Source organism: Notothenia rossii (genome assembly GCF_949606895.1).
Source record: "Notothenia rossii genome assembly, chromosome: 6".
NCBI classification, from domain to species: domain Eukaryota; kingdom Metazoa; phylum Chordata; class Actinopteri; order Perciformes; family Nototheniidae; genus Notothenia; species Notothenia rossii.
The window spans coordinates 74,765,984-74,874,865 of NC_136909.1; the positions used below are offsets into that span (position 1 = coordinate 74,765,984).

At 40.1% G+C, this 108,882-nt stretch overlaps 11 protein-coding genes across 14 annotated transcripts; 4 read left to right on the top strand and 7 right to left on the bottom strand.

Moving 5' to 3' along the window:
- Nucleotides 1-1,365: 1,365 nt before the first annotated feature.
- Nucleotides 1,366-8,290, bottom strand: wnt8b (wingless-type MMTV integration site family, member 8b). 2 transcript variants are annotated; one of them, XM_079690418.1, is made up of 6 exons: nt 6,593-8,290; nt 5,798-5,831; nt 4,645-4,783; nt 3,981-4,106; nt 3,753-3,895; nt 1,366-2,612 (listed from the first exon to the last, which is right to left on the bottom strand). In XM_079690418.1, the coding sequence occupies exons 1-6, from the start codon at nt 6,661-6,663 to the stop codon at nt 2,043-2,045; spliced, it is 1,083 nt and encodes a 360-aa protein (XP_079546544.1). In that variant the 5' UTR covers nt 6,664-8,290; the 3' UTR covers nt 1,366-2,042. The 2 variants fall into 2 exon arrangements, with proteins under 2 accessions (XP_079546544.1, XP_079546543.1); XM_079690417.1 differs by having other exon boundaries at nt 4,645-6,703.
- Nucleotides 8,291-9,431: 1,141 nt separating this feature from the next.
- On the bottom strand, nt 9,432-16,914 carry scdb (stearoyl-CoA desaturase b). 2 transcript variants are annotated; one of them, XM_079687495.1, is made up of 6 exons: nt 16,706-16,914; nt 15,457-15,693; nt 14,488-14,618; nt 13,576-13,781; nt 12,514-12,746; nt 9,432-11,176 (listed from the first exon to the last, which is right to left on the bottom strand). In XM_079687495.1, exons 2-6 carry the CDS (start codon nt 15,686-15,688, stop codon nt 10,977-10,979), a joined length of 1,002 nt encoding a protein of 333 aa, XP_079543621.1. In that variant the 5' UTR covers nt 15,689-15,693; nt 16,706-16,914; the 3' UTR covers nt 9,432-10,976. The 2 variants fall into 2 exon arrangements, with proteins under 2 accessions (XP_079543621.1, XP_079543620.1); XM_079687494.1 differs by having other exon boundaries at nt 15,457-15,708; nt 16,706-16,909.
- Nucleotides 16,915-18,649: 1,735 nt separating this feature from the next.
- Nucleotides 18,650-21,352, bottom strand: trmt2b (tRNA methyltransferase 2 homolog B). The gene is made up of 2 exons (XM_079687492.1): nt 20,455-21,352; nt 18,650-19,800 (listed from the first exon to the last, which is right to left on the bottom strand). Exons 1-2 carry the CDS (start codon nt 21,316-21,318, stop codon nt 19,177-19,179), a joined length of 1,488 nt encoding a protein of 495 aa, XP_079543618.1. The 5' UTR covers nt 21,319-21,352; the 3' UTR covers nt 18,650-19,176.
- Nucleotides 21,353-21,493: 141 nt separating this feature from the next.
- dnajb12a (DnaJ heat shock protein family (Hsp40) member B12a) lies at nt 21,494-26,944 on the top strand. The gene is made up of 9 exons (XM_079687493.1): nt 21,494-21,722; nt 22,442-22,619; nt 23,339-23,484; nt 23,585-23,755; nt 24,714-24,796; nt 24,900-25,009; nt 25,100-25,272; nt 25,524-25,670; nt 26,314-26,944. Exons 1-8 carry the CDS (start codon nt 21,590-21,592, stop codon nt 25,643-25,645), a joined length of 1,116 nt encoding a protein of 371 aa, XP_079543619.1. The 5' UTR covers nt 21,494-21,589; the 3' UTR covers nt 25,646-25,670; nt 26,314-26,944.
- Nucleotides 26,668-29,701, bottom strand: LOC307043192 (DNA damage-inducible transcript 4 protein-like). Its single transcript, XM_079687496.1, has 2 exons — nt 28,598-29,701; nt 26,668-28,146 (listed from the first exon to the last, which is right to left on the bottom strand). Exons 1-2 carry the CDS (start codon nt 28,761-28,763, stop codon nt 27,641-27,643), a joined length of 672 nt encoding a protein of 223 aa, XP_079543622.1. The 5' UTR covers nt 28,764-29,701; the 3' UTR covers nt 26,668-27,640.
- A 6,062-nt stretch (nt 29,702-35,763) lies between these two features.
- spock2 (SPARC (osteonectin), cwcv and kazal like domains proteoglycan 2) lies at nt 35,764-62,912 on the top strand. Its single transcript, XM_079688323.1, has 10 exons — nt 35,764-36,101; nt 47,926-47,971; nt 55,194-55,308; nt 55,600-55,705; nt 57,256-57,364; nt 58,881-59,015; nt 59,614-59,832; nt 60,323-60,385; nt 61,238-61,369; nt 61,952-62,912. Exons 1-10 carry the CDS (start codon nt 35,913-35,915, stop codon nt 62,095-62,097), a joined length of 1,260 nt encoding a protein of 419 aa, XP_079544449.1. The 5' UTR covers nt 35,764-35,912; the 3' UTR covers nt 62,098-62,912.
- Nucleotides 62,913-63,911: 999 nt separating this feature from the next.
- On the bottom strand, nt 63,912-67,024 carry tysnd1 (trypsin like peroxisomal matrix peptidase 1). Its single transcript, XM_079688322.1, has 4 exons — nt 65,719-67,024; nt 64,907-65,037; nt 64,618-64,803; nt 63,912-64,451 (listed from the first exon to the last, which is right to left on the bottom strand). The coding sequence occupies exons 1-4, from the start codon at nt 66,804-66,806 to the stop codon at nt 64,249-64,251; spliced, it is 1,608 nt and encodes a 535-aa protein (XP_079544448.1). The 5' UTR covers nt 66,807-67,024; the 3' UTR covers nt 63,912-64,248.
- Nucleotides 67,025-67,637: 613 nt separating this feature from the next.
- sar1ab (secretion associated, Ras related GTPase 1Ab) lies at nt 67,638-71,733 on the bottom strand. Its single transcript, XM_079689020.1, has 7 exons — nt 71,640-71,733; nt 70,503-70,573; nt 69,987-70,106; nt 69,823-69,888; nt 69,648-69,751; nt 69,426-69,557; nt 67,638-68,877 (listed from the first exon to the last, which is right to left on the bottom strand). Exons 2-7 carry the CDS (start codon nt 70,558-70,560, stop codon nt 68,761-68,763), a joined length of 597 nt encoding a protein of 198 aa, XP_079545146.1. The 5' UTR covers nt 70,561-70,573; nt 71,640-71,733; the 3' UTR covers nt 67,638-68,760.
- A 562-nt stretch (nt 71,734-72,295) lies between these two features.
- Nucleotides 72,296-76,231, bottom strand: ppa1b (inorganic pyrophosphatase 1b). Its single transcript, XM_079689018.1, has 11 exons — nt 76,073-76,231; nt 74,940-75,004; nt 74,563-74,616; nt 74,154-74,273; nt 73,973-74,059; nt 73,738-73,864; nt 73,515-73,642; nt 73,204-73,289; nt 73,013-73,088; nt 72,889-72,928; nt 72,296-72,774 (listed from the first exon to the last, which is right to left on the bottom strand). The coding sequence occupies exons 1-11, from the start codon at nt 76,131-76,133 to the stop codon at nt 72,743-72,745; spliced, it is 876 nt and encodes a 291-aa protein (XP_079545144.1). The 5' UTR covers nt 76,134-76,231; the 3' UTR covers nt 72,296-72,742.
- Nucleotides 76,232-78,294: 2,063 nt separating this feature from the next.
- Nucleotides 78,295-82,897, top strand: eif4ebp2 (eukaryotic translation initiation factor 4E binding protein 2). Its single transcript, XM_079689019.1, has 3 exons — nt 78,295-78,607; nt 80,294-80,476; nt 80,642-82,897. The coding sequence occupies exons 1-3, from the start codon at nt 78,475-78,477 to the stop codon at nt 80,671-80,673; spliced, it is 348 nt and encodes a 115-aa protein (XP_079545145.1). The 5' UTR covers nt 78,295-78,474; the 3' UTR covers nt 80,674-82,897.
- A 572-nt stretch (nt 82,898-83,469) lies between these two features.
- Nucleotides 83,470-87,273, top strand: rps24 (ribosomal protein S24). 2 transcript variants are annotated; one of them, XM_079689655.1, is made up of 5 exons: nt 83,470-83,559; nt 84,266-84,331; nt 84,441-84,650; nt 85,534-85,647; nt 87,146-87,273. In XM_079689655.1, exons 1-5 carry the CDS (start codon nt 83,557-83,559, stop codon nt 87,146-87,148), a joined length of 396 nt encoding a protein of 131 aa, XP_079545781.1. In that variant the 5' UTR covers nt 83,470-83,556; the 3' UTR covers nt 87,149-87,273. The 2 variants fall into 2 exon arrangements, with proteins under 2 accessions (XP_079545781.1, XP_079545780.1); XM_079689654.1 differs by lacking the exon at nt 87,146-87,273 and adding an exon at nt 86,621-86,641.
- Nucleotides 87,274-108,882: the final 21,609 nt, after the last annotated feature.

Genomic DNA, 108,882 nt, shown 5'->3' on the forward strand with positions numbered 1-108,882 from the left:
TATAAGCAGGCAATTTTCCGCTGATAGTGAGCCAGAGCTGACAGCAGGACTCACAAACTTAACTGCAGAAAAGACTCTAAATAAGAATGCATTCTAAACACCGAGTTTGAAATGGCTTTGTTAAGTTTAATCCAAAATGCATGTGCTAATTATAATTTTGCATTCAAAATCTTGTGAATTGACATTTTATGTGCCCCTTTACTATTCCCTATCTCAGTAAATTGCAGAGCTTCCAGAGAGCCGCCGGGAGAAAGCTTGGTATGCTGGTTCTTTTGTTGGTGACTGGGCTTCCCTGCATGCCAGACAGAGCAATCCAGCAAGCCCACAGGGGTCATCAGGAGGGAGGAGTTTTGATTATGATCATTATTTGGTAAATAAGATGTCAACAAGGTGTTTCCTTGACACTTTATTAAGTAAAAGGAGGAAGGTGCAGAAATGAACGCCCCCTTCTCAATGGGAACTCTAATCTCCCTTTTCATGTCCCATCTCGTCAGAAGGGTTTCGGCTTCGGCTGCCATGTGCTAGTCTGCCTGGGCCTGGCACTTCTTACTTGCAGGTGGGGTGAGTCTCCTGGCAAGCATGTGTTTATAAAACCCACTTGTTTGGGCACAATACTTGAACTAACTTCTTTTGAGAAAACAGTGTGAATCTGTGCAAAGCCTTTTCCCAAAGTCCTTTAGAAGGCGACAGCCCATTGAGAGTAGAGAAGAAGGGATTACCTTCCTCGACAGTGGTGCATTTCCGAGAGAGCTGATTAGCTCTGCATTCATTGTTAAATCGAGCAAAGGAAGGCCCTAGAGGAGTGAAAGGATCCAAATAGGTGGGCCCAGAAATAAAACAGCCGCAGGAAGCCCTGCACAGGCAACCCCAAAGTTTTCCCAACATTTCTTTCACCCACTCCTAAGGAGGCGCGGCGTGAAAAAGGAGATTAGCATACAAAATTAGAGGCGGGATGATTTTTAAGGGCAACTTGCCTCATGCCCTCCACCCCCACGGCCCTACTCTGTCTGGACAAAGTTAATTAAACTAGTATTAAACAGTAAAGAAACTTCCAAGCGGTGGGGAGTTAGGGGGCTCTTTGAGGATTACCATGATGAGTGAGAGGACGGGGAGGTATTTGTTGAGGCGAAATTGAGAAAGGCGTGATGGAACGAAGAGAACGCTGGAAAGTTTACAATTCTTGTTGATTTGCCCCACGGTGTCCTCACCCTTATGTGAACAATGTGAAGAGGAAGGTTGTGTTTACTGATTCAGGAATCACAAAGAGTAAAGAACGATGAATGCTTTCTGCAGGTTGAATGATATATAAGATGGAAGGATTTATTCTTTTATTACATTTTAATAGAAAACAAACCATGAAGGCAACTAACAATAAAGCAAAACTAGGAAATGCTGTGCAATAAATTAACAATGTACAGTACAAAGTGCTTCATTTTATATACAATTAAATACATCAAGAGGGCAGCAAAGGTCAGGGCGGGCCAGACTTTCCGAAAGAAATGTCTAAATGTTTCTGAATAAATGTAAAGATTGGCTATGATAGTTGAAATATACGAATATTACTGCTAGGCTAACAGTATTAGGCATTCATGGGATTACATCCTGACGGGTTCTTGAAAATTGTGTTTTCAAAAGCTGATTATGCCATTGTTAAACAATCATATCATCCACTGATCAAAAAGTAACTGTTAAAATGTTCCCCAAGGCTCATGTGTACGTATGAAAATAAATAAATCATGTTGTGGCAAATGTGGCAGTTAGAAGTATGCTCTTCAAATGCCCAGTAACTTTTGATAATGTTGTAAAAAGTATAAAAAATATATCTTAAATACATTTATACCAAAACTCTACAAAGTTGTAAACTTCTCTACCATGTAACTTTGTGCACATCCCACAATCTTTAACTTTTAATAGAAAAAAAGACAATGAAGATGGTCTGAAATTGTATTTTTTGCTAAGCTTTTGTCCAAACACACACTATCTGAACATGCACAGAGAGTCTGCAGTGACACACATATTATGACTCAAGTGATAAGGGTTGCTCAGTGCTTCTTCCTCAGTCTGAGGTTCTTCCGGCGGCTCCCGGCACTCTCGTTCCTTCCCCTCTGACCTCCTTTCTTCAAACAGAAGTATTTAGTCACTGTCTTTCTGCACTGCTCACACTTCACTGCGCAACACCAGTGGAATTTGCAATTACAGCTTGACACCATCTCCGCTTTGCGTTCCTCCACAGCCAGACCGCACTCTCCGCAGAGCCTCTTGCAGCTGCGCTTCTCCCACTTGCTCAAGTTCTTGCCCTTCTTGAGGCACTCGCGGCCCTCTGTGCCCGGCAAGCCCAAAGTGTGGTTTTCCAGGCAGTAATCGGGGGAGTCTTCGAGGTGGACCAGCTCCTTTCGAGAGATGGAGCTGAAGGTCTCTGCGACGGCCCCTCGGCTGGCCGCGCTGTTCCCGGCTCCTCGGAGGAGATCCACCTTCAGAGCCCTGTGGTACTTCTCCTTCAGGTAGTTCCCCACCTCCCTGAACTCCGGCAGCTGCAGCCAGCAGGTCTGGGTGGTGCAGCTTCCCGACACCCCATGACACTTACATGTCTTCTGCATGGTCCCCTTCACAGCCTGGAGACACAAATACGCTTTATTAAAATGTATTCATAGTTTACTTTGTTGAAGGATGTTAGTTTCATATGCATTGACACTCTAGTTCATGTCTATGTAATTATATGTGTGTGTTAAGACAGGATGTCCATTGTCTCTTGATTGATGTGTTGTCAAATTAACTAATTGTATTCTCAACGTTTTCCAGTTAAGTATAAAAGGATGAATACACTGAAAGGAAGAAATGATAGCTTCAAGGTCCACAGTTGAGTTTCTTTGTCGTCCTCAGTGTTTCCTGACTTTATCCGACACAAAAACAGCTGTCGGTTGAAAGGGACGTTTTCTTTTCTTGAGGAGGGGATGAACTTTCTGTTGAAGTGAGGCTGAATCAAAGTTTCACATTGAGTCCTATTGTCCCCCCAGAAGAAATAGAAGTATTTATTTAGCATGTTCATTATCAACATGTTTTCTAGTGTGAGAAGACCCAATGGAGAGTCCCATTGAGTGGAGAAATGAAAAAGGAGTTTTTCTCTCTTTCTATCCCCATTTTTTTCTGTTACAATGATGCTCCAGGTGCCATGGGGATCCTAGGGCCCGACAGGGGGGAGCAAAGGCATCGTAAACAAAGAGCACTTCAGCTGCACGCCTGTGGTCCCCTCAGACTCCCTCTGGGCCAAACAAAGACCAACATAAATGTGGGATCCTTATTGCAAGAATAAAACTAAACACTTATTTTAAAAAGCAGCATAATACAGAACGCTGTGCAATGTCTGGCTCCCCAGGATCTCTAATTAAGCTTGCACCAGTGATCCTGAGATTTTCGGGTTGAGGTATTGTCATAAGGGGCTTTCAGCACTTGTAAATAGGCCCTTCTGGTACACCGAACACACTGTTATTATTGGGGACGAGTGGCACCTCACTTATAGCGACGTGAAAGGGATGCTTGGGTGGCAGTGTAATTCTGGAAAAAATATTCAAAAGGTGCTTTACACTGCGCAATCAGTTGGAGGGCTAGGAGAGAATCTAGAAATGTCAAGCAATCCAACACTACTCAGTTTAAATACTGTATAGCTCAAATTAAGGCAACAACATGGGCTTACATCTTACACCAAGGACTAATATCTCATTGTGGATGGAGTGAATTAGGAGCACCTACTGTACCTTGCGCCCGGCCTCGTTGTTATGGAGATTCATCGCTGCCCGTGAGTCCTGCCCAGTCTCCAACGCGTCCACAAACTGTTTGGAGATGGCCTCGCCAAAGCCAACGTTGTCACTGCAGCCGCCCCAGAGCCAACCATGACCGCCTAGTGAAAATAATTAAGTTAAAATGATCCGTGCCTTTTGATTCAAACTTATTTTTGTATGCACACATAAGTGAACCTTTCTGACCTCGTTGTCCGTTCCTGCTGTCGTCGCAGCCACAGTTGTCAAAGTCTCCGAGGCTGCAGTTCCTGGTCAAAGTGTACATGACTCCGGCCGAGCTGATGGCATGGACAAACGCTGTCTCCCGATTTGCTGTGAGCAGAGAAAACTCATTTACTGGCATGTCTCATTACAAAGGACCCTCAGGAATTTCATATCACCATCTCCTTCCCTTAGTAAGAGCTTTTAACATGTTTCAAACTAATGAGTCAATTACCTATACTGTTTTCAAGAAACAGTGGTATCTACATTTCTAAATTGTGACTACATTAAGTTTTTTTAAAGGTTGAACTGCCTTATATTTGACCCTTTGTCAATATTGCATTCATCAGTTGCAAATAGAGGCAGGGATTTTGAGGGGTATTAGGAAATGGATTAGTTTGTTTGTTTTGCCTCTAAGCAACCATGCCAACTATATCCGTGCTGAATGTTTCGACAGAGAAAACATCTCTATTTCACAAAGGGAAGAAAAACCTCCCCTCTCGCACAAAAACTTGCAATTACAAAAGACTATCAAGACATCTTTTAAATTCCATTAGCAATGTTTCTTATTTAGGCTCTTTCCTGGTCTGGCTGCAGTGTAGAGATGTGTGAGTGATGTCTGGGGAGTCTGGAGTTAGTGATGTCTTACCGCTGCGCAGGCTGCTGTGGGTGGACAGCTGCAGAGCTCTCTCGGGGCAGTTCCAGCGGTCCCATGCAAACTGGTATTTGCACTCCTCTATGCCACTCTGAGCTCCTGCTGCCACACTGCTGGAGTAGATCAGGTACGCCTGCAGCAACGGGGAGATATTTAACATATAAATCGACACCACACATTTTGCAACAGTGATAACATAAATTGAGAAGTTGAGATTTTTTTTACAGCAACTGGTTTGATTTGATACCCAGTTTATACAAATTACCATTGTCTTTTGGGAATGGTGACCTTGTACTTACATTTGAGTTGTTGCTTATAAGTCTAAGCCATTTAGAAGAACATAAATATCATTTTTAGCAGACAAAATTGAATAAATGACTAAAACCTGAGCCTATGAAATGGTGAGGAGTCACATCTCAAACAAACCATGAGAGCACTTCTGAAACTTCTAGAAAGGGGGTTAACAAAATCAAATGTTAATATGAAAACTAGGAATAATGATGTCCAATAGACTTTTGCATGTATTTCTCCCTACTGGTGTCATTTTTTACTCTTGAATGTGTTTTGACATTTTCTTTCTCAAGAATGTCAAAGTGGGTATCATATGGAATATCAACAAGCCCTTAATGTCGAGGATGCTTGTTTTCAGTTTCATGACAAAAACAATCTGTGAACGGATTTCAACATTATACTACTTTTTCTGTCAATTATTGAGCTCTCTCAAACCGGTACGCTCTGTCCTTGGCTTTCGTTCGCCTCTCTTCAGCTTGTTCACACTGTGTGAACGATAATATAACTAATATGTCTCAAGTGGCCTTTGCTGAGATGAAGTGCCACCTCTTTCACAGGGGTCTGGCTCACTAATGATGACCACCCACTACAGCAATGCCTGCCCTCGCCCCTTAAAACATTCAACCCGCAGATACGCAGAGCCTCTGAATAAGGTCAAGTGTACGATCAGGGGGGAAAGAAAACACAAAGGGCCAAGAATATTACTGATATATCATTAGTGCCATTGTTGGATACATACATGAACAAGATACACTTGAGCTGAGATATCACAAGGACAACACAGAAAACCTGTTTTCGGTCCCTCTTTCTTTTGGGAAGAGGAATCTGAGAAAAGATCAAAAGAAAGTTGGCTTACCTTGGGTCCAGTCATCAGGAAATTATTCACTGACCTGGAAAAGGAGACAGCTTAATCACTCAGGGAAGCTCAGTGTCCTTCACAAATTCCTCTGCTAACATCTCTCATTAGTGCGCCTTGTAACATGTTAAACCGTGACACCAGTATGCATACAAATCTCAGAGTGAACAATACTACTGAATTTGTTAAAAAGTTTCTAGAAATTTTAAGAACGGAAGGCAATGACTGAATGACTCAATGTTATTAACACTTGACTTCAAATTTGCCGTTGCCAGGTTGTGTCAATCATGTTCAACCTGTCTATTTGAAAATGAACGCAGCCAAAAATGTTGGTTGTCCATTTATACATGTTTATTGGTTTGTCCGTTGTTGAAAATGTGGTTCTAAATGTTTATTCATCTCTATTTAAAAATATATTTAAGCCATCAAGTCTTCAGTTTCAAGTGATGATAATTGAATACATGGATTTTAGTCTGAAGCCATTATTTTTGTCAAAAATCGTTATTTTTACACCCCAAAACTTTTAGTGGGTAGCAACTGATCTATAACTGATGTTGTATTAATAAAGCCATTAGTTACAACTTGTAAATCCTTAATTAAAAAAAAAGTATAATTATATTCCTAAATGATAATAAACATAAACCATTTTTTCATTTTACTTTTCCTTTATTTCCAATTGGCAAATTGTTACGGTAAGTGATTTATTTGGCCATGTTATGCCTTTTGAAAAAGATCATCAGGGGATGAAACTGTGTTTGCAGAAAGTATTAATATTTCATGATAAATGAAACTCACCAGCAGCAGTACGACCTCATGTGAGCCACGAGAATGAAAATGTAATAGAAAACCTCCAAATGCATGAACATCCTGACAGGTGAGGGTGTGACGGTGACTCAGACCGTCCAAAGCCTGCACACGGTCTGACGATGGAGAGGAAACTGAGCTACCAGCACATGAAGCTTCACCAGAGCTTCCAAGATTCAAGGAGGGGGCTCTGAAATGGAGCTGCTCTCGTCCCAACAAGAGATTATCTGCTTAATTAAAGATTTTCCCCCTTTTGACTCTCTCGGCCAATCAGAAGTTTTGCACCAAAGAGAGACTGAAACGATCAAAAGGGCACCCTGGGCCTTCAGGGCCGGGCAACGGTAGGTTCCCTGCCTCCATTCAAGAGCCAAGGAAGATCTGTTTAATCCTATAGCAAAAGTGTAACACTGATCCCTTGAATTTCTAGTAGGAGAAAAAAGTTTATTTAAACTATCGAACAAGTATCTGATTGTCAGGGATTAGTGGAAGATAGTCCTCTGGGTGACGGATGGTTAGTTTGATATACATATATTGTTTGTTCTCGAGGAAGTAGTTCATGCTATTACAAAGATGTGATTGGATCAATGTTTATCACCCTCAACACAAGGACTATTACTCACACGGAACACGACAACGTGTCCTCTGATCATTTGATATCATATGGGGTCAAACTGCCTCATTATATTTACTAAATTGACATAATACGTTATTTCCACATGTAGCCAGATGATTTGCAGGTGGCTGCGAAAACTACTTTTGGAGAAAACATCATTTAATATCTCTTTACAAATAAGTAGGCTAATGGCACACGTAGGCTATTGTGTATTGTATTACATGTAATCTCTTAACGTCGACGATGTCATAATAAGGATCAATAAACAACCACGTTTTACATTTTGTTCCGTAAGATATCCGTTTTGTGTCGTATTAAATCACTTTAAATATACTTTGTTTTATGTTTATTCGAGTTTACCTGTTAGAAGTAGCATATCCCGTTTTCCTGTCATATTGCCACCCTGACGCCCGTAGATATAAAAAGAGAGCATTTCTCCGAGTGATGATCCCTAACAGAAAATAAAAGAGAGATTGAGAGAGAAGGCCTAGCCATTGATCAGATATGGGACATTTGCATCACTAATCCAGACGGTCCCTACCTAACACTGCATGCAGGGTTATTCCCCAATAACCCCGTCTGACCTTTAGGACCCTTCCCTTTGGCGGAGGCAGCCCTTTAGCAACCTTCTTGTGTGCAAATTAGGATTAGAGAAACAGTGATTTGAAAGGAGGGGGGACTTCTGAGGGATGTTTTTGGATTAAGATTTAAAGTGGAATGACAAGTGAAATGAGACAACAGCAGAATCCCTCCTGTTGTGTTTTAATACAAGAGAAATGATCGTCACCAAAAGTGCGCAGTTAGGCCTACAATTCAACGCAACACGAAAACAAGGCGTCATCAAAGTTCCATATTGGTCTATAAATGTGAAAAATAGCGGCATCTAGCTTTGCATGAGCATAGTGGAATTTGCATCTAATTACAGAACATGGGATTTTTCTTTGTATAAGTGTCCAAAACGTGTGGGTGGGTAACATTGTGCATAGATTCATTCTGGATTGACTAAATTGGGACCTCAGATCCCATGAAAATCAACAGCCAGGAGTCTATTAGTAAACAACTCCTCTGGGGTGTGCAATAGCAGAGCTGAAAGTGTCTGTCTGCCCACTGTGGTGTCCGAGCTCGGACTGGCTGTGTGACTAACACCGAGGTGTTGCATGCAGTGAAGAGGATGGCCTGACAGTCAGCAGCCAATAGACAGAGGGCTGATGTCACTGTTCGAGCAACAGAGATCAGCAGTTGTGGGACCACTTACATGCACATTTGGACCAGACTCAGGCTTGTGGCTGCTCTCTGAATGGAAGCTTTTATGTCAAAACCACCAATTGCAACAAGGTTATCACATGTTATTGCGTTAACACATCAGATGGAGTTCTTAGCAGTTTGTTTGACCTGCGTTGAAATAATTCACCAGCAGAGGGAGCAAGTTTACAGATCCTTCAAACGGATGAAATATGTTGACAACTAAATTCTCTTTAGAGACAACACTAAATAAACTATTTTTGCTCAAACAGCATGTCAGGCTGTTTCCGTTTTAAATATGTAGGCTTGAACACGTGAGGCTGCAAAGCAGTATGCACTACCTAGATGTCTGTACTCTATGTTCAAACAATATCCACAGCTATTTTAAATATGTACGGTGGTGTTAAAAGTGCAGTAATCTTACAACAATGTTCGATGCCTGAGACAGGTGAACTGAGCTTGAACAGCAGAGATAAGATCCCCATCAGTATAGGCATGTAGACAGGAGACGATGACGTCAATTAACATGTCCAACAACAGGAGGAGCAAGATGAAGATAACATATTTTCAGATTCTTAACCCGTGTTTGGACGTCAGTGACGAAAATAATGTTGTGTAGTTGGCGACAACTGCCAGACTACTAATCAAGGTTTCCAAAAATGTGAAAAATGCTTACGTTACTGCACTATTTAAATGTGTATGAAATAATACCCAATGAAAACTGTCTGTACCTAATTTCTCATGTGAAATATATTTTCAATACTAAAACATTGTATGTCACAGTGCCAAATATGTCAGAATAGATTGTGGTTGTAATATAAAACATGTAATAACTTAGCTCCATGTTTCTTTAACTTTTGACATTGTTTTAAAGTATAGTTGATTTAGTAACTTTATCAATAGTTCATTATCATTTTAAGTAGTGGTTATTATTAATCTATCAAAATCCACTGATAAAGAATGTAACAGAAATGGTACGATCATATTTTTTTATTCAGTTTACGAATAGAGTATTACAGAATTCCAACAAAAAACATCAAAAACATATTTTGTCGCAAGTAGAAAATTTGGTTTATTTACGGTACATACAGTGGGCAAAAACATTCTTTGAAAAAATGTGCCATTGTTTTAAGGCATTCAAACTTCAAGAAGTTAACACTGTAAAAAAGTGTTGCTCTGTAAATGTGTGACAAATATAACAACATTATCAATAATGATATAACAAGTTGGATCTTGTTTTAGAGGAAAGTATTTGTTTGGTCACGCAAAAGTTAAATCATAGCATTTCTTTAAGATTAGTTGAATGGTCCCCTCTTATTCATTATAAAACAGGGATTTTAAGTTTTAAGTTTTTCTTAAAGACAGACAGAAACATCTTTGATTAGACAGAATATTCTAATGTATTTTCATAACTTGCAATATTAACACATTTTCTTTTTTTAAATCAGGTGTGCAACCCTCATAAGGCATTTGGGCAAGAGTCCTGACACGTTTCAATAATATCACACAGCACAAAAGGTAAATGCAGCCTCTACACATGCCTCATTGGCCTTATCTGAGGGAGAGTGTTACCTTGTCCGAGTATATTTAAAAATAAATGCTAATAATAATTTCTTTTTGTGAATTGAGTGAGAAGTCAGGTTCCGTGTTTCAGTCTGAGGCGTCTTCACTACTCAACAAGAGGTATAAACTGCATTGAAACAGAGAACTTAATCTTCAATAAGAACCCTTCTGGTACAGTTGGAGACAATGGGTGTGAAAGTATCCCAAAGAATAGCACATCTGAACTGTATTCAACCGAGGGTTACTCCGGTATGATAAATATGGAAAGTTCAATAGAGTGTTGCCTGTCTTTGTGTCGGCATTGAACACAGTAGCTTATGGTTTAGCAAGACTAATATCTTACATAAAATAAAGAAAACCTTAGCTTATCACAGACAAACAATAATCAAGATGAAACTCCACTCCCTGTGGAAAGAGACAAAGCAGTACTGAGAGAAGTTAGCGGGAGGCCCTTAATATTGCCTGTGGACAAACCTCACTGTTAAGGGTTTCAACGAAGCTTCCAAAGTGCCAAACACAATTAATAAATAGCACATTAAACAAATAAGATATACAGTAAATCTTTCTGTAATCACTGCTTCAACAAAACACTTGTTTGGTTGTCCTACTGCTGCCAAACGCGACACAAATCCTAATTAGCCTTTTCATTCTGTTTGTGCCCGGTTTTAAATATTATGTTGAAAAGCTGTGCTTGCACATGTAGTCAAGTCGCTGGCTGTGGCGAATAGTTGGGGAGGACACTTCAAAAGAGGCCCGCACAGTTTATGGAAAAGTTTACAACTCTTTAAAGCCAAAAATTTGTCTTGGGAGGGGGTTTAACTTATAATCAGAAGCATGGTAATCACGCCCCGCCCCCCCCCCCAACCACCACCACTGAAATGCTGCTATACCTGTTGCTACGTTCGGTCTCGGTTCGACATGTTCGGTTTCATTTGTAAAGTTCCTAGCTATTGTGACTCAGCCGCTTTTGTGGCTGCCCTCACCCGTCCGCTTGACGCGAGCCATGATTACTTCCTTTGACACGCTCTTGGGGTCCGTGGCCAATCCCATGAAGCACATGAGATCTATAAAGGCAGTGGTGATGTTGAGCTTGACGCCAAACTCACTCGTTGCATAGTCAAAGGGGAACGTGTGGTGGTAGTTGTGGAAACCTTCCCCTGAAAGCCAAAAAAGAAGGACTTTAGTGTGTTGCTGAATGTCAACAAGTTAAATACCTGAATTAAGATATGCATGCAACAATCAGATGATACATTTCTGCTCATTTGAACACATAACAGGACAGTGGCACAGGGCTTTATACACACAGCTGCTGGTAGCATGTGACTGGTAATGTGATTTGGAGAAAGTGAATTGGCGACTCGGTAAATTCTTAGCGGTGGACTGTAATGTCATTTACAACCTGCTGAAATCAGATTTTCTAGATTAGTCTCAGTAGTCAGTATAACACTGTTTGGTTGTCAGGGTAACAGCCTAGGTGTGCCCAAAGCCTTCAGAGATACGACACCTCATGTCCCATGGGGTACTGCAGTGGGAAACATCCACTCCACTGTATATATGAAGCTTATGAACCAATTGTGAAGTTCAGACTGAACTCTGTAGAATGTGTTGGATAAATTGAGATTAGTACAATACTAAACAATCCAGAATGCTTTTTTTGTGTAGATGAATTTTGAGACAAATTATCAAAAACGTTCTAATGTATATTCAAATGGAAAATGCTTTTAAAGTAAGGTACTAAAGTTGCTTCATTTACGCTGAATGTGTTTGCTACAGTTGCTCTAGGTGCTTAAAAACAAGCGAGGAGTCAAATGGAAACACTAAACATGACCCAATAGTTCTGACCTAAGAAATGATGAGAATGGACTTTGGAGCACAATTGTTTATGCAGCTGTACAAAAAAGCTATCTTGCTTGTCATAAAATGGGGATGCTTCTGGTAAAGCTGCATGGAAATACAGTTGAAAGCCAAAAAAAAGTCTGGCAGAATTGTCTATTTTTGTGCAAACACAAGTTAGCTAGTGAATGAAATGAATGCCGTTAGCGGCTAACAATGCTCAGCGCTGTTTGCAGCAACACAGCCCCGTGGTGTCAGCCACCGCAAATAAATTCTTGATTCGTGGGAAACAATGATACTGAAAATAACCTCACTTTCCTGCTCTAAAGAATGACTAAACACACAGCTCGAACACTGAACACCTCTAAAGGTCAAAGCTGAAACGGGCAGAGCCAGGACAAAGTCAACACCAGCCGCTGGATTAGCAAACTGTTCCAACTACAGACACCAGACTGAATCAGCTTTCAGAGAGCCCCTACTGTGGTTGACTTTACAAGACAAGCCTTCAACAAGTGATGAAAAGATCATTCAAATACCCCTCTGGCACGTAAAGGCATTCAATTAAACAAAATGCTTATGTTGTCATAATACAGAATGAGCACGACATCACTGTGGGACACAATATAGTGGATATTGAACATTGAACATGCTGTTTCCTTACCTATGGCACTGAAAGCCACAAACGGGTTTTCCCTCGGGTTGATGGATTTGTCATAAGGTCTGTTGCCGTATAAGTGCGCGGCGCTGTTGACCAGCCAGGTGGCGTTGAGCATCACAGCGTATCTCAGGAGTCCAGGGACGAAGTATGCCAACACCAAGGATTCACCCCAGAAGTACCAGGGCACCATCATGGGCACGACGAAGCAAAGAATCACCACAGAGAGCTTGTAGTGCCTGAATAAAAAATAAATAAACCGTTTTAACAGATCACTTGGCAATAGTTGAATCTAAGAATAAATTAAACCGATGTTTAAATAATAAATAGTAATTTTAGAGTTAACAAACATTAAAAATGGTTTTTGATCTGATAGCAAAAGTCACATGATATATCAGGTATGACACACTCTTAAGTCCCATAAATCCCACATATGTTATCTTATAATGGTATGATAGAAACTATAAACATGATTAACTTAAGAGCAGAAGATAAACAAATCTGGTTCCGGTGCCAGAAGACTAGACGGGAACAAGCTGTGATTTGATCCTTGGTCCAAAAAGCATCCCTTATCAGCTGATCATGGATATCAAGTGTTGTCTAGGTCAATATAACCCAGAATATAACATCCTGTAGAGCTTGGACCAGATGGGAAACCGTTTCAATAACTAGACTCTAAATAAACCGTGCAAATACACATATATGTATCTATTTTGTTTCATATCCATAACTTCAACCATGAATTACTTGACATTTAAAAATAAAAAAAGGGGATTTCCGGATATAAAGTGCTGGAAGTTTTGTAGACAGGTTTGCATTGGCATTGTTATATCTTATGGATTAAGAGATATTTTGAAGGCAGTATGTCAGGTAGCATTTCATTTTGCGCAAAACACATATTTTGCAGAGAGAAAATCTCTGAACCGGTGATGACTGAAACAAAAATGTAGTTCTGATTTCATGTGGACTCTCATTAAGGACAATTAGTATCCATGTAGTCTGCATCTTTGAGCTTCTTTTACATTTGAACGGCAGTAAACCACATAAGTCTGGGTTCCGTTTGCTCACCTTCTCTGAAACATCACCACCTTATCTGCCTTCAGGTCAGACAACTCCAGCTTTTTGCCCTTTTCAACGACATCCGGATGTTTGCGAACCATCAGCCAACCGACGTGGGAGAAGAAAAATCCCCGTGTGGCATTGTGGGGGTCTGCGTCCGTCTCTGAGTACTTGTGGTGGACGCGGTGGTCCCTCGCCCACTCGTATATGTCATTCTGCTCACAAAGAGACATGCAAAGACAGATTAGAAGATAGATAGAAAAGGATTATGTGAAGCAAGCATAGATATGCATGGGAGGGTATCAGATCATCAGATTAGGGTCAGAGATAACAGTGGTAACAAAACAATACATGTATAATCATTAAAAGTGCTTCATTCCAAAATGGAAATCCTACTATTGCTACTTTATTTTTAATAGTTAAAGCTAAAACGAATAAATATAAAAAACGTTGTTACAGCTATAGGAAACCATTAAACCATGTGTCTGTGAACATTCTGATATAAACGGTGCTTTGTGTTGTTGTTTTTTCCAAAAATGTCATATTACACTTGTGTGTTAAATGCATATGACAAAATCATGTTTGTACACCCATGTATAAAACTTAGATTTAAAAAAAGGTTACCACACAAACTTTCCCACTTTAGCAGAAGGATGTGAAAACTGAGTTTAAGTGTCAAACTAACAAACATCACATCTGCGCAGCAAAGCAAAAAAAGAAAAATCACAATCAACGGACAAAAACAAAAACACATTATTTGGGCGGAGGCTGACTTAAAAGAGGAAGTAGCACTTGCCAACTAATACATGTGAATACACATGGAATACACATAGAACCAGTTGTGTTGTTGCTGCAGAACATTTGCCCGTAGGGATCAATTAGGCGTATCTAAACTTATTTTTGAACTTATTCCTGTTTTACCTGAAACGCCATGGAGTTGCCGAGAGCGAGGAAGACCCGCAGAGGAAAGGAAGCCTTATAGGATCTGTGGCTCCATAGTCTGTGTGCACCGGCAGTCACACCGAGAGCACTGATGAGATAGCACACTGCAGCTGGAAGGAAGAGAGGTGGAAAGGACACATATCTTAGGGGAAACTGTCATCGCTACATTGAGATACATTTTACACCCATGAGAGCGGAGTTACTGGGACACCAAGTTCTTTCCATAACACCCTGGCCTCTTTGTTCAGAGAAAAGTCATGTATATGGGGAGATGGGACAGTGGCAGCGTGCATGTCGGCCCTCCGACTTTTGTTGTTCTAAAACGGCTCAATGTGTTTCTATGTGAAGCACAGACAAGACTACGCAGGATTTGAGACCCGGGGGCTTCTCACTGGCATTCTGTAGTGGTGCCACACTGCTCACAATGGGATGTCTATGGGAATGGTGATTGTGCTTTGTCTTCCTCACTGAAATAATATGCAGCTCAGCATTGTAAAGAGAGGGGTAAATTATGCAGTAGCAGTGTGGAAACAAAGTTGAGACTGTTCAGAAATCCAAGTCATGCCTCAATAGTCTACATATAGAGCATAAAGTGTAAATAATCAGCTAACAGTTTTTCTTTTAACACTCAAAAACTAGTTGAGTATGCAACCTATTCTAACAATCCCAATTAGTTTGCCACCAGCCACAGGTTTGAGTTCTTAAAAAAAAATAGAGGGCACAATCAACATACATTTAGATGGATTTTTACAATAAAATGACAAGGCCAGGTTGACTCATTCTACAATATTCCCATAAGCATGACCCCCCCACAGGCTGGATGTATTGTAGTTAGCAATGATCTAACAACATCAGCACATTCTGTTCTGACTGTGGCCTACACGGCGAAAGAAAAACAACTAAATGCTGCGTAGCTTAGCCTGTTTTTACAATATGGTAAATACTTACTCCATGCGACAGTTGAAACAGAGGCAGAAGGCAGGAGAACCAGTCCATAAAGCGCTCCTAGATGAAGGACCGTCATCAGGATGATATTTCTCCACACCAGCATCCTCGGTGGTTTTGGACCCTCTTTCATTTTATAGGTATCGTCAAAAACATCCTCCACCGACGTTTCTGCCACAGCAGCTCCGTTCTGTTGCTTGACATCGTGAAGGGTTCTGGTTTCCGTTTCGGTCATCTTTGCTGAAAAAGGGGGTTCTGTAACAACAGTGCGCAGCAGGAAAACACACACAGAAGAGAGAGAGAGAGAGAGAGAGAGAGAGAGAGAGAGAGAGAGAGAGAGAGAGAGAGAGAGAGAGAGAGAGAGATCGAGATCTGTTAAATGCGTACGGTGGGATGGAGAAACAGGGAGGGAGGTAGACGGCGGCTGGCTTTGAACATGCAGCAGTCTGCGAGCTGTCACTGTTTTGTGAGCCGCTCCACTGGTTCATATCAAATGGTATTTAACGTGAGCGCGTGCTCAACTGTTACACCACTTCCCACCGGCATACACACAGACACATCCCAGATAGGATTTGAATATGGTTCGTGTTTCATAAGAAACCACTTTTCATCGACCAAATTCCCCTGTTATTTGTGTCACATGCCGAATCTTAGGGATAAGCCAATTTGGATATATTTTCACCCCGCATGTGGCGCATTAAAAAAAGAAAAAGGGACACTCCTATTTCATACATTACACAAACACACCTCTTTGCTTTACAGCGGTTTATAAGTCTAAAAAACGGCACGACACTTTTGTAGCAACGGAAGATGCTACTGTGCTCACTATGTCCAAGTTGTAACATGAGTTAATGCCATAATTATGATAAAACTACACTAAACGCTAACCACTTCCTGTAGGGAACTGGATGTTAAACTTTTCTAGAGGCTAGCTAGCAGGGCTAACCCTATGGTGGACAAAGTTTGTTTAACGTTAGCTACATAAAAGTGGGCATCAGACCGTGTCGTGTATAGATTTAATGACTAAAACAAAGTTATTACACGAATGTAAGACGTGATATAAGCCAGTGGCGCAGCAGTAATATGCTGCGTAGGCAGAAGTTACAATATGTCTGCGAATTATCCCTGCGGGGATCTGCCATACCACTAGCCAAATACCTCTTGCAATTTGCATGACACTCGGCGTCTCTTCAAAAAATGTCCATTCAAATTATTTTTGAGACAATTACGTGCTCATGTTGCGCTTACTTACCGTGTAGTCGACAGACGTTTTTCAGTACAGAGGAAGACACAAAGCTGCAGGAGATCCGGGTGCAGGGGAGATGTGGGTGAAGAGGGTGTAGAGGAAAAAGAGAGAAATGCGTTTGGTAATACTGGGTGATGATCCCCGGTTACTGAGGATCTCTTATTGCATATTCTGAGGTCCTTTTAAAGCAATTGGTCGATGAGGAAATGGATGCCACATGTTCTGGGTATCCTATTGGTTGTTTGCTTGTGTTAACCACCCTCCGTTTTTTTCAATCCCCAGACATTCTTATCATACGTTTGTTTGTATGCGATCCAAAACATTTCTCAATCTTTCAAATCCACCTCTCAATCTTTCAAATCAATCTCTCGATCTTAATATCTCTCCTTAGTGTGTTGAAACATTGCAAGATGTGGCAAAGGTCAGTATATTTGACAGCATTATGTCATACAGCAATGACAGTCTCAGTCAGATGGGGACATCAACAAATTTGCATTTGGCTCTGCCCTTATTCCCACTTGCATCTTGTCACGTTTTCCAACAAGTACAGATATGCAGTGTAAAGGCAATTGTACTGTCTAATCAGACATGGCTATGAAATGTGAAGAAAAAAAACGATGTACACCGTACATTTCTTGACTGTGTGAAGGCTGAAGCACACCCTGTATTTTCTTGGAGATGGGTGCATGGAAGGATAAGTCCAAAGGCAAGAGAAAAGGGAATTCCCACAGCACCTGACAAGAGCCTAAGGACCGATGGTTGTGTCATTTGTACATTTCATTGCAGGTGATTCAGAGTGGGGGAATTCCCTGGCATATGCAGATGCAATACTCGTATAATTTAAGTACAATATGTTTAAAAGTGTGTTTTCAAATGTCCAAATCAAAAGACAAAGATATAATATGTTGAAACTTCTTATTAAAAATGACATGTTTGTGTGACCTTTTGAAAGATGTGATTATTATTATTATGTATAACATATTATTATTATTATGTATAAAATATATTTTACTTTTCTTAAGCACATGCTGTTTATACAATAAACCACAGAAACCTATTGTTTTTTTTGTTGTAAAATTAGCAAGAGCAGATTTAGTAAACATGACTATGATAAGGGCATGTATGTGCCTGTTTAAACCCTATACTTGGGCAGTGTAAAAAGGTTCATTTCCCAGCTTCATGCTAACCCCTCATGAGCATCATCATCCCATGACTTCACCCAAGAGATCAAAAAACATCCTATCTAAAAGCCAAGGACGTCCTGATGCAATGTATTGACTCACATACACCCTGGTAAACTCTCTGGAAAAAAGGTGGACCACTCAAACTGTAGACTCATTATGATATTGACCTTTAGTAAACTGGAATGAATGGGATGTCACCAAATAGGATGGCTACTAAAAGTGGTTATAGCGCCATCTGTTGCACAAATTCAGCTACTGCAGGGCAGACAAAGAGAATCACTCAAATGTGGACAAAGAATATGAACATCTTTCACATAATTATGAATCCATTGTAACACCTCTTCGGCCACCTTTAGGTTTGTGACGTTTATAATGGATAAACACAGTGTAATACATTGGTTGACTCAACTCTGTAATGTAAATCATATCCTACTTTAATATTGTGTCAGCTGTAATTTGGCCCTTAGTGTTTTATTTGTTAGATAGTTCACAGATTTGTATCTTCAGTGTCAACTTTTATAGTTCGATTTAATTTTATATTTTGAGATTCTATAATTGTTTATATTCTAATTAGGTGCGAACATTTTCAAATTTGGGAAAAATAGAGTACATCTTCTTATCTTATCTTATCCAAGGTGAACTTTCACCTGTTCACCTGCTGTAGTAAAAGACAATCTGTCAGTGCAGTACAACACAAAAAAATACGATTAAAAAAGGTGTACGCTATCTAAAATAACAGAAAATTAGCTCATGTAGTGAAAATAAATTGATCTGCAGAGGCTTTTATTTCGAGAGGTCACAGGTCTCATAACAGGGTTTGTGGTGTAGCGTTCACTATAGGAGATGGCCTCTTCTACATGTAAAGCCTTACATTTCACTATCTCCACAAAACTTGGAGACTAAATGACGTTTTGAATTTGTCCAAAGAATCAGCAACAACATTTGCTGGCTCTAACTGCTCAAATGTGAGGATTTGCCATTTTTCTCTTTTCTTTATCATTGTTAATTGAATATAGTATGATATTTGAACTGTTGGTGGACGAAACAAGCACTTTGAAAGCATCATACTGGACTCAATGTAAGTATATTGTATATCCTAAAAGATTTATCGAAAGAATAATTAAGTATTTGTTGCAGCCCTGAAACAAGGTCTAATCAAGAAAATAAGTGAAAATGTGTGTGGGTAAAGATAAGCCATTATATTTAGCATACAGTGAATGATTACTTAATGCCACATCAGAGTTACAAAGAAATTAGTTTTGTTTAAAGCTCAACTCTGAACTAAATCATCTGCTACCTCTCAAATAGTAGCACCAGTTCACAATGGGGAGTGTGTGGGAACATGTCTACAGGCACAGCCAGAGTTGGAGAAAATGCCTCTCCTGTGAGTTTCTTCATCGGGTCAGGAGCACAACAAAGCTCCCTGAAGTTCCTCATAGCATCCCCATCCGGTTTGCAGGACACATAGACCAGCCTTCGGATATTAGGTTGGTTTCGTAAAGCTCGGACCACTCGGTAGTGGAGGCCAGCTCGCGCAGGATTCACCACAGCTGCCACAGGCCCTCCACCTGCAGAGCTCAACTGTGACATAACTCCAGGAAGCGCCACCTCAGCCTTCCCAGGGATAAACTCACAGTTCAGTACATTATTGAGAGCTGCGTTGTGTCGAGCATCTTCCACTGCCTGTTCTATGAGCTCTATACCAATAATTCTGTCCACTCTGGGAGATGTAATAATGCCGATGGCACCTGTCCCACAGCACACATCCAGAAGAGTACCACCAAATTGTGTCCTTTCCCTACCTTCCTCTGGGCTTGGGATACACAGTTGTCTCACTGTGCTATACAGCACGTCAGCTGCTGCCTGGTTCACCTGGAAAAAGGAATCGGCAGATATGCGGAATTTGAATCCCAGCTGCTGTGAAAGACAAAACAGCAATTAGGAAAATAGACACAATGAAGATATATACATGGATTTTGTAATGTCAATTTTCCTCTGTCTATTATTATAAAAAAATATTACTTAGTTATTAGACTATTATAACAATAAACACAAATAGCCTGAAAGTCATGGGAATCCACTGGGGGAGGAGGTTTTAATTGAGAATGCTATCACATTGCATTATGGAAACATTAAGATCCAATGTTTCCAGAACTTGGCCCAATTCAGGATATCATGGTTTGGGCTGCATCAATTTTGACCTCTTGTGTAAGTCCCCCAACTTTATGGAAGTCTGTTATTGAATCGTTGGAGTGCTTTTGAACATTATTGTTTTTACTGCTGATGATTGGCTGATTTTGTGAAACACTTTCTTCCAATGTCTTTGTCATTTAATGCAACTATTAAAATAGGAAACAGAGTAAAAGTATCACCATCTTTAAACATGTTAATACAGTTAAATTACCATGTGCTTATAGGTCAATCTAAATGTAACACAAGAATGTACCAGAGTAAGTACTGCTTCAGTTGGACAATTATTATGTTGCAATGCTGGCATGTTACAAAGTTTGCTGTATGCGATGTGAAGTCACTTAAGGATTCCATGTAATGTTGCCCTATGGCTTGTATTACCTCCTCGTATATGTGTGGCTGACCATGCAGGAGCTGGTAGGGTGATTGCTCATGAGTACAGCGAGTCATAGCGCTCTCCTGGAAAAACAGTGAGTGCAGCTGGCAGACTGATCCCGGCCCTCGCGTGAAGTAATCCAGCAGTTCAGCCTTATGGACCGCCACCTCTTCTGGGGTCAGCGCCTGTGGATGAAAGTACACTATAGCCATGGTGTGGCCCTCTGCATTGGTCCTCACTGAGACCTCTCTCCAGTGACCCCCAGTGTGGAACAGCAGGCAGGGCTCGAGAGAAGAGAGGCGGATAAAGTCCTGATAACATCTGGCCACCCTTGTGTGCATCTCTGGCATGTTGAGAAGGTGGTCTCCATTGACGCAGACAATGTTTCCCTTCTTCCCTGTGCCCACGTAGAATCCAACCGTCTTTGGATTTCCATCCACTCCTCGGTTAACAGAAAAGGTAGACTTGTTGCGGTAACCATCCCTAACTGGTGACGGCAGAACAGGCAAGACAGGGAAGCTGAGTTTGGTTCTGACAGGTAATGAGGACTGTGATTGTAGTTCACCTGAAAGATACCCGGACAGCTGAGACAGGATCCTTTCCTGGTGCTTTAGCTTGAGCTCAAGTTGCTCATCATAACTCAGCCTCCATAGAGGGGTGACCACATCAGACAGCCTTTCCTCCCAGGACAGATCAGTCAAAGTCGTCTTCTTTTGACTTTTTCTCAAATGTGTTTTCGGTGGTGGTTTCCTCTGATCAGCTAGAATTGTGTCATTCGTTGAAAACCACAGGCAGGTTTTCCTCAAAGCATGCAGATATTTGCTTTTGATAAATAAGATTGACCTGGTTTGTGCAGCTGCTAGAGCCATTTTGACTTTCAGAGAAGTGAATGTCGTAGGGTGCCTCAATTGTCAGCTAGTGACACGGCCACAGCCAGTGAAGCTAAATATAGAAAACAAAAGAAACATCTGACCTTAAATATTGCAGATTAAAGACGTACTTTCTGCCCGACGTTAATGAAGTGCATGCTGGTGGTTTCAAACTGCCATGACGTATTATTTACGAGCCAGATAACGTCTCGGCGTCATTTATGTGCGTCCCAGGGCAAGTAAACATTTCCGCTGTGTCGCGATCATCGCGATGGACTCAAACAAGGACGAGGCGGAGCGGTGCATAAAAATAGCCATAAATGCCGTCAACAACAACCAAAGGGATAAAGCCAGGAAGTTTCTAGAGAAGGCCCAGCGTCTGTTTCCGACCAACCAGGCAAAAAGTACGTCGAATAAGCGTCTGTTACGGCGGTGGTTGGTGTCGGTTAGTGGGCCATCGCTTCGCTGTGAAACCAGCTAACGTTAGCATAACCGTCATATCGTTTCAACAGCTGCTCCCACAATTGATATTTGTAGTTTTTAAGGACCCTACCCGCGATCCATGTAACATATTTGTTTACTTAACTGTCTTAGATGTGTACGATCTTATTGTCACTGGGTATTTAGATCATTGCTGTCCTTGTTAGCAGCTTCAGTGCTAGCCGATAGCTTACTGTGCTAGTGAATTATCAGGATCAGAATCAGTAGGTCTACACATACGAGGAATTGGCTTTGGTTTAAATGGTGCATACAAAGTCACAGATAGAAAAGAAGCAAACAATTGTACTATTGTAAAGGCTATTGTAACAATATAAAAATAAAGGCAATATTTACACAAAATATAAATATGTAAGAAACTGAGTACAGTAAAAGAAAATGTGACAAATACTCTATTGAAACTGCAGAGCTGTGCACATTTAAAAATATGAAGTATGGAGCAGAAATGTGCAACATGTTCAAAGGGTTGTGCAGGTTTCAGTATTAAAATGTGCATTCATGTAATGTGTTCATGGGGTGGATAATAGTCACTGTGGGCACCGGGCCCTGTTAATGTGGATATCTGATTATGAACGAGACTCGAGTGTCATCCTTACATAATATTGCCCCACTTTTTTTCCTTCAGACTTATTGGAGTCGCTAGCCCAGAATGGAAAGCCCCCAGATGAGAATGGCAGTCCTGTGAACGGAGACGGGCCCACTATGAGGCAACGCAGCCACGGAGAAGAGCCCGATGTCTCCGCCCGGGGGGCCTCAGAGTCGGCCAAACCATACACTGCAGATCAGCTGGAGGCTGTGAGAAAGTCAGTGCAATGTGGATCTGTTCTTTTGTCTTAGTTTAAATGTACAAACCACACACTAGAGCTGATCAAATTCAGACATCAGGACATGTTTTACTCAGTTCCTTTACATCATTCAATAGTGTGACATTTTAGCCTTAGAGAAAAGCCTATTTAGGTGTAGTGTGTTTTCATAAAAAATGTAATCACTAAAAGTGTGTGATTTACAAGTAGCTAGAGCCTCTTATTGTTCATGACACTCAACTGAAAAAGTCTAATGTATTTATTAAGTACTGCCTTTAGTAGAAACAATACATGTTATGGCAGTCACATGAAAAACTAAATCCCAAATATTTTTTCAGACAAGGAATGGATTGATTGGAATATTTGTTATAGTATTTTTGCATTTAAGCCCCACCAGTGACATAAGAATATTAAAAGGGGCAAAAATCAAGGGCAACAACTAAAGCCGGATTACACTTATTATATTCAGATGGCTCTTTTTATTTTTTCTGACTATTCAATGTAAGTCTACAGTTGTCTTGTGTTTTTAAAGAGCAATCAGCATCCTAAGAAATAATGTTGAAATAACTGATTGAATGTTATTTTTCAAAATGGTTTAAAATGTTTTGTTTATAGTGTGAAAAGTGTTTTTGTGTGTTATTAATATTTGTGTGATTCCATTTTCCCCTTGCAATCTGCTAACTATCTCTCTGGTTGGTGTTTCTGTTGCTGTACTGCAGGATTAAGAGCTGTAAAGATTATTACCAAATTCTGGGGGTTGAAAAGGCCGCCTCTGAGGAGGATCTTAAAAAGGCTTACAGAAAACTGGCTCTGAAATTTCATCCAGATAAAAATCATGCACCTGGAGCCACAGAGGCATTTAAAGGTAATTTAAAAGTTATCTCCTTTGCTGTTCTGTAGAAGACATGTGAATGGGAGCTTACTTAAGTCCACATTTGTGTGGGCCTTTTTGTGTGTTTTTGCAGCTATTGGCAATGCCTATGCCGTGCTGAGTAACACTGACAAACGAAAGCAGTATGACCAGTATGGAGAAGAGAGAACAAACCCCACCAGACAGAGACAACATCGTGATTTTGAAGCAGACATCTCACCTGAGGACCTCTTCAACATGTTCTTTGGTGGAGGCTTCCCATCAAGTAAGTAGAGGCCAGATAATAATAAATAATAAAGCTTTATTTTTATAGCACTTTTCCTACAACACATGCAGCTCAAAGTGCTTTACAAAATGACACATCACAAGTTAAAACAAACAACAATGAATCGAGGGTCAATCACGGATGTTGTACTTGTGCAGTGCTAGAGAGCCTTTGGTTTTTCTCTGTTTTTCATGTTTGGAGTAACATTTCTCAGGAACCCATTCGAGAGCAAGCCTTATCCTTAACTGTGTTTTGCATAACCCTAAGCGTTGACTTAAAGGTAAAGGCTGATGGTTTTGCCTGCTGACTTTACTCAGCCCTTATCAGCACCCATTCTCTGAGAGTAAATGAGATAGAGCAGTTTGAATGGCTGTTTGTCCTTGTGAATCTCCTTATTTTTTGCCCTGCCTTTGCTTTCTTCTTCAACAAGCCAAACAAAAGGAACAGACAGATCCCATCTTTAGTGATTGCATTCTTATGTATATATATATCTATATATCCTTTCTTACTGGTCTTTAATGTTTGTCTGTTGATTTTGATTTTAAAAGAAACATGTCTGACTTTATTCAACAATAGAGTACCTTAGTCACAGTGCCATTATCTACCATTAATATTTTACTGTAGGAGCATACAGCAAAACCTTTTAATGTGTTTCACAGATGCATGCATGTAGTGGACAGCTCAGTAGTAGCATTTCTACATGCTTCGCACTTGAGTGTATTGTATTGTCTGCACTATTTGGAGCCTATAACCAAATAATGTTTTGCTTCCTTGATCAACCTTGGTAAAAATGTTACTCTGCATGTAAGCCCAGTCACACTTCCCTTTTTTGTTTTGTTGAGTTTGTAATGATTATCAGGAAACCCAGCTGCTGTGATTGGATTTAAATATTATTGTGCCTCAATTTCCAATGGCTAGAAGTTGTAGCACTTCAATCTTTATTTTCATTTCTTTACAGGTAACGTACACGTTTACAGGAATGGAAGAATGCACTTTGCACACCAGAATAGGCAAGAAAGACGAGGAGAACAGCAGAGAGATGTAAGTCCCGTCTCTAATCCTTTAATTACACTTGAATTTGAAACCAGCTGATGCACTGTGTTTGCGAAACAGTTATTGAAGGTTTTTTTCTCTCTCTTGACAGGGAGGTCTGGCTCTGTTTGTCCAGATGATGCCCATCCTAATCCTCATCGTTGTTTCTGCTCTGAGCCAGATGATGGTCACGCAGCCTCCCTATAGCCTTAGATACAGCCCGTAAGTGTTTCTCCACTCAGAGCTTTCTGATGCTGTGGGAAATGTCCCATTGGTCTCACTCATAGTTATTATGTCTCCTCTATACAACAGGTCAGCTGGATATATTCAGAAAAGGCATACATCGAACCTGAAGGTGCTTTTCTATGTGGGAGACCGCTTCAACGAAGAATATTCTGGGAAAAATCTGAGGAACGTTGAGAAAAGTGTGGAAGAAGACTACATCTCAAACCTCAGAAACAACTGTTGGAAAGAGAAGCAGCAGAGTAAGTCGGGCTGAACACAACAAATGTTTGATTTATAATTAAATAAATCTGCACATGTTTTTGTCTAATACTAATCAGATCCGATACTCAACAGTACTGCATTTGTACAGTGTGACACCATGATTTTGAACTTTTGTGACATTAAATACCACTGTGTTTAAAGTTAACAAAGGATTTACTTAACATGTGATATTTAAAGAATAGTTGATAGAGACCTAGCGTACTTACACACTCTCCTCTTGTTCTTTCAGAGGAAGGATTACTGTATCGCGCTCGTTACTTTGGAGATTCAGAGTTGTACCAGAGGGCACAGAAAATGGAGACTCCAAGCTGTTCCAGACTATCTGAGATTCAGGTTATACTGGATGGCTAGAAACCACTCATGGGTGCACATATGGGTAAGTTGCCACAACCACCACAATGACATTACAGTGCATTTACTACTGTGTCTGGATTGATTCCCACCTTTCCACATTGATGTTACCACTCACCATATTGACACACAGTAAAGCAGTTCCAAGCAAGGACTGATACCTGATATATTTAAGAGTCAGCTATGTTGTCTCGGATGTCGGGGAGTCCCCACAAGCACTTTGCAGCACCGACCAAAACAGTTTTTCAAACAGGTCAGAGCAAGTGATGACAGACGTTTGAGCAATAAAAAGAAACGCGGTCAATTAAAGCAACTAATGGATCACTGTGATTAGCCATCTTTAGCAAGACTCTGCTAGTTGATTTAAATACTGACAAGAACAAAAATCCAAGGTTGCCTGCAATGTAGGAAACACATATAGTATAATTTAAAAAAGTTGCACAGCTATGAGAAGCTTGAAATGATAGTTGTTCATTGGCTAAAACATGCATAATTGTCGGTATATTCAATTTCTTCTTGTGGCTGTTCTTTGATACTGAGCTTTGCACAAGTGTTGGTGTTAATGAGTGATCTGTGTAGAGGTCATCTGTGCGTGTATAGGAATCCAACAGTTCCTCCCATGTGGAGTGACTGCTGCATAACTATCATCTATTCTTTTTTTTCTGCAGGTTCTCGGTACTTGAATCTAATTTAGAAGCAATCGGTCTGAGCCTACTGAAATTGGAGCATATTTCTGCAGCAAACCAAGAGAATCAAAAATGCCTTACATGCAGTGGGCAACAGACCTCATCGGGGAACCTCTCTGCAACTTGGTGTAGATTGACTTCCTGTAGAACTGTGAGAAGCTTTGAGTTGACTGCTGACATTTTTCTTACTCTAGTGTCTTCAAGATGGTGAGAGTCCGCTGGGCGTCACGGTGGAAAGTGAGAGCATAGTTGTCTATTTGAACGATAAACAAAGCGGCTAAGATTAGCTTTCTCTGTCCCAGTCTTTGATGTTTTCCTTAAACATTTTGAGAAACCTCATGGCCTTCTCATAGACATATGTCTGAGCCACTCACAAGGAAAGTGTGTAATTTTTATAGTTCTTAACCAATGTAAATATTCATTTTACTTTTAACAGTGCAGGGTTTATTGGAGTTAATATCATTTACTATAATGTTATTTTGTGGATTTGCTTGTAGCCTGTTGGATCATAAGTATTGAAATTGTTGCACAAATAAAAGTAAACCATATTTATTAAATTAACATGCTAATATTGTATAAAAGTTTATTTGAATTAAATTTGTCCGATAATTGACTTGAGCTTCTTTTTTCCTTAAAACAAGCCTTGGCTAATGTCAGCATGCTATCATGCTAACAGTGACAATGCTAACATTCTAATACTAAGTAGGTGTAATGTTTACCATGTTCAATATTGAAGTACAGTGTGTTAGCTTGCTAGCATGTGCTAATAAGCATGAAACACAAAGTAGATTTGAATGTGACTAGTTTTGCAGTTATTTGTTAATGAGTATTGGACAGCTTTTGACCTGTTGATGGTGGGAGATGAAAGGTCAAATGGTCAGCTCCAAACACACACACACACTCATGCTTTGTGAGGAGTCATCGATTGCTTACCAGATATCATAGAAAATCATTTATTTTGTATGTTCTTAAGTTGTTATAAAAACAAATGCACATTTCAGGTAATATTTGACTATCAAATACATAGGTCATTCCCTCGCGACTGTGACTTTACAATCATAGGAAAGTAGTTGATCCATGTTCGAACATGAGTCTTCACTGTTGAGTCACCTGCAATCAGGTGAGTATAGCTGCCATGAGACATAAGTTGGGTCCTGGGAAAGTTTGATACACACATACAAAGACAGTTTGATGCTAATTGAGTACAGTCCTTGTTAGTGCCATTTGGAGCCATAGGATAATGCCTTTAAGAAAGGCAATGGTTAACCCAATATCCTTTCGCAGTACACATGAATTCAATTCAGCTGAGTCAGCAGCACTCTTCAATCAGCAGCTCCCCTGAACAATACAATTTCCTCTTTATCGCCTTAAAACTCGAACTAAGCCTCAGAGAGCGCTGGTGCCTTCCAGATGTCTGTAGTGACCTGTTTCCCTTGAAGAGCTTCTGAACCTTCGGCCACAATCCACTGGACTCCAGCCTCAGGACAAGGGTCACTTGGAAGGTTGAAACCAGGGTGGCATCCACTGCTATTTGGTCCAGGGTGCATATTGTGCCCGGGTCCCCCCTGTCCACACACAGGTCGATGAGCGCTCCCCTGAGCCCGCAGGGTTCGTTCACAGCTAGGTGCAGCAGCTCTTGGCTGATATTGAGCAGTAGACAGTTTGGAAGGATCAGTTTGGAGTAGCCCAGGATGTGTGAGGCTTTGTTGAGACTTTGTGCTATTGTTGCTACAACCTCAGTAGCCAGTGTCTCCTCCAGGGGGTAACAGAAGAAACTGCTTTCCGATTCTGACAGGGACAAGTCTGCCACAGAACCTGAAATAAAGATAATTAAAGTTAAAATCTTATCTCATAGCTCAAGGTTTCAAGGCTTTTATTGTCCTGTGCATAGCTACAGTGTAGTTAGGACAATGAAAATCTTAGGTCACAGGCTTCTTCAACAGTGCAACACAATAAAACAGATCAAATAGTAGGCTACAAGTAAATAAAATATAATAATATAAACAGAAAATAATAGCAACTGTGCAGAATAGTCTATATACAGTAATTGGTATATTGATATATATATGATAAGAGTTGCAAACAGATGAGCATGACTAACAAAAAAAATAGGTCATCATGAAAAGCATCCGTTTTCTTTAACCCTTTTGTTCTTTGTCAGTTCAAGCTCTCTCTTTAACAAGTCAACTAACATTTAAATACACCGTGGTTACAAACAAAACAAAACACAATGGACCCTGCTAAGACAAAAGGCTACAGCACTCACCAGTTGCATTCCTGCTGCCATGATCTGCTGGGACCCTGTGACTGATCCCCTTCAGCTCAGTCAGCCTCTGCAGCAGGCTGCCCCAGGACAGCCGCTTTGAACCCCTGTTCTCCGTTGGGGAAGGACGAAAGCTGCCGTCCAGGGAATGATTGCAAGAAAAAGACATCTTTACAAAAAAAAAGTGCAGTGGTATCCTCCTCCGGTGGGACCTGCCTACTGAGAGAATCAGATGGAAAACACACTCGCAACAATGGAACAAAGCTTTAAATACCCAAGCCGGGAGTCTCCGCCCTCTTTATTTCTTAACCAATGAGGTATCAGCTCACGCCTTCAGCTCTCTACCCTGCCTAGTAACATGTTGTTGTCCCTTTGATGAGTCAAGGGCCCACCCTGACCCTGCAGGCGACCGACCCCCAACCAAACTTCATAGCTTTTTGTTTTTCTAATATTATTTTACTGTCGAAATATGACATTCAACAATCAATTCGACAGAGCAGTCATCGCATGTTTTCAGAGTGTCATGAAACAATGAGAAGACACACGTTTTTGGACAAAAAACAGATATGATGAAAGAGCTGTGAAAAGATCCATTCTTGCCTACGGCAGCTGGGACTGACACGTATCGCACGTATGCCTATAGGAGGCAGGGCCGGCCAATTTGAGGCCCCACGCAAAGTTATGGGGCCCTGCTGTTTCGCGAGCGTCGACGGGGGGTTGGGGGGATCTGCGTGATCGGCCTGTATGGAAGGACTGCCCTGCTCGGAGGTCTAGGCCTACGTGCGATACGTGTTTCTGGTCGGAAACGTGACAGCTGACATGGATTCAAAAAAAGTTTAATTATTGCATAGTTTGTGTTTTCCCAAAGCCCATGTTGATGATCATGACTAAAACTCTAGATGTTAGTTTCCTTCACTGTGAATTTAGCATTGTAGTAAATAATAGCTTCTCTCCTTTCAAAAAAGGATAAATATATACATTTTCTTGACAAAGATTGTTGAAGTACACTCAATACTTTGTTCAATTGTGTTTCAGTTTCTTTTATAAGCTTATTTCCAAAAGTGTTCTTATAGAAATTGAAAGTAACCAAAGATTAACAATAATCAATTATTCTCGCTTCTGGTTTCACACACACACACACACACACACACACACACACACACACACACACACACACACACACACACACACACACACACACACACACACACACACACACACACACACACACTCACTCACTCACACACGGAGCCTCCTCCATCCTCCATCCTGACATCCTTGTCAGGATCAAAGTTAACATTATCACCATCAGTTGTCATGTCTTTTAGATTTTTTGATTGTTTTAATCCATTGTGGCCTACAGTCTCCTGTGGACTCCTAAAGCTGTTTGTTGTGTGTGTTTCCAGCTTGATAGACACGCAAAGGCCTACTATTAATGTTGTGCTGTTCACACACATGCAACATAACTTATTCAAATAAGTGAGGCTTTCTACACAGTAAAACTCAGCCAAACTCCCATTTAATATTATTAAGTCACCAAAAACTCTTTGACTGACTATATAATCATTTGGTGAAAAGTGGTGAAACTGATTAGTATAAATTAAAGAATAAAACAAGCATTTAGCTTAGAGTTATTTTTAGATTAGTTGTATGTGTGAATCTACATTCGGTAGGAATTCGTGTATGTATCTCCGTGTAATCCGTGACTCGTCAAAGGGACAGCAAAATGTTACAAGGCAGGATAGAGAGCTGAAGGCGTGAGCTGATACCTCATTGGTGTATTTTAGCAAACGAGTGCTTTTGTTTTGAAATCACTTCCGCGAGTTTCGCCCCGCCCCTCGCTCCAATGACCGTCCATTTGACCATTTAGTAAGCTAAAAAGCAAAAACACCTCTCAGACGCTCTTCCATTTACTTTTTTATTAAAGAAAAACGAATGGTCCGTAGATACACGGATTGGTAGCAGATTGTTAGGCCTTTGTTGAAACAGTTTTGGTGAGTCCGCCCTAACTGATATAATACAATGCAGATGCAGTAGGTGGCGCCACAGCAACGCCTGTACATGACAGACACTGAAGAAGCAGGCTTCAACGTGTGTGTGTGGGTGGGTGCGCGCGCGTGTGCGTGCGTCCGTGCGTGTGTGTGTGTCTGATTGCACCTTTTGTTTTGAGCAAACGTGGCTATGAAAACACAACATTTGACATTCATTCTTGGTCGAAACTGCCTTTCTCTGCTTCTCTGAACTGTCCCTATAAGAAGGGAACTGTTGGGGATGACCATTATTTGGGAGGTCAAATGGATACGAGGAAATAAAGCGTGACTGATGTTGTGTTTTACAGTCCAAACATGCCTGAGAGAGCAGTTAGGCTAGCCAGCCTCAGGCTATGTATTCATGTATAATATATCTACTACCAAATACATTCTCAGGAATGGATTTTCTTTCTAACAATTTGCTTTATCTAAGGTGAATTTCAGTGAATCACAAAGGAACACCATTATATTTTAGTCTTCAAAGAACCATTTGTTTCAGTAATTGTTGTGAAAGAAACTTGAGCATTTATGAGCCATTTAAATGGCGAATGCATAACATTACACCTGATTTAGCTCAGATGCAATCTTTGTCTCCAGACTTTTTAGAATATGCTCGTATTGTTAATTAATTCAGGAGGGGGTAAAAGTGATCCTTGATTGTGTTTGCCAGACTGTAGCTATAGCAACTGCATGCTTTTGTAGGCAGGGTATATCTGAAATGTTTTGCTCAAGCCACAGTTCAATAGTTCTGGTTTCCTCATGTTTATTTCTGTCACTTTGTCAACATTATTGTAAGGAAACAAAGAAATAAATCTTTCAGTAATAGGTATTACACCATGTAGTCTCTTAATGCAGTGTTTCTGAGCCCAGTGTCATCTGGAAACCCTAAAGCTCAGAGTATACAACTCTGTTCGTGCATTTACATAAAAATAATGCTTCCAAGTTATGCCGAGATAAGAGAATTGCATCAGAAACTCAGATCAAAATTGGGTAGACTTCAGAATAGCCAATACAAAAACAATACAGTGGAATCATGCAACAAAGGCATACACCTTTATACACCTTGTCTTATGTGTCATATCAAGATGTCTTTTCATTTCAGATTAACATTCTGTCCTTTTTACAGTATTAAATCAGGCGTTTTGATTGTTGTTGCCAACTGCAGGATACAGGAACTGAATGCAACATCTACCCTAGAAAATGTGTTCCATGCTTCCTTTCACTGACTACTAAGTTCACATAAAACAACAAAAAAGGTCCCTGAGCAGTTTGTAATTTCCCGTTTGTCATGTCTTATGATTGATATTGATTGAATGTCATTAAACAGAAGCTGCATTTCTAAGTGATGGTTGCAGGAGTGAGAAAGACAATGCATACATGATGAACCATATGACATCAGACAAAGAAGATAGGATCCCAATAATTATTTATAAGTACTCTTACCGTGGCTTGTCCCTGAGTGAAGCTATCTCTCATTTTAGAACCCTATGCATTATTTAGCAGTGCTGCCAATGGTTTGCTTTTTGTGTTTGGTTTTGAATTAAACAAGACTTGTAAGGCTGTTGTCACTGCTTTTTCAATCTCAAAGTATTATGGATAACTTGCATGTATACCATCTAATACAAAACATACTATTATTAAAAACACATTATAACTCTTTAACCAAAGGAAATACCAAGTTATGTGATACAACTGGTATCAAGCTTTAAACTGCAGCTGTTTTGGGAATTTTTGCTTATTCTGATAGTGATAGAGAGAGGGACCCCCCTTATTATTAAGTTAGCGCTAGCAGTCAGTTAGCTTAGCTGCGCCTAAAAGAATGGAAACCGTGTTTTTAAGAAGCTACCATCGATCTCTCCAACAAAATCTGCCAAAAACAAACTAACAACTCAATATAACAAATATAATAATAATGTAGGATGACCTTCCCGGATATGTATGTGTATATATATTTTTATTTTTTATTATTATTTGATATGTATATGTATGGATATGTATATATATATATATATATATATACGTATATGTATATGTGAAGCATTTTAAATGTATTTGTACTATTACCATCATTAAGAGAATGAGGTTATGTGTTTGTTTGTGTTTTGCTGTGTGACCAAGCCGATTGTTTTTTTTTTTTTTGTCTGTCTTGTTGTAATGTTGTTGATCTGCACAACTGTAATGTGACACTGTCAATCACAATCGCTCTGTCATCTCTGTTTAAAAAATCCATAGACAAAGTTTATAAAAAAAAATATATATAATAATAATGCCAAACTGTTGCTCCAATGCTTTTCATTCTGACTCAAATGATTGGCTACTCTCTATTAAATTAATTAAACTCTTCACTATCCACTTTGGCACATTTGCTGAGCATCCTACATTTAGATTGTTAGTACTACGCATTGGGCTACAGCTGAGGCTGATGGGAATTTTATTAGGCATGCAGGGAGTATTGATCATAAATCAAAGTATTGGAAAAAAAAACTTTTGACCTGATGATAGAATTAATTGGAAGGTCACTGGATCAATAAAATAGTTATAATTCATCCTGACATTGGCAACCCAAGATGTAAGCTGCTAATGCAAGAACACACAGAAAATAAATGTTTACTTTCAAATTGAAACAAAAAGCTTAACGAACATACCTATAAAATAGAAAATATTTCCGAGGTAGCAAATCTAAGTCTAAGGGTCTACATTGAATTGGCATGCAGACCTTGTTCAACATTGTGCAATGTCTTTTTCCCAATATGGGATGCTTTAAGAAAAACACGAAGCATAATTTACCACTTTTTAATTGTCTTTGTAGTCTAATGTTGACATAGACTTCATTAGTGGACCATGAATACCAAGCATTATCCTCTGCATGTGAGGATCCTGATCGTAATGAGTCTTTTGTCATTGAGTATGACCTGATCTTACAATTTCCTGCCATCAGTTACATTCTCTCCCTTTGCTCCATAAAGCATTAGACCTTAGGGAACTATGCTCACATGACTGACAGGGAGATATTTTCACTGGCTTTTATATAGGGATTACCTAAAACCCCCTATGGCTCTGTGACTCTAGGATTACTCAGCCATCTTTTCTTTAACTTGCTCCAATAAATGAGATGCACATTGTTAGCTTGCCATGTTCTGCCCTTCTCTCTCTGAATCTCTGCACTGTGACTGTCACATCACATCTGTCACTGGGTTCATGACCGTGCCTATGCCTGATTCCCAATGCAGCAGTGTGGGCTTTCACCTATGTGCCTTAAAGGATGCATAACGTTAATCACAATGCCATTTTGCTTAATTTGACCCAATGCTCTTAGTTGGATTAATGTCCCTGAGAATGAAGCGGGCTGATTGCAGCTGCTGCAGAGCACTACTTTAAAATGCATCTGTATGAATACACATATTATGGGTTATAGCTGAGAGCACACTGTGAGCACAGCCCAGTTCAAACCAACTGCATTATGCAGATTTGTTGTTTGCGCACATAAATATTTTTTTTCCAATCTAAGTGTTAAGCCATGTTTGAAAAAAGTAGCATCACACTTGCAGTATGCTTCAAATATACTTGAGTTAAGACATGCTTTGTTGCTCTAGGACACTGATTTGATCACATCCAAATGTCTGCACTGTGTTTCTTTTAAACAACTTCCTCTTTCTTTATCTTTGCTTGTAAATTTGATTACGCTGATGCCCTGTCTCGTGCATGTCTTTTTATCAGGGCAAAATAAAGATGGCATCAGTTAGCTTTTCAATTACAAGCTGTGATCCAGGTCATCTCTCTTGGGGCCGACAGGGCAGATACAGTCAGATACTGTAGCTTGGCATAATGCAAATGCTCTGCTTTCCGGTAATTTATCAGCACACATTTCTGTGGGCCGTATCTGAACACAGCAGAACAGAGATCCAGAGCAAAGAAATCCACTAACCTTCTCTTCTCTTCATCAATCCAGGTAACCATTCTGAGGCATAACTTTTTAAGCTTTAAGAGCTTATTGTCCTATTTTAGCCAGGTTTGTTTCACTGTTATAGTGGCAGTTAAGTATTCTCATTTCAAGCAGGGGTAGACATACTGTAGTCTAATGTGATTCACAATCAATTTAGTTTATTCCAAACCAGGTTCACAGTCAGAAACAAAAGCCCTGATAATGAATATGTGAGCCATTCAATGTTCGAATTCAGATGTGTCAAAGACATGTTGGTTCAGCTCATTGATGATAATGCAGGCCTTTTTCATAGCATGTGATGGCAGGAATAGCACACGTGTAACCTCATTAACAACGTTAATTATGGCTGCGTTGCATTTAGGTGTTCCAGTTCCAGCGCTCTGTTAGCATGTACACCGGCTCACTGCCACAGCTTTCTGGGGCAATCAAATGGAACAGCACCAGCGTTATGTTACTAGTTGCACCTTTTCTGCCATCACAAATCTAAAATGGTTGATTGGAACTAAGGCATATTTCAGAGGTCATTCATAAAACAAGGATTTTCAACTGTTCTGATAAATATTACACATTAAACACAAAGCTTTTATTATTATATTACAATCTATGGGGGGGAAAAAGTCATAGACAGAAACAAAACATTTGTTTTGTCTTTGCTCATGCTAGATTGGGCACTTTTCATTCATGCTGTAAGCATTATAATGTTTATGTTTAGATTTATAAAATAACTTAAATGAAATCAGATTTGCAGCTCTGATAGATGTCAGCAATGTCACTGATTGACTTTTATGTTTGATATTTGCAAACTTTACTATCAAACTTAAAAGCCAGCATATTTTGATTAACACTCAATCATTCAATTGCTAAAGAATATTCCAAGCAGCCTTGGCAATATATCTGTCTCCATGACAACTGAGCTCCATCTACAACTTGAGAAACTGTGATGAATTTCGGAATTTCTTACTACTTCCTGACATGTTATTGACCAATTGATTGATCAAATAATGGAGAAAACGAAAATGGCACTTAATTGCAGCCCTTTATTTAGACTGCCCTATAACGGTGCACCATGCGTGAGGCTGCAGAGCATCATTTGGAAGTGCAGCATGTAAACACAGTAAACACCACCTTCAGTGCAAACATGTAAACATACCCAAAGCGTCACACAGTACCAGGACTTACCCTGCATACTATTATCAAATCTCTCTCTCCCCTCTCTCCCTCCCTCAGCAGAAGGAGCATCCTATAGGCTAATCAGCTGGTAGTTTCAATCCAGCCTCAGCATCCTCCCCCTCCCAGTAGAGGAAAGCCGACAGCCGGTGTGTGCGAGGTGTTTTTGTCCGCTACCATGGTGGATATTACGGATATGGTGTGCCTTCTCGTCCCGCTGGTGATGTTCGCTGGGTCTACCTTGCAGACCGAGGTGAAGAGTGGCAAAGAGGCGGAAAAAACGGGGAATTTCATGGAAGACGAGCAGTGGCTGTCCACCATTTCACAGTACAGCCGCAAGATCAAGCACTGGAATCGCTTCAGAGACGTAAGTCCTCCGTGTTGATTGAGAGATGCGCGGTAATGCGGTATAAGATGCGCTGATGGGCAAACACGCACGGTCATTTGGAAACAGTAATAATAGTTAGGGCACACTTTCTAGCCCGGGTGATACACACAAACTTGGGGCTGTTTTTAGGATATGGCAACATTGAGGAAACACACACTTTAGAAAAAATGTTTAAATATTGGAAACAATTCAAAAATAATCACTGTTATATCTAAGATACACATTTATGGAATATAGTAGTGGACTATGAATGTGAAACTGCACATTGTATTTTGTTTACAGTGTTATTTAAATAATTCTTTGAAAAATGTCCTTTTCAATTTCGTTCTATTTTGTGCTTGTTTTTTAACAAATAGCTCCAAAATACATTGTATATTTTATGTGAATTTAATATCTTTGCTCATAATGCCAAACACAGACTTGATAATTCACTTTTCTGATCCCCTCCTCAAAAATTCAGGATGTCTCAACAGATATTTTTGTCAAGAGCTTCCACGACAGCTTTACCTGGAAACATCTAATTCCAAAGGGCAAACACAAGCTAGACTCTATATAGGCTATACTCTCCTACATAGTAGGCCTACAGCAGATGGTTTATTTTATTAACCAGGCAATTGGTGTGTTGGTCCCACTTGCACAGCAGGAACATTAAAGACCTATTCCATCATACTGCCCTTAATACTGCCCTTACCTCAGATGTGTTTCCAGACGTGTCCCGGGAGATTTGACAAACAAGAGAATTAAGCAATTAAAGCAGAGGGGCGGGGATTGATTGATGTGCACATTCACCTACCGAACAGACTGAACTGGGTTGCAGGGATTGATTAAAGCCTGCAGGCTATACACAGTGATCTATTGCTGTGTCTGTGAATGTATGGACTTAATTTTGTCTCCCGGCTCTGTGAAATGATTAATAATGATCCCAGCAGGATTTGGACAATAGTGCAGTTGGATAATGTTCCATATAACTTCTGTTAATTGGGTTTTAATTGATCCAGGGTGGTTACTAGCACGGGATAAGTATCATTATTGGATTTGAAATGTGAGCGGTTGGCTTGAGCACGAACATACACGTGAGAACAATGCCCATCTTTACAGGAGGAAAAGCCTTTATAAGTAGTAACCATAGCAGAGAAGCTGCGCTGTCATTTTTGATCCACATTCATACGCCTCCTTATGGACGTCCCTGAAGAAAAGGTGAAATTGGCAACCGCCCCTCCTGGATATCAGATGACTTTGGCTGTGATTACTTAAGGAGAATGTCCTCGGGAACTGTACTTAGGGAAGTAATGCAATTGTGTGCATGGAAAGATTAAGTCAGAATTATTGTGGGATTATAACTCGCTGGATGCTGCTCTATATTTGTACAGCTTACATCCAAAACTGTTAGTAAGAGCAGCAACTTCACTCTGAATTTGGCACATCATGATTGGCTGTGAAGAACAAAACACACAACCAGAATGTGTGGAGCATCCCAAGATATAAAGGCTTCTTCTTGACATTGCTCAAGGCGTTACCATCGAGTATAAAGATGTCACATGCTCTGCTTTCCCTTGTTCCCCCTCAATTGAACATCAAAGCTGCTGTGAAACACCAACAGATCCAGTTCCACAGTGTCTCTATCATGACTATTATTCCCAGAGGTGACTGTCTTAATGTGTGCATGTGCATTTGCAAGCCTCCAGTGCATAAGTGTGTGTTGGCTTCCACACTCCCGCAAGTGCACAGGCGTGATTCTTTTCAAGGCTGTTGCATCTGCGCGTGCTTTTGCTAGCGTGCTAAAGGGCAGCAGTGCTGGTGTCTCTGTTGATGATGATGATGATGATGACAGGAGAAACATCAGAGAAGCGAAACCACCGAAAGTCCCCGGGGAATCGCCAATGGAAACCACTTTGATTCCAGCTTGCTGCCGTAGCAACAGCAGTCTCTGCGTTGTTGAAAGGGAGCATGTATCACTGAAGGTTTGATGACTCTGTCCCCCCTCACCAGTCCTGCTTCGGGTGCGAGAAATAAGTGGAAACATCCGTATTAGGATCTTTTCGTATCGTTGAAATTTCTTCAAGCTAAACACCATTACTTCAACCATCTATTTCCTTGATGATTCTTAATGAGAGCTGCTGAATATTGAATATAATGAACATTTAAATGGTGTTGCTTCATGTTGGTCTTTGAGCAAAAAAGAAAATCAGAACTAGAAAATGAGCAGTTCAGTCTCTGGGAAATGTATAGTTGATGTATAAAGGACTGCCAATTACACAGTTATAGGTATTCAGATTACATAAATTGATGTTGACTTGCACAGTCCTCTGAGACCAGAATGTTGAATATTAATCCGACACTGCAAAGCAATAATCAAAGCTGTGAAAAACATGAAAGACTTAACTCTTTCATTCTCCCATTTGCATGTGCGCAAACACAAACAGATGCACACAAACCCTCACACACACATAAACACACACAATACATAGGCTGCAGAACGCTCTCTGTAAATATTTCATATTCATACTCTTATGAAATGTAAAAGCCAAATCTGGATAAGAGGGTCTTTCACTTTCAATAAAAATAGCTCCCACACTTCAATTCAATCTATTTCTCAGGATGACAAGGCGATTAGATTTAACAGTTACAGTCAACAAATAATAGAATGGGATACCTTCAATCCTTTAATCTGACAGGTGCACTCAACATTTCATTTCACTAATGCACCAAATCCAGGAAAAGAGAGAATACAGGTCAACGGGTAAAGGCAGTTAATGCAGAATTTTTATTTAAACCCAAAGACCTGGTGTTATTTGCTCCACTCTTTTAAGTCATTCGGCAGCCTAAGTTGCAATTATAATGTGTGCAATTTAGATTTTTTAATTCATTTATTATCTTTGTTTTATACAACCCGAAATATATAACTAATAATAACCTTTGTTATAATGAGAAAGTCATATAAGGGATGATTAAAAGCTGGAATCATACAGTAGAAAAGAAATTGCAGATCTCATAAAGAACATCCATCATGTTCTGACTTTTATTTTAAGATGCTGAATAAAATGTGTTCCTTGCACAGAAACTCAAACTGAGACTCAATTATAGGGACAATTACATCTACTGGGTTCATCTCACCAGTCAAAGCAATGTCTATTTTCATTTCAGTGTGAAATGAAATGGTTGGAGACTACTGCATTGTATTCATAGCGGATCTAATTTGTAATGTTTACCAAAGGCAAATCAACAACAGATTCTATTCTATTTTTGTAAAAATGATGCTGTCCATGAAATTGCCAAGCCATGAAATTGGTCTGGTATATTTTATTTCTGTTGATTTAGGATAAACTCAGATATGTGCCTGAAAATGGATAATGATTACGACTTAGCTCACCCAGCATGAGGCAGTTTATTGTTGGCATCCATTACGCATGCCTGTATGAACATGGCAGAAAGGGATGAGACTTGTGATGTGATTTTTTGGATGATGTTTTCTCTGCTTTCCATCCAGTGTTTTCTGTGCCTGGTAAATCCTTATCTTAAAAACACATGCCTCTCCACTCAGGCAGCATTGAACCACCCAGTACCAATCCTGCCAGCACCTGTTATCATTCATTTCATTTTTAAGAAACAGCACATGCAACAAAAACATCAGATTCCTTCATGATGCCACTTGATAAATATGCAAAACAGGGGGAGCAGTCAATCTCGCAATCTGGCAAGAACATTTGAAAATAGATTGACCTTAGCAATCTCTACTTACCTCCCTGAATTTTGACCAGCACAATTTTAAAACTTTGATTAATGCTCATTTTTATCATTTCACTATATACAAAACATAATTGTGGGTAATGACCATAGGTAATGACATCTGTAACACCGGAGCCAAATACTCCATTAAACACTATCCAGATGAACAGTAGTTTCATCACAAACCCTGCGTTTAGTCCTGCTTTTCTATCACGGAGCAGCTCAACTCCATACTCCCCAATGTTAGAATAGACTGCCACTGATGCATTAAAGCTATGCATGATGATAACAGCTTGTCAAAAATCCATTAGTCATACTTTGTTCTGTCACGAGTTGTTCCTTATCTCATACTCCAGATTCTTTATGAGGCTGCAAACGTCCAGAGCTGTGTTGGTGATGCAGATGGATCTCGATCTCTTCCAACAGTTTTTGGATGGCGCGTTTGTTCAGGGTTTGGACTGGCGACTGGTGCGCTTTGCGGTGCCTTGGCCGGCTACCAGAGGCCGGCTACCAGAGGCCTAGGTGGGCTGTAATTGAGTAGAAGAAGAAACAAGAAACAGCCTTTCATCGTGCCCTGCTTGCAAAGCCACAGCTGCTCTCCATTGCAGTACAATAGCCACAGCTGAAGGGCACAGGTGCCGCAGAGAGACAGGGAGAGGGTTTCCTAAGTATTGAAGAAAGGTTATGATTATTACCTTTTTTTTTACATTCATTTGTAAACACAATTTAATAAATGTAACATCATCTAAAACTATCCAAACTGCAGAAAACAGACACACGTTTTGTTAAGCATTCTTTTGTTCAACATGTTTCCTTGCAGATGCTAAAAATCTCTGCACTCTCGGAGTGACCTGCATCTGTGTTGGCTAAACCTGGGACTCGGTATGCCAAATAGGTTGTTTGTTGCAGAGAAAAGCCAACATCCAGAAATCTGCCTGAAATAAGCTCTTTGTGGGATATTTCCAAGTCCTCCTGAAGTTAAAAACCTGTATGTACAGTAATTAGCCCGGCAGTACAAGTCCCAAAATAGTGTAAATAATGTGACAGCGTGGTGTTTGTATTCAGATAGGCCTACAAAAAGGACATTTAGAATCTCAATAGTTTATGTCTCATGATTAACTTTCATTTGAAAATGCACTGCGCCTCTTAAATTATCACGAGACAGAGTGGCTTTGCGATTCCAGAAGGCAGGTTCAATAAATCAAATGTTTTCTTTTAAAATGAACAATAACTCTAAGTGGCAGTGGCTTTCCCTAGTAAATGCCACCCAAGTGTTATTACCTTTGAGCTCGAGCCAGACTAAGTCACAGCCCGTGTTATATCAGCTTTCGTAGACAAAGTAGCTGATACAAGAGAATTTGATTAGAAAAAGTTAGAAATGGTTGAAAGTAGCAGTGCAAATTCAGATGTTTTAGCACCTGAGAGTACCTGAGCAACCCAGTCTCACGGCATTTCGTGTTATAGTCACGAAATCTATTGATTCGTGTTCACCAACATGATTTTCCCCTTTTTATCGTGTCACACAGAACGATTTTAAAAGCAATGTATTTTAGTATGTTTCGTGCCTGCACCACGTCTTTTTGTCCAGTCGAGTCTTGGAAGACCAGAAGCTGTGTGGTTCATAAAAACATTTTCTTACTCAATATCAAGCCCCAATTATTGTTTTTATTTTCAATTGTATAATGTCTGACTTTTCTTGCCGTCCGTGAGGAAAATAAATATCCTCAAAGAATACTGAAATCTGTATTTTTAAAATCTTTTTTTCCTTCTGATTTGTTATTATTTACATTGCTTTTAAAATCGTTCTGTGTGACATGAAAACAAGGGGGAAATCGTGTTGGTGAACACGAACCAATAGATTCATTTCGTTAATATAACACGAAATGCCATGAGACTGGGTTGACCTGAGAGACTTTTTGTGAAAAGATTAGCTGTTATCCAACTCAGAAAAAGTACCTTATTTTGTTTTTATTGTTTTGATCCCCACAAAAATTGTTGCGTTAATACTGTCTTGCAAAGTGAAACATATATGATGGAAAATAGGAACATAAAAGCAAAATCCCCGACTTGTTTCGTGGGCTTTTGGTTTTTCAATTTCCTGTCTAATTTTGGTAAAATCACCTTGTGTCGCTCCCCTGTTTTTTTGCCTTTATACCCCAGCTGTGTCTCGTTTATGTGAATAGTTCTGTTTGTGTACATATACCTGTGAGTTTGACAGTGTTCCCTGTGAGTTGTTGTCAGTGTTTTCTAGTGCGGTCAGTCCTTCTGTGTTTGTCCCTTTCTCGTGTTCCCTCATGGATTTTCTGCCAGTGTTCTTCCTGACATTAAGGTTTGTTCCTGGTTTAGTTGTTCTTATCGTTATCAAGTGAATTAATTCCCTTATTAGCGTTGTTCTCTGTCAATTTGAAACATTTTAAAGATTTCATTAGCTTCATTGTTAGCTATAGCTGATCAAATCTGCTAGCAAGTTAGTTCAGCCAGCAAAATGGACTCTCACCAGCTAGAAAGGAAACGGCTGGTTTTTTCTACCTTTGTCTTAAACTTAATTCCAATTGTTAAAAAAATAACAACTAATGGAAGGCTTAACTGGTATAGCAACAGTATGCTAACGAAGGGGTTTGTCTTTAAATCTATTGGCGAACCTATAGATGTTCAGAAGAATATAAAATAAGAAAATAGTAGGCTAACTTGTTCTATAGGATTGTAGGAGCATTACGGCCCGTCCACACGGTGGCGTGCGTTGAAGCTTCAACGCTTCTGCCCATTCACTTTGAATGGGGTAACGTCACACTTTGCCGAACTGCAAAAGTTGAGCAATGTTCAACTTTTGAAGCTTCGACGGAAGCGTCAGCCTATCAAATCATATGCCAGTACAAGCTCTAGCCAATCAAACCGCGTGCTTGTGTGTCCGGGGCGGGAGATTCATGTGATTGGTTGTTGGTCGAGCTTCAGACACGCCCGCCGGCAAGCTTCAACGCACGCCGCCGTGTGGACGCTGCGTTAGTGATGAGTAAGCTTGATAACTTGTTAGGCATGCCAAGTCTGCCTTTTCCCCTTGACCAGGTTTCAGTCCTTGTTGTTGCTAATCTTGTTGTGACTTTCTTTTTCGAATAGCCTTCATTGTTTTCAGCTCCCCTGTCTCAAATCATTGGCTGGTTGTTATCCTTCTTGAATGCCCTACCAAAGCAACTTTATTGATTTTCCATTGTTGTACATGTCTGTTTTTCAGTTGGGGCCGATGTTTTCAGTCAAGTGTGAAGGTTCTCGATGCTTGTACCAGATACTCCTGTGAGTTGCAGACTGTTTTCTTATTCCCCGCAGGGCCTCTGAAGGCACAAGGGCGGATTTTATTTATAGATAGTGAGTACAGGGCTGGCATGAGTGCACAGAGACTTTGTGGACTCAGTGTGATAGTCTAGCTGTAACTGTTTGTGTGTGTCTGTTGTGTGTGCATGTGTGCAACGATAGGACGACGCATGAAAGTTTGAGAACGGCAACTCAGTAGAACCAGTCAATTTTTTGTCTTGGACCTTTGAATATGTATCCAGTGAAATGGAAAAAGCAATTAACCGCTTACATAATTGAGTGAAAACTTCAGCTAGCGTTTGTATTTGACCTTTTATTCATCCTTTGCTGTCACAGTATTTATGATCTACTTGAGCATGAAAGAGTGGCATTAGAGCCTTTCTTATTATGTATAAAGCATAATAACTGTAAGTGTGACACACTTCAGTGCAGACATAAATTAATACCTTTTTTCCACCAGCTCCAGCATGAAAGGAAGAAATTATTAATGTATGAAACAGTAAGGCAAAGTGGAAAGCATAAAACAAGTCTATTCATTTGTTTCAGTTTCAGTATGTTTAACGATAGAAATGGAAATCTATCAGCCACTTAAAGCACAAAATATGGCTAACGTTTTGAGTTGTATTGCCCAAATATTTTGTATGACTCACTCATCTGATTTTCTTTATGTAGACACAAATCTGATCACAATATGGTTTCTGGTATTATGATTTCAAATAGAGTATAAGTTATACATAGGAAATGCTGTTTACAATTGTAGTCCCCAGAGTGAAAATACACCAGAGGCTTGTTCTGCAAATACAACAAAAACAAATCAATACAGAAATGTCAGAATATGAATAAAACTATACATGTATTGTAAATATTGATCCAACAAACGCCACGTATGGCAAAATGCTTATACTGTATATCAAAGTTTATGTTTAAACCCATAGGGGGCAGAAATTCAAATACTGCTCCTTAAGCTCAGCTTCAGCTAGGTTACTGTATACATTGAAAGACACTCAGCTTAGCTTGTCAACATTTATTTAACTCAGATCCTCTTTCATTTAGATTTTGATGGCAATACAGTTAGTGGACAATAATCAGAGAAACTTCAGTAAGAAAATGAACCTTAATAAGCAACAAAAATATATAACTTTGAAAAGTAAAGGGAATGTGTCCTTCCATCCTTAGAGGTAATAACGCACTTTGCAATTTCACATATTCAAATACTTTAATAGAATTAAGATTCTGAAAATTGTTTTCATTTATTGGAATAAATGTAGAGGCCTTGAAAGTTGAAATGATCAAACACTCACAAAAAGTAAGCAGAGTTATTCTCCTTTCTTCCACATCATCCCCCAGCAGATCAGTCTTGTGATGCAAGGTGAACGGCTGCTCTATGCTTCGTCCCCAACCTTAAATTGTCCAATGTTATAAATCCAAAAAGTACTGACCCTCGCTTCACCTTTTAACTAACCAGTCCTCCCAGATTTCTTACATAAGCTCCCTCTTGACGCGTTCCTGCAAGCCAGGCAGACCAGACTAACAGCGTTTGATGCTCTGCCTCTGCTCTGCGATCCTGAAGCATCAGCTTACAGCCTGTGAGCATGCAGTAATACAGGAATCAGCAGAATTGCTTCTTGTGCCCCGCAGCCCAGTGTGCATGAAGATAAGAGGAGAGCATATAGGATGAGAGTATTGTTAAGGGGGTTTTGTTTCATCTCATGCGTGTCTCATTTGATCTGTAAACCCAAGCTGAGAGGTTGTGGGCCTTTATGTGAATCTCTAGGTGGGAGGAAACGATACTGTATGGAGCAAAGCTACTGACGACACCCTTGGGGCAATGTCATTTTTTTATTTTTCCTCTCTATTTCATCATATTGTGGGCTTATATTTTATACTACAACAATATTCAACAGTGTGCCTCCACATGCTTTCATGTTTATAAAATAGAACATCTGTTCTTAAAAATTGTATGTAAACAAAATTGCAACCTGGATTATTGTTGTTGCTGTTATTTTCTTAGTCTTTTGATGTCACTCATAAAAAGGTTTTGGCCACATAGATTCTGTAATGCAAAGAAACCTAAGGTTGGGCTCGGTATGGGCTGAAATTCATGGCCCTTAAGGCATTGTTACCGCTGTGACAGCTGAAGACACCTTTCATCACATTATCGTGATTGTGATATCTTAGTAACGTCTTGAGCAAATGCCTTCAAATGCCAACTTATTGACGACTGATTAGGCGTCAAAGCTCAAGGTGTCAGTGACAATATATGAATATTGTAACAATTTCACCAGATGTCTTAATATGATACAATTGAACAGTGATTACATTTCGGTCAGATCTGGATGTAAACTGCAACTTGACTAGTTAGCAAAAGCAACGGCTAAGCAGTAATATGAGTTTGATACAGAGGGCGGCGAGGACATTGTCGCCCTGTGCTGTTCTGCGTGGGTTTGATGAATCCATTGAAGGCAGATATTAACGCTCATTTTGAGACAACTCAAGTATAAACCATCATCCGGCGGACTCATCTCCAAATGAGTGTACTGTGTTTGCTTTGTAACTGATAAGGCAGTGATGCGCTGTCACCACAAACGAACCCCTCAGGGTAACCACAGTGAACACAGAGTGCATCTGACAGCTGACATTTACCTAGAAACACCTGTCAGTCACACACACACGCGCGCTGTCAGATAGACACACACAATCATTTCAACCTGTTTCCTGTTTGTTCTTTGTTTCCATCTACCAGGATTTTGTAAAGCTTTTTTTAGAGTTCCACTTGAGCTGAACCCAATTGTACAGCTCATGAGGGATTGTGGACTGTCCATCATTATTGTGAACATCAGCAGTGGGGTGAACAATCTGCCATGTTTGATGCGGAGGGTACGTTCCCCCGCTCCGTTTAGCAAGAGGAGATCTTTCTGATGTTATCGGGTAGATTACAGAGCTCCTGGATGCTGAGTGTTTTCTGCACTCCTCTAATCACTTATGTGTATTAAAAAAAAGACACAACAGTTTTTCATAAAAATTCTTCTCCGAGTCATATTTTCTGGTGATATAACTTCACTGCCGTGTGCCAAACTTGTCACCGTGCTCTGCGTCTCATTCTCACTTCCATTGTACACTCAGGAGAATTTATTTTTCCCGAATACATTTTCTGCAGCCTCTCTTTTATGAAATCATTGATTTCCAGTCCTGTCAGCGCGTTAGGACGCTTCCCTCATCGGTCTTGGCAGAAACACAAATACAGAAAGGCTGCTAAATAATGCAGGAGCTGAGGCATCAATAAAAGGAGACATGGGAGGCGTCAGATTAATGGCCAGGTCGTCAACTCTTCGAGGCCTTGCCTTGCTAATGTGTGACTTCATCAGGCCCAACAAGGGTAAATCACACAACCAGCAATCATTCATTAAGCTCAAGTGAGTGCTGAGTTAAATTCTAGACATGAGCCAGTTTACTGGGAGTGATTTCTCCGTCATTGAGCAGGGGGATGAGATAAGCGGTGCAGCGAGTAGAGAATGAGCAGAGCAACAGATAGACCGTTCGGTAGATTTTAAACCTTGAGTGGAGTCCTTGCCAGTAATGAAAAATATTTACCCCTGTGAAACTCAACTGTGAGGGTCTTAGAAGAAGGTACCAGCTTTCATGAGGGCTGCTTATTTCACGTGTTGTGTCAGGATTTATCACCTTCCAGGGAGCTGTTTGGCACACTCCTCCAGTACAGTTAATGTTTACGGTGATGAGTAAGTCATCTCTGAGGAAAAGAGGGGGGCGGAGGATTTGTAAATATCTTGACTCATGTTTATTATTTCAGACAGCAATATGCTTACAAGAGCTTTACATCTGTACATGTCTTCTGTCGTATTCCCTTATGAGTGAAGGAAATACCATTATAAGTGTCTAGTTAAGTGCTCTTTTTTACGATATGCAAGAAAATAATATTCATAATGTGATCTTTCCCAATTGTTTATATATCTTTTAAATAATAAAACCCTGATAATATATTTTTTTAATCAAAATAAAACCTTCTGTGTTTGTTAAACTCATGTACATGTAGCACCGTGCACACCAGTGAAATTTGGATTTGGAGAGATTTTGTGTATTTATATTTTTTGCTATATCATGTATTTCCGTGCACCGATCAGAGTTCTGGTTCACTTAATAAGGATGTCTTTTAAACGTACGTTAAATGTTAGAAGAGGGGTTTTAAATGTACATGAAAAGTCTTTCTTTGGTTCTTCCAATGTCATTGAATGCAACTTAATACCCTGTACCTCACTAATATTGGCTCTTTTCTCCTTTTGCTGTCATTTCACCAGGAGGTAGAGGTCAGTTCTCTTCAGATTTTTTACATTGCTTTTTCAGCTGTCTTTGTACATATCTCGTTTTCATTCATGTCGCATTTCCTTCTGTCTGCTTCTCTGACACTCTTCCTACTCTTCTTTCAGAATTAAAAATCTCCAAAGAAGCACTTAAAGAAGAGCCATATGCCTCACATACATGTATAGGCACCGGGTGCACATCTGTTGCGCTCATTTCCATACAGTTCATTCCCATCTGTTTGACTCACTAATTATCATGCTGCAAGAATAATGTACACATTATAATCAGTGTACGCTGATACTGTAAACTACTTCTCCTCTATGAAGGTGACAGAGTGTCGATGTGTTGTGCCATCAACAACGCTGTGCACTCAGGCCTGCAGTGTGTGAACTACGTGTCTCATCATTCTCCTCAGATGCTAATACATGATTATTTTCTCTTTGTGTTTCTGCAGGATGATTATGTTCGTACCTGGGATGAGAATCAAGCTTCTAATGAGAGTAAGTGTCCTACCATCTCCTTCTCTCCACGTGGTTAGTTAAGTCACTCAATGCCATTTAACATATATCTATTGTGTTGTTCTTTGCTAGTTTAATAGTCTTACATTTATTGCATTATAATTGTGTCTTAATCCGGAGCGTGCAATAAGACATTTTGAGCAAGCACTAAAACTATATTTTGAAAATAATATATTATCAGAATAGTTTAACTTGAGCAATCAAAAAGCTATTGTGTACTCTTTTAAAACCATAATCTAGTTTTATTAACCTCATTAAATATCCATAGTTTCTTTTTTGCTGTCATTATTTCAATTCAAATTCAAAGGCTTTAGTCATACGCACAGTAGTTACAGTGTATAAATGGCAATGACAATCTTAAGTCCCAAGCTCCTTCAACATTGCAACATAGTTATATAGGACATAAAACAATAAAACAAATACAATTTTTAAATGATATTAAAATAGTGCAAGAAGAAACAGTAGAATATATTATAATACAAATAGTGCTTGATACAAATTATGTTAGTGCATATTAAAAATGTCTCCTTACAAAATATACACCATACAGTATATGCAGTACAAAACATTTCTATAATGACAAAAAATGCCTGGTTTTCGAAAAATATTTTTGTAATAGTCTCGTTAAGAAAGTTTCCCTGAGACACTATTAATAAAAATATAAGATAGTCTCAATGCTTTTTTTATCTCATTAAAGATACAGATGGAATACTTCCACTAAAGCATAATGTAAATCCACAGTTGTGTAGCTTGTTGGAGTACGTTTTAGGTGCAGTTTCTTCTTCATTGACTCACCCTCTCCTGTCGGGCAGATTTCAGACTCTCTTTTTGAGCTCACCATTATACAATTCTGTCAAATCTTGGCGGCCTGACAGCTGACTCCCAGCCCTGCAGATTTCACCTCACTCGTCAGGAATGCATTTCTTCAGTGGCAGCAAAAAACTTCGCACAGACATTGAGAAAGTCTCTAGCCTAGCAACAATAAGACTATAAACAACCCATAATGCAACACTGTTTTAATGCTCATTATGTAACACAGGGATAGGCAAAACACAAGAGACAACAACAACACATTTGCTACTCTTGAAATGTCTAGTCCATTATCATGTAAGATGTGTTTTTTATATGTACAGTCTATGTTTTAAAGTATCTTAAAGATAACCAAGGGTAAATAGCCAAATCTAAAGTAGATCCAAATCAGTCCAAGATAAAAAATAAGGCAAAGAATTCGAATGGAACCCAATCCGGTAGTTTATTTTCGTGCAAAACTTTTTTTTCTGTGCTCAAAATGCCTCACCACAGCTCTCGATATAGACACCAACGTAACATCCTATACATGTACGCAACAACTAAATAAAAAAAATGGTATGACGTCCGGGGATGCATGATGATGCAGTGAAAGCAAAGCCACATGATTTATTAAAACGAACTGCCATTAGCCTGTGCTGTAGCATTTGGACTGAATCTGTGGCCTGTGTTCAAACTGTGATGATTCATCGTGTTAGACAGCGTTGCGTACGCTTTGCGTTTGTACTCCGGGGTCATCCGCTCGCTGTCCACACTTGTTGTGAGTTCCTCGGCAAAAAAAAAAGGTTGGAAGATGTTAGCACTCTGTTTCATCTGCTTGAATGGATCCGATGTGCCTCCCTTAGGAGATGGTAAACATTGCCTGACTTCAAAATATCGCTACTTTATCCTGCTTCCTCGTTTATTTCCTTCTTCCTGCTGCAGTCTTGTGCGTGAGTCATGCTGATGTCGGAAATCTATCCTGGACTCCTGCTGAGACTTAATTGAGTCTCTGCAAGATGAAGTCATGACAGAGTCGTGTCCTCGACCATTGTCGGTTGATTTGCAGCTTAAATGAAGTCGGCTGAATGGCAGAGTCCATTAGCGCAATTTTCAAAGGGCTTAATGAAGGACTAATTATGCAATGAAAGGCCAGAGAGAGAAGTAAAAGCATGAGAGGAGAGTGAGACAGAGATGGGGGGCTAATTCGCCTTGATTTAGTGTAAAGTGACTGACATCAACATTATGCTTGCCAACTCCAAGGCATATGGTGAGGATAAAAATGTGAAATAGGGGGAGGAAGAGAGCTGGCTTGTGTAAGAGAGCATGATAAGGTGAAAATGAAAAAAGTGTTAAGTGAAAGAACGTCTTTGCACTTTGTTCATCTGTCAAGAGGAAGCTGTTTGTTCCACAGGAAGAAGACGAAGAAGGGATCATTAGCCTGTCACATCCCATTCCCAAAAGCATGATACAATACACCTGTAATGAGCTGTCACCCTTTTGTGTGTCGTCACATGTGGATCTGAGGTGCTTCGCAAGTAGTTTAAAAGTGAACACATCCTGAAACCGTCGTTTACTTTTACAGAAATATTCACTACCTGACTCATCTTAGAATAGGCTCCTTGCTATCGAAGAATTGCTTTGATTTCTGTAGGTTTTGTTCAGATGTCTTTCAGTTTCAGCAGTTCCGCGGTCTGGTTGAGGGTAGAAAATGTAGGTGTAGTAAACTTGTTTTAATATCGCTGTAGTTTTGTCTTGTGTAGCTAAAAGTATTGACTGAGACTTTGTTGAAATACATTTTCTGCAGAGCAGAAGAGTCAGACTGCATTGTCCAATGATCTGCGGCTCCATGTTCTTTATATTCTCCATATTCAACTCTATTGAGTTACTATAATAATGTGCAAAATCGAGAGCGTGATCTGTGCTGATGTTAAATGTGAGCTCTGTATTTTTGATAAAAGGTTTTGAGCCATCTGACCCACCGTATTAACATTCACTGTGTCACGATCTGTCAGTGTTGTGTTTTGTCTTGTCTAGATCTGTCTTTGGTTTCCTGTCTGTGTGTGTTCCCTCCTACCTGTTTTCTTGATTGTGTTCACCTGGTGCCCCTGTGTTTTCTCCTCCCTCCTCACCTGTCTCTTGTTTCCTTGATTAGACCTGTGTGTACTTAAGTTCTGTTTTTTCTGTCTGTCATGTTTGGTTTGTCGTTTGTCTGTGACTGTGTTCACCGGGGAGTGTTCTGTTTGTTATCCTTGAAATAAAGGTATTTTCAGTGTTATCTGCATTTGGGTCCTGCTTGCTTCACTCAACCTTAACACATTGAAACCTGATGTACTTATATGATTCTGTTTTCTTCTTCAAAGTCGCTTTGGATAAAAGCGTCAGCTAAATGCAATGTAATGTAATTCATATTGCTTTAAAATAACTAGCCAAGTGTCCGACCAACTGCATCATCATCAGACAATTCTGCATCTATTTTTTTTTTTGTGCTAGAATTCATTGCATTCATTAGCCATTTTATTTGTATGTAGTCCTAGGTTTTGCAGAACTATCACATATTGAAGTACACTGGCAAATGAGTTGAAATAATACCTTAACTTTAGTTAACCTAACGGAGATTTGTCAAATTCAAAAGTGGCATTGCTATAATGATGGGAATTCAAATATGTGTGCTTAGCTTCTAAAACACTTTAGCAAAGCTCCATATGTTTGCCTTAGGTTGCCAAATGAAAAGTACTCTGCTTCTTTCATTCCACACGCGGTATAAAGCCCTTCATCTATCTATTTCCCTTTCTATGGTTTTTGACATGAGTGTACTATCTCCCTCCATTGATCTGCCTTCCTTTATGAGTGGCCTAATGAGGCGAAGGAGAAAGAACAGGAGATTTGTCCCTCTGAGACATCACTAAATCAGCGTGATGTCTTTGCTCCGGAGCTCAGATGAGCCTGCAGGCCTCATTTCTCCGCCAGACTGCTGCAGTGCGTGTAGAGGAGGACAAGGCTTTTGAACTGTCAACCTTCCTAACGCACAGACAATCAGTGGTAACAGCAGACTGGGCTGGAAATCTGCATTCAGGCCCCGCAGCAGCTGACTCCACTCCGCTGAGCAGAGTGAGGGAGAGGTCAGGGTAATTTGTAGTCGATTTCTACAGTCAATTCATCAACTGATTGAATCACCTCTCACTAAACACAGTAAACACTGCAGGAGAGTGGCTGTAATTTAGACTTGTAAGAACAAACAACTGCACACACACAAATACACATGCACACACACTCAACGGTTTGTCTACAGCACTCACAAAAAACCTTATTTTCAAGAGTTTTAAGAGTACCTTGGATTTCAACAGGCAGCCACAGAGGCCAGGTGAAAGGTGGATGGAAACTTTCTGTCCAATCAATGGTGTCAGATCAATGGGGGACTAAGGAGACAGGAAAACACGCTGAGTCCACACTCCACAAGGTCTAGATGTCTGATACCTCTTGATGCTATTGATAAATCCTGTTGCTTAGAGCTTGCTCACACAGTCACACATATGTTAAACACTGCCATCAAACGTCATGTTAAAGCCTTCCGCTGGATGTCTGCCCTCCAGACATTTTAATTCAAATCCTGCCCTCTGCTAAACCTTTCCACAGCTATTAACACGTTTTAACTCCACTATATTACACTGAACCAGACCCTTCCCCCAGCAGGGAATCTGCACAGCTCTTTATAAACGCTGTACACACCTTGTGTCTGGATTTAAGCAACTCTCAAACTCTAAAAGCAGCATCTACAATCCTCCAGGGTCTACCGCTGCCCTCCTCACCGCCACACTCCACACATTTGTCCAGTGTCGCCCCTTACTGCTCTCCCTCCTCCGGGCCACCTGGGGCTGCTTCTAACTAATTCTAAACCCAACATATAGACTGTGAAGGGATCGGCATGTTACTCCTGTGGAGAGACAAGCCTCCCATGTATTTATTATCTTCTTGCTACTAAATCTCCTCCATTAAACATCCTCTAAATACGCCCTAAAATAAATCCTTTACGTTTTGTCTACGTTTAGCTTGAATAGTCAGCACCCACACCTGCTAAATATGGAAGTAAGCAACTAAATGAAATGTTTGTGTTTTCAGCTTGTTACACTGCCCACTATAGTTCAAAAAAAATCAATGAATGCTGGTTAAAGTTTAGACCTTTAGTTTTTTTTTTTGCCTGTCTGATTATTTTGTGTTCCTGTGGGAACTCGAGCATCTTTTTTGCATGAACTGCTAGACATGTCTGGCTTCATTGTAAACCTAGAAGACAAGATAGCACTGATGATGTTAGAGACTGAGTGTGTAAATAGATAAGAGGGTTGATGATGAGGATGAGGCCTGAGCTCTGCTTCCGTTATCCTCAATCTGCAGGGATAAACCTCATGCAAATCTGGATTGGATTAAACAGAAGCACAGGGGGCCTAATTACGAGCGGTTTACTGCTGCGGGCATTAGTTTAATACCAAAGGAGAGACTTTCGGAAAGTAAAAATGGAAGTAGTTGGGTGCATCTGTTGTTGAATAGAGATGTGTAGATGTGAGGCGGAAAACAATAAACACGCAGGGCCGGCAGAACATGAATGAGAATACACAGTGAGGATGTCAGATTTGTGGAGACAAAGGAATGTGAAAGGAAGGAAGATTGATAAACATGATTGCACCACGGGGGGGTTTGTAGAGGCGGAGGGAGGCAGAGATTTCTCAGAAACACCAGATTGAGCTTCAAATCACAGTCAAACCAGAAATGATTCCCGGTCCACGGAAAGCCTGTTGCTATGGAAACGTCATCATCGCAGGCACTGCTTTAATCCGTGGAAGCCTGTTAAATTAACATGAGGCTCAGGCAGCCACCTTATGCTTCTGTACTCACAACACAACGTCGTGCCAGCATTGTAGCCGCTCGCTACCAACAACATTTATTTACAAATGTTTAGCCATTAGAAGGCAGGATTATCTGCTATCTTCTTGTCCACTGTGTCTCGCATTCATCAACATCTTACGCCTAGGTATTTGTGAAATTCTCACTGGTTGGATTACACAGTACATTGCTTTGCTTACTTGCCCTCTTATCCACTGTGCTTTATTCCCTTTAGTACCTTAATCTCCTTGTCATCCTTTGTGTCAGGCGTTATCGTAAGCGTTTGATTGGCTGATGCACCGATTCTGCTGATGCACTGGTGTGAATCCGGCAGAGGGGACCTGCATCGAAAGAGAAAAAAGGCAGGAGAGGGTTGAGAAAGAGCAAGAAAAGCTAGGAGATGTGTGAAGTACTGTACAGGGATACTCTCTATACAATCAATGTGGACCGGCATACTGGGCGACCAGAGAATAAGGCTCCTCTGTTGACAGTCTGAATGGATGAGGAGTCTGCTTCTAGGCATTAATGCCTCGGAGCCTCACTCTGTCTCAGTCAGTCAGTTATACAACCTGCTCAGCCATGACAGGAGGGTGTATTGTTTTGGAGTTGCTTCTCAAATCAGATATCTGTCGGTTTGCCTCAATAATCCTGGGATGTTGGCAGCATTCATGTATTCAGCCAGCGGAAAGGACAAGAGAGGAGGTCCTAAGCCAGTCTGTGAAATAGTGCCATAAAACAGGATACAGTAAGAGGAGGGGATGAACACAAGCACCTCCTTCATGTAGATTAAAACCCACAATAGCAGTCAGTGAATAACAGGTATTCCCATGTATGATGGATAGTGTAGTAGGTGAATAAAGGTCGGTGGAAGTGAAGAGAAAAGAGTGTGACATCCAGGTCGGCTGCAGGAAGCCTGCTAGGAATAGACAACAGTGTCATATGATGAGTGTGTGTGGGGTGCTGACACACGCTCCAGCATTAGCTGCTAGCAGAGAGTGTGATGGATGAGTGAGCTAGCTATGCACATTTTAGCCTACATTGCGAAAAAAGTATATAACAAAAAAATATACTGTAGGCTATATATATGATACAGTATAAAACGCGATATTAAAAACAATCTTAAAGTAGTAAATATAAGAAATCTCAGTGAGGTGTGACTTCCTCCAGACCATTTTAAGGGAATGGAATATATTGTGTTGTGGCTACTTTTACATTAAGATGATTTTACGCAAATTAAAACAGCTGCAATGCAACTTTAATTTGTCTGGGTTTTTTTGCTGGTCGAGAGTTTTTCTACCCTCTATGAAGCACAAACTGCCTCAGGATGCATATTTGTTACTAGTGCAAGACCAACAGTTCTGCAGCGCTCTATTAATTTAAACTGACTCAGGTTATGCTGAGCAAATACAGGGGAGAGATTTGGGATTTGAGACTGCCAGTGAATAGTAGGAAGATGGGCAAAGAAAGATAGAAAAAAAGGTAGAAATGGAAGCAGTGGCCATATATACAGCATGCATCACATGTTTCTATTTTCTCCCAGATGTAGACACCACCAAGGACCCCTGTCAGAAGGTTAAGTGCAGCCGACACAAGGTGTGTATCGCCCAGGGCTACCAGAGAGCAGTGTGCGTCAATCGCAAGAAACTTGAACACAGGTGAGTGTGTGTAGCCCCTGGGCAAGAACTGACTAACTCCCAAAACACATTGTTAAAAAATGCTCACATTAACACGAGGTCGACACCAACTAGTTTACATTAAGTATGTGCTGCAAAAAAATGTGGTAATAATAAAGCTTGTCTGAGTGCTGTAGCGCTGCCTGCTGTTTAATGATAAGCTAATACATTCAGACACCAGGGAGGAGGGCTGTTTGCTCCATGTTCAGGTCGGTGCTGCTGTGTAATTTGCTCTGCGAGGCTGAAGTGTTTTTGGTGTCCTCTGTCCTGCAGACTGAAACAGCCCGCTCTCAGGTCTCCTGAAGGAAACTGTCTGCCCTGTCCCATCTCCTCCTCAGGGCCTGTGTGCGGATCAGACGGACGCAACTATGCCTCAAAGGTACACTAAAGCAAAACGAACCTATAGGGCTTCGCAGCAAATCCTTACGAGCAGTTTTTTTCCTAAAGTGGCTTTGTGTCTCCCAAATAATTGTATTATTTATAAATAAATGTATACATTTATGAATACAATTATTCATTGGACCACCATTGGGGTCCAAATGAATAATTTTAAGCTGACTGTCACACATTTTTTAATTTAACTAAATGAGTTATTGAAGGTTATAGATCTGAATAGCTTGTGGGAATAGTTTGCTTTAATTATTCAGTGGCCACTTTATTAGGACCACTGATAGCCAAATCAAACAATCCTAGTCCATTTCTACCTTTATAAAGGTTTTATAGTTGTTTATTTTGTTACTATGATAACAAGGCTGTACTTAGTGGTGCTGTTCCATTATGTTGAATCACAATGGCAGGTACTATATTATGTGCAACACATCTGTATAAATGGGCGTAAACCAAATAATAGAAACACCTTTCAGTATAACACACTATAACTCAACAGCACCACAAATTGAAGCCTTATATAACCAGTTAAATCATCACTGCTGATCACCCTACTGTACACTTTCTGCCCAACACCAAACAACAGAATATGTTCACAGACTGGTTGTCTGTCTCGTGCACTCCTGTAGGGATATAGTGACAGAAGACAGAAAGAAAGCTTTTTTTTTTAAATCAAAGACACCTGTTATAGAGCTTTACTATGTCAATATCATGATTACAGCATTTTTCTGATGCCCCTAATTGGCCAGAAAAATGAATAGAATAGGCTTAAACATAAAGAAGAACATCCTTTTCTCCATCAATGTAATGAGCATTTCTCTGAAAATAAAAGACGGTAGAAATAATCACTCTGGGGGAGGAGGGTTGGGAATCATTGGCAGTGAAACAATGTGGCCTCCGAATAGCATATAATCTGCATGCTTTACAATGGCATATGTAGTGTTAATAACATTTGCTAAAATAGTCCTGACACCTTGTACAAGTGAAGCTTTCTAACAGAAACAGACACGTATACAGGATGTATAACAATATGTGCATCTGTCGGTAAATAGTGACGTTCACCCTGCACACTCAGAGTCTCAGGGAGGGGGGGAAACCGAGACAAGGAGCCATGATATATAGCCTCAGAAGGACCAATTGGTGGCCTGTGGTGACAGAATCCCATGTGTTTATTGATTTATGCTTTGTCTTTTGGATCACTATTCCCGACCTTGTGTGCAGGCAGAGGTTATAGAGCGCATTCATGAGAAGGCTCTGATTTAAATTAAGGCGTACAGTCAGACACCCCATGAATATTTGATCTGTGTAGCAGCAATAATGTGTGTGTGTGTGTGTGTGTGTGTGTGTGTGTGTGTGTGTGTGTGTGTGTGTGTGTGTGTGTGTGTGTGTGTGTGTGTGTGTGTGTGTGTGTGTGTGTGTGTGTGTGTGTGTGTGTGTGTGTGTGTGTGTGTGTGTGTGTGTGTGTGTGTGTGTGTGTGTGTGTGTGTGTGTGTGTGTGTGTGTGTGTGTGTGTGTGTGTGTGTGTGTGTGTGTGTGTTGCAGTGCAAGCTGGAGCAGCAGGTGTGTCTTACCGGGAAGGATCTTACTCTCAAGTGTCCAGGGCTGTGTCCTTGTCCGACTGCTGCCCCCACATCCATGGAGAGCAAGCATGGTAGGATTAAACAAACAGCACAGCTATACCAAATGTTTTTTTTCTCACTTTAGTTTTATTATATAAAAACATTACAACAACAGCTGTGTACAAACAAAATAAACAATGCAATACATCTATAGATACAAATACAGAGATAATATAACATTTTATAAATAAAATAATAATGCAGTTGGGAGTCACATTAATTTGACCATTTGTCAGGACAGTTCCTCTTACTCAATCAGTCAGTGTTCCTTGTCGCTGGTTTGAATCTTAAACATTGACCGTTTCTTCCATTTCTCTTCATATTGTGTTTCTTGCAGTCTCAGTCGATATGTCATTTTTTCCATTATATGAATTTCCTCCACGATCTCCATCCATTGTTCCATAGTAGGAGCCAGGAGGTTCAAGCTTGCACCATTTCCTAGTTATGGCTTTCTTGCCAGCTATCAACAGTATTTTTACAAGATATCTATCTATGTAGTGAACATTTTCCTCTGTAAAATTGCCCAGATAGAGTACCATGTAAGTAAGTCAAGTTTATTTATATAGCGCTTTCCACAGACAAAGTCACAAAGTGCTTGACAAAACAATAAAACATCATCATAGGAATCGTACAATGATAAATGACCACACAAGCCACGTGTTAAAAAGTCATAAAAGCACCAAAACACAATAAAAACATAGTATAAAGTAGAATAAAATCAAGCACACCGGTTACCCAAACCCAAACAGGAATGTCTTTAAATTAGTTTTAAAGGAGTCAACAGAGTAAGCAGACCGTAGATGAGCGGGCAGAGCGTTCCATAGCTTAGGAGCCACGGCCTCTAATGCTCGATCACCGCGGGTCTTAAGGTGGGTACGTGGGACAGACAGTAAATTGTGCATGTGTGACCTGAGTGGGCGGGCTGATGTATATGGATGAATTAGGTCAGCCGCATATGCAGGAGTCTGACCGTGCAATGCTCTGTAGGTGAGAGTGAGGATTTTGAACTGTATCCTATAAGCTACAGGGAGCCAGTGAAGAGATCTGAGTATTGGGGTAAAGTGGGACCGTTTATTTGACCGGGTGAGAAGTCTTGCAGCTGCATTCTGGACTGCCTGCAGACGACCAAGAGCAGACATGCTGAGAGAGGAGAACAGTGCGTTGCCGTAGTCAATGCGAGATGAAATAAACGCATGTATAATCATTTCTAGGTCGGGTGTCGAAACTACAGATCTCGGTTTACTAATGTTTCGTAGGTGGAAGAAACAAGATCTCGTCAGTTGCTTAACATGGGTATCAAACGACACGGATTGGTCAAATATTACCCCTAAGTTATGTAATGTATGTATGTAGTCCATAGGAACCTCATATCTCAGTATCTTTTGCAAAACCTTGTGTAACATTTTTCATTTTTAACGTGAATTCACTTGAATACAAAGCTTCCCATTTATTTTATTTTGTATCTGTCTCTCACACACCTAACAATTATCATAAAAAAATGATAACGCGCAAAAGATTATCATATTCTTCCTCTCAATCTGCCCACAGAGAGCTGTACCGGGCAGGATCTGGCTGATCTCGGGGAGCGTCTGAGGGACTGGTTCCAGCTCCTGCAGTCTAATGCCAAGCAGAACAACAATAGCAAGACCGGAGCCAAAACAACTGCAGCCAGCACCACATCAGGTCAGAGCTGCTATTTAATGAATCCATAGTGCAATAAGAGGGAGTTAAAACACTATTGTTACAAGCACTACAGGTACTATAAAACAAGTTGTTAAGTCTTGTGTTATAAGGAAAAGCAAAAAGAAGTCCATGGGGAAAATAAAATCCAACAAATTCAGCTTAATGGTTCTGCTGGATCTGTTTCCACCTTTATGTTTTCTGCAGCTCTCACTGGATACAGCATGCAACCCGATAGCAGACTTGTCTGAAAATAGTTGCAGGGCTGAGAGCCTTCAGCCACTTTTGGGTGGAGCATGCTGTACTTCAAAGCAACAGGAAGTGAACCTCAGGACATGTTCGGGCCACAAGTTAGTGCCCGATAAGCACCAAGTCTTAACTGGGCTGTAAAGTGAAAATTGGAAGTAATTGGTCAAAAATGAAAGGTTGAAATGCAGCTTTTATAGATTAAACCCGTTTCTATTTTAAACCTGGAACATAATTAGGAAAATGTTAAACCAGGAGCATGAAAATGTTCTGCTGGCATGGTTTCATTTTCCATTTGTGCAGCTGTCCTCTGAAAACAATGAATGTTTGTTTGTCTGTGTTGTTGTGTTTGCAGTGCTGGACAGGAGCCTGGTGGCCAGCTGTAAGGACTCCATAGGCTGGATGTTTTCCAAGCTGGACACCAATGGCGACCTTTACCTGGACCAGGCTGAGCTGGCTGCCATCAACCTGGACAAGTACGAGGTGTGCATCCGGCCCTTCTTCAACTCCTGCGACTCCTACACGGACGGCAAGGTCTCCACTGCCGAGTGGTGCCTCTGCTTCTGGAGAGAGAGTGAGTATTCTGGGGAGGATGTGAATGTCTTCACAAAATCACGCTGACATATTCCCCTTAGCATTCAAACTTCCCTCCGCTCAGCTGCCCCCAGGTGTAGCCAGCTCGCTGTTGTGTGCTGGTCCATCACTATTTGTCGTTTCATCCTCTCCTCCCCCTATGGGTTGAAACGGTCACTGCAAGGAGCTAAAAAACATTCCTGCTGCTTGTTGACAGCTCGATTCTCCCACAGCTCTCAGAGACTCAGTCTGTCAGAGAACCAGCCGAGCAGAAACTAGGTCTCTGTCACAAGCTCATATGTTTTCTTGTTTAAGAAGGAGACACACTGGAATTGATTTGAGGTTGTTAGGAAACATTGATTACACTCGAAAGAGCTGTCTGTTTTTACTGTTGATTGTTTTTGGCAGATTTTAGCTCATCATTATTGTCTTATTGTGCCTTAGAGTGTGCTTTGTTCTCTTGTAAAATAATATATCCTGTCTTTTTTAAGAGCCCTCCTGCCTGACTGAACTCGAGAGGATCCAAGTGCTAGACGGTGGCAAAAGAAAGTTTGGTAGGTATCTGACATCTCGTGACGGCATTTCAGCCCAATTTCATCTGTCTTTCTTGGTGGAGGGATTTTATCCAGCAGATGACAAGCAGGAGGCCGGGATTAGTCCCTGATCAGTCTGCTGGATTAGAACTCGATACTCACTGACGACAAAGGAAAGCAGCCATCAGTGTGTCTTACATGTATGTGCGAGCCGGTGAAGATGTGTGTGTGTATGCATGTGCGCACTGCAGATTTTGGCTGGTTGACTGGTGTCTGAGTCAGGACTCTCCAAGGACACAGAGTGGCGAGCAGGGGGCCGCCTGCCAGCCCCGCACTCAGATATTCCCTCGAAAGACTGGAAGGACAGTTTTGTTTTGTCCCGTTCTAGTTTTTACATTAATATGAAACTAGCCTCCGGGACATCATGACACATCCCTCATCTCTATACAGTATGACAGCTAACTCTCCTTAAGGAAAACTAAAAGCATGAAGGGGATAATGCAGCTCCAACGTGTTTTACACTGTAGTGTGTGAACACAAGCTGTATTTCATATTCATTTAACGGTTTAGAAATTGAGAACTTTCCAATTTTGTGTCCCTTGCTCATCCCATGATGATTAGCTATCTACCCCCCACACCACCCCAATATGCTGACTTAATACTTATTCACCCCTATCTTTCTCCGTGAACATATTTGTATTCATGGAAAAGGGAATTGACTGCCACAGATGCTGCATGCATTACACTCTCACTTGGCATCGGCGCCATGTGTAGTGAAGCATGATGCAGGCTGTGTTTATCTCCTCGCAGGTTAAGGTTGCTTTACCAGAACCGACTCTTATTTGTTTGTGTTTTTCCACGTGTGAACGCCAGGTCGATTCATCCCAAGCTGCGACGAGGACGGCTACTACAGGAAGCAGCAGTGTGACAGGGGAGAGTGCTGGTGTGTGGACCAAAACGGAGGAGAAGTAGCCGGATCTAGGATGCGCGGCAAGCCAGATTGCGGTAAGCCCCGTAGGATTCAGCTGTCAATATAAAAGTGAATAGAATTTGAAAGCTGAATGTAACGAGGAAAAAATGTAAAATTTCCGCTGCAGATGGCCTGCGTCTCTACATCGCCCCACATGCGTTCTGTACAAGGCTTTCTTTATGTTAAAGGACTGAGGCCCACTGCAACATAACTCACTGCAGGGACCAGTCCCACATTCATGTGTCCGGAGTCATTTGCATTCCAAAGCGCCGCTTGTCGCTGTGAGAAAAGTCTTTCAAGATAAATGAGGGCTGGTTGGACTGAACCTGCTCCTGATAAGAATGGCTCCCCTGGCAAGGTTTAGAAACAGCTATTAAAACCCAGACAAAGTCAAACACATGCCCCCCTTTTGCCTTTGCAGTCAATGTTTTTTAATTGATTCCAGCATTTCTCATTGATAGAAAGGACTCAAGGTTGAGAGGAAGACATGATGAACAGAATTTATTGCAGAATTTAAGATTGCCACAGCGGATAATTTAATCTCCCTCTATACCCCCCCCCCCCCCCCACCCCCCCACACCTCCTGCCCTGCATGTTTTCGCCCTGTCTCTCTACAGATGATGAAATGGCATATTCAGGTGATACTGGCAGCGGGGTTGGATGGGAAGACGAGGAAGAGAAGGGGGCTGAGGAGACTGCAGAGGAGGCTGAAGAGGAAGAGGGTGAGGTGGGGGAGGTGGATGATGGGGGTTATATCTGGTAAATGTGCAGTCCAGCCTCTCTACAGGAGCATCTCGATGGTCTTGAACACACATACACACACAGATTTTGCAAAAAGATGGAGGTGGTGAAATGATCACACTCAGAACAACACTGACTTATGGAAAAAGCAAAGGGAGAGGGTTGGTGGAGGGGAGATGCATATGTAATGGGTGTATTTAATGTTACAGGATGTACTTTAAAGGGGCAGGGGAAGGGGACATATCACTACTAAGAAATGGAGTCCGGAGAATATTGTCCTTCATACTTGTGAATCTTTGTTCTCTTATGTTGTAAGTCCTTTGAACTATCTTTGAGCAGTTTTTAGCTAATTATAATGGAGACTTTAAGCGGCTGCAGGTGCTCGTCATGTGCTTGCATAACATTTAAAAAAGGAAATTGACTGGGTGCATTTCAATACTCCAAATTGGCCCGTTTTCATCTTTCCTTCTTGCAGATTAACAACATTTAGATTTCAGGGCAGGAAACGGTGATAAAGGGAGGAAGCCACGTTGGATTATTGGAAAGCTACCTTTGACTTTACCGTTTTCATGTCATTCGCTTCAGCTCATATGTGACAGTAGTCATTCATGACTTACTAAAATAGAAACGTTCCTCACGCATCACTCTTTAGCTTGTATATAATGTGTGTATCAGAAGAGTCACCTATTAGTCCTGTTATTAATGCCTCGAAAAACTAGCAGAATATACTGCTTGGTTGACAAGTGTACATCGTATCATAATGTGGATCAATTACTGTGTTTAATAAAAAAATCGAAATAAAACAAACTTGTCTATGTGGCCCAGTTGGCCACCGTATATCTGTGTCTGTATGTTTGCGTTTTCTCTTTATTCCTCCTCAAACTCTCACACACAATCAAATAACCATTGACCATTCATAGGACAACACATTTCTGTATATCTGTGGTTTCCTCATTAAAGGTCTTAAAACACTGATAATTAAAGTAAAAGCTTCTATTTGGAGGATTTATGGATCATTCTCAGCCTTCAACTACAAGTTAAACTACACTATAGAAATTGAATAATAGGTAAAAAGATTATAATAAAAAACATGTCATCTTAAAAACTACCATCTCCCTTTTCCTCTTGCTACCTCTTACAGCAGTGGAGCTTATAGTTATGGGGAAGCAGCAGAAATGAGATACAGACTGCATATCAGCACAATAACTCTCTCGGCAGCATCCTCTGGACATTACTGGAGTCTCTCCACTATGCAGTCGTGGAACAGTGAAATAGAGACCTTACAGTACGTTTCGGTGTATGCACATTCTTGGAAGATAAGACCAATAAAGCTTGTCTTAGCATTGTAAAAACCAACATTAAGAAATCCTCTAAATAACATTTCTCAGTTTCACATTTCAGTGATAATGGAAATCTGTACCAGTTATGTCCCAGTGGGTGAAATCCTAAATGTGCTAGCTGGAAGTGGGTACGCCTTCCGACAGATGTCTGAATACCTGATACCGACAGCAAGTCTTCTGGCCACCCACAGGGACCAATCATTTTCAGCAACCTGTCAGCCCGTTATGCTGAATATTCCTCCTGCTTGGCGACAACATGCCATATGTAATGGATCCCGGTGTAAATAACACATTCTGCAATGTCTTTTCTTTGTGCTGTTGCTGTAAGACAAAGGATTACTATAGATGTTCGACAGGTATGTTCTGTCTGATTCATTATGATTTAACACACTGATACATATGGGTATTACATCTTGCTTTATTCTGATTTGTAGCTCTATTTATATTACTTTAGTTGTCATAATGTGTGTAATTTGTGACAGAAATATACCCAGCGAATTGTTACCAGAATAAAATATTTTATTAATATAATTAAATTTCAGTACAACCAAACAATATCAGCAGATATTAAAGTAACCTCAACTGGCTAATAACATTCTAAATATTTCACAGGTAACTGCATAATTCTGGGTGAGCGTATCAACATTAGTAATTAATGATTCTTGTTTTATTTAAATGAACTCCTTTAGATCTATGTCTGTTTTAATAACACATGGAGGTTTGGTTATAAATGATAAAATACCAGTTTTGTTTAAAAATGTCACATAATATTAACTTGATCTATTGCAAATAATCCATCTTGGTTTAATATATTAAAGTGCAGGGCTCCTCTGTTATAGTTTGCTTTGTGCACCCTGTAGTCTCCACACTGTTTCAACTTCTTTTTCTGAGTTGTCCAACACATTGAACACATTCAGATCCTTTGTCTCGTGAAAGTTCTGCAACACTGTCTGGAAAACAGTCACTGGGATGCTAAAGTTGAGGTGGGGGTAGGTCACTTTCGCAGCCAAGTCCCTCGTGTTGCTGGAAACGATACCTGCAAAATAGCAAATAATCCTTCAAATTGCATAACAGAGCAGAAAGAGTATCTGGTAAGTATAGCTGTTATCTCTATGCATACTGCTTTGCAACAGTGAAGTCTTCCATGGTCACCATATGCCCCTCACTGATCAAAAAGAGAACAGGATTTTGTAGTTTCTTACCCAGCAGCTCCCCTGAGCGTGCCCGCACCACAGCCCCCCCGCTGGTCCCTGCTTGTACTGCACAAGTGGTCTGAAGCATGACCGGCTGCTCGTTCAGGCTGATTGTTTTGGAGAGGACGCCACAAGTCAGGGACGGACCACATCTCCGACCCAGGCCCCCGTATCCCACTACAACCACAGACTCACCTGCAGGCAGAGAAGATGAACTCATAACTGTTTTATAGTGAACAAAGATCTCCTCTGGAAGCGAAGTGTAACTCGTTACCACGAAACAAGTCACAAATCTTACCCGGATTGTAACTCTGAGCCATTTTTGGGACCACAGCCCCTGTGGCAGGGTCTCTCATCTGCACCAGAGCCAGATCATAAGGTGAAGAGGCTTTAGTGGAAAACAGCACATCACCTATAACATCATGGACTCTGAAAAAGAAATCAATATAATTATCAGCTAACATTAGTTGTTTGTGCTAAATCAGAAACATTATAGCTTGCTGAAAGATCCTAAATCCTTACAGCTGATTTTGAAAAAACCCTTGAAGAACCACAAACTAAATGCAACTCAGTGCTCAAATTAAACTGTCGCAGTAGGAGAAACACGATGATAGCTGTATTCTATTCAGGGACACAGAGCCATCGTTACTGTTATGGGTCCCATCTGGGCTTTTCCTGCTGTAGACAAAAAGGTTTGCTGTAAGAACTGTATTAAAATGCTTTTGGATACATTTCCACCATTGAATCCTTTCCTGTACAGAGAACAGCGTGAATGGGAAAATATATATATATATATATATATATATATAATGTTTGAATGGTCATATGTTATTCATCTTTGCATGTTTTGACTGTAAACAAACAAAGGGAGATGGATCTTTTAATTGCAGTTTGATTCGTAAAAAAAACATCTTTGGACAGGGTCGTGCCTGAAAATAATAGCGGGTAGGTTGAGAATAAGCTTTAGGTGGGGGATTTAACACTAGACATAAAGAAACATACATTGCTGGAACATAAAATCCTTTGAAAGGCCTTGTTGTAATGTGGCATATTATAGATTACATAGGACCCTGGGGGCCTAGATATCTCCCCCCCTTGATGTGCTGTCACCTTTCCCTGTTATGGAACTTCAGGGTGACCTTTGACCTCCCGTTGACAACATGGCGGCAGGTCACAACCAGCTGAGGGGCGACAACGACCCCCGAGCCCCAGACCTGTCCACTCTCCACAAAGCACACAGTGGGGCATTTAACAGCTTTCGACTCATGGGCGGCATATGACATTATCACGCCTTCCTCTCCTGGATGGAGCCAAACATCTCTGAGCGGATCTTGAACTGTCATGCAGCGGATGATGTTCCTGAAGATCAGGTGGACGGAGCAGACCAGAGTGAGGCCGATCCACTCGTTCGCCTTCCAACCAAATGGAGACACAATCAGTCCAAGGAGACGCACATTGTCTTTGCCTTTCACCGCAAACAACCCTCCACCCTCTGTGCCTGGCAAGCACCGGGCATCTGTGAGGATGATGGCGTTGTCCTCTCCGGCCAGGTTGCTGATGATTCCTCTACTGAGGGTGCTGATGAAGAGATCCACGCAGAGGGAGCCAAAGGGTGAGCCACATGCAACAACAGGGCATCCTTTATGGAGGGATGAGCTGCTCTGCCAGGGGATAGCCCCTGCATTTGGGCTGCATTCTGCCACATCACTTGCCTTTAGCACAGCGAACCAGCTGAGGAAGTGAGCATCTCTTATCAGCCCCTCATCCTCTTCATCATCACAATGGAAACGCCACTGGTCAGCATCTTGGAAAACTGCCTGGAAAGCCTTATTGAACTCCAGGCAGTTCACCAGCATCAGCAACTCTGCAGCAACTTCCCGTTGAAGTGTTGCTTTGCTCCTGGGGGGTGAGGAGGACGCTTCTCCCTGTGCACAATGGCTGGAGTCCAGATCTCGCTCAGTGGAAAAGCTGACGCGGATTTTCAGATTTTCACTGAAGCTGTGCGGTGGCAGGAACCTGTGGTCCGCGGAGAGGGGCTCTTTGTCGGTGGCAAAACGGGAAAACGGTACGCCGGTGCATATTATTAATCCAGTTTGAGGATGGACGATAACTCCGCTGCAGCTCACATGTTTCTTTGCTGAAAATGCCTCAAACAGATTGACAACACAGCAACACTTCTCTATGTCCTTTAGCTCCATGCTGTTAGCAGGTGAACTTTAACCATAGGCTATTGTCGATAACGTGGTTTAGCAACTTTCAGACAGGGAAAACCCGTAGAAATGCAGGACAGACATCAGTGGTAAGACAATAAAACAAACATCCATACTGACAGGGATAATATCAACCTGACACCGAGTTGTAACTACTAATTCGGGGAATTCTGTCCTCTAGCTTCCTGGTTGAGTATCATTGGTCAACCACCAAAACAACCCCTGACGATTACTTTGATTGGTCAGAATGTGAATACAAACAGCTCTAAGCCAATCGGAAACAAGAGGGCGGGAACATAGTTGGTCTTTCGACTACACATATCCCACACGTTCTTGATACTGTCAATTCAACTTTCACATTTTTTTGGAATAATCTCGAAAGGTTTATATCTAAAAGGAAAAGTATGGAAGCCTTAATCCCATTTTTATTCACTGTCATTTGTAAAAAAAACAGTCGGTTCAATGGCTCGTGTACTTAATGAATAAATACTACAGTTAACAGTTGTTTATTCAGTTTTTATGTTACGATAGCTCTGTGTACTGCAGCACCCCAGTATATTTTCAAAAGTACTTATTATGTACGGATGGGCTGTTCAGCTGATGGAAATTATCCTACAAAAAGGACAGATTAGACGTTTATTTAAAATTATTAAATGTGTTAAACGTTTAATTGTGTTTAACAGTACATTGTATTGCATTTTAATCATCTTATCTTAAAACCAGTTAGAACTAGAAAATGATAAAGTTATAATAGTATTGTTTGGTTTGAGGTTGAATCACACAATTTACTATACTTTTAAAAATGAGACAGACTTAAAGGATTGTCAGAAATATTTATTATGCTCAAACTTCACACATTGAATAGCAATAAGACCTATCTTTTGTACCAGATACATTGCTTCAGTGCTTAATGTAACATAAGGAAAGCCAATGTTTGTATTGCAAAATATAAATAAGAGCTTATATACAAAATAATGTATAGTATTGCACTAAGTCCTTTCATGCTCTATTTTTAATCACAGCCCAAGTACTCTCATAGTATCACTGCATGTTGTGAACAGCTACTTATCACAAAGTACTCAAGTTGTTACAAAGCAACTAACTCTTCATGAGACAGGTAGTTTGTCATCCAAGTATGAGTTTGTTACATCACCTGGCTGTGCTGATGCAGTTAATATATACTGCAATTATTTAACAATATTCTGAACCATTGAAGATAAAGCTCCTCACAGCAAAATGTCAGTTAATGCACTTATGGTCACATATATGGGCCTGTAGTGGTAAACCCTGTAATGGTTGAAAAAACCTACTATCATTAGAACTGTCTGTGTCCTTGGAGGTAGCAAGCTTCACTATTAACACGTTCCTTATTAGGAAATATGGCACCAAATCTCTGCAGCACTTTCCAGAAGCAATATTACATTCTTGGACAAAACCTAGAGTACTTCCCATTATTTTTGAAAAAAATCAGCTAAATATAAAGATATAATAATAATATGAATCGTCAACCAAGGAAGAGTAACTCCCAGTACAAAATGTTAACCAGATTGACCTTCACTGTAAGTCTACACTAGTCGCTAAAAATAAACCAGGGTCAGAAACTGGTTCACAGCGATGACATGTTCTATATGGCAGACACATTCTTAAGAGTACCACACCATGAAGATCACTCTCCACACTCAATCTGAACAACACAGACTGATTATTCCTAACTTAATCTTTGACTAGCTGTGGTATGGTTGATATGACATACAGATTTCTTCAAACTCATAAAGAATACATGGTACACAAAACACTACTTGAAACACATTTCCTACAGGCACAAAAAAAGTCCTAAATAAAATATATTTATCAAAATATCGCTCTACGGCAGGTAGTGTTGTGTAAAACATGTCTGTGTGCACAGGTAGCATGGTAAACAAGGTTATTTAAAGAACGCACATCAGTCAATATACTGGGAGAGCCAGCGGAAACCGTCTCCATATCCTTGTCTCTTCAGCACACTACACATGAAAACTTCCATTGGCCTCAAATTCCCCTCCTTCAGTGACACTTTGCCCTGAAAAGAAACAAAAAACACAGATTATAATTCACAACCCAAAAAAGGGCAATAACCTTTCCTATGGACAATTTTAAACCTGTACATGTCTGCATGCTGTAGTGGGATATTTGTAGGGCTGCGGTCTGACTCAATGACATTAATCATTCCTCACTTTTGCATCCTACTTCCTTTCTGTCTCTGTTCTTGTTTCCTCTGCCGAGAGACAGCAGGTGGTTAACCCAATAAACACTAATGATGAAAAATGTGCATGAGCCAGTACTATGCCAACTGCGTCGTAAAAACACTCTCAGAAACACAGCGTTTTCCACTATCTAAGAGCAACAGTGAGTGCATATACAATTTTCTCAGGAGCTGAAAGGAATGTAGGTCTAGCCTTGAGTGATTTGTGAAGCTACAGGACACATATGCTACTTATTCAAGTCGTAAAGCAATAACAGATAAAATAAAATACAAATTCTACTATTTTCAGTAGTGTACAAATACAAAATAAACTTGACTGACATTATCATTCTTTTAAATAATTTAATTCTCATCATGTTCATCACCTTTCCAGTTGTTTGTCCATGAAGACCGAACATTCCTCTGAGTCCGTCCTCACTGATGGCCTCTGGACGGTCGATCTTATTCCCCAGGATGAGGACCGGGACGTTTGAGATGGTTTCATCTGTCAACAGGGCCTGCAGACAGAAAGAGTGAAATATTATAAAAGAGGTCATTACAAAAAAACATTGTTGTGAACACAAATGAAATCATCACAAGTAACTTACATCCAGTTCAACTTTGGCCTCCGTTAGTCGCTCATGATCAGCACAGTCCACCATGTAGACTATGCCGTTTATGGCTGGGAGGTAGTTCTTCCAGATCCTTCGTGCTGTGAGGGAAACACAAAATCAGCGTTTATGTAACAGACATCTGTCAGTGTGAGTTTCGACCTGTTCCTACCTTGTGTATGACCACCGAGGTCAAACGTTGTGAAGGTCATTCCAGCTATGGTCAGCTCCTCAGATGCTGAGGACAGAGGGGAAGCACTGACCTTAGACAAGTGTTGAAGCAAGTAACACAAGGCCAATTGCTGAGCTGACAACATGTGAAATGTGTGAATGTACTTGGATGCAGTGTGGGCACGTGCTGTCCCAGCCTGTCGTCCCTGAGCATGTGCAGGAGTGTTGTTTTTCCAGCATTGTCAAGTCCAAGGAACACTAGCTTGCCGCTCTTCTTGTACAACCCTGAGGACAAGAAGAAAACAAACAATAAGTAATATAAAATGACTAATAACGGTGTATGATGATGAGCAGGAGGAGAGCACAGGAAGGTCCCACAGTCATAACAAACACCAGGGGGGGGGGGTTTGACCCAGGGTACGATGAAGTTATAATTAATTGTGTTATTTTCCTTTATGCACACTGTTTTTGAGAAATATAGATAACACAAATAAATGATGTGCACAGTTGTTAGTGTTTGGGCAGGAATTGGTGAATATATTTACAGGAAACACACTACTTTATTAATAGATTATTATGTATTTCGCCCCAAAGCTTGGTTGATTTCTACTGACAAAGTGACTGACATTCATTCAGACTGGCTAAAAACTACTGCCCGTTTTCTGTCCAACATTACTTTACCTAATAGTTGCAAGACACTGCTGAAGCTCTTGTAGATCCAGTCAAATATGAAAGACATTTCTCTGGACTGCCTGTAATATAGATCATACAAACAAAATGATTTGTTATGGCACATTAAAGAACAACACAGCACAGCAATACGTTCATGTTTGAGTTGCTTTTAAGGTGTCATAATTCACAGGTAAATGAAAACCCATATAACAGCACAAAGAAAGAAAATGTTTGCAAATAAATGTACAATCACTCAAGTAATGTACAGTTGCGAAACAACTGAATCCAGCACAGAAGCTTATTGTTAATCAATATTCCTGACCTGGATTACCTTGCTGGTATGTGTAATCACTTTCTAATCACACAAGCTTTAAATCATAAATGGAAAGGGGGGGGGCAAACTAAAACACACTCTTTAGAGGATTTTTGATGCTGGTTTGTTCTGAGAACTGTTCAACTAAGTCACACTGATCTTCCTCTGACTATTTTTATGACAAGTTGTGGCAAGGACACTTGATCTATGCAGGCTCCCCCTGCACACTCAAACACACCTGTCACTCTACGTGATACTTGATGTGCTTGTTGCTGTGAATAGTGAGGCCTGCAGTGACTAGGGCTTTGGGAAATTACCCAACTGTTAATTACTTTATCATACAATCATGTTTCAGACAATTGTAAACAACAAACTCCATTCATAAAATGTGGCGTTTAATTCTTAAGTCTGTGGATTTAACACTGGGACACAACAGGGACTTTGTGTTGCGTTAACCCTTAAAAATGTCCGTAGTCATGACAGAAATCGCAGCGGTTTTCGCACGCAAATCTCAAATCGGTAATCCTTAAAAAATATACATAAATAAAAACATGACAGGAGAGTAAACTAATGACGGAGCTCATCAAAAATACTTGTTCCAGTGATTTTACAATGATCGACACGGTTCGGCTTATCACGTGTAGCTTGTAGTAACGACATCAGCTGTCACAGTAAACAATGATACATTTAAAAAACAACAACGCGCAGTGAACCAAAATGACTAAACTAAACCTTTAAAATGTGAGAAAAGTGGTTCAACAAGCGGAACAATACACCTAAAACTAAGTGGGAAAAGGTAACTAAGTAAACTTGTTGTTAAATGTGTGATTTACCTGGATCTGCCAAATTTACAAGCTGCACGTCCGCTGGTTTTTTGTCCAAGCCTGTCCCGTCGACTGACATGTAGCAGAGTTTGACAGTTTACCGGAAATACGTCACAGGGAGGGCGGTAGCAGCCCACATGCCAGAGATGTTTTTCTTAAACAAAAATACTGCTCTTCTCACTCTTCTAATATAGGAGTTATACTTCAGTAACTTTGGAAGGGGTTATATTTAATAATACAACAATATTAACAATGTTCTATTTGTAAATGGTTTTGACCCAAATACCAATTTCACTGTATATTTTAAGATCATGTTGAGCAGGTTTTACTCACACATTTCTTGAAGAATTCCATATATGCACTACTACAAAAAATTCTCAATTTCTTTAAATTATTTGTCCTTTTGTCTGGGTTTATAGTCTTATTGGTCCATATAAACTCTGATTATACCTACATTTTTGAACATTTACAACCAATGTTATAGGAGAAGATTTGAACACCTGAGAGTGCACACATATCTAAATAATATATCTAAAGTAATGACCAAACACACATCACAAATATTCATGTGAGAATAATAAGTATACTAATTATTAAATTGCAAAAGAAAAGTAGTGTGGAGTACTGAACACTAGGTGGCAGCATTATAAAAATGAAAACGTCAGTCAAAATCAGTTTTTAATACAAAGTAAAGCAAATTTGAACTTCCTAAATTAGAAACTAAAATGCTCTTCTCCTAATCTAGAATAAATGACGTTGCATAGAAGTGGCATGCAGAAAGATATCACGCTTTGATGATAATTTAAAGAGAAGCTTTATTAAAGCAGTTCAGAGTCTCATACATGATGGCACAAGTATCTAAAGGCACAGCACCTTTACGTTGTTAATGACAACTTGTGTCAAAAGAGATTTAAATATGTGAAATTTGTTGGTCAAGAAATTTGTACTTTTTTTTTACTTTCTCTACAGTATCTAACCACTATCTCTCAATCTAAACAGAAACAGCCCAAACCAAAACATCCACGTCCCGTTATTCCATTGGCTCCCATTGGTAAGATCAAGTATTTATACGAGGAGCCTTTCACTCTACTCGAATCGAAACCACTCCCGGTTTACTTCCTCTGGAAGTAGAACCATTTATCCACTGCAAATGAAAAAAAAAAAAAAAATCACAGTCAATCTCACATCAGATGAAAAGATTCAGCAGGAATCTAACAATCAAGTCATTATATAAATATTTTCTATTTTTAAAATCTACCTGATGAGGGGATAGTTTCTTCTTTTGCAAGAGAACTTGTCTGAAAACAGAATGAAACATCAGTTATAAAATCAAGAAGCTAAAAGGCCTTCAGTTGACAGAGGTCATGTTGCAAAAAACTTACCCCAGCAACCAAAGCTTTAGCCTCGTCCGCTGAACAGAAGTAAGAGCTGCCGCTGGGCGAGACACACATGTTTTTGCTGTATTGCAAGACACAGACATTCATAGTTTACAATCAATAAATCATAACATTTTAGTTTACATTTTCTATTGTATTTTTTTAGCTGGGGTCAAAGCAGTAGGAACCGTGTTTACCAGTTCAGTTCACCAGCATCGGTCTTTTGGGAAATGAGGTCTTTCCAGAAGTTGTGAGTGTCCTTGATTATTTTAATGGCAAAGTCCTGAAACACAAAAAACAGCACGCGATAAATTGAAAAGTAAGGAATTAGATTAACAATAACCTTCACACAATAACAATCTGTAAATCATTTAATTTAAAGTCTAGTGTGCCAACTGCAGTTCCTTGAAAGTCTAACCTTCCAAAGCGGAGCATTTTTGCAAGACAGAAACAACTCTGACAGGGAAGAAAAATAATTTGTGGGAGTAAAAATAAGAGTGTGTTAGACCTTGTCCTTAAACTCGCCATTGAACGCAAACTCGTTCTCTGGTTTCCCATCGGGCACTTTGTACATCCTGAACCAGTCGACGGTGGACTCCAGGTAGCCGGGTTTCAGCCGCCGAACATCACTGATGTCTAAACAGAGATTGGGACAACAAAACAAGTTCAGTATGACTGACGCAGCACTGCTCGGAAGCTCAGACAAAGGGAAAAATAACAGACGTGCTTACTGTTAAAGTCCTTGGCTTCAGGGTCCTCCACGTTGATTACAATCACTTTCCAATCAGTCTCGCCCTCATCGATCATGGCCAGGATCCCGAGCGCCTTCACTTTGATCACCTCCCCGCGGGAACACACCTAGAGACAACGTTTGCAGTTTATTTTCTGTTATCATCAGCAGTATTATCCTTTTTCAAATCTATATCAACCTTGACAAAAGGGATGATAAACATTTAAGTCTTGTACCTTGGTGCCGATCTCACAGACATCGATGGGGTCGTTGTCACCGACGCAGCCAGTGTCTTCATCTTTGTGTGAGGGATCTTCCCATGTCTGCAACCACCACAGAACAAAGCTGAGTTCAACATTGGCACGTTTTAAACACTCGGCAGCTTTGATCTTACATCATCAGTTTCAAGACACGTACCTGAGGAATGGCTCCATAGTTCCATATGTAGCCCTTGTGTGGGAACACATTGGCAACGTATCTGACGTTACCCTTCTTCACATCTTGCTTCACAGGGTTCAAGGGTTCTTTTGTAGCAATCTGAAAATGAATTGTTATTTTGAAAGAAGTGATAAGCGTTAAAATCACAAAAAGTTAATTTCATCATGTTTAAGTGCATTTTGTAAATTCCTATTGCAACAGAGAAACTTCACATGTGAACCCAGTTGCAATAAAATACTATTGATGACTGGAAATCACATTAAATATTCACATTATTTCAATAATAACAATGCCAGAAATGTAAATAAACTCTTATTCTTCAGAAAAAAGATTACACAAATGTATAGGGATCAAAAAACAAAGCTGCAAAAGTATGTAAGACTCATACCTCCATCTTTGCATTAGTCCACCTGGGTACTTCAACAACCATGTTGAAGATGTTCTGTAAGAGACACAAAGTCATCATTATATATATGTTAAACTATTCTGAAATGGTTTAGCACATTACTGGCTGCTTGGGCCATAACCTTTCCATTAAAATGATTTGTCGTTTCATAAAGATAAGATAAACCATCATCTACAGTTGTTACAAAAGGCCAGGGCCTCCCTTAATGACCTTGTTATTCAGGAGAGCATTAATTAAACCAGTTCATTGTCCACACAAATACATGTCCGTGGCAGTTCTACAGTTTCAGTAGTTGATAAATGGTAATACATATATTATTCATATATTAACTGGGGTAAAAGTGATTGATTGAGCCTCACCTGACTCTCATCTGCATACATTGGTATGTCATGGAATGGTGAGATGTACTTTCCCTCAGCATTTTCTGTAAAACAGTTTGATTAAAACACATCCTCATCATCATCATCATCATCATCATCATCATCATCATCATAGTGTCCAGTGGATTGCAAAGACAGTACATAGCTTTTCACTAATGCTTACTTCATGGTTGTAGATGTGCCATTGAGTTGCTTGTTTGCTAAAGGTTGATGATTTTGTGTCTGTATATCATGACCTCTTTGACCATTAATGGTTCAATGACATCTCGGACAGCAAGTGAACGCAATAGAGCAGGCTGTGCCAGATCAGCTGTTTGAAACATTGAATTGCATCCTGCCAGGCCTAAGGCTTTCACTATTACTTAACCAAAGTTAGCGGAGTACACAGGCTTATTTTACTCACTGTGAGATTAACATGTTCTGCATTAAAATGCCTTAAACTCTTGCATTTTGATGATGAAGATAGTGACTTGGATTTATTCTGACAGCCCCAAAATTGACCTGGGTTTGTCTATAAAAACTATGACTATGACATAGCAATATAACAATTATAAACAAGGATGATAAATAATTGGTCTGTGAAACTTACTGAAAAAGAGCATTGAGTTCAACAGGTTAAATATTTACCCCCAACTTTGCCTTATCAATTACAGTTGTATTATTACATTACAATCAGAGAGGGCGTTGCCTCACATACTGCAAGCCTTTATGATGTTGTGCTGGGTGACGTGTTTATGACCCTTGCACGATTTTCCAATATAACCAACTTCCTTCTAGTAATTTCACTGAAGAATACAACGTCAACTGTGTGACCTACTGAGACGTTATGTCAGAAAACAAGTCATCTACCGGCGAAACCGGGGACAACTGGCTACCGCGACTTGTAAAGGCTCAAACCGAGAAATGATGACTGTTCAAACAAGTTAAGATTTGCTTGTAATCCTCCAGAGTAAGACAAATGTCAACACTAAAACATAAGGACTAAACAAACCAGCAACAATGAATGAATAAGTGACACGTGGAGAATGTAGCCAGCTAGAAGGGTTTGTAAAAAGACATAAAAGTAGCAAACAATGACACAACTCTGTCTTTTAAAGTGAGTTTGTACTTACTGAAGAACAAACGGTAGTTCAGGGAGTGCAGGTTCCCCCTCTCTTCCAGTGTGTAGCTCATGTTTAGTACAGGTTAGTGTTGCTGTCTGGCTCTGGGATGTAGGATGGCGGCGGAAGGAAGCGTCTGCGCTTTAGGTAGTGTAGAGAGGGAGGGCACCGCGCATGCGCAGTCTGCATAGGATGCCTCCAGAGGCTATCGGACATTTCTAACTCGACACATGAAAATAGAAAAAACTTATGCTTGACCAGGCCTGGTTCTATGGGGGTGCATAAGGGTGCATTGCACCCTCAGTTGAGTCGTTATGCACCCTCATTGGAAAAATTAAAGGCGAAAAAAATTACATAATAACAATATGTGAACAAATATGTGAACATAACCAATAACCTACCATAGCCAATAACAAATACATGTAACTTATTTTATTTTTGTGGTTCATTCATATCTTATTTTACCAGTTAACATTTATTTATTTATGCATTTGTTTTAATTTGTCCAGTTTTAAACGATATTTTTGGTTTACTGTCCTATAGTATGCATTGAAATGATTTCAAACCTGTTTATATTTATCCCAATAATCATAAAGGAGTGCCTTGGAAATATTTGTTTACATAAATTGTGATCGAACCGTTTGAGACCCACTGAGATAACTTCTTAGACTAAAGTGAACTATCAAAACACTCAGAGTCCTTTACCTCACTGAGCCTCTCAGTCTGACAGGAGAGAGCTCTCCCTCCACATTATTGTAGAAACAGCTTATTTTATCCGTTAGCGCAGCAGCTGTAAGCTCTGTAAGCTGCGGGCGCCTGATAAACCAACGTCCCCCACTTCCATCGCCCATCGTAAGGGACTGGGAAGGCATGAATCAAGCAAAGAGCACATAGATCCATAGATCTCTTAATGTTGCTCTCAAAGTGCACCAGATTGATGCTTTTAACTTGGTGTTAGGTCCACTCCCCACTTATAAAAATATCACTTTACCACTGCACCCTCTCTAATCTCAGATGCACCCTGAGTCATTTTGTTCTGGAACTGGGCCTGTCCAAAACTATAAGTGGAAGTTTGAATTGAGAATCAAGCAGAACTGAATAAGGCTTATAAGGATGAATGGAACAATCATTGTTGTCAATGTCACACACTACACAATGTCATCTTGTATAGTAGTTATCAAAGTATTATCTAAATATAGTTTATTTTTGCAGTATTGCAATAGTCTGTATTTGTTGAACTATATTTGCCTGTCTTTATATGTTAAATACTGAAGATGTTAATAATTACAACATAGTGTATGTCTTGAGTCAATAATAATTGTTTTTATGCTACCATTTATTTCATTATTACAAGCTGCCGAGGGTGGCTATTATCTTGCATGAAATCAGATCAGAGACACTTTAAAGATTAAAAAAAGTTGGGAAAAAACAAGTAATAGATCCGTCCTGGTACTCAAAGACTCAACAAACATGGTTTGAAAAAGTTTTCGGACAATGGTGAGAACTGCCATTAGCTTCCCAAAGCTTGTATTGTCCAACCAGTCCAAACCTCAATATTATAAATACACCTATATGTATATACATTTACGTATGTATTTACTTGAACTGTTTGCTGCAGTCGGCTAGCTAACCATTTGAATTTTTAGTAAAACATGAGAAAAATATTCATGCCTTAACATTTTTATTAGGATTTAAGAATAAACCAATTATATATCGATAAAGTTGTATGTGTGGTGGGAAGATTGAGTTAAAGTAGGGAAAAATGACAATCTGACAGGTCACAAAAATCAGCGTAATACTTTTAAATGTAGCCTACTGTATTTTCTATAAGCCTGGAGATATTCAGAGGTGGAAAGTAACTAAGTACTCAAGTACAATTAAGTATCATTTTGAGGGACTTGTACTTTGCTTGAGCATTTCCATGTTATGCTACAAATACTTCTACTCCATTACCTTTAAAAGGGAACTAATGTTTGTACTCCACTACATTTATTTAACAGCTTTGGCTACTTTAAACGGATGATTATTTGCTGATAATACTTTTGTACTTTTACTGAAGTAAGACTAAAATGCAGGATTTTTACTTAACTGAGTATTTATACACTGCAGGAATGCTACTTTTAAAGGATCTGAGTACCAAAACTGCAGATATTGTAAAAACAAATGTTTCTCTGAGTGTAGAAAGTAGGCAGGCACCATGCTGATGCTGACTAAACATCCGCCCGCTGCCTGTCGTCCTTCCTGCCTTTGCTGAGGGAGGGGACGGTGCTGACGGCTGGGAGGACGAGAGGAGAGACAAGAAAGCTTTGGGGAGATATTAGAGTGGGAAACGGCCCAGGTTTCCACCGTCCGTCGGGAAATAAACACCCCTATTTTCTGAAACGGCTTGATTTGTCATCAAATCGGAACTGAAGATGTCGACCAGTCGTCAGTTTAGCGAGAGCAGGGCCATCCCGACCAGGACGGTGTTGATCAACGACACAACGCAGCTACCTCATGACTATTGTACCACCCCTGGAGGCACTTTATTCTCTACCACTCCCGGAGGTAAGGGGATATCCCGACTACGCATAGTTTTTATTCAGAAAATGGAGGATAATTGTCATTTTGTGGTGCTTGTACTCTCACAAAACCTTTCACTGCTCATGTAACAGTGGCCTATAGGCTGCTGTGTCATCCCGATCAAAACAAAAACAAAGCTAAGCCCCGCCCCCTTGCTCTCTCCCGGCTGTGTGATTGGCTGATTTGCAGCGCAGAGATTCTGATGATGGCATTGTGCAGTAATATTTAAAAAAGGTGGACATTTTTTCTTTGCCACCTATGATTATGAATAACACGACTGTGATCATCTACAGCTTAAGGCATTTACTGTGCGTCAGCTATGCATAGCTGGATTTATATTTGCCTTCGAGTTCATAGGAGGCCTTTCAGATAAGGATGTGCAATACATCCACCAAGGATGCTGTACTGTACGTATCTAAACAGAATCAATCTGCATAGCAATGTAATATAGACTTTCTGACAAAGGTTTTAGCTTTTTATTTCTTAGTGAAAATGATATCACATTCCATGGTGACTTCTTCAGACGTCTTATTTTATTCCAACAACAATCTAAAGCCCAAAGTATACCTGCATGGTTTACAATAATATAAAATAGAAAAGCAGAAAATCTTACATTACCAAAGCTTGAGCCAACATGTTTTAGTTGGCATTTAGCTTGAAAAGGACTAAAACTAAGAATCAATCGTAGTAATATTTGCTTGTATATTTGATGTCAATCAGCTTATTGACTGACCATTTCATATATAAACCACCATCATATTTGAGAGTGTTATGGAATTATTGTTTAAAACGGTGGTTTAAAAACTAGGGGGCAAATAGACCACTGAAGGGTTCTCATGGCCAGAGAAAAACATATTAAGTCAAACTAAACGGCCTTTGGTCACAGTACATCTTGACCTGTCAAACACATTCTGCAGATCAAATTAATCACTGCATTGCATGCAATTATTGCTGGAACTGTGCCACCGATATCGTTATTAGTTCCACCTGTGCAGCTCTGCCGTGACACGTTAAAGTCTGTACTCTGAAAAAGGTCAGTGACTCTGATTAAATGTGAGCGATAAATAATGTTATGAAAGCAAGGCTATCAAGTTCGATGTTAAGTCTATCTTCCTCCATGTCTTGCTTTTTATAGTTCCCATTTAGTTGCATTTCCTTTCATTTATTCACAAGGGCAATAGATATTAATTAAAATGTCTGTAAATGTGCCAGTATTTAGTCAGCTGGTTACCTCAGTGAGATATTATATACCAGTTAAGGTGATTATATTTACAGAAGACAGCAATACAATATAAAGACAGCAACACAATGCTTTCTCAAGTGACTGAAGAAGACATATAGATCAACAGGAAGCAGCAAAACACAGCCAAGCGGAACTCTTTATATATTTTTTAACACATCAAAACATGCAGAGTACCCTTAAGCAAAAGGACTTAAATAAAATACAACCATCAGGATGGAGATGTAAATAAAAAATGTTAAAAGATGTAGTTACATCTTATTAAAATGTATATTTTATTTTAAGATGTTGGTGCCTTTTGACAGGGTTTTAATCTGGCTCATCTTGATGATGACAAGCCCTTTGACTCACGGCTCATTTGATAGCACCGGCATGAGATGCTTCCCAGGATAGAGCACGATAACTGTAACTTAATACATGTTGTGTTTCAGGAACCCGGATCATCTATGACCGTAAGTTCCTACTGGACAGACGTAACTCTCCCATTGCCCAGACTCCCCCGGCTCACCTGCCTGTCATTCCTGGAGTGACCAGCCCAAATGTCCTGAGAGAGAACAAGAAGAACGAAGCCAACAACCACATCAAAAACAAACATGATGGCAAGCCCATAACCGGTAAGAGTTACAATACTGTCTGAGTAACCATCTTTTTTCTCAAACATTTAACCAACTCTGTTGTTAAGCTGTAATTATTCCACTTAATACCCATTATGATATTAAAGAAGCACAACCTGTTTCAACATACCTTTCTCAATAAACGTGTTGTTTCTTCTTTTCAAGGTGATGATGCTCAGTTTGAAATGGACATCTAACAGACTGGAACTCCACCAGCAAAAGAATATGACCTGGCATCACCCGTGTCAGTGGCTTGGCTTGTAGAAACCAATGTTGTGAGCCCTCATGGCATCTTCTTTAGCTCTCTGTCTCGCTGCTGGATGTAATGTGTGTAAACCATGGGAAATCAGTGTATCATACAAACCGGTACAGTGTCGCCAACTCTGGAAACTACGTTCATTTGTATAGATTTCCATTGATACCAGTCACTGTAAAAAAAAACACACATTGAAGGAGCGGGCCTCAAAATGGTGTACCCAAACACATTGTCCAATCCGCAGATTTTAGCACTCATCTTCCAGCTTTCTGTGAGTTATGATCTCTAACAGAGCACACTGTAAAGCGGACAAAATTCCAAGATAATTTGGTGGAGGAAGTGGTAATTTTAGTACTAGCCTTAGAATTATTCAAAAGCTTTGATATTCATCACATATTTTGGTTTTGAAGACGCATGTTATTTAAGTGATTTTAGTTTGTGTTTGCTATTTGGTTCTACTTCAAAGCTCCATAATATATTCTCAATTGTTTGGTCTGGTAAATCTCCTGCGATAGTATGCAAAGGGACGCTGTCTTGTTTTTATTTTGCAATTTGATGAAGATTTCATGCCATTCCAAGACTCTAGTTCCCATTAACACCACAAGCCCATGTGAGTGAATTTTAGGCTGTTTTTAAATGTTTTGTAATCATCAAATTATTGTATTTCTCACTATGATGTAAAATTATTTATAATACTGAAAAACAAGCATTTTTATTAACAATTCATTTAAAAGTCAATGTCAAGCCTTTCAATTCATCACTATGACGATCTGGCTTTACAGTTTCTCTCCTGCTGATAAAAGTGAATACCTTTTCTCCAGATTTGATGTGACTTTGACCTGGTTAGGTTTGTAGACAAGATCTTTGTGTTGATATTAGGTAAATCTAAGAAAGGGAGGAATACTTGGCAATATCTGTCAGTCTTCTGTTTCCACACAAGATACACATTTCAATTAATGTGATAATGGTTAATATCCCAGTGGTAATTTTTAAGTAAAATACAACAAGATTTTTGAAAAACTTTAAATAATCCACATATTTTATATGCATTTTATTTTTGAATACAGTTTCTTAGTATTGAGGTATTTGTTTGGGTATCCGCACTGTCAAGCCTTTGGATTTGTAAAAAGTGTCAGAGAACCAGAAGACATTGTTTGCGTCAGGCTTGATAGATGTTGTCCCATAATCTACAAATCTGACTCCAGTGTCCTTAAATCATCCACATTACCATATTATTTTAATGTCTGTCCATGCCTTACTTTACACCAAATGCAGTAACTAAAACTAGGTTCCTAGTCATCAATTTGTACTTTCCAACAGATGTTTATTTTTTCACTGTAACATTGAACAGGAAACATTGTACTTGGCACTTAAGACGAAAAAAAAAGTCTTTTTATGGATTTTGATTTTATTATGTTTTTTTCTTCCTAAAGCAGCTGTGAAGTTTGAAAGTGTGATGGTGCCATTTTGGGGTTTTGAGCTCCAGGTGGCAAAGTGGCTAAAATAATGCCACTTGCTGTTTGAGTCCCAATAGTTTATTTATTTTTTCTTTTGCACCACAATCAGTTTGCTAATTGTACCCTTTCCAAGCAGCAACTCCTAACTTTATCATCATGAAGTTCCCCTTTTATTTTCAAATGTATTCCCACCACAAGTTTGTTTCTCTGTATGAGTGGAACCACCGAATGGCTTAAATTATGTCTATCAAGGATTTTCTTTTTTCTAGGCATTTTAGTTCATTCGGGTTATTTCTGGTGATAAACACATTGAGGAGTTGCTTGAAAACCATTTTGCATTGCACATTTTTGCTTTCTATTACGGCATCATAATTCCTATTGCAGATTTATTTCAAATCCGTTTGGTTTCACAATGAGGGCTTAACATTGTGTGTTGAAAGAGATTTGAAACAAACTTACTGTAACTTTCTGTTCTGAATTTAAGTAACTTTATTTTAAATGAAACTCCAATGCCAGTGGACACTTTTGCTGAAAGATCAATAAAGTTCCGTAAGAAAGAAGTTAAGATGTTGTGTTTTTAATTGTAATCTGCTTTTTTGAATGTAACAAAAATATATCACAGATTCATGCTATGAGCGGAGCCTTATTCTCATCTGAAATGTCACCTCAAAAGTACTTAACTATAAATAAAATGTCTTTGCAAACGTCTTATTGCATCAATTAATTTTCCAAATCATAAGACTATATTTGTTCAATTGTATACACACCCAAGTTCGATTTCCTTCTGGGCAAAGTATTACTCTATACATGGTCATACCTACATGTCCCTCTTATAATAGTCTGTTAATAAAAACGGATTATTGACTGGGTAATAATAAATAGACGTTTGCTTGTCTGACGTCTAGTGGATTAAAGAGGAACCGCATATGGTGTTTTCCACCTAAATGTCAGTTTACCCCAAGTTTGCCCCTATTTCATAGTCTCTACGGTTTACCTTCATTAGATTTTAAATTTTCCAATTTGCCTGTCACATGGCCCATTCTGTTCTTTAAAGTGTGTGTGTTAATATCGATTTTTCAGTATGAACGCTGATATGAAAATATGTTGTTTGCTTTTGTGGCGACGAAAGAAGAAATGTCTAATGTTTATAAATTCATTGTAACATATTTGAAAAACGATTGTATTTCATCAAATAACTAACGTTAACTAAGAAAAATTAAATTAATTTCGCGAGTTTTTTATTTGTGTTTACGCTTTTACATCAGGCAACACAACTGCGTGCCCGCTCCATTTTTCTACAGGCATTTATTCGGCCGCCTGCTGGTCCTTCCTCCTTTTCTACGTCCCTGAGCGAGTCCGGCGTCAAGATGGTGAGTCTTGCGATAAAATATAAAGTAAAATCCGTTGATCATCGAGGCCATCCTTCTATCTGCACACTTATCATGACCATAATGTGATCGTTTAAGTGTTAGCTACAGTATAATGTCAATATGTATGTGATATAAAAGTATCTAAGCATAAAATCAGCCACCATCCAAATGCTAACCTAACTGATGCCTGCCCGGACGTTGTACACTCTGTATATACCTCCTTTGGGATAGCCTATTCAGTTTCTACCTTGCTTTTACTAAGCAATATATGTCTTTAACATACTCTGTCACTCAAAGAAACATTTAAGTATTTGGGCTTTGTTTAGAAGTCTATAAAGAATCACAAAATGCTAGCTCTGAGCGGCTAATGTTAGCATTCACTACACAGGTAGCCATGGCCGGGCCCTCATGTTTGAGAACAGGAACATTAAAGAACCGTAGTTATGCTCAAATGTATTAGACTGGTAAAAAGTTGATAAAAAAAACAGGCTGCATTGAGGCTCTAAAAGCTTTACATTTGCCTGGTTAGTAAGCTATCTTAGCCAGTATGTTAGCTTAGAAGCTATAAGATAATGTTGTGACAGCATGTACATGCAATGGCTGGATCAAAATGTTAGTTGTTAGTGTTGAGAATAGTAGAAACGTTTGAACATTTTCAAGTTGTCAAATGTTATTGTGAACATCATCTACTTTCTCTCTTCTTCAGAATGACACAGTGACAGTCAGGTCCCGAAAGTTCATGACGAACCGGCTCCTTCAGAGGAAGCAAATGGTAAAGTTTCAAACAGCACTGCACTTGTATGCATGTATATGTGTTAATAACATAAGATAGGTTTTTTTGTCTTGCATTCATACATTCATTGCCTGTTCTCTCTCTGTAGGTCGTCGATGTCCTGCATCCCGGCAAGGCCACAGTCCCCAAGACTGAAATCCGGGAGAAACTCGCCAAGATGTACAAGACCACCCCTGATGTTGTGTTCGTATTTGGCTTCAGGACTCAGTTTGGTGGCGGCAAGACAACAGGCTTCGCCATGGTTTACGACTCTTTAGACTACGCAAAGAAGAATGAACCCAAACACAGACTGGCCAGAGTGAGTTTTGCTTTGAGTTTTATTCACAATGTTTTTTTTTAGTAGAAGGCATCCCTTTCTAGAAACTGTCCCCAATCAAACTGCTTTTTGGAAGTTGCATAACATGAGTTGCACTTAACTTGACCTTTTGTTGCATCCTATGTTGTTTTAAAAAGAGCAGCATGCTGCATTTCTATTCAACTTAATGCCCGGCAAGTAGTGACCCATCCTGAATTCATCCGATCAGACAATGGGGGGGGGGGGGGGGAACATAAACTACAAGGGTCACCCATTTTCTCAACAGGAGGCCCTTAGGTACTCCTGCAAAAGCATGAGGTGCATAGAGCCGATACATGTAGTGAGCTTAGCAATCAAAAGCAGCAAGATGAAAACTTTTCTCAATGAAAAATCCCTACAAACCTTTTTGGGATTACATTTCTTATATACTGAGTTGTTGCCCACTGAATATACCCCATTCTTAAATGTAAATCATGTTAAGTAGTTTGTAGAGCACTTATCAGTTAAAATTGCTGGAACAGGTACACTTGAGAAGATGTACCATGAAATGCAAGTAGGTTTCCCTTACTTTCAATCAACACGCTTGGTGGGTAATGTTGAAATGGCCTTTCATATGGAGGCAGTTCAGGTCATCTTTATCAAAAGCTACATAGGCTAGGACAAATGTTGACCCCCCCCCCCCCCCCCCCCCCCCCCTACAGTTTTAAAGTGCTTCATTCAGTGCTTGTTATGCAGCTTTCATATTATCATCAATCCACATTGTGATGCCATGAACATGCATGGGTGGTACAAATGCATGAAGTCATTGCGAAAACATGATTAAAAGCCATAGGTCACAATTAATTAAGTATTTACATTAAAAATGTGTTAATTTTTTTTTCCTTAGCATGGTCTCTATGAGAAGAAGAAGACCTCAAGGAAACAGCGCAAGGAACGCAAGAACAGAATGAAGAAAGTACGAGGCACCAAGAAGGCCAGTGTTGGCGCTGCTGGCAAAAAGGTATTGTAACCATTTTTATCCTTTGTATGGTCACTAAAACTCCTCTCCTGTTTAAAAAAAGTAGTTCAGACTTCTCCTGATAGTATGATTTGTAAACATATTTGTCTTTCCTAATCTAAGCAAAGAACAGAAAAGCCAAAGCAGGCTTCATTTAGTCCAACTTATTCTTTCATGATTGTCATTTCTTACCTATTCTTTTCCCTACACTGCTGATCTCTTTTCACAACTTTTACCGTTTTAATTTCCTTTGCCATCTTTCCATGCGTATCAAATGTTCTTCGGGAACCGTAGAAGGTAAATGTTGTTCATAGATGGACTAACTCCAGTGTGCATATAAAGGAGTGCAGAATCCCAGCTAATCCCTTTACCCCGCACCAAGTCCCAATGCACTCCCCCTGGATGTACACGAGGCATCCTGTGTGAAAGTATTTGACCCACTGGCCAGTCCTTTCGAGGCTTTTAATAATAACTAGTTTGAGCTGATAGATATTAGTTCTGTAAACCCCTGTCTTGGAAACCAAATGCCCCCTTTTAGTCCAAGTTGGAATGATTTAACCCAAATAAAATGTGAGCTTGTCTCTGGTAGTGCTTTCAGGTGATTTTGGAGAAACAGTTTTATAGTTTGCAATTAAATCAATGAGCTCCGAAGATCTTGTGAGTGTTAGTCCACTAAGAATGTGTCTAGTTGAGCACAGCCACACTCCTGGTGTAGTTTACTCAAAGTAGAACCTGCCTACCCCTGAAACCTGTGGCACCGATCTCTAACCTAAAGCCACCTAGCATAGACTGTTGATACCACACAGCTGCATCTGTAATGTCTTAAGCACAACTGGCTTTAAACATTGACTCTGTTCAGGCTTGTCAACAGCCACAACAAATTAATTCAAAGATCTTTTATTTTCCATGTTCCATTAACTTAATTTTGTTTCATGTTTTGTTCTTGATTTTGCTTCTCATGGATTTCTTTTTGCAGAAATGAGGTGTCAGTGCGCAGGTATAGAACAGCATGGTGTGCTAATGTGTTGCACATCCAAAGCAGATAGACCTGAGCCCTGCATGTCACACCTTAGTCACCCTACAGTTTCCCCTCAGTGTTTACCCCATTCTCCCATGTTGTTTCTTAGAGCCTGTTAGCAGGTTAACCTTCCACCAGTCCTTTGTACCCGGTCTGCTATAATGGACATATCCCTTAGCTTTAGATCTGTAGTGAATAGAAGCAGGACCTGGGTGTAGCATGTGGATCTTGGTTCTTAGTGTTGTGTTGAGCTAAAAGCCTCCCAATGAACTGAAATGTGTTTCTTTTATACCGTCTTATTCAACTCATAACAATGTTTTTATAAAACCTTGATCTATGATGTTGGATTTTAAACTGTGTCTTGTCTGACATACTGTGTTAACATTTGTTGTCTCAAGTTGCCCTGTTGACTTCATATTTTGAATAAGTTTCCGTTTACTGTAGTAAGTTTTCTCTTCTAATTATGTTGTTGTCTCCTTACAGTGAGTCCGGACAGCCAGGGAGGGTCTCCGTGCTCAAGATGTTCTTGTATATTATCATCCAATAAAATCTGGAAAAAAATGTTTTGGTCAAAGTGTATTTTCTTAATAAAAAAAACATGTATTTCTGAAGCCTATATTTCCAAATTCAATTAATGTTAGGTTTGGTGGCAAGCAAGCAGGACCTCTATCTGGCACCCTATTACTTCATCTAAAAAAACTTTTTATCTTAAAGACTAATGTTACTTCTACCATTTTAAAAGTTGCTGGATCTATACTGCATTTCAGTGAGGGATTGCTCAGCTCTAGATTGCTCCCAGGATTTCATTTTTGTTTATAAAAAAGTATCCCCCTGACTAAGCCTTCCTAAAGCAGCTTACATGGCTTTGTCATGGGCGTATTGCATCAGTAAGCAATTGGTATGATTTGAAATGACTAAATGCCCTTTTTGCTCAAATTAATTCATTTTTATGAATATTTCCCCCTGTTAATGCACAAATTTGAGCTTCGTTTATAGTGACCTCACTACAAACTTGGCTTCGTTATGATTTACTGGCATGGATCAAAATAAGATCAGGGATGATTCCTGTAAAACATCCGTGTTAGATTTGCTTCACTCACTGGCCAAAAACTAAGATGTCCTATTGATTGGCTGGTGAGATCTTTATGTCCTCCATGTGTGGACCAATTTGACACATTATATACTTTTTAAACACGTAATGGTACTTTTTTCCTTTCATCAACCAGTAAAATGTAATCTCAACATATTACATTTGATGGGTTTTGAATTAGTTAAAAGATGTAGCTGTAGTAACCCAAAATGGCCACATGAGGACTCCCTTCACTGTAGGAAATGCAAACCTAGTTGCATACCCTCACATATGGTGGAAGTATTCACCTGTTGGATAAGGTATTCATCAGTAGTTTATCTTGGAGGCAAAGCCCTGATGACTGCCTTGTACTCATACACAGATAAGCCTGGCTGTGTATAGATTAATTGCTTTTCCTGTTTATAAACACTGTTTGGAACCGAATAGATATCCCTCTTTGCATCATGACCTTTACAGATCATTTGCATAGAGCTACCCTGAGAGTGTGTGTAAATGAAGTGATTAAAATGCCAGTGTATGGTTTGTCCTCAGGGCAACCCCCCACGCTTCCCCATTCTTTTATGAATATCAGCATTTCCTCATGTCGTAGATGCAGGAGCTCCAACCACCTCTTCCTTTGGGGAATTTTCCTTTTTGGTATCATGGGGGAAATGTTTACTTCCTATAGGAAGGTGAAAAAGCAGAATCAACATATGTCAATGGAAGAAATAATGCTCATTTACATGTTTATGTATAAAAATACAGACTCTAATTCACTGTGGTGCTCAAAATGATGACATGTGACTGTACTTTTCTTCAGGTAACACTGTCATCAAGAGCTTTATTATTAAAAGGCACAATAGCCCTTCAATTTGACACATTTTCATGCCTCTACAAAGTCTTGAATGTAGGTCACACTCCTGAGTGCTTATACACCACCAGGAAAAACAGTAGCTGGGAGGCACTTCCATTGACACATTTTATGTTGTAGGTCCCTTCTTATAAGGGCCCATATACCAGGCTGCCTCTGGGCTTTCCTTCCATCGATGCTAGCCGGCTAAGAGTAAACAAAAATGTATCAAGATAATTTGGACTACAAAACAACAGAAACCACAGTTCCTGTATCATTGATTAAAGGTGACCTATCATGCAAAATGCACGTTTGTACATCTTTTATACATGAATATGTGTCCCCGGTGTTCCAGGGAACTCACCAAGTGTCAAAAAAACACAACCCTCTCTATTTTCCTCCACACCCAAATCTCTTAAAAAGGGGCTGCAGCGGATCTGATACAGGAGGAATGGCTAAAATGCATGATCTGTTTGGTATTTTGAAAAATAAAAAGTATAATATGCCTTATATAGGTATGGTCCTACACTATATTATTCAAATATAGCATGATAGGTCCACTTTAAGTTGACAGTGAAATGCTGTATGGGCAAATACTGTATGTTTTAAAGGGCCATGACATGTTGGCGTCAAAATAATTATAACCTATGTTTTCATAAACCAACCATGACCCAGAAAAAAGAACCATGGATTCATTTATCTCAGCTAAAGTGTGTGTTGTGCCTCTGAGGAGGACGGCAGTGAGTGGGTTGCATAGGTGTGGAGGAGGAAAAAGGAGCATGGGACCGACAGGGAAAAGAGGGGTCTCTCTCCGCTCCACTGCTGTGTGGTTGTGGGAGGTTTGACATAAGTGGAGCTTTCAACCCGCGTATGGTAACAGATGGTGTTGGGAAATTAAGCCCCTCTCTCCACAGCCCTACCGCTCCGTCCCAGGAGTCTATGCTTCCTGTCTCTCTCTCCTCTTCTGTTCCTGCAGCGTCTTTTATCCGTGTCTCACTCATTCCCCACGCTACCGTTTCTTATCATCTCGCCTCCTCCTCTGGTTGTTGGACAAGTGAACAATCAATTTCTCTCCACCTGTGTTTTTGTTAAACACGAAAGCAGTATGACATCAGTTGGATAGGTAGCAGGCTAATGAAATAAGCGCGAGATTATTATAGAGAGTAACGGGAAGAAAGGACAAAGACGACGGGTTTGTGATGTGAAGGGCGATAAGCTAAAGGGTTGAGGATGGATGGAGATCAGAGATAATTGGTCACACGATGATGTATGGCGTCGAGGTGCGGTGAAATTGTGAAGCAGGCTGGTATGTTCCCAGAATGTATAGCAGCAGTTCCAGCATCAGGAGGCTGTGGTGCAGGCCTGCAGGGACTCCCGTACATACCAAATAAAAGCAGATAAAGGACAATATTCACCACTGATTTCCTTTAGGGCAGGCAAGAGTTCTGTAATGAGAATATTCCTCTGCTTGCTTGTACTACAAAAGTGTTTTTGCAGTCAGGCTTATGATAGATGGTTATGAGGAACACATGTTTACGCCCTCACAACAGGTGCAGTTTTAATGGCCTCCCTCTCTCCATGCAGTTGAAATGGTGATATTATAAGGAGAAAAAACACAGAATTTCCAATGGTTGACTGTGTGTTTTTGCCAGGTTATCAATGCAGATATCATTGGCTGCAATAGATGTCAAAGAAAATAGTCTTGCTGTTTTACATGTCATAATATTGTACATTATTTGGGGTTTTTATTTCTTTCATATTTAATGTTCTAACACAACTAAGTGTATAATGACCAAGCTGGCTGCTGTTTATTTTTGCAAGCATGAGCTACAGACAGTGTGTTTTCAGTGGCACTTTGAACATTTTTGCAAGGCGTAACTCGGTGCTGTAAAGTGTGGCCGAGCATTCGAGGATGCTCTGCATCTTAATGAGGTATGTCTCTCTTGTTGGTCTCAGCAGGGGAATCATCACAGCTCATTTTGCAGTCCTGCAGTGTCCTATCAGCTTTGGCAGCCTGCACTAAGTTCACTCCATCTGCCAGTTGCTAGGTGCTGATATATGAAATGATCTGTGCCTTGGTGGCCCCAGAGCACCAGGGAAGTGATTTGCTTTTGAGGACAAACTGTGTTTCGTGAATCCTAATTATCCTCTTTGCATCAGCAGCCTGACATGGTTTTTGTCATTTATCCCTCACTGGAAGCGGCAGAGGGAGGGGAGCGGCAGAGACTGCAGCAAACTACTTCTTCCCAAACAGACAGAGCCCCCATGGATATACTGTATAGTCGCTGAAATGCAACAATGGTGTTCTCCACCAATCCATTTTCACAGGTTCAGGGAGAGGTGAAAAAAGAGAGTCATGCCTGCTGTCTTATTCTGGCACTCTAACCGGTGTGCACATGTGAAAAATCACTTCTCGGTTTCAATCATGTGAGGTGTATTGAATCCACTCTGCGGCCTTTTTTCAGACTGTGAACATGATGTCTGAGGCTCTGAGGACATCACAACGCTGTGAAAGCATGTCCACCTGCCTCCACACCACCTATGAATCCTCATGAATTCTATTCATTTTGGTTGACATGGAAGGATATTCTGTGGACCAGGAAGAAAAGGAGAATAATGGGGACGGTTGTAGGGGAGGGGAGAAAAAAGGGGGGTTGTGGAGAATGGGAGGTAAAGGAGAGAGGTAGAATCAAGAGGGTGTGGTAATGAGAGAGGCCAGCAGATGTGAGTGACAGTATGATGGAATGCTCCATGTGATAGCCATGCTGTACTCTACTGCGGTATGTGTGTGTGTGTGTGTGTGTGTGTGTGTGTGTGTGTGTGTGTGTGTGTGTGTGTTTGTGTGTGTGTGTCCTTGGGTTTTAGACAAAGGATATTAGGTTTGTGCAAATAATAGTTATATGCACATCGTTTTACAGGCAATTCATCATGGTCCATCAATTTGCCAATCTAATGGAATTTCACTACCAAATGCTATATAATGCAGCATGATCCCCACAAGATGTTGCCCATTTGGTAAACTCTTATTGCCCTGCTCTATTCCTGACATGATCTTACCATTCATATTATTGTTAATCATTGGCTTCCTTTTCACTTTCTTGCCAAAGTAAGGTAAGATAGCTAAAATAATCAGACAAAACTTAAACAAATCATATTGAAATCTTAGTTTTTAGGTGGTATGTAAGATTTTATTAGCGATGAGTATGGCTAGCTGTTTTCTTTGTTACCAGTCTTTCTAAGCTAAACTAAGCTAACTACGTTCTGACGGCCCCTACACACGGCGGCGTGCGTTGCCGCTTCAACGCTTCTGCCCATTCACTTTGAATGGGGTGACGTCACAATTCACCGAACTGCATTGTGGGAGCAAAGCGTAGCTTCTCTCGCGGTGCTCGCTGCAAAAGTAGAGCAATGTTCAATGCCTCGACGGAGGCGTCAGCCAATCGAATCATATGCCAGTGCAAGCTCTAGCCAATCAAACCGCGTGCTTGTGTGTCTGGGGCGGGAGATTCATGTGATTGGTTGTTGGTCGAGTTTCAGCCCCCCCCGCCAGCAAGCGACAACGCACGCCCCCGTGTGTAGGGGCCGTGACTGTACGGTACGTCCACACAGCAGCTTAAAAAAATTCTTTCAACGCTTCCAACGCTTCTCTGCCCATTGACTTTGAATGGAGGTGACGTCACTTTGCCTTGCTTTTTGCCGAACTGCATTGTGGGGAAGCAAAGCGAAGATTTCCAGGATTTTCAGGATTCAAAAATTGAGCAATGTTTAATCCCGTTTATGCAAATCTGACAGTACAAGCGCTAGCCAATCAAACCGCGTGCAAGCTGGGAGAGCCAGACCGCAGTTCATTTCCTCATATTCCAAACGAGAAATTACGGTAGCAAATCACCCGGTTCTTTACGACCAGAACTATTTACCGGGATACAAACCGGAGGAACCAGGCATGGAGGGAGGTGGCAGAGACAGTGGGTGGAACTGTTTGCGGATTTTATATCCAGTTTACTTCGTTTAAACATTGCTAGCAAGCATAGACAGTATCTTTAGCCAGCATGGAATGTAGCATAAAATAGCACCATAGACATTAATCTCATACATGTTCATCCTAGCCCTTCCCGCTGACACTTTACCTCTGCCACATCATACACTATATGCATCACATTAATGCACACAATGTCATACTCCTTTCTGCACATATTCTGACCCCCAGTTTCCACCGGGTCCGTCTGCGCCGCGCTGCGCCGCGTTACGTTACGGCTGCGCCGCGGCGGTCGTAAGCATCGCGGCCACTCTAGTCAATGGGTGCTATTCCACCACACGCGCCGCGTTACGGCTCAGACGCGTCCCAGAAGCGGCTCGGCGTAGCACTTCTCTAAAATTAGGAAGAATCCTATTTTTGCCGCGGCGCAGCCGTAACGTAAGGTCGGGCAGGCAGCCCCCCCTCGCAGGAAGTGGAAAGGTGAGCATCCGGGCCAGGCCCATGCCATACCCCACTTAGCAGACCCCCCTCTTTCATCACAACACCTCCACTACGATACGCACAATGGACGACGAGGTTTTCATCATTGAAGTGGAAAAACACACTATTTTATATGATGTAACCAATGCTTACTACAAGGACAACATCAGAAAGGACAAGGCCTGGTTTTTAGTCGCTGCAGTTTGTGGTGTGGAAGGTAACAACTACATATTAATGTTTTAAAGTTAATTAATACCCAAATTAAACCCTGCGAGCCTGCACGCACGAAGTTACGCTTCTGGGACGCGTCCGGTGGGTTATGGGGCTAGACCAAAACCGCGGCGCAGCAGTGACGCGGCGCAGCGCGGCACAGACGGACCCAGTGGAAACTGGGGGTAAGGATCGCGGCCACTCTAGTCAATGGGTGCTATTCGACCACACGCGCCGCGTTACGGCTCAGACACGTCCCAGAAGCGGCACGGCGCAGCGCTTCTCTAAAATTACCCCCAGTTTCCACTGGATCCGTCTGCACCGCGTCGCGTCACGGCTGTGCCGCGGTTTTGGTCTAGCGCCATAACCCACCGGACGCGTCCCAGAAGCGTTTCAGAAGCGTAGCGTCGTGCGTGCAGGCTCGCAGTTTTGTTATTGATTCGGGTTTAATTCGGGTATTAATTAACTTTAAAACATTAATATGTAGTTGTTACATTCCACTCCACAAAGTGCAGCGACTAAAAACCAGGACTTGTCCTTTCTGATGTTGTCCTTGTAGTAAGCATTGGTGTGTTTTTCCACTTCCATGATGAAAACCTTGTCGTCCATTGTGCGTATCATAGTGGAGGTGTTGTGATGAAGGAGGGGGGTCTGCTAAATTCGTATATGTGGGGGATGTGGCGGCCTGCCCGACCTTACGTTACGGCTGCGCAGCGGCAAAAATAGGATTCATCGTGTTATAGGAAGACCGGAAGCTGTGTGATTCATAAAAGCATGTTCTTACTCAATATCAAGCCACAATTATTGCTTTTATTTTAAATCATATAATTTCTGACTTTTGTTGCCGTCTGTGAGGAAAATAAATGGGGCTGAGAGCCTCAGGATACTGAAATCTGTATTTTTTAAAATCTTTTTTTCCTTCTAATTTGTTATTCTTTTCAAAATAACACACTGTTATTTACTCACCAATAACACACAATTATCCTTGTTTTTATTTATTTGTTTAATTCCATCATCTCGGGCTTTTTTGGCGTCCATCAGGAACTGAATTTCAAAATAAAAATAACCGGAAACAGACCATGGATGTATAATAAGAACTTTATTTGAATATAAGAATGTAAATACTGAGTCTGAAATAGTTTAGCAATATGCTGTAAAATTATGTGAAAACATGAATAAAACTACACATCTTCAGATGTTGTACATACATAAGTGTCCTACAATAATACAAAGTTATTATGGCTGTTCGTACCTTGTGTGCACCGCCTAGTGGTTAAAGCACGTTATTGAATTATTGTTTTTATGTGTTATATTTGATTAAAAAAATATTAAGAGTACATACTTTCATAGGGGGAAAGTAGAAGGTCAATGATAGAAATATAGAATATAAAAAATCAAGAAGATACTATAAGTGATCTCTACAATAAAACAGTTTAGTGCAGGATGTACAAAGATATTAATAGGAGGAGGTGCAAAACAGAAAAAGGAATTAACCTTTATTCAAACTTTAAATAATACTTACGATTAAGGTCTTCTTTTAAATAAGAAAAAAGCTTTGGGGGTATCTACAGATAAATATTAAGCCTGACAAAGTAGTTAACGTCTAATATATTGCTTTCCTGCAATGTTAACTATGTTGAAGCACTTATTTTAACTGATATTATACATTATACTCTTATGTATGTAGATAGTATAAGAAATGTGCAGAATATGACAGTTTAATGGTGGTGGTACACACATATTGATAGATGTCTTGTAATGCGCTGTTGAGGAACCTCTGACCCAAGATTTTCGTTCATTGCATACACCGTAGTTGTGTATATGATATGTCAATAAACCTTTGAAAATCTTGAAAGGGATGTGCAAAATAGCAATTATATACAGTCTTTAATTAACTATTAGTAGAGAATAACTAGTAATGAATATACTTTATTACTCGTTTCCATTCATGTCAATTGCAGATAAATGTTTAGTCTTCTCAAGCACCAACTATCAAATATCTCTCCTGATTGTTGGCAGTTGACAATCACCTTCCCTGAATTTTACTCAGGTGCAGTGTTGGGACTACGGTACGTCTACACTACAGGCATCAAAAAATGCTTTCAACGCTTCGCCCATTCACTTGAATGGGGTGACGTAGAAGATTTTGAATCTTCGCCGAACTGCATTGTGGGGAGCATGGCATGGCTTTGCAAGCATCACGAGCATCTATCGGCATCAAAAGTTGAACAATGTTCAACTTTTGAGGCTCGATGCTTGGCATCAGCCAATCAAATTCCGTTTATGCAAATCCCGCCAGTGCAAGCTCAGCCAATCCAACCGCGTGCAAGCTGGGAGAGCCAGACCGCAGTTCATTTCCTCATATTCCAAACGAGATATTACGGTAGCAAATCAGCCGGTTCTTTACGACCGGAACTATTTACCGGGATACAAACCGGAGGAACCAGGCATGGAGGGAGGTGGCAGAGACAGTGGGTGAAACTGATAGTTTTTTCGCCTGTTTGGAGAGTTTATATCCAGTTTACTTCGTTTTAACATTGCTATTGCTTTGTATGTCGGGGGCGGGAGATTCATGTGATTGGTTGCTCGCAAAAAATCGCCAAGCTTCAGACACGCCCAGCTTCAAGATTTTTTCATGCCTGTAGTGTAGATGGGCCGAAGTAAAGCGTTATTGTAACGAGACAACTTGTTGTGGTAACTAATAACGTTACTATTTACATAATCCCATTAAGTAACGCCGTTATAGTTACTATGGTTTAAATGGATGCGTTACTGCGTTACATTTTGTGATGGGGCTGAACCGAATCTCCCTGCGGATGTAATTTACAGGCGAATACAGTGATGTCCTCTCACAGCACCATGGAAAAGTGAAAGTAACCAGAGAGGAGTGATGATTGGTTAACGCGGGTAACATTTCAGGGTAAGCCAATCAGAGACAGAGTTGGGCGGGTCTTGCTTTATGGGGAAAATACACACACGAACACTTGCTAATGCTAACACACACACGGCAACGCTCACCACCAGAACACACAAACACAATGGCAGATGCAAGTATCAGCGAGAGCAGCAGCGTATTTGCAACTTGGAAATATAACCACTATTTTCAATTTGTGGGGATAAAGGACGCAAAAAATATTACAGTAACATGTAAACTGTGAGCAGGACAGAAAGCATTGTCCACATCGAAAAACAGCAATGCCAATCTCCTGAAGCAACTCCAAGGTAATGTACATGGGGCTATACAACTAGTCGCCAAAGAACCCACCGTCTCAACCACCGGCAGTCACCCAGATGGAGCAACACTAAACAGCCAAAAAACGATTTTTTAAAATCGCCACATGTCACCCAGAGTCAACTAAACAGATTGATTGCCAGGTATGTTGTTGAGGACATGCTGCCCATCGCAACGGTCGAGTCTGTTGCCTTCAGAGAACTAGTCAGCAAAAAACAACACAAAAACTTGTATTTTTATTGTTATTATTTTTAAAGTAAAGTAACTTGTTACTAGTTACTTTTATAATAACTAATAAAGTAACTAGTTACTTTTGAGAGCAGTAACTATAACTATTACTAGTTACTTTTAAAAAGTAACTTGCCCAACACTGCTCAGGTGTAACTAAAGTCTGATTTAAGGGTTGTTTATATTTCACATCATTAATCAGAATCTGCAAAGTAACTCAAATAAGTGTAGTGGAGTAAAAATACCAGGTTAACCTCTGTATTGTAGTGGAGTATAATTACAAAGTAACAATGAGCTGTCATGTGGGTATATATTAATGCTGCGCATTATGGACACAAGCGATTTTCACCCATTTATTAATTATATGTTTTACATTTGATAAAACCAATGTCATGGCAACTTCTAATTGTGGTGAAAACGTTCAGTATAGACGTCCCATAGAACATTTTGCGAAACACAATAGCCAGCATGTGTAGTTCTGGGGGGGTGTTCGATTCGAGTTTTGGATAGTCTGGCGTGGTTTCGTTCTATTTCAAACAGCTGTTTGACACTCGGCGTAACCTTGGCGCACTGCCACTCCAACATCCAATCCCAGAGCTTGAAGATTAATCACGGGGACTGTAGTCCTAAACTATAGCTGGGGATTATGGGTAGTGTTGTGTCTTCGGCCATCCTAAACTCCTAGAGGCCTACGTCTGTTTCCGGTTATTTTGATTTTGAAATTCAGTTCCTGGCCTGACAGACGCCAAAAAAGCCTGAGATTATGGAAATAAACCAATAAATAAAAACGAGGATAATTGTGTGTTATTGTTGAGTAAATAACAGTGTGTTATTTTGAAAAGAATAACAACTTAGAAGGAAAAAAAGATTTAAAAAATACAGATCTCAGTATTCTGAGGCTCTGAGCCCCATTTATTTTCCTCACAGACAGCAACAAAAGTCAGAAATATAAGATTTTAAAATAAAAGCAATAATTGTGGCTTGATATTGAGTAGGAACATGCTTTTATGAACCACACAGCTTCTGGTCTTCCTATAACACGTAATGCCGTGAGACTACCAATAGAAATACATTGCTTTTAAAATCGTGCTGTGCAACACGAAAAAAAGGGGAAAATCGTGTTGGTGAACACGAATCAATAGATTAAAAATCATGTTGGTGAACACGAAATGCCATGAGAATGGGTTGAATATTAACCTAGCAGCCTAATTGTTTTTTTTTGCTGAAAAAGAAACATGCCACACAATTTCTTTTTATTCAAATCAATATGCTCAACTCCATTGATATGCGAGTGGTATTGATCATATTATATTTTGGCAAAAGTGTAATATTAACATATATAATTAAATTAATAGTAAGCATTTTTTTCCCAAATGTGGAACTATTCCTTTAAATATCTTGGTCCCACTCTTCAAATGTCAACTGGTGTAAAGGCTTTAAAATGACATCCATGTGAACCCAGTAGGGATGATAAAATAAACAAATTATGATAAGCGGCGAGATATTACATCCAAATGATTTCCAACTTATCCTTATTGTGGGGGACATTAACCGCATATGGACACATTTATAGATTTAATTTATGAACAAAAACTCCCTGGAGCACAAGCCTGGTCCTTTTTTTCGTCAATCAATGAAAAGAAAATGGTGTTAAGAACCTTACATCGCATCATGCAGCTTCCAAAGCACCAATAGGACTGTTGTGCATGGTTTTCCGATAGCAGTCTAAAACCAAATTGTCTCAGCCTCTGGTGGGTGCGCAGCAGTTTGATATAGTCTCTCTATATCATCTGAGAACACGGCCAAATTGTAATGGACTTAATTCCTCGTAAGGATTGGACAAGGTTGTGTTTGGACTTCACACTGCACTTGGCTGTCTGTATAGCTGAGTTATTCCACCATTTTTCAGCCTGTGCACATTTCTCCACTCATTGGTATTCCTGTTCATATTACCCTCTTCAATCAGCAGCAGAGGAGCTCTGATTAATGGCAACAGTGAGAGCAATCTCCCAGTGATTCATTAAACAGGACTGGCATGAATAAAAAGGGAGATTTGCTCATATTGCCTCTCAGATTCCATAATATGTTCCATCGCTGGAGAAATGCATAATTCATGGTGTTGTTAGGGACCCTCAACGTATCTGCACATATACCACCTTATACCGTATATAATCAACTCATCATCGTTATAACAACTTTGAGGTAATTGATGTAACATTTTTTAAGTTAATGATTTACTTACCATTCTTAACCCTAGTCCAGGTAATTCAAATGTAATGTTGTTATCTCTCTTCATGTTTTAATAATCATCTCATCACTGGTACATTTTGTGGCAAATACTGAGTCGTATACAGCATTGACATTTGTAGTTCAGGTTTTTTTCGAGAAACAATGTGAACCTCATTCAGCACTGATATTAACTATTACTTTTTTTGAGCGTGGCTGTAAATAGAACTTTCAAAGTAGTTTAAAAAAAATATTAAGCAATAAGAACCCATATAATGGTTGGTTTTATGGAATTTAAGCATCTATAACTCCCTGTTCTTTAACCTCTTCTGCCAACCTAGACATAAATACTATAATGTAATTTTCACAGGTGAATTACCTAAATTGTGAGAATAATATGAAAAATTATACATTCTGGTAATGTGGATAGTGTTCCTCTATGATACTTTCATAAATTTGAATATATGTTTAGACTATTGAAGGGTTATAGGTTAAACGTGCTTGAACACATTGCTCCCAAGCAGATTTTGAAGCAAAAAGAGACATCCGGAGACTTGAACCACAGCACCACACACAGAACCCATCTCCAGAAAATCCCCCCAGCGCTCCCATCCACCATATTATCACGGATTGATTTCTATCAAACATTACCCCCGCAAATGTGCATGAGCTTGGGCCATCAGGCGAGTGTCATTACGGCAGCTCATTTGCAAGGTAGGAGACGATCGTATGTGACAGGGGCGGAATTAGTTTTGTGTTGGCTTTCCGTCACTCTCATCCTAAACTGCTGCTGGGTGGGGGAGCATGATTAAAAGGATATATAATTCCACCCTGTGCATTAAAGACCCCGTGCCCCACTTTCCCTCCCACCTTTAATATAGAGCACATAAAGGCCGGGGCCCTGCTTCTCCACTGTACTGCATGATGCTGTGGTGGAAGCCTATTTCTGTCTTTCTTCTTCAAGGTGATTACTGATATGAGAGATAAAAAATGGATGAAAGCATCCAGTTGGAAAGCCAATCATATAGAGGTTCTCTATCGCTTTTTCATTAAAGTACACCTACATTAAATGGTTGTAGCTGAGCTGAGGCCATGTTTCTACACCGGCTCTATAGTGGTATCTTTTGCACCGTGCAGCCGGCTGTCTCACTGAGCAGTGTTAAAAATCAATAGGCTCTGACCTTACCTCTGTCGGAGACCCCATCAGGACACAGTATGTCCTCCCCCGTCTCAGAACAAACACCAGTACCAAAGCCAGGAGTCAACCCTGTGGCAGCTGATCAAGTGCCTGTTAATAATACATTTTAGCCAGTGTCACAGCAGTTCATTTGTCAAATGTATAACTTACCTCAGCTTAATTGAAACATTTCCACATTGACGAAAATAACAGCTGGCTTTAGTTTAGCCCAGGGGTGGGCAAACTTTTTGAAAAAAATATTTAGCTGTCCACTCCTCATTATAAACTCAGCAATCATTGTTGACTTTTCTTTTCTTTGGTCCACTCATTGTTACAGATGCAGGTTCAAAGGTGAATTAGGTTCAAAGGTGAATTATTGCGTCATTGCGTCATCGTTTGCGTCATTACGTAACCGTTTACGTGCCTTCTTATGACCCACACAGCGTTTTACGTCGCTGATTTTCTCCGCAACACCGCTCACAACAACATCAATAGAGGACTGCGTCGGGTAGTTTTTAATTATACGAAGCCAGATTAAATTAAAGAACTACTTCTCCTACCTTGTACCTTTCTCCAGAGTGCCGTGGTGTATTTAAGCAATAGCTCACGACAGGCCGTGGTATATGCTCATTATATCACATTATATCACAGCTAAGGGGCGCGGTTCGGCCCGACGCGAAGCTGCAGGCAGTTTGCTTTTCAGCCCAACGGTATACTGTTTTTCTCAGACGCGGAGGGATACTGACTTGTTGTGAAAAGTAACTTACAATTCTACCCGTGGTATACGCTCAGTATATCACGGCTAAGAACCAATCAGATTGCTTGATTTGACTTGTCCGTTTTATAATGTTTATTAATGTGGTTCAGCTGCATTACCGCCCGCTGCAGTGCTGCTCGCCTACCGGAGTTTATTCTCCCGTTAACTTGCGTCAGCGGCCGCTGTAAAGTTTTCATTGTCTGACTGTCACACAAGCAGCTCTGATACATATCCCCCATCCCCATAAGTGAATGTGTTTTAGTCTGAAAGCTGTTTGGCATCACAACGCTGTTATGAAAGTTTCTCTGGCACTGGCATTCTACAGGTGATGTTAGCATAGCAACCGAAGCTAATCAGACTATCTTGACTACTTGTTGCTATCATATTGTGGCACAAGCCGTTTTCTACACGCATATTTTACCGGCGTAGTTTTCGTTATGATTTTACTTCTGATGACCACATGTAGCACATGTATTGATTCCATCCGATGGTTGCAATAATACAAAACAAAAGGAAAACGTCTGCCTCTTCACAAAGGTCAATAACAGTGAACGGATGGTTATTAAAGTAAGGTAAAATAAACAGAATCACACTAAGCCTGGTTAATGTTGCCTGACTTTATATAAGTGTTTTTATAAGTGTGTGGTCGCGTTCTAGTCACTTTGCTCAGCGCTACTGCCTGTTACAACTTATATTCGCAGATCTTGCCGGGTTGCCGAGTGGCCAGCTGAGAGAATAGACCAGACTACAGCAAAGGTAAATTGTGTCTAGAGTGCGCCATCTAGTGGGATCAACTGAAATGCCGGGTATTGCAGGAAAAAAGCTAAATTAATGCGGTCTTTACTATAATTTGGGCAATTTTGTACCAATATTCGGCGGGCCGGATTCAAAAGCCCAACGGGCCGTATATGGCCCGCGGGCCTTAGTTTGCCCATGCCTGGTTTAGCCACACAAGCAGCGTCACTTTATGGAGGGCAACATCAGATGGTTGGTCAGTCCAAGTTTTTTAGTCCAGAATTAAATATCTTTAAGATTGGATGCCATACTATGACATTTTATACAGACTTCATGCAGAATAAAATGTGAAGAGAATTTTCAAGACTAGCAACAGTTTGATATTTTTGGTATTGAGTAAAATCCCAACATTTTAAGCAAAATCATGTCGATCAATAACATCGTAATTATACCAATACTTTGGTTTATGATCAAATACCTGCATTTACATTGGCCTCAGGTGTTACCATAATAGCATGCTAAACTAAGACAAGTAACATGATAAACACAATGCCTACTGCATACAACATGTTAGCATTGAATGGACAATCTGCACTAATGTACATTCTCAACATTTTTAATTGACTGTTATTTTGTATAATATTGATTGTTGTGTTTTTATTTAGGTCTTAATGTGTGCACATGTACAAATGTGTCTGACTGTGTATATACATACATATTTGCACACATATTTTATATTCTATATACATTGTTTTTATATTCGGGATTTTGGGAAACAGTATTTTGATCTCTCTGTCTGTACACACAAACTGGAAGATTGACATTAAAGTTGACTTGTCTTCATGAGCTTGTAAGCATGATTATGTTAGTATTCAGAAAAAAACTGGTGCGATTAAGTACGCACATCCATTTCATATCGGCCTAAATCTGTACTTCAACAAAAGAAATCCACACTGCATGTGTTAAATATCTTTAAGGTAAATAGCAATGAAGAGAGCTTCACCTTAGCTGCCTTAAATTACCTTAAGTGAAGTGTTTTAAAACTAAAATCGATCACCCCGGAAAAAATATAACCCTATAATAAATAACGAACATATTTTCACATTTTCCTGATTTTAATAAGTTGCTACAATTCCAATGGCAACTGTGTCTAATGTAAAACTTGGTAAAATTGGGTCAGCCTCTAATCTCATAAGGAAGGTGACACCTCCGAGAGAGTGATTTCTCCCTGTGTCAGTATTTCAAGTTGTGTAGATGGATTAGGCTACGTGTTGAGAAGCCCATTAATAATTAAGAGGAACCCAGAATATAAGCTGCTCCCTGTTGTGCAGTCAACTGCACTAGCACAAAACAGAGCTGGGATGGAGAAGAAGGGGATGGATGGTGTGAAGTCCTTATGAAATATTGATGTCAGGAAGGGAGCTGTTCAGGACAGTTAACACAGAAATGCTCATTTATTGGTTTAATGATGCAATGTAGGACCAAGAAAATTCACTTCAAGAACCACTTAGCTTTCCCTAAGAAGTGCTTTTGTATCTGAAAGCCTGAACTCATCTGATATGACTATACCACACACTGATATGCTCTCTTTCTCTTTGGCATCATGTAAATATAGGACAGCAGTAATTGTCTTGACAAGGCATCACTTGTCTTTTATATAAATACAAGGCTAATTATCATCCATTACAGGAGGAAAGATTACTTTAAGTACTATCCTCTGAGTGTTTGTTAGGGAAGTGGCATAAAATAGAACACCTAGGTAATCCCTAATGGCTGCAGTAACGTATGCATGATTTCACGCCTGCTGGCACAAGCTATTCCAAGAGCAACAGCTATGATTAGCATCCCAGCGGTGATGTTTATTCCCAGTGAGGTTCAACCCAGAATCTCAGACATCTGATGCAAAGACTTCACATAAAACTTGATCAAATAAAATGGAAAAAGAGATTGTGTTGCAGGTGCAGTATTGCCACTGTGGAGTTTGTGTTTACTACAAGAGAAACATTATTCACTGAACGGTATTATTGCTTCCGGCTTCTTGGGATATATCTGCTTTCTTAAGCATTTTTAGTGAACTGAAGAAAAACCAGTGAGAAGAGAGCAAGTCTGATCTTGAATGTGAACCAGTGCCATCATGAATATTTACTTAATACTTCAGAGGAATACAAAACGGCTAGGATACTCCTCGACTTTGGATATATTAACTTGAAACGAGTGCATTATGAGCTACTTGAGTTGCTTTCTGCCAAATGTTACATGCTCTGTTGAGCAAATGACTATGAGATTTTCCTGGACTCTGTTAAAGCCCAGACCGCAATATTAAGATTTAACATCTCTGCTGACATAGGTTGAAGGAAAAAGCTGTTTTGTATTCCCTCTAGCCCAGCTGAAGACCAGCATCACACAAACTAGTGGGGAGAGTAGCACGCTATCAATGGGCTGACTGGCCGACTGGCTCTGGCGTTCAGCTTCAAAGAACTGCCTGCAGGCATCGTTTCTAATATTGTCTCAGAGTCTGTGTTTTTCACAAAACTACTGATGCATGAGTGGCCTGGAAAAACAGAGAGGAAACATCAAAAGTGCTTTTGAAGTGCGGGTGGTTTTGTCGGACCACAACTAAACGCTTCCACCTGAATCTTGATTGGTGTACAGGCGATGAAGAATCTTTTGGATAATGTTTCTGTCCAAACAGCACAGATCGATTGAACATGTTGCTACATGTATAGAGGATGTGCCTCATTGGGTGGTTACACACTTTCTCTACAGACATTCAGAGAGCTGTACACTGTCTAATTGGGGGCAGAACACCTCCTTTATTGTCAGGGTGAACAGCTGTGTTTGCCAAGGGTCATATTAATCCACAATCAGATCAACAGAATCAAAGTGGAGGATATTTCTAATTGTCTCATCATGCAGCTCAAGCACACAGCTTGAGCAGTGTGTACATTTCTGCCCCTTCCCCCAACGCCACAACCCTTTTTTTCTCACATAATATGAACACATTATGAAACCTAGGGGCTGAATGTTGAAGAGAGAGTGATCCTCAGTAGGGGATGTGTAAACAGCTACAATATCCACACTTTATCATCACAGCATAACACAAGAATCAAAGGCATCCTATAGCTGGACTTGCATGGAAAACCACAGTGACACTTACTAAGACCTTTCCTTGTGAAATTATGTTTTGAACCTATGGATGTATAAACCATGGCTTTGTGATTAAAATAAATGTATCATTATTGTGTTAATTATGTTATTTTTGAAACCCATATGCCCCATAAATAGTTGTTGCTGCAAATTAAACCACATGTTTACTGTAGCTAATATAATTACATTTTACTTTCAACAATGACATTTAATAAAAGAGGTGTAAGAAGGAGTGCAGTGAGTAAAGCAAATATGTAATTTAACAAACATTGAAATGAAATACATTTGAGAATGAATGTCACAAAACTAATTTAGAAAACTGTACTATATTATTATGATAGAATTGTGTACAACATATTTGCTCCAGTATAATAACCTGTGCATAATTGTATTGGAAGACATAAACAAGCACAACAAATAATTGTAATCTGTTGTGGGATGATGGTGATATCCATCTTGTGAGCAGTATAAAGAAACTTTGAGAGGTCTAAAATTGTCAGGATGGTATCTACATGTTTAAATCAACAGGAAGGCCAACAAATAAGGGAAACAAAAGAGAGGAAGATGTTTTTTGTTGCCTCATGGGGTTTCATTCACAGGTACTGGTGTTGTGATTGGAGAGTGTTGGATGTGTCTATCAATAACCTGCAGGACTTTAAGGAGAAATATTCTTGCCAATGTTTTGTGTGAAGGTGAAAATGGTACGGACCAAGTTTTCTGTCAGGTTAGTTTTCTGTCTGTTCAAAAGAAATACAAGCCGGCATAGAATATAACAAGCATCTTTGAGGAAATAATGAAAAACTAATCAGGTTTCTTCCTGATAACAGAGCAATGTTGGTGATTTTACTTTTATACCTTGGTTCAATCTAGACGCTGTATGTCACTCTAGATTGGCCTCATAGTGCAGTGAGCCTCTGCTACCATCTAATCGGAGAGTTAAGAGAGACCCATATCATGCTCTGTCATGTCCCAGAATGCAGATACTTAAGCACTTAAACACTCATTAAACTTGCCAATGTAGTCCTTTAGCTCCTCCTGACATTTTCATATCATGGTTAAGTATCATCAACATGGCTTAACTGAACTGCTGACAGTCATCTGTGTGTATTGCGTTCAAGATAATTCTTCATTCGAATAAAAATGAGGCATCACAATCCCAAAATGAGCGATTAACATCGTTTTTAATCGCAGTTAGCATTTAGCTATGTGTAACCTTAAACAATTGGTGCTTGATGCGACTATTTAGTGAAAAATGTGAATAACCCTGTCAGCATAACTTTCAATGCTTTTGCGCTGTATTTTATTGTTTGGTCTTGGCCTGTTCCAATTAAAAGGAAGTGGTACGGCATGCAGTAATATTTTAGCCAAGTCCACTAAGTATTGTTTTTCTGGTTTGGTGTGAAAGAACATGACTGGCCTGCTCGACCATGAACTGGAATGCCGTCTGCGAGCCAGAGCTTGTTAAGTTTGTTTCCATCAACCTGTTTTGCTGCACATTTTCAATTTGTGTATAAAAACTTGGATGAAAGCAGCAAAAAATTGGGGGGAAAAGTAGAAATATGGCAAACAAAAGTGTTTCCACTTGGCTGAGTTGGAATAGTTGGTGTGTTGATAAAAACAAAAAGTGACAAGGTGCAATGGAAATAGACTAAGAAAAATAAATCATGACGCACATGAAGGAGTAAATGTCCCGCTTCTGCTCCACTGTAGAGATGAAAATGATGAGGAGCAATATGTAGCGGTGAGCACACATAAATGCAATATTTATATCATATTTTCCACTTTGTTTTTTAAAGTTCAAGGTTTGCCTGACGCTCTTTTAAATGTGCAGTCGAATTGACTTTTTACCAGGAGCCTTTCTGGTTAAAGACCCACACAGGTAGGTCCTTAGCGGTGGTATGGTTACCTTGGGTCACTGCCATGTATGCAATTGGGATACTCTCTTCTTATTCAGTATTGTTCATAGAGCCACAGACTGATGCTAAACTGCGCTATCATAGTTTGTACAATATGCTCTGTTTAGATTCCATGGTGATGATGCAGCCATGAAAACACTGAATATCTACTCATGCTTAAAAACCCTGTCGATTTCACTTTATTAAGGCCACACATAGCTACATAATTTGTACCTTTTACCCTTTTATTTGTCTTTCATGCAAGGGGCAGACCCACACATGTCCCAACAGATGCAGACGTGCACACATACATACACACAAGAGAAGGTGCTGGAGTAGGCTGTGGACACATTTGTCACTCTGGCAGGCAGGCCTCCCGTTCTCTGGGTTGGTGGCCTGGTTTCTGCACGGGGGCTGGGCATCGTCCCGCCTGTGCTGCCTAGTAACTGTCAGATCTAGGCTGTGATTTATGCAAATTGGCAGGCAAGGGCTTGTGGGTCAGCCGCGATATGTGGTAGGATCATCATTGGGACAGAATAAAAGGGCAAGTCAACAGAGGCAGTGATGCAGCGAAACCAAATACCAGCTGAGGGATACAAGTTGAAATTGGGTGTAAAACTAAATATGTGGAAAAACAAACCTTTTTAAAAATGTAAATGTTACTGAAGTGTAATGTATTTATGTCATCTAATATATTAACTGCTCCAGAAATATGGTAAAGGTCTTCAAGTCTGATTTGTTTTTAACATAACATGATTTCCATGCGCCTGTAACTGCAGAATAAATTCTGAATATTACTAGCAAACACAGACAAACCTCTCCAGAAGACAAAATGAGAAAAATATCCATCAATCAAGCATGTTGCCAACTTCTGGACTTGAATCTGTCCCTAATGGATCTCTCACAATCAAACACCTGCTCACTTGTTCCCCTAACACTTTAGATGATTACTTGTGTGAAATTTGGCACACTCTCCAGCCGTACAGCACTTCTGGAAGGAGATCACTAATAAGCAATCTAACATATTGGACTACTGCATTAAACTCCCTCCATCTCTGTGTTATCCAGACGTCTACACAGCAACTATTCCCAATCACCTCACTATAGAACATTGATTGATGTAACAGAAGTGCATCCTCCTTGATGGGGAGGAAACATCACTGAATGGACTGGGTTTTATGACTTAAGAGATTAGCTAAATGAATCATGCCACACAATATTTGAAGATGGCATGGGTCCAAGCGACACAGAGCTTCCTCTTCATTCCTTCCTTGTAAGTACTTTATTGATATTGTACATTGAATCTGTGTCTATTATTATAAGGTGATTCATGGGGAGTCTGGACTCTGAGCTGGAAATATAGCAAGTCAAGAGAAAGCATCTTTTGCAGGACAAAATATATAGGGGGGCAAATTGACCATCACCAACAGCCTCTCTCCTAACACTCTACAATTACAAATGATGTGCTTCCTCACACACATGGCTTGGATCAAAGGACTGGGCCGTTACTTCCACCACTCAGGTTTGCAACTGCTCCGTGTCTTCCTTTTTATCCACCCACCTGCACTTCACCATCCACTACGACTATCACTCCAACCACAACCATATCATTCCTTCCTCACCTTCCTCAGACATCAAACCATTCCCATGTTTTCTCAGTGTTTACTTCACATCAAGTTGCTTTGCCCATAACACCTTTAAAAGCATCCAAAGCATGTTCCTACATTTTCTTGCGTTGACTCAACTGCACACTAACCCAAACCAGGTACTTTGAAATCATCTATTGAGGGATTTCAAAAAAGCATTTTAAGATGGGTCGATATTATAACCTGTGGTGTCAGCCTATGCTTTTGTTAGTCACTCATGAACTGATTTACTTTTTTTACTCAACGTCAAATCAAAGGCACCCTGTGGAGGACAAAATATGCTCACCGCTCCTTTCCAAAACACAGCATGTGCTCTCTTGAGGCCTACGTGAGTCTGATATATCTCCATACTCAAGCAACATTTGCAAAGTTAATCTTTCTGAATATTTATCTTTGTGCATTGTTTGCTAGCTAGCAGTGTTCTTCAAACACTACATGGATGCTCTGTTAGCAGCAGAATAGCAAAAACTAGTGACAATGACGTTAGTCCTTGTTGCCTTGATGCTTGCTTGCTGCACTTAGGACCCACAACTGGAATCAACACAAGAAAACGTTTGTAGATGTTTAAAAGAACAATGTCAGTCTATGTTTT

Excerpts from the sequence above, each read along its gene's own strand:
- ppa1b (XM_079689018.1), bottom strand. The coding sequence starts at position 76,133 with ATGAGCTACACACTGGAAGAGAGGGGGAACCTGCACTCCCTGAACTAC. Across the intron at positions 73,290-73,514 it reads ATGGCGAGTTTAAGGACAAG|GACTTTGCCATTAAAATAAT; the intron begins GTCTAACACACT and ends TTTGTGTTTCAG. Across the intron at positions 72,929-73,012 it reads CTAAAGCTTTGGTTGCTGGG|ACAAGTTCTCTTGCAAAAGA; the intron begins GTAAGTTTTTTG and ends TTCTGTTTTCAG.
- tysnd1 (XM_079688322.1), bottom strand. The coding sequence starts at position 66,806 with ATGGAGCTAAAGGACATAGAGAAGTGTTGCTGTGTTGTCAATCTGTTT. Across the intron at positions 65,038-65,718 it reads AAGTTCCATAACAGGGAAAG|AGTCCATGATGTTATAGGTG; the intron begins GTGACAGCACAT and ends TTTCTTTTTCAG. Across the intron at positions 64,452-64,617 it reads ACGCTCAGGGGAGCTGCTGG|GTATCGTTTCCAGCAACACG; the intron begins GTAAGAAACTAC and ends GCTATTTTGCAG.
- LOC307043192 (XM_079687496.1), bottom strand. The coding sequence starts at position 28,763 with ATGTCTTTTTCTTGCAATCATTCCCTGGACGGCAGCTTTCGTCCTTCC. Across the intron at positions 28,147-28,597 it reads TGGCAGCAGGAATGCAACTG|GTTCTGTGGCAGACTTGTCC; the intron begins GTGAGTGCTGTA and ends TCTTTATTTCAG.
- eif4ebp2 (XM_079689019.1), top strand. The coding sequence starts at position 78,475 with ATGTCGACCAGTCGTCAGTTTAGCGAGAGCAGGGCCATCCCGACCAGG. Across the intron at positions 78,608-80,293 it reads ATTCTCTACCACTCCCGGAG|GAACCCGGATCATCTATGAC; the intron begins GTAAGGGGATAT and ends GTTGTGTTTCAG. Across the intron at positions 80,477-80,641 it reads TGATGGCAAGCCCATAACCG|GTGATGATGCTCAGTTTGAA; the intron begins GTAAGAGTTACA and ends CTTCTTTTCAAG.
- sar1ab (XM_079689020.1), bottom strand. The coding sequence starts at position 70,560 with ATGTCTTTCATATTTGACTGGATCTACAAGAGCTTCAGCAGTGTCTTG. Across the intron at positions 69,889-69,986 it reads CGTGCCCACACTGCATCCAA|CATCTGAGGAGCTGACCATA; the intron begins GTACATTCACAC and ends CTCTGTCCTCAG. Across the intron at positions 69,752-69,822 it reads CCTCGGTGGTCATACACAAG|CACGAAGGATCTGGAAGAAC; the intron begins GTAGGAACAGGT and ends TTTCCCTCACAG.
- rps24 (XM_079689654.1), top strand. Across the intron at positions 84,332-84,440 it reads TCCTTCAGAGGAAGCAAATG|GTCGTCGATGTCCTGCATCC; the intron begins GTAAAGTTTCAA and ends CTCTCTCTGTAG. Across the intron at positions 84,651-85,533 it reads CCAAACACAGACTGGCCAGA|CATGGTCTCTATGAGAAGAA; the intron begins GTGAGTTTTGCT and ends TTTTTTCCTTAG.
- trmt2b (XM_079687492.1), bottom strand. The coding sequence starts at position 21,318 with ATGGCTCTAGCAGCTGCACAAACCAGGTCAATCTTATTTATCAAAAGC. Across the intron at positions 19,801-20,454 it reads AGCCACACATATACGAGGAG|CAGCTGGGATTCAAATTCCG; the intron begins GTAATACAAGCC and ends TGTCTTTCACAG.
- scdb (XM_079687495.1), bottom strand. The coding sequence starts at position 15,688 with ATGACCGAAACGGAAACCAGAACCCTTCACGATGTCAAGCAACAGAAC. Across the intron at positions 13,782-14,487 it reads GCAACTCCATGGCGTTTCAG|AATGACATATACGAGTGGGC; the intron begins GTAAAACAGGAA and ends CTTTGTGAGCAG. Across the intron at positions 12,747-13,575 it reads GTGGTGATGTTTCAGAGAAG|GCACTACAAGCTCTCTGTGG; the intron begins GTGAGCAAACGG and ends TTTTTTATTCAG.
- dnajb12a (XM_079687493.1), top strand. The coding sequence starts at position 21,590 with ATGGACTCAAACAAGGACGAGGCGGAGCGGTGCATAAAAATAGCCATA. Across the intron at positions 22,620-23,338 it reads CAGCTGGAGGCTGTGAGAAA|GATTAAGAGCTGTAAAGATT; the intron begins GTCAGTGCAATG and ends GCTGTACTGCAG. Across the intron at positions 25,273-25,523 it reads TTGGAAAGAGAAGCAGCAGA|AGGAAGGATTACTGTATCGC; the intron begins GTAAGTCGGGCT and ends TTGTTCTTTCAG.
- wnt8b (XM_079690417.1), bottom strand. The coding sequence starts at position 4,918 with ATGGTAATTTGTATAAACTGGGTATCAAATCAAACCAGTTGCTGTAAA. Across the intron at positions 4,107-4,644 it reads CCACAGCAGCCTGCGCAGCG|CAAATCGGGAGACAGCGTTT; the intron begins GTAAGACATCAC and ends CTCTGCTCACAG. Across the intron at positions 3,896-3,980 it reads CAGCAGGAACGGACAACGAG|GCGGTCATGGTTGGCTCTGG; the intron begins GTCAGAAAGGTT and ends TATTTTCACTAG.
- spock2 (XM_079688323.1), top strand. The coding sequence starts at position 35,913 with ATGGTGGATATTACGGATATGGTGTGCCTTCTCGTCCCGCTGGTGATG. Across the intron at positions 47,972-55,193 it reads GAATCAAGCTTCTAATGAGA|ATGTAGACACCACCAAGGAC; the intron begins GTAAGTGTCCTA and ends ATTTTCTCCCAG. Across the intron at positions 59,016-59,613 it reads TGCAGCCAGCACCACATCAG|TGCTGGACAGGAGCCTGGTG; the intron begins GTCAGAGCTGCT and ends TTGTGTTTGCAG.